Raw genomic sequence first — 144,179 nt, forward strand, 5'->3', positions numbered from 1 at the left:
CCCAATTAAGAGGAAACAAAATTCGATGTTATCTTAAAAATGAAGAATCAGAAATGGGCTTTCTGCAAGAAACTCACCATACCCCAACAGAATATGCCAAACTCTCACAGGACTGGATGAGCCAAACCTAGACTGCTTCACTCCTGGAACTAACAACAAATTAGCTAAATCAAAAGCAAAATACTGCAGATGCTGGAAATCTGAAATAAAAACAGAAAATGCTGTAGAAGCTCAGCAAGTCAGGCAGCATCTGTGGAGAAAGAAACAGAGTTAATATTTCAGGTCGAAGACCTTTCGTCAGAACTGGAAGATGCTAAAAGAGTTAAAGTTTTTAAGCAAGTACAGAGCCAGGGAAAGCGGGGGAGGGAGGAGAGGAAAGAACATAGGGTAGAGGGCACGAGTGATTAAATGACAAAAGGGATGATGGTCCAAGGCAAGGAAGGTGGTAATGGGATGGGTTAAGAAACAAAAGATGGATTAGGAGTAGCTGTAAATGGCAGCAGCAGAACCATTACCAGCACTAGCTGACTGAAAAAATGGGAGCAGTGGTTACGATCTGAAGTTTTTGAAATCAGTGTTGAGTCCAGAAGGTTGTAAAGTGTCTGAACGAAAGATGAGGTGCTGTTCCTCAAGCTTACGTTGAGCTTCATTGGAACAGTGTAAGAGGCCGAGGACAGAGAGGTCAGAGTAGGAGTGGGACGGGGAATTAAAATGGCAAGCGCCCGGCAGGGCAGGGTCACGCTTGCGGACAGAGCGGAGGTGTTCAGCAAAACGATCACCCAGTCTGCGTTTGCTCTCCCCGATGTAGAGGAGACCGCATTGTGTGCAGCGGACACAGTATACTAAATTTAAAGATGTACAAGAAAACCGCTGTTTCACCTAGAAGGAGTGTTTGGGGCCCTGGACGGTAGGAAGGGAGGAGCTGAAGGAGCAGGTGTTGCATCTCCTGCACTCGCATGGGAAGGTGCCTTGGGGAGGAGAACGGGTGTTGGGGGTGATGGAAGAGTGGACCAGGGTGTCGCGGAGGGAGCAGTCCCTTTGGAATACTGAAAGGGGAGGGGAAGATGTGTTTGGTGGTGGGATTGCGCTGGATATGGCGGAGGATGATACATTGAATGTGGAGGCTGGTGGGGTGGAAGGTGAGGACAAGAGGGACCCCTGGATTGAAAACGAAAAGCAAGAAATAATGATAAATGGAAAAGCTATATTGGAGGACAGGGGTAGTTATGAGTGGACTTTCAGAGGCTATTATGGATGTCCTGCAATTCACACTATTCATAAATTAAGTGGATGGGCTAAGGAATGGTAGCTGGACTTTAATAAAGATATGAATGCTATTTGTCATGTAGTGGAAACACGAAACATCCATGATGGTGGGTTGTCCTTAACAATAATGGAAAAGCAAAACATTTTTGATGTGCATACCATTTACTAGAAGTATCCAGTCAACATGAAACTCTTATCAAAAGGCTATTACATACTGGGATACATCTCAAAGACATTTGATTAAGGCAAAACAAAGTATGTAGCTTTGATCACTGATGAGGCTATATTTGCCATACTGTATTCACAAACTAGCTTCATGAGTTGGAACACCTCAAAGTTGTGAATGTTGGGAGACAAACACTGATGTTTACCTAGTATAGGAACCTGTCATAAGAAAGGGCCTGGGTGTGTCTCATCAAGTTTGGGAAAACTCCAAACCTCAGTAATATATCAAATAGAAGCAATCAGAGAAATTATATAAGAATTTTTATTTACAGAATTTACAAGCAGCCCACAGATGAATCCATCTATGCAATAATACTGTAATGTTCCTTCCAAACAAGGAAGATGCTGAAATGATACTGGAGTTAGTCATTCAGTAAATAACTACATACATATTTGCAACCAAGTGAACACAATACCACAACATTAATTTACATATATGCAGAGTGCTGGCTTGTGCGATTGACCCAACTGCTTACTGAGGGACAAGCTAAATTTAAAAACATTTTTTTGTGCGTTGCCACATGTATTAGCATTATTTGTGAAGTTTTACATCATTAACTTGTTATTTACCTCCGGTTTTTGAGTTTCTCTCAACACTTTGGCACAGCTCCCAATGCTACATGTCCAATTAACAGTCAGAATTTGCCACAGATCTTTCATGGAGTTTCTGACACTCAAGTTGTTCCAGAGATTAATTACCAAGATGCAAGACAAGATGGTCATGGCTGAAAGACCATTTCTCGTCTCCATCCTAGCTTAGCCAAAAAGCTAGAACATTTATTACACACAAATATGAGTTTTATTTACAACCAAAACTGGAACCTTGACCCACAACATGAAATGTTGGATTTACAATGGGCTTCTGTCCTCCCTTTGGATTATATCAAATGTGAGATAGTACTTTGAAGATAGTCTGTCCCAAACATCAACATTCTACAGCATGGATTACATACAGCTGGGTCAGTTACAGTATAACAGACTCACATTTTAATTAGTTCAAAAGAATTTCTGCATCCCTCATTTTTCCCCCCATTTTTAAGTCAAAAATATTAAAGCCACCTGAGTAGGACTATCTTAAATAACAATTCATATACAAAAAGTGAGATAAATTATCTGCAAATGTGATTAATGAATCCTGCATTAAAAGACAGTTCGATTAACAGCACATGTCCATAATGTTAACTAAAGGTACATATTTAACAGAATATTTCAAAAAATGCAAGTTTCTAAAAGGAGTTTGAAAAAAATCCATTTAACCAAAACTACTTTCTCATTTAACACATGGATGAAGATCTAAAAGTAATCTTTTGTGTATTTTATATGCAAATGCAGGTAATTTCACAAAAAGAAAACTTTTGTGTATCTCATTGTTGACATGTATGACATGCAAATAAATCCCAGTCCACTGCAACTTTACACTTAAATCAATGATTGAAAATATTAAAATTCGGCTGTCAGTGAAGATATGTTTCACGTCCAAACTTGCAAGTGTTTCTTTCTGATCTGTCACTCAAATGTTCAGCAATCATACTGAAATTTTAAAAGGAATAGCAACTTCAAGCAACAAATTTTACACCCTTGAATCTGAGTTATGAATGTGCTTGCTGGACAAGGCACATTCTTAGAAGGACAAAAGAGGTAATGAAGGGAAAGATCCTTACTTTCAGAGATGCTCACCAAACCATGTGTAATCCTCATTATTACACCAATGTTGTAAGTGAGGAAAGTCCAAGGATATTGTAAATTCAACACTGAGGGCAATTTTCTGAGTAAGGTCCTAAGTAATTTGTTTAAAACACACCTTAGGAATCAGGTATTATAATACTCAGCCACTTGTATAATAATTTGTGCACAAACATACCCAGCCGCTACCCACCATATAAAATTTTCATCCAAGAACTGACAAAACTCACACTTCTGACAGCTTAGATGCCAATGAATTACTTCATCAATACAGTTTACCCTTTTCAATTAGACCATGTACATTTGTATTTTTTTCTGTATCATGTTTTTTTTGGTTTGGTTTCCACTATTTATTGCTTCAATATGATGTATTTCAAATTGTCTTAACCAAAAATATCCATTCAAATAATTTTTCTTTAGGAAAAAAAAGTAGTCTGCTGAAAGTAATTGTCAAAATATATCATAATCTATTAGTATTTTGGATTCTAGATTCCATATTTAAGAAGTGATCCTAATTAATTACTTGGATGTTAAAGTGCAATAGTTTGAGCTTGTAATTTATACATGTGTACTCTTCATTGAAAGCCAATACCAAATTGTGGTTGTTCATGAAATAAACAGAAACATGGGTAAGCACACATTTGATATGCCCCTTTCTGTAAGAAAAAAATTACATCAGCATGAAAATCAAGTTGCCCACTTTCAACTGTGCCCTCCAATTGGACAAATTCATCCTTTATAACAAAGGAGTTATTTAGATTCAAGGAGATTTGTATTGAAGATTCTTCAATATTGTACACAACTGCTGGGTTGCATGGATGAAACATCAATTTATCGTAGAGTTAATGAACTTATATTAAGAGAATGGTAAAACAGCAGTTATTTTTAATGACTGTAAAGTTGAAAAGAAAAACCTCGTTACAATAAATTGTCCTGTAAAATCTTGATATTTGCTACCAAGAAAGGCTAATATTATAAAGTGGCTGCCCAACATTTTCTGTATCCACATTAATATCACTAAAGAGAAGTATTTTTATAGGAGTTCTCAGTGCAAAAAAAAACCCAGTAAAAGGAAACAAGGCCTATACGTGTCCATATATCACTTTTCCTCTGTGATTAAGCCATGAACTAATCACACTATTCTGTGATGTACCAGCACCAATAAAATATGCAACTTGACAACTATTTTTCTTCTTCACTCTTGCTCATCCACTTCTGTGAAGATGTCACTGAAGAAATATTCAGCAACTCTTGTTGGCAGTGTCTGTTCTGTGTCCTGTTCCACTGCACAGCAGGCCTCCTCTGTGTAAGACTCCGACTGCCAACTCTGCAATGATGAGTTACATATCACCTGCAGAGAGACATGGATATAACTAATAACATGTGAAGCATTCAAAATTGGCCTCTTTACTAGAAATGCTGACAAATTTGAGAAAGCGCTTGTTTATGGGACAGTGCAAAACATTTTGATGTACAAACACGTTCCCTCACAGAAAAATGGGACACAGTTACCTCACAGGCAAAGCTCCTGATCTGAATCAGACGAACAGGAAAACGCCAAGTGAAGGCTTGCTATTTCCCAAGCTGAGAGGCTGCATTTAAAATAAAGGATCAGTCATCCCAGACTTCTTTGGCTCAACTCTTAGCAATTGGCAGAGGCAGATGCAAAGTCACTTGCTCACCCACACAGCTGGGGATTGACACGGGAGGTTGAAATACACCTTTCAAATCGTGAGAATTGAGGCACGAGATTCTTAATATTTCAGTTATCTTGATCTGGAGAGGACTTCTTGTTTAGTAGCTACCCTGCTTTTATAGGGGACTGAGTTCACAACTGGAAAGATAATGGAGGAACGTGCTGGCGGAAAGATAATGGAGGAACGTGCTGGCGGAAAAAAATGGCACCGCTAGTCCAGTTACATCTTGGCATTTTAACCAAACTTTAAATCAAGCTCCTATACTAATGAACTGCCAGCCTTCAGCACACTAGTACAGTTTTTAAAATAACATTTTATAATGTTAAAACAAAAAGCTCATTTCAAGTTAAGCATCACTAAAACCACTAAGCAGTAGGGTTGGGAGACTTGTGGCAGCCATGCATTCTCACCACTAAAAATGTGGTCATTTGGTTCTGTCAAGAGCATGTATCACTCTATTCAGAATAAATGTAATTAACTTAATCAACCGTCACCCACTGATTAGTTTGCTCCCTATTGTCATTATAAACAAGGTGCTGCACTTGAACGAACACTGTAGGAACTTAAGGATAATGTAAACTTAAAATTTCATGCATATTTAAAGAATAAAGTTGGTTTGAAAAAAGCCTGCAACATCCACTGTATGTATGTTTACTGTGTGATAGAGTGAAGCTTGAGAAAAATTTCCTAGCAAGGAAACAAATCAAAGGTCTCAGACCTAGAAAGAAAACCCTCACACTCGGACATTTCAAACAAATAAAAATTTTACTTACATAAATGGCCAGAAGCCAATGATTTTTTTGTTGATTACAGGGGTAGAGGGGGGTTTAAAGGGAGTAATTGAACACACAACACTCATGCACCTTAAACAATATTATGTTTCAGCCCCCCAAACTGGCTTGCACTATAGGAAACAGAAGGTAACCAAATGAAGAATAATTATTTTGTTGATATCAACAAACCCACTTAAATAGCCCAGAGGGGATAAAAGTTAAAAATAGAATGGTAACTCACTTTAGTTGGGGCAGTTCTGGTGTCGGGTTGGCTCCCACTTGGCTTTTCACATGATTTCCTTTTTGCAGGAGGAGAGCTGCTTGCTTTAGTTTCTTCAGCATCTTCCCCAGATGGGATTGGCCTTTTGCCAGCAAACCGTGGGAGACTCATGCGGGGCTTCTGACATTTCGTCCGTTGGGTTTTTGTTTCACTTTCACACTCAGAGGACTTTTTAGATATAAAGGATAAAAATCCTCGAGGTTTACGCCCTGGCCTGTTAAAAACAGAAAGTTAATTATTATTGATGAACGGTTAGATTTCTTTAATTGTATTGTGGGAGGACCGGAGTAGATAAAAGTTGAAAAAAGTTGTTCACTGGAGCTATGTCGTTTTAAAGCCACGTGGCCAAATTGTTATAAACATCCACATCCCTGTGGTCAATTACAGACAAATTCCTTTTAGATAAATCCTTAGATCATTAGAAGACAATTGTTTCTCTTTATTGGCAGCTGGTTGTAAATCCGTGGCTTTTCATCAAAAGGTACAGCAGGAAACAATTGTTTTTTTAAAAAAACACTGCTTTGTATCTGTAACAAGAATGCGACAGTCTGAAGACTGACCGTCAACCCAGTGCTTGGTTGCTGTAAGAAGAAAAGCAAATAAGGTGTGACATTTCTTTAGCAGAGGGATTGACTACAAACTGAAAGAAGTACTGTTACTGTACAGTCACTGGTTAGCACTTAATCATAGGAAAGATATCACTGCCCTGGAAAAGATACATACACGAGCAACCAAGGTGATTCCAGATAACAAGCATTTAAATTATGAGGAAAGGATGAAGAAGTTGGCATGTCTTCTTTAGAAAGAGAAGATTTTGAAGTGACCTAAAAGAAGGTTGACTCAGGCAATTTGTTCACTATTTGCACACAAATTAAAAATTAGGAAGTCAGGCAGAACTTTTTTTTTTAAAAATCAAAACTTCTATACCAATAAACCGCAAAAATAAACTCCCAATGGTTAATAAAACTTGTGGAATAAGCTACAGATAATCAAGAGGTAGCTATACAATTCTTCACCAATGACTTCACCAGAATTTAAGAGGAGTCTTAGCCCTTTTCAAAAATCAAAATCTAGAAAGAATTTATCAATAAACTTTTGGATTTTTTTTATATTAAACAATAAGAGCTGATGATACTACTGGAGAAACTATCCAGGAGAAAATACTGAGCCCAAAAGCGTGAGGAGCCGAATTAAAACAAACGATTATGGAAAAACATGATTAAAAGTTCTGTCTTTATTGATGTAAATTTAGCTTCTTCATGCTATGGGTTTCACTAACCTCAAAGCCAATGATATTAGCACTAACTGTTTATTTGTGGCAGGGACGGAAACAATTTTGGGGTTTTATTGTGCTCAAGGCAAGTGTTGTCAATACTGGGAATGGAGCATGCTGTTCTACTTTGCCATGTAGTGTTCACATCAAGTACTCACAGAGCAAATACAGAACTCTTCTTTTAAATACAATTAGTGGGGGGTGGGGTGGTAGAGGATCAAAAAGTTCATCATTGTTCTTTAAAATCAGTTTTAGTTTTTTTTCCTGAATAGTTTTTTTTCCTAAATAGAATTACAAAGAATGTACAGCAAAGAAACAGGCCATTGAGCCCAACAGGTCCATGCCAGTGTTTATGCTCCACATGAGCCTCCTCCCACCCTTCTTCACCTAACCCCATCAACATATCCATCTATTCCTTTCTCCCACGTGTGTTTATCTAGCTTCCCCGTAAATGCATCAATGCTAGTCGCCTCAACTACTCCTTGTGATAGTGCATTCCACATTCTAACCACTCTCTGGGTAAAGAAGTTTCTTCTGAATTACCTATTGGATTTATTAGTAACTATCTTATATTTATGGCCCCTAGTTCTGATCTCCCTCGCAAGTGGAAACATCCTCTCTACATCAAATCCTTTCACAATCTTAAAGACCTCTAACAGGTCACCCCTCAGCCTTCTCTTTTCCAGAGAAAAGAACCCCAGCCTGTTCAATCTTTCCCGATAGGTATAACCTCTCAGTTCTGGTATCATCCCAGTAAATCTTTTTTGCACCTTCTCCACTGCCTCTATATACTTCTTATAATATGGAGACCAGAACTGTTCACATTACTCGAAGTGTGGTCTAACCAAGGTTCTTTACAAATTTAACATAACTTCCCTACTTTTCAATTCTATCCCCCTAGAAATGAAACCCGGTGCTTTGTTTGCTTTTTTAAAGGCTTTATTGATCTGCATCGCTACTTTTAGTGATTTGTGTATCTGTACCCCCAGATCCCTCAACCCCATTCAGACTCTTATTTTCCAAGGATTATGTGGCCTCCTTATTCTTCCTACCAAAATGTACCACTTCACATTGAAATTAATTTGCCAATTACACAACCATTCTGCAAGTTTATTAATGTCTTCCTGTATTTTGTTGCAGTCCTCCTCAGTATTAACTATACCCCCCAATTTGGCGTCGTCTGCAAATTTTAAAATTGTATTTCCGATTCCCAAGTCCAAATCTTTTATGTAAATGGTAAACAACAGTGGTCCCAGCACCAATCCTTATGGAACACCATTTCTCACCTTTGCCAGTCTGAGTAACTACCTTTAACCCCTACTCTCTGTTTTCTGTTTTGTAGCCAGCTTGCTATCCATTCTGCTACTTGTCCCAACTCCACATGCTCTGACCTTAGTCATGAGTCTACTCTGCGGAACCTTATCAAAGACTTTTTGAAAATCCAAATATATTAGTTAATACAAAGGAAGAATGCGTCAAAATGCAAAAGGACATTAATTAAACTTGCAGAATGGGTGTGTAATTGGCAAATTAATTTCAATATAGATAAGTGTGAGGTGGTGCATTTTGCTACGAAGAATAAGGAGGCCACATACTGCTTGGATAATAAGAGTCTGAACAGGATAGAGGAGCAAAGGGGTCTAGGGATACAGTTACACAAATCACTAAAAGTAGCGCCGCAGATTAATAATGCCATAAAAAAGGCAAATCAAGCACTAGGGTTCAGAGGGATAAAATTGAAAAGCAAAGAAGTTATGTTAAACATATATAGAACCTTTGTTAGACCACACTTAAAGGTATTGTGCACAGTTCTAAGAACATAAGAAATAGGAGCTGGAGTAGGCCATACGGCCCCTCGAGCCTGCTCCACCATTCGATCAGATCAAGGCTGATCTTCAACCTCAACTCCGATCCCCAGATCCCTTGATTCCCCTAGAGTCCAAAAATATATCTATTTCAGCCTTGAATATACTCAACGACTCAGCATCCACAGCCCTCTGGTCTCCATATTATAGAAAGGATACAGAGGCATTGGAAAGGATGCAAAAAAGATTAACAAGGATGATACCAGAACTGAGAGGATATCCTCATCAGGAAAGACTGAACACACTGCCTCTTTTCTCTAGAAAGACCTGATAGAGGTCTTTAAGATAATGTTAGGGTTTGATAAGATAGACGTAGAGAAAATTTTTCCACTTGTGGGGGAGTCCAAAACTAGAGGTCATAAATATAAAATAGTCACTAATAAATCCTATAGGGAATTCAGGAGAAACTTATTTACCCAGAGTGGTAAAAATGTGGAACACGCTACCACAAGGAGTAGTTGAGGTGACTAGCATAGATGATCGCATAGGGGCAAGAACTCTACTTGCCAAAAAAAATCAGCCATGGACAACTAAAGAGGTAAGGGACAGTATAAGACATAAGGAAAGGGCATACAAAAAGGCAAAAAATGACACAGATCTTGGCGAATGGGGAAGATTCAAAGATCAACAAAGGGTCACGAAACAGATAGTAAGAGCTACAAAAAGAGAGTATGAAAAGAAACTTGCAAGGGATATCAAAACCAATATGAAGAACTTTTATAGTTATATTAGGAAAAAGAGGGTGGTCAGGAGCAGCGTTGGCCCCTTAAAAACTGAAAGTGGGGATATTATCATTGACAATGGGGAAATGGCGGACATGTTGAACGATTACTTTACATCAGTATTTACAGTAGAAAAAGAGGATAGCATGCCGGAAATCCCAAGAAAACTAATATTGAATCGGGGACAGGGACTCAATAAAATTAACATAAGTAAAGCAACAGTAATGAAGAAAATAAGAGCACTAAAGAGTGACAAATCCCCAGGACCAGATGGTTTCCATCCCAGGGTTTTAAAGGAAGTAGGTGAGCACATTGCAGATGCCCTAACTATAATCTTCCAAAGTTCTCTAGATTCAGGAACTGTCCCTCTAGATTGGAAAATTGCACGTCACTCCACTTTTTAAGAAAGGAGAGAGAGGGAAACCAGGGAATTATAGACCAGTTAGCCTAACATCTGTTGTGGGGAAAATGCTGGAGTCTATAATTAAGGATAGGGTGACTGAACACCTCGAGAATTTTCAGTTAATCAGAGAGAGCCAGCATGGATTTGTGAAAGGTAGGTCGTGCCTGACAAACCTGATTGAGTTTTTTGAAGAGGTGACTAAAGTAGTGGACAGGGGAATGTCAATGGATATTATTTATATGGACTTCCAGAAGGCATTTGATAAAGTCCCACATTAGAGACTGTTAGCTAAGATAGAAGCTCATGGAATCGAGGGAAAAGTACGGGCTTGGTTAGGAAGTTGGCTGAGCGAAAGGCGACAGAGAGTAGGGATAATGGGTAGGTACTCACATTGGCAGGATGTGACTAGTGGAGTCCCGCAGGGATCTGTCTTGGGGCCTCAATTATTCACAATATTTATTAATGACTTAGATGAAGGCATAGAAAGTATCATATCTAAGTTTGCTGATGACACAAAAATTGGTGGCATTGTAAGCAGTGTAGATGAAAACATAAAATTACAAAGCGATATTGTAGCTGTGGAAGCTACATCATTAAATAAATTTAAAACAGAAATAGACAGTTTCCTAGAAGTAAAGGGAATTAGGGGTTACGGGGAGCGGGCAGGAAATTGGACATGAATTTCGATTTGAGGTTAGGATCAGATCAGCCATGATCTTATTGAATGGCGGAGCAGGCTCGAGGGGCCGATTGGCCTACTCCTGCTCCTATTTCTTATGTTCTTATATTGATAGATTAGGTGAATGGGCAAAACTGTGGCAAATGAAATTCAATGTAGACAAATGTGAGGTCATCCATTTTGGATCAAAAAAGGATAGAACAGGGTACTTTCTAAATGGTAAAAAGTTAAAAACAGTGGATGTCCAAAGGGACTTAGGGGTTCAGGTACATAGATCATTGAAGTGTCATGAAAAGGTGCAGAAAATAATCAAGAAGGCTAATGGAATGCTGGCTTTTATATCTAGAGGACTAGATTACAAGGGGGCAGAAGTTATGCTGCAGCTATACAAAACCCTGCTTAGACCACACCTGGAGTACTGTGAGCAGTTCTGGGCACCGCACCTTCGGAAGGACATATTGGCCTTGGAGGGAGTGCAGCGTAGGTCCACTAGAATGATACCCGGACTTCAAGGGTTAAGTTACGAGGAGAGATTACACAAATTGGGGTTGAATTCTCTGGAGTTTAGAAGGTTAAGGGGTGATCTGATCGAAGTTTATAAGATATTAAGGGAAACGGATAGGGTGGAAAGAAAGAAACTATTTCCACTGGTTGGGGATTTTAGGAGTAGGGGGCACAGTCTAAAAATTAGAGCCAGACCTTTCAGCAGCGAGATTAGAAAACATTTCTACACACAAAGGGTGGTAGAAGTTTGGAACTCTCTTCCACAAACGGCAATTGATACTAGCTCAATTGCTAAATTTAAATCTGAGATAGATAGCTTTTTGGCAATCAAAAGTATTAAGGGATATGGGCCAAAGGCAGGTATATGGAGCTAGATCACAGATCAGCCATGATCTTATCAAATGGCGGAACAGGCACGAGGGGCTGAATGGCCTACTCCTGTTCCTATGTTCCTATGAATTTAAGGGGAAGCTAGATAAGGATGGAGAAAGGAATAGAAGGGTGTCCTGATGGGGTTGGATGAAGTAGGATCGTGTGGAACATAAACACCAGCATGGACCAGTTGGTCCGAATTGCCTGTTTCTGTGCTGTAGTTTCAATGTAACGCGATCTATTGCATTTCTCCCCTTTCTATCTTAAATGTCTTTATATCTTTTTTGATCTCTTCTTCAAATGTCTTGCCCACCATGTTAGTCCCCCTGGTAAATACTAAGGCAAATGTAATTTATTTAATATTTCTGCCATTTCGCTGTCAGTACCTGTGAGTTTATCATGTGTATCCCTTAGTGGCTCTATCCCTATCCTGATTTATCTTTTGTTATTTATGGGTCTGTAAAATGCTTTACTATTTTAATGTTCCTTGATATTTTGTGTCATGAACATATAGAACACATAAGTGTCATGAACAGGTGCAGAAAATAATCAATAAGGCTAATGGAATGCTGGCCTTTATATCTAGTGGACTAGAGTACAAGGGGGCAGAAGTTATGCTGCAGCTATACAAAACCCTGTTTAGACCATACCTGGAGTACTGTGGGCAGTTCTGGGCATCTACTCCTGTTCCTATGTTCCTATTTTAATTTCATAGTTTCTCTTTGCCTTCCTAATTTTTTTTTTTACTTCTTTCCTAACCTTTTCATATTCCCTTTTGTCATCCACTCCTTTGTTGTCCACGTACTTAGTGTATGTCTTTCTCTATAGTTTCAATTTTGCCCTTATTTCTGTATTCATTCATGGTTTCATAGAATCATAGAATGGTTTCAGCACAGAAGGAGGCCATTCAGCCCGTTGAGTCCTTGCCGGCTTTCTGCAAGAGCAATCCAGCTAGTCCCGCTCCCCTGCCCTATCCCTGTAGCTCTGCAATTTTATTTCCTTCAAGTACTTATCCAATTCCCTTTTGAAAGCTATAAATGAATCAGTCTCCACCACCCTTTCAGGCAAAGCATCCCAGATCATAACCACTTGCTATGTAAAAAAAAGCTTTTCCTCATGTCGCTTTTGGTTCTAAACATAGAAAATAGGAGCAAGAGTAGGCCATTCGGCCCTTTGGGCCTGCTGTGCCATTCAAAATGATCATGGCTGATCGTCTCACTCAGTACCCTGTTCCCGCTTTTTCCCCATATCCCGTGATCCCTTTAGCATGAAGGATTCTCTTGCCAATCACCTTAAATCTATGTCCTCTGGTTCTCGACCCTTATGCCAATGGGAATAGTTTCTCTCTATCTACTCTGTCTAGGCCCTTCATGATTTTGAATACCTCTATCAAATCTCCTCTCAACCTTCTCTGCTCCAAGAAGAACAACCCCAACTTCTCCAGTCTATCCACGTAACTGAAGTCCCTCATCCCTGGAATCATTCTAGTAAATCTCTTCTGCACCCTCTCTAAGGTTCCTTCCAAAAGTGCGGTGCTCAGAACTGGACACAATACTCCAGTTGTGGCCGAACCAGAGTTTTATACAAGTTCATCATAACCTTTTATAAAGGTTCATCATAACCTCATTGCTTTTGTACCCTATGCCTCTAATTATAAAGCCCAAGATTCCGTATGCTTTTTTAAACCGCTTTCTCAACCTGCCCTGCCACCTTGAATGATTTATGCACTCCCAGATCTCTCAGTTCCTGCATCCCATTTAGAATTGTACCCTTTAGTTTATATTGCCTCTCCTTGTTCTTCCTACCAAAATGCATCACTTCACACTTTTCTGCGTTAAATTTCATCTGCCACGTGTCCGCCCATTCCGCCGGCCTGTCTATGTCCTCTTGAAGTCTATGACTATCCTCCTCACTGTTCACGATACTTTCAAGTTTTGTGTTATCTGCAAGTTTTGAAATTGTGCCCTGTACACCATTTATATCAAGAAAAGTGGTGGTCCTAGTACCGACCCCTGGGGAACATCACTGTATTCCTCCCTCCAGTCCGAAAAACAACTGTTCACCACTACTCTCTGTTTCCTGTCACTTAGCCAATTTCGTATCCATGCTGCTGTTGTCCCTTTTATTCCATGGGCTTCAACTTTGATGACAAGCCTATTATGCAGCACTTTATCAAATGCCTTTTGGAAGTCCATATGGTGTGTCATTAGTGGCTAGTTTGTTCTTGCTTTTTAGTGGGATATATTTTTCTTCTTCTCTATTGATCACTGTTTTAAATGGTTCTCATTGCTGTTCTACATCTTTGTTTGTCAGTAAATTTTTCCAGTTTATTATCCCTAATTTCATTTTCATCCCCTTAAAATCAGCTTTCTTCTAATTTATTACTTTGGTCTTTGTCTTACTTATGTTCTTCTCAATCTTTATCTTAAAACTGATTATGCTGTGATCGCTATTGCCTAGATGTTCCCCTACGCTTACTTCTCTTATCTGTTCTGGTTCATTTCCCATTACTAGATCCAGCAGTGCTTCCTCTCTTGTTGGGCTTTTAACATACTGGGTAAGAAAGGTGTCCTGTACACATAGTAAAAACTCAATTTTTTTAAAACAAAAGTCCACTTTTAAGGACTAAAGAGCTGAAATTTCTCTCTCTGCTAACTTCAATGAAAAACTAGAGTAAAAAGTGCTGAAATAGAACTTTTAAACTCACTTCTACTTTTTGCTGAAATTAGTAAACATGGGAAATTTGAACTCCAAATGAGTCAAAGATATATAAAATGGAAACTTGTCCAAGTGATCTTGCGAATAGGAGTCTGAAGCTGTTCTTTGAATGTGTAAGAAGGGGTAGCTACTGATCTCCATATTTCCTTACTGAGGTGCTTTTTAAACCAGTTCTCATGCAAATCATATTTTTTCCAATTTTACCTTGTTAGACTTGTACTAGAAGTGGGAACTGTATTTTGTACACTCATTTCAGATTGTTCTGCTACAGTGCTAGCAACTGTATCTGCTGCTGTGCCCGTGTTTGTATCTGCTGCTGTGCTAGCGTCTGTATCTGTAGTGTCTGTAGAGGAATGTACTGATTCAGTGGCAGCTGCTGTCTCTGGTGCATCAGTTTGACCGTGGTTGTGGTACACAGATTCTGGCTCCTGTTGTGCAGAGTTCATAACAACTGATGAATTACAGGCTGGTTCAGCTTGTAAACTTTTCTCAGAGACCCGAGGAGAAGGTGTATTTCTTGGAGTTCTTGAAAGTTTCAGAGTGTTTTTGTTTCCAGCTGAGAGACTGGTCTCAGAATTGGATGTAGCTCTCTTTGTTGAAAAATTGGGTTTCACAGTGAGTTTACCTAGAAAGCATAAAGATCCAAGTTAGAATAAACTAAGAAAGAATCTCATTTTTAAACTGAGGATTGAAAACACAAGGACTGTACACCCTAATCTGTACAAAACATCACGTAACTACTTCACAATAGTAAATATGATCAAAATGATCCTAAAATTAGTTGTTGATGCACTCTGAAGGGTAATAGAAATCAGTAAACTATGAGTGAAACAGGCAGCTATGCCAGAGCTAATTATCAAATGAATAGAGACTGCAATAAAACAAAGATTACAGACCATTCTCAGTCTCTGAACAGACTGATCCAATTGACACTGGTGGTTATCAGGAGCTTGACACTCACAGAAAGTTTCCTTATTTCCAATTTTTTTTTTGTTGAGGAGGGGGAACTAAGTTGAGCAGATATAATGAGAGAATATATGGATCTCAAGTGTGATTCTCCAACTATTCAATATAACCCAGAGGAAAAGGCCAGGATGAAGACTGCTGTTAACTATATATTTTGCTTCATTTACTGCTGAAGTACAAGAAGTGAGTTATGTAAACCCATTTCTCTAAGTGTGCTCACCACGCAGAAATACCATGAAAGTAATTCAATGTGAAATTAGCCACGTACCTCTCCTTATCACCGATGCAGACTTTTTCATTTCGTCAGCAGATATGGAATGTGTCGCAACTGCTTCTTCAACAGGAATAGAGGCTACTACATTATCCAAGGCAGTCGATGTGAAGCTTTCAGAAGATTCTGATGGAAGACTCATTTGAGCAACATCTTTGAGGAACAAATCAGAATACTTTCAAAATTGGTCATATTTGGTTAAGCTTAAATATGGGCTCAGGCAAACTTGAGAAGAGAGTGTCTGCACAGTTTGGAAGTTAACATTTTAAAACTTTGGTGATAAACATTATATCTTGGATTTTGACGGCATTTTAATTAGAAGCTACTATAAACTCCAAACTCAGGACATTTGCTGCAAACATTTTATTTTTCAAAAGCAAGATCTATCCATCTAAATCAGAGCATCAATCTCAAAATTCGATTCTCTCCACCCACAAAAGCCCTGTTATGGAATGCCATGGAAATACATACAAGTGTCACTGTACCCAAAAAAGACCAATCTTAAGAAATGCAGCCCTAGCATGAAAATCTTTGGGCACTTTTATGGTTTGGGGTTCAAAGTACATTTATATTAATTCAGTGTTTGCAATCTATTGTTAAATACATAATTTATACTGTTGTTAAAACTTTGGGTATTTGAGGATTTAGTTAATAACTAAATATGCACAAATGAAGTGCAGTAATTAAAACAACTTGATTTTGTTACTTGAGCCAATGCAACTTCCAAGTGTCTAAAATTTAATAAAATCCAAGTTATTGAGGTCACGAATTGACATTTATGTGCACATCATTATACTTAGTTACAGTCTCCAATTTTCCTCATATCAAATGAAAGCAAGCCTTTGATCACACATGGAAAAATATCTGTTAAGCCCGATGCATTCAAGTATAAAATGCTTACACATTCTAGTGTACCCTTTTTCCCCCAAATAAAACCTAGAGCACGATGAGAGGAAACCGTTGACAAGTTTGGCGAAAATTAGAAAAATAAATGATATTACTCAGGTGAAACGGGGGGAGATTTTCAACTTGAGATCCTGCTTTTAAAGCATCAGCTGGGCGCAGAGCAGAGGAAAACTGGATGGCGAGCATCCCACATTCTTAATAGAGCCCGCCTGATTTCCGTTCCATTAATCTTAATGTGCACAAATTATAAGACGATTCAAACATTTTCCAAATTATTCAAGAGTCTTTTAAATGGAAATGGAATTTATTCAAAATCTTGAGAAAGTTTTCGAAGATATTGAGAAGAAAGGTTAGAGTTCACAGACAGACTGAATCAGCCATAATATAATCCCTCCTCCTTCTGGTTTTCTAGCAAAAGGAGGGAGAAATGAAAATAAGGGAATTTATACAATTACTGACAAGCATGCACAAATACTGCCACTATAGTACTGCATATGAAAAAATGCACTTACCATAATTACTTAATATACCAGTTGTTGAAGTTGCTGGACAGTCCTGTGCAAAAGACAACATCGAAGAATTATAGTGCTCAATGAGAGGAACTGTTTGGGACACATTCGTATTAAGAAACTGACATGTGTTGTAGCATTTGGCAGACTGTTAAAATTAACTTGTTATTTTGTGCTCATTAAGTCATCACACAATAGTACTGAAGAATCATATTTTTTCTTCTTTATACCTAGTATCAGATCCAGAGGTAAATGATCCAAAACTTTCCACTAGAGTAATCTTTGTCCTTTACCAGTGCTCAAGTGGATAACCCCTTCTTGGAACAGTATTACCGTAGAAGAAGGAACTCAGCAGCTAGTTACTTGGACTCTTATTACTGAAGTTAAAATTGCTGGGACGTTACAGCGTAGTGATGCTGAGCACTAAGTGCCATAGAATGACGCAAATTTAATTCCCCACATTGCTCAATCCCTGATCCGAGGTACACCAAGCTGGGAGCAGACACTGTGACATCTCCCAAACAGTGGAGGAGTGGGGGACAGGGGGGGGGGGACGGGGGGGTAGCGGAGCACAATTGGACAGGGTAATTCAACTTGGGTGGTGATGCAGAGAAGTAGCAGATATATGGGATGAGGCCAATCACCCACTCTCTCAGCAGCAGAGGCACAAGTCTACACAGACTGAAGGAGGAAAATAACTAATTAAAAATATGCTGGAGTAAATTTGGCCAGGCACTTCACAGTAGTGCCTGCAGCCCTATTTTGCACACTGCATCAATGAACTACAGTGCAGATCAAGTCTACCCTGCAAGTCTGCAGAGTCAAAATATAAAACAATAGAAATAAAGACCTACCTCAGGTGAAATACAGGTAGCTAAATTTGACGAAGTAGTTTCTTCAGTTTGTAGAGCATATTCTCTGGATCGCTCATCAGTTGATGGAATCGTCAGACTCTTCTTAGCAACAGAAGCATCTTGATCATCAATCAAACTGTGAGCTTTCCTTTTTCTATCCATTTGTCCTATATTCGACGTTGGCTTATTTAAGCTCCATTGTTGTTGTAAACTTTTTATAAGTGGCACTGATTCGGACACAGTGGGTACAGCAGGTGCCTCCATTAACGGTTCAGAGCTGCATGCAGGAACATAATAATTGAAATAAGATCTAGTACTTTAAATATGTATTTTTGGTGAAATATTTGCGCTTCTCAAGGTAGAGAATATTAATGCTAAAGGATGGAACATTTCTTACTCTTACAATCAGGGGTCAGCATGAAGCACACGCAACTCAGGCATATCACCAGCAGGTGCAGAGTAAAGCTCCACTGCTGACACAAAATGCACCTTAGCCCCTGCTTCTGAGAGTGGCACATACTTCACTAGTGTGAAGTTTTCCACTTCCCATAGCAATCCAAAACTAATCCCACTGCCCTGCTTTCTCCTCCTAACACTATATGGAACATATATATGGGTAGTTTTCTTCAATGGCCCAATGCTCAATTGGAACCAGGTTGAGATTGCCCAAACTCAATTCGTATAGGATACTGTCAGCCAAGAGGGAGAGGATGCTTTCATCCCATCAATCTCAACTAGACGTAAACTCTAACACTAGAAATGAGAGGGCAGTGTTCCAACTTAGGCGTGCCCAAGCTTTCTTCTGCCTTTGAGGGCCACAAGGGTGCATATGGGGCACCATGGGCCACTAATAATAATAATAATAATAATAATAATAAATGTTCCCATTAATTTACATTGATCACTTGCTACTGATACAGTCAGATCTTGGTATTCAAATTTGGGATTTAGCCACCAAGAAGGAAACAGTGCCAAAAACAACCTTTTCCAAGCCTAGGAAATTCAACCATGACAAACCAACGAACAGGAAAGTAAAGTGGAAATAAAACTAAGTCGCCTGGTCTTTGTGAGTGAGATGGCCAGGGAGTATAGCCACATATGTACACTTGTTCTAACCGCTACAGCAGCCATTCCCTAGCCACCTTCTTCAATTAATAAAGATAATATATTGACTCTAAAGAATTTCTCTAGCCAGAGTCATCTTCAGTGTTGGTAAAGGCACACTATCCCTTTAATCTACCTAGAAGCAAAGATATATATTTTATTTATTTTAAATCAAACAATGTAACAAAACCTGCAACCAGTCCCTTGGATATTAATTGTTACACAAGTTCTTTGATGAAACTATTTTGTTTAAACTGTGAAACAAAGATAGCTATTTTTCTGGTTACAACACCCCATATAGTGAGTCTTATATATTTCACCTGAGCGATTAGAGAAGGAACTGAACGGAAGATGGATGCTTCTCTACAGGGAGGGTTAACATTAATCAGAGGATGATCAATCCAGCTCATTCTCACATACCACTGTTTCATAAGTATCTACTGACCATATTTTACAGAAATACTCCATATTTTATGATTTTTTGTGTGTGTAGTATTTAAATAATTTGTTCTTAGTGTAACTTTTCTTTGAACTCAATTCTACTGTAAGTTCAAATTCAGTCTTAAATTGAACATCCTGAAAATAGAGGCCTTACCTCACAGACTCAGTAACTTCAACATTTTCCATTGATGAGGGTACAACTGGCTCAGCAACTGTTAAGGTGTCTTCTGAAACAGGGATGAAGGAAGCGGAAGATGCATCGTACTCTGTTAAGGAGGAGGCTGGGATCGCAACTAAAGTTAATATGAATGTCTCTTCTTTCGGGCTTCCGATCGCCATCAAGTTCTCTAAAACATAACCACAGAGGATTTAAATTCGAAGTGCAACACAACCGAAGCCATGCAGTCATTTGGAATTGGCCTTATAATTTTTGAACAGAGGCCACAAGACTGATGTATTACTGGGTTTCTGAAAAGGGGCCACAAGACAAATGTTACTGGCACAATGAGGTAGTCACATAGCTACACAGCTGTCAATCCATCCAGTCTTGGCCCACAGAGAAAATAATAAAAGCTCTCATTATTCACCATCCTGAATCACTTAAGGACCACCATGACCATTTGTCTGAAAACACAGGCTGCCTTAAAAAGACTTAATACAAGACAATCCTCTACCAATTTGCATGAATGAGTTCATCCATCAAGGACCCTTACTATTTTTTCTGTTTCTACTGTTGGTGTTGAACATTTTTAATAAACACTGAGGACATCATCTAGGAACAAGCTTGGAACGATTAGTGGGCCCAAACAGGAGAGAATTAACGACATTTCTAAAAATTCAGTGATTAAGGGTTTTATTTATTTATATATTAATTCACCTTCTTCACAAAGTCTGGTTCAGTAATTGCTTCAAACCTATGATGTCTTCAGCATATACTACTTAAAACACATTAAGATACAATATCTTGTATACTTCTGTACTATCACCTCTCAAACACCTCAAAGCTAAAAAGACCAAGTTTACCCATCTTTCCACATAACTCAGACCCCTAACATTAGGGATCAGCCTCGTGGCCAGGACACAAGGAGAACTCCCCTGTTCTTCCACCAATAGGGTCATGAGATCTTTTACATCCACCCGAGAGGGCAGACAAGATTTTGGTTTAATGCCTCATCTGAAAAACAGAACCTCCAACAGTGCACTCCCTCACTACTGCACTGAAGTGTCAGCCTAGATTATGTGTTCAATCCTTGAGTGGGGCTTGATTCTGATGCAAGAGTGCTATCACTGAGCCAAGGCTAACACCTATACTGGCTCAACCTCCACCAAAAGCGTTCAACAATAATAATTATTATATATTGTATTATAATATCTAATGTATAATACATACCCAGTTATAGGGTGTAATGCAATCTTGGAGTTCAGATGTCATTCACAAACTAGGAAGGAGTTTATGACATGCGACATAAACTCCTTCCTGATGGTGGGTACGGTAGCATAGTGGTTACATTACTGGATTAGTAATCCAGAGGCCTGGACTAATAATCCAGACAATGTGAGTTCAAATCCCACAATGGCAGTTTGAGAACTTGAATTCAGTTTTAAAAAACCTGGAAATAAAAAGCTGGCATCAGTAAAAGTGACCGTGAAGCTGTGGGATTGTCGTAAAAACACAACTGCTTCAATAATGTCCTTTAGGGAAAAGGAACCTACCGTCCTTACCTGGTCTGGCCTATGGGTGACCCCAGTCCCACACAAATGTGGTTTACTCTTAACTTCCCTCTGAAGTGGCCTAGCAAGCCAGTTGTAACAAACCACCACAAACATCGACTGCAACGGTTCAAGAAGACACTCCACCACCACCTTCTCAGGGCAACTTGGGACGGGCAATAAATGCCAGCCTTGCCAGCAACACCCACAACCCAAGAATAATTTTTTTTTAAAGTACCAAAATTGTTCAGTTAACTATTAGTCCCATATTTAAGTACAAACCAGTAACTTACTTGCATTGAACTTACCCAAGTTTTCTTCAGACGTGGCAAATGTCTCCTGGTGGTCTATGTTTTGAGCTTCTATGACATCAATCTGTAAAGGTCAGAATTTAATGAAAGTTTACGACAAAATAAAACAATTTACTTTTGTACCTTTTTATGGTATGTGCTAATGGTAGACAACAAAATATACTTTTTTTGGCAACTTAACCAAGTGGCGCCTCGAAAGCTGGATAATCTAAGCATTATCCTGTCATTGCTGCTCAGCACGTAAGCAAAGATCCACGGGGAGGGTTTCATTTTTCATCAGGTCAACACAAAGCTTTTCAATTTGGATTGAAGTGTCACACTGCATATTCCTCTCCACTGGGAACTAGGTCCAGTTTCCGAACCTTTTTTCATTTCCAACTTCACCAAGCAGTTGCAGACTTTTGAGCTTAAACTCTATTTTCCAGAGGGCTGAGGTGAGCACCAGTTTCTCAAAGGCTCCTCTCTCCTCACAATTGTTTCTTTTATTTACAAAAGTTGGCTTTTTACAACATAGTGTGAATTATGTGGCAAGTATAGTAATGGTTACTGTTTTTAACCCTCTATTGTAGTGATTAGCAAAAATAATTTTTAAATGGATCAGTCAAAAGTTTATTTTGCAAAACATAATATTGCTTACCTTTTGGGAGTAACCAAAATATGAAACTTCTGCAGTTGCTTCTGGAGCTTCTACGGAAAGCCTTGTATCAGCAGTCTGACACAGGGTCAATGTGGATTGCGTGAAGTATGTATCTGACGAAAATCTCGCTTGTGCTTCCTGACTTTGATTTGTTGTCTGCAGTTGATCATGTGCTGGAGGCACCCTGAAGAAAAGTTTGACATCAGTACGAACTGAGACTGTCAATATGTACTGTTTCTAACTACAATGCATTCTACTTCACTTTCAGTGAGGTGGTCACACCGCAGGTAAAGATTACGCAGGCAGAAAGGAAATGGGTGACCGCCAGGCAGAGTAAAAGGACGAGGCAGGTAGAGCAGGAGTCCCCTGGGGCCATCTCCCTCTCAAACAGATATTCTGCTTCAGATACTGTTGGGGGAGATGGCTTATCAGGGGAAAGCAGCAAGAGCCAGGTTCGGGGCACCACGGGTGGCTCTGCTGCACAGGAGGGGAGGAGTAAGAGCGGCAGGGCTATAGTGATAGGGGATTCAATTGTAAGGGGAACAGATAGGCGTTTCTGCGGCCGCAAACGTGACTCCAGGATGGTATGTTGCCTCCCTGGTGCTAGGGTTAAGGATGTCACGGAGCGGCTGCAGGGCATTCTGGAGGGGGAGGGTGAACAGCCAGTAGTCGTGGTCCATATTGGTACCAACGACATAGGTAAAAAAAGGGATGAGGTCCTGCAAGGTGACTTTAAGGAGTTAGGAGATAAATTAAAAAGCAGGACTTCAAAGGTAGTGATCTCAGGATTACTACCGGTGCCATGTGCTAGTGAGTATAGGAACAGGAGAATAGACAGGATGAATGCGTGGCTACAGGGATGGTGTAGGAGGGAGGGATTTAGATTCCTGGGACATTGGGACCGGTTCTGGGGAAGGTGGGACCTGTACAAGCGTGACGGGTTACACCCGAGCAGGACCGGGACCAATGTCCTCGGGGGGTTGTTTGCTAGTGCTGTTGGGGAAGGTTTAAACTAGAGTGGCAGGGGGATGGGAACCTGAGCGGGGAGTCAGAAGGGAATAAAGTTGAGAGCAGCATGAGAGGGGAAGACCCAGGGGAAATCTACAATACAAATAGGACAAACAGTTGTTCAAGAACAAGCGAAAGGGAAAAGCGTAGAGCAGCGGAAAGAAAGTGTACTTTAGGCACGACAGATAAAATAAAAACTAGAAGGCATAAGGCGATTAACCCAGCATCAAAGCTGTGGCAGGGGGTTGGGAACCTGAGCAGGGAGACAGAGGAAAGTGTGTCAGGAAGGGACAGAAGGTATGGAGTAAAAGGTAAAGTGTTAAAAAAGGACGAGTCAACGGCACAAATAACTACGTATGGGTATAATCTTGTGGCCATTACAGAAACATGGCTGCAGAGTGACAACGACTGGGAATTAAATATGCCAGGGTGTTTAACAATCAGGAAGGACAGGCAGGAAGGAAGGGGAGGTGGGGTGACTGGGTATGGTAGCATAGTGGTTATGTTACTGGGCTAGTAATCCAGAGGCCTGGACTAAAATCCAGAGTCATGAGTTCAAATCCCGCCACGGCAGCTGGCGAATTTAAATTCAATTAATTAATTAAATTCAATTAATTAAATTTTTAAAAATCTGGAATTAAAATACGAGTATCAGTAATGATGGCCATGAAACTACCGGATTGTCGTAAAAACCCATCTGGTTCACTAATGTCCTTTAGGGAAGGAAACCTGCCATCCTTACCCGGTCTGGCCTATATGTGACTCCAGACCCACAGCAATGTGGTTGATTCTTAATTGCCCTCTGAAATGGCCTAACAAGCCACTCAGTTGTAAAATCTCGCAACGAAAAGTCATAATAAGAATAAAACCGGACGGACCATTAGGCACCGGACACGACAATGGCAAAACACCAAGCCAAGTCGACCCTGCAAGGTCCTCCTTACTAACATCTGGGGATGTGTGCCAAAATTGGGAGAGCTGTCCCACAGACTAGTCAAGCAACAGCCTGACATAGCCATACTTACAGAATCATATCTTTCAGCCAACGTCCCAGACTCTTCCATCACCATCCCTGGGTATGTCCTGTCCCACCGGCAGGACAGACCCACCAGAGGTGGCGGTACAGTGATATACAGTCAGGAGGGAGTGGCCCTGGGAGTCCCCAACATTGACTCTGGACCCCATGAAATCTCATGGCATCAGGTCAAACATGGGCACGGAAACCTCCTGCTGATTACCACCTACCGTCCTCCCTCAGCTGATGAATCAGTCCTCCTCCATGTTGAGCACCACTTGGAGGAAGCACTGAGGGTAGCAAGGGCACAAAATGTACTCTGGGTGGGGGACTTCAATGTCCATCACCAAGAGTGGCTCGGTAGCACCACGACTGACCGAGCTGGCCGAGTCCTGAAGGACATAGCTGCTAGACTGGGCCTGCGGCAGGTGGTGAGCGAACCAAAACGAGGGAAAAACTTACTTGACCTCGTCCTCACCAATCTACCTGTCGCAAATGCATCTGTCCATGACAGTATTGGTAGGAGTGACCACCGCACAGTCCTCGTGGAGATGAAGTCCCGTCTTCGCACTGAGGACACCATCCAACGTGTTGTGTGGCACTACCACCGTGCTAAATGGGATAGATTCAGAACAGATCCAGCAGCTCAAAACTGGGCATCCATGAGGCGCTGTGGGCCATCAGCAGCAGCAGAATTGTATTCCAGCACAATCTGTAACCTCATGGCCCGGCATATTCCTCACTCTACCATTACCAACAAGCCAGGGGATCAACCCTGGTTCAATGAGGAGTGTAGAAGAGCATGCCGGGAGCAGCACCAGGCGTACCTAAAAATGAGGTGCCAACCTGGTGAAGCTACAACTCAGGACTACATGCATGCTAAACAGCGGAAGCAACATGCTATAGACAGAGCTAAGCGATTCCACAACCAACGGATCAGATCAAAGCTCTGCAGTCCTGCCACATCCAGTCGTGAATGGTGGTGGACAATTAAACAACTAACGGGAGGAGGAGGCTCTGCAAACATCCCCATTCTGAATGATGGCGGAGTCCAGCACGTGAGTGCAAAAAACAAGGCTGAAGCGTTTGCAACCATCTTCAGCCAGAAGTGCCGAGTGGATGATCCATCTCAGCCTCCTCCCGATATCCCCACCATCACGGAAGCCAGTCTTCGGCCAATTCGATTCACTCCACGTGATATCAAGAAACGGCTGAGTGCACTGGATACAGCAAAGGCTATGGGCCCTGACAACATCCCAGCTGTAGTGCTGAAGACTTGTGCTCCAGAACTAGCTGCACCTCGAGCCAAGCTGTTCCAGTACAGCTACAACACTGGCATCTACCCGATAATGTGGAAAATTGCCCAGGTATGTCCTGTCCACAAAAAGCAGGACAAATCCAATCCGGCCAACTACCGCCCCATCAGTCTACTCTCAATCATCAGCAAAGTGATGGAAGGTGTCGTCGACAGTGCTATCAAGCGGCACTTACTCACCAATAACCTGCTCACCGATGCTCAGTTTGGGTTCCGCCAGGACCACTCGGCTCCAGACCTCATTACAGCCTTGGTCCAAACATGGTCAAAAGAGCTGAATTCCAGAGGTGAGGTGAGAGTGACTGCCCTTGACATCAAGGCAGAATTTGACCGAGTGTGGTACCAAGGAGCCCTAGTAAAATTTAAGTCAATGGGAATCAGGGGGAAAACTCTCCAGTGGCTGGAGTCATACCTGGCACAAAGGAAGATGGTAGTGGTTGTTGGAGGCCAATCATCTCAGCCCCAGGGCATTGCTGCAGGAGTTCCTCAGGGCAGTGTCCTAGGCCCAACCATCTTCAGCTGCTTCATCAATGACCTTCCCTCCATCATAAAGTCAGAAATGGGGATGTTCACTGATGACTGCACAGTGTTCAGTTCCATTCGCAACCCCTCAGATAATGAAGCAGTCCGAGCCCGCATGCAGGAAGACCTGGACAACATCCAGGCATGGGCTCATAAGTGGCAAGTAACATTCGCGCCAGATAAGTGCCAGGCAATGACCATCTCCAACAAGAGAGAGTCTAACCACCTCCCCTTGACATTCAACGGCATGACCATCGCCGAATCCCCCACCATCAACATCCTGGGGGTCACCATTGACCAGAAACTTAACTGGACCAGCCATATAAATACTGTGGCTACAAGAGCAGGTCAGAGGCTGGGTATTCTGCGGCGAGTGACTCACCTCCTGACTCCCCAAAGCCTTTCCACCATCTACAAGGCACAAGTCAGGAGTGTGATGGAATACTCTGCACTTGCCTGGATGAGTGCAGCTCCAACAACACTCAAGAAGCTCGACACCATCCAAGATAAAGCAGCCCGCTTGATTGGCACCCCATCCACCACCCGAAACATTCACTCCCTTCACCACCGGCGCACTGTGGCTGCAGTGTGCACCATCCACAGGATGCACTGCAGCAACTCACCAAGGCTTCTTCGACAGCACCTCCCAAACCCGCGACCTCTACCACCTGGAAGGACAAGAGCAGCAGGCGCATGGGAATAACACCACCTGCACGTTCCCCTCCAAGTCACACACCATCCCGACTTGGAAATATATCGCCGTTCCTTCAATGTCGCTGGGTCAAAATCCTGGAACTCCCTTCCTAACAGCACTGTGGGAGAACCGTCACCACACGGACTGCAGCGGTTCAAGAAGGCGGCTCACCACCACCTTCTCGAGGGCAATTAGGGATGGGCAATAAATGCTGGCCTCATCAGTGACGCCCACATCCCGTGAACGAATAAAAAAAAACTATGTTAATAAAGGAAGGAATCACTAATACAGAGAAATGATATTGGGACAAAGGATCAGGACAATGAAACAGTTTGGGTAGAGATAAGGAATAATAAGGGGAAAAAAACACTCGTGGGCGTAGTATATAGGCCTCCGAATAGTTGCAACTCTGCTGGAAGAAGTATTAATCAGGACATAGTCGGGGCATGTAATAAGGGAACAGCTATAATTATGGGGGATTTTAACTATCATATTAACTGGACAAATCAAATTGGACAGGGCAGGGCAGGGCAGCCTTGAGGAAGAGTTTATTGAGTGTATTAGGGATCGATTTCTTGAGCAGTATGTAACTAATCCTACAAGGGGGCAGGCAACCTTGGACCTGGTCCTGTGTAATAAGCCAGGATTAATTAATAATGTCCTAGTTAAGGATCCCCTTGGAATGAGTGACCATAACATGGTTACATTCCATATCCAATTAGAGGGTGAGAAGGTTGGTTCTCAAACAAGCGTACTGAGCTTGAATAAAGGAGACTATGATGGTATGAGGGCGGAATTGATTAAAGTGGACTGGGAAAATAGATTAAAGGGTAAGACGGTACATGAACAGTGGTGTTCATTTAAGGAGTTATTTTACAACTTTCAAAAAAAATATATTCCACTGAGGAAAAAAGGGTGTAAAAGAAATGACAGCCATCCGTGGCTAAGTAAAGAAATCAAGGATAGTATCCGACTAAAAACAAGGACATATAAGGTAGCCAAACTTAGTGGGAGGATAGAAGATTGGGAAGTCTTCAAAAGACAGCAAAAAGTAACTAAAGGATTGATTAAGAAAGGGATGATAGATTATGAAAATAAATTCGCAAAAAATATAAAAACAGATAGCAAGAGTTTCTATAGTTATATAAAAAGAAAAAGGGTGGCTAAGGCAAACGTAGGTCCCTTAGAGGATGAGACCGGGAAATTAATGGTGGGAAACATGGAGATGGCAAAAATGCTGAACAAATATTTTGTTTCAGTCTAAACGGTAGAAGACACTAAGAATATCTCAACACTGGACAAACAGGGGGCTCTAGGGGGGGGGGGGGGGGGGGAGGAGCTAAATACGATAAAAATCACTAAGGAATTGGTACTCAGTAAATTAACGGGACTCAAGGCGGATAAATCCCCTGGATCTGATGGCTTACATCCTAGGGTCTTGAGGGAAGTGGCAGGAGGGATTGTGGATGCTTTGGTAATAATTTTCCAAAATTCTCTGGACTCGGCAAAGGTCCCGGCAGATTGGAAAACTGCTAATGTAACACCCTTATTTAAAAAGGGTAGTAGGCAGAAGGCTGGAAATTATAGACCAGTTAGCCTAACGTCTGTGGTGGGTAAAATTTTGGAGTCTATTATTAAGGAGACAGTAGCGGAACATTTGGATAAACATAATTTAATAGGACAAAGTCAGCATGGCTTTATGAAGGGGAAGTCATGTCTGACAAATTTGCTGGAGTTCTTTGAGGACATAACGTACAGGGTGGATAAAGGGGAACCAGTGGACATAGTGTATTTGGACTTCCAGAAGGCATTCGACAAGGTGCCACATAAAAGATTATTGCTCAAGATAAAGAATCACTGGATTGGGGGTAATATTCTGGCATGGGTGGAGGATTGGTTATCTAACAGGAAGCAGAGAGTTGGGATAAATGGTTCATTCTCGGACTGGCAACCAGTAGCCAGTGGTGTTCCGCAGGGGTCGGTGCTGGGTCCCCAACTCTTTACAATCGATATTAACGATTTGGAGGAGGGGACCGAGTGTAACATATCAAAGTTTGCAGATGATACAAAGATGGGAGGGAAAGTAGAGAGTGAGGAGGACATAAAAAACCTACAAGGGGATATAGACAGGCTGGGTGAGTGGGCGGAGATTTGGCAGATGCAATACAATATTGGAAAATGTGATGTTATGCACTTTGGCAGGAAAAATCAGAGAGCAAGTTATTATCTTAATGGCGAGAAACTGGAAAGTACTGCAGTACAAAGGGATCTGGGGGTCCTAGTGCAAGAAAATCAAAAGGTTAGTATGCAGATGCAGCAGGTGATCAAGAAGGCCAACGGAATGTTAGCTTTTATTGCTAGGGGGATAGAATATAAAAACAGGGAGGTATTGCTGCAGCTATTTAAGGTTTTGGTGAGACCGCATCTGGAATACTGCATACAGTTTTGGTGTCCATACTTAAGAAAAGACATACTTGCTCTCGAGGCAGTACAAAGAAGGTTCACTCGGTTAATCCCGGGGATGAGGGGGCGGACCTATGAGGAGAGGTTGAGTAAATTGGGACTCTACTCATTGGAGTTCAGAAGAATGAGAGGCGATCTTATTGAAACATATAAGATTGTGAAGGGGCTTGATCGGGTGGATGCGGTAAGGATGTTCCCAAGGATGGGTGAAACTAGAACTAGGGGGCATAATCTTAGAATAAGGGGCTGCTCTTTCAAAACTGAGATGAGGAGAAACTTCTTCACTCAGAGGGTAGTAGGTCTGTGGAATTTGCTGCCCCAGGAAGCTGTGGAAGCTACATCATTAAATAAATTTAAAACAGAAATAGACAGTTTCCTAGAAGTAAAGGGAATTAGGGGTTACGGGGAGCGGGCAGGAAATTGGACATGAATTTAGATTTGAGGTTAGGATCAGATCAGCCATGATCTTATTGAATGGCGGAGCAGGCTCGAAGGGCCGATTGGCCTACTCCTGCTCCTATTTCTTATATTCTTACTTCACATACATATTCCTTAGATTTGTGCTATTATGTCCTGAAACATGTGCCAAAGCAACACAATTAATACACTAAATTTTATATGTTTATCCTCCTTTACCTTTCACCCAGATGCTCGGTCACATCATCCAGATGCTCAGTCCTACGCATTTGCTCTTCATCTCCCACATCTTTGTCTTGTTCCTCAGATATTGATACCTTATCATTTGGTTGCTCAGCTGGAACCTGCTCCATTGTTATGTTTTGTTTATCACCTTCGGCTGTCACCAGGCGAAGCTGCAAGCATTCATCAAGATTCATCTCTGTTTTATTACCTACAAATAAAATCATCAATGGTTATATTTTTCCTGTACCAACATTTTCTGTACTAAAAATAGGGCCAGCAATATTATGAAGTGTTATTTACCTACAGTAAAAATCTTGAACTTAAAGCACTGAATTTATAATTTCTCCAAGGACTTGGAAAATGCAGTGTATCAGTTACTTCCAAATTTAAAAGCAATAATTTCAAGTCCTTAATTTCCTTATTTGCTTAAATCACAAATAAAATGTACAGTTATAATCAAATAATGCTCACTTTTTAAAACTTGCTAATGTAACATTATTAGGAGTACACCTTGCACTTAAAAGATAATTTATCAATGCAGTCACTCACTTCGACTACACTACATGCTTTTAAATCACTGCTAATATACATGTAACTATATTCACACATTACAGATGCAATCGCATACCACATCGGTTGCAAAGGGCCAGTGCTGTCCCAGACCACCAAGTTCTAGTTAACTTTAATATAAAACAACTTTTTTTTGTTTTAAAGAAAAGGTTTCTTTAATCAATGTAGGCTCTGTCCATTTTGCTTACCATGTTTTGCCTTCTGCAATGTTGTTCCCGATGGTTCTACAGAGCTCTGCACTTCTCTACTCTCTGTAACAGAGCAAGACAACTTTTTCGCACGGCTTCTAGAAGTGGTTTTACTGAGGTTGGGTTTTGGTTTTAGAAACCTGCATCTTCCCATGGCTCTGTTTGTCTGTGAGCCATCAGACTCTTCAATGAGTGAAGAACTACTAATGAAAGAAATCAATTCCTTTTAGTATCATCTCAGATGAAATTAAGTTTTAAATTATCAACTAAAAATATTTTTGCACAATTTCTGTGGACTGAGAAACCTAGGTGAAGGGATAAGGCCAAAACTCCAGAACATCACCAAGGTTGAAAAATAGGAGAAAGGGTAAGGTAAATCAAGCAGCTGTCATTATGTGATGCCAAGCTTGGGTTCTAAAAACTTATAGATTGGAGAAGAAAGGAAAGACTGATGGAGATAGGAGTTCAATAATTTTGAGGTCCTGAAAAAGAAAAGGTTACAACAGAAGTAGGTGCAACACAGCGAGGATAAAGACAGATGAAAGTATGTGGGGAAGTACATTTCAGAGTCACTACTAAATCCTAAATCAAGTATGAAGTATTGTCATGGCAGCATATTAATCCTTTTATATCACTCATTTATAGATTGAAGTATGTGAAAAGTATTGTGAAGCACTGGACAATTTATGGAAAAAGTAATTTATCCTTCCCAAGCACAGTATTAGAGACCTTACCTACAGCTAGCATTAGTAGAATCTTCTTTTGGAAGAGGAGGTTCTTGCAAGTCCAGCCCATCCTTCAGATCTTTCTCTGTAGGAACATTCTGCTCATCAAGTCTGCTAGATTCAGTGTGCACATCACTCACATTGGGAACAGTATCACACACTACAATATGTAAGGAAGGAGGATCACTACCGAGGACAGATTCCTGCTCCAAGTTCTTCTGATCTACACAGCTTACATCTGTGTCTGGAGCATTCTGTAAACCATCACTAGGCTCTGCATTGCAGTGGTCCTCTTCTGAAGGGGCAACAACATGGAGGTTTAAAATTTACATAACTACAGGGGAAAAACTGCTTTGCTTGTTATGAGTAGAGATATCATAAACACATTTTTTAATGCATTTACAATGTTGCTACACACAGCAACCAGAGCACTTTTTCCCCCATGTCTAGCAATTGTTTATATACACAAAGAAAGTTGTTTTTTTGTTAGAATATTTATTAAGATCCGTGCTGAGTCTAAAACTCAAATTTAAAGCAATTTGTACAGGAGAACCCACAATGCTCCTGAACACACAAATACTCCACAAGCGCTCAATCATTCCAGCTTGAAAATAAACAAGGCTACAAAATATCCAGTTCTCAAACTAGGGTCTAGCTACTGTTGCCATCATTGTGCAGTCACAAAGACCTTTATTGGCCCCTATGCAAATATTCTTAATAAAAGTTTTTCAAACAATCTGTTTTATAAACTGTTTAACAGAATACCTGATAACAAATTTAACCAAGTTTCGCTGTGCAGGTTTAGAGGGAAAGAACAGAATACACATGATGACACTACAATAGGGTTGCAACAGTATCAGCTGATGGGAAGAAAGTGCTCTACTAAAAAATACTAGCATGAGTATCAAAACTACATTACTTTAGTTGGTTGTAATAATTTTCAATGCATATAAAAAGGAATGGTTAGTTTTAAGGAGTATGTTCATTTCTTAAATCTAATCTCAGTTTAGATGACAGTTAAACTGCAGAAGTGTTACTTTTGCACTATATTATTTCAATGGATAAATTAGTGTTGTGAATCTCCTATACCCCACTATTTCCATTATTTATTCAATTATTTTGTTTATTGAAAAGTACATAATTATTCTGAAAGAGCATGTGGACATGTTTTATTGCTGTAGAACTGTTATGGGATGTGTCTCAAAATAAACAATGAAACATTAAAACTGGGCATGGTCTAAAATCCATTTGTCATTTTTCTCTGGCATAAACTGAGCATTTTAGAACTTAACTGTTAATATTCAGTGTTCAAACCTACTCAGAAACTTAGAAATTCAATCTCACCTTGAACCTCCTCTTGAATATCAGCACTATGTGAATTAAATGAAGGATCATCAATTGCAACTAGTCACTGTAGCTTCTGCACTTCCTGTACTGTCACCTACAGTGCAACTTTATTGCATAAATTACACCATTAGCAGTGGTGTGAACACCATATTAACCAAAGAAGCATTATTTTTGCAACAAGTCAACATGAGTAACCAGGACAGAGTAAATGAGGAAGTTTATTTTTGATTTATCTCAAAAAGGAAAATATAAACTGTCTGATTAAAGAGCAACAGGCCAATTCCTGGGCTCAGAACCAAGTGCATTAAAGATTATTCTTCTCAGAACAGATATGGGTGTTTGGGGAGGTTACAATAAGAGGAGGTTATGATTGTAAGGGATGGTTATGATATGGACAACCTCAGACTTGTCATTAACTATTCTGTGGTCAACATTTGGGCCAAGGTATGAGATCAGTTGTTGAATAAGGTAGTTTGCTGAGGTCAGCAGTCATCTTATACCGAAGCACCAGAACTGAAAATGGATAGTTAATAGTGTACAATAATCTTATACTGTAAATGAATGCACTGACATTCTTAACATAGATCCATGAACATCACATCTACAAGAGCAGCATCCTGGTAGCTAGCAAAACTCAGTCCTGGTGGTGGTTTAGGAGCAGGCCCACAATGGCAGATGGTGTAGGAGACTTCCAAGCAGAGAAAGTAGGTGAGTGGGTAAAGCATGGTTTCTGTTAGAGGGCAAAAAATATCAAGCGCAGACAGAGTTGAAATGGGTTCTGAATTCCAATAGTAAATAGACAAAATGCAAAGAATAGAAATGGATGTATATACATCCAGAGATCTGGTTATAATGACATGAGTTAGATGAACCAGAGGGTATTTTCATTCCTATTTTTAAGCCGGTCAATTGGGAGTTCAATATCCGTGTTACTGATGTGAATTCATGTGAATTCAACTGCTCTTACGCACTTTATTTATTCTAAGCAATGACTCAGAAATACCTGGATACCTACATGGCAAATTGAAGTGATTGATGGTGACTGTTCAATAATAAATTATGACATTATGTAATACATGTTGGAAAAAGTAGTGTTCAAAATTAGTCATTTCTTTTCTTACCTGGCACTGTTTCTTCACTTGCAATTTCAATAACTTCCTGTAAAAAGATGAATTTCAAAGTTCATTGCTCTAGTAAATAAACATTAATTTTGAAAGATCAATTCAACATAAAGTAATTGTTCAGGTAACTATATGTGGAGCTCTAAAGTACTTGATATTTGTAGTCCCAAACCTTTAAGATAGACTACATTTGTGCATAATGTAGACTGTAACTACTGCCATTAGGGCCAGTATGGACAAATATAATTTAAAATGGTCAATACACCAATATTCAGCAATTAACATTTTTATACATATTATTTTGCAGATTTCTAAAACATCAAATTTTATCCACAAATGTGAATTTGTGCCTTCAATTTTAACAAAAATATGGAACACACTAAATATCAAAATACTGATTATCTTGACATTATTACATTTTCTAAATCAATTTTTATTTTGCTTTCTCTGTGAATTATTTAGTCAAGGCCACAGTTGGTAAAGATTTATCTTATATTATTTCAATCTCAACTCTTCATTCTATTTTATCATTATAATAAAAGGTCCTGATGCAAACAGTTGTGGAAACAACAGACTTAACAACTTACAACAAAAAGTTCGATCTGATCGGCAGTTGTTGAGTGGTAATCTTCTTCTGAAACTAAGGTGCATGACTGACAGGGGCCACTTTTATCAGGTAACTCAGGGAGTGACTGTTCAGTTTCACTATCATAGTTCTTGTCTGAGACATTAACTGCTATTTCAAGCTGTGTGTGATAAATGGGAGTGATAAAAAGGTTCAAAAAAAAACTTTCCAAACAAAACATATTTTTAAAGCTGTATTATTTGTTCAGTCAGGTTTTAGTCCAGTGTATAACACGTTCCATTTTAGTCTCCGTTTTCTTTGAACATCGACTCAACTGCCATCAAGAAATGCAGGTTTGAGGTAAAAACAGAAGGAAAACGTATATGGTGAGTAATTAAAAATAAAATAAAGAAACATACAAAAAAAATCAAATTACAAAAACAAAGTGTTTATTCCGTACATTATTTTAGTTAATAGAATAAAATGAACTTCCTACATAATCACAGAAGAGGTCAAGCAATTCTTATGGAACCCATGCACCAAAGCGATGTTGCTCAGAGTGAGAAGATGTGGACTCATGGCCATATATCCCAGTATGGCAAGTTCCCACTTTCAGCTGCACTATCAGAGGGTAGATCCAAATGAAGGCAAAGTGCTATACCAAGCCAAGGTTAGGAAGGGAAAGAAAGGAAAATAAAGAAGTGGGACAGAACAGGAAGAGAAAGTTTAATAAATGTAACTACAGACTTACAAACTAAAACCTATACACACAAACAAACATCTAAAAATACTTTGTTTTTATTCATTCATGCAATGTGGGCATCACTGGCAAGGCCAGCATTTATTGCCCATCCCTAATTGCCCTCGAGAAGGTGGTGGTGAGCCGCCTTCTTGAACCGCTGCAATCCATGTGGTGAAGGTACTCCTGCAGTGCTGTTAGGTAGGGAGTTCCAGCATTTTGACCCAGCGACGATGATGGAACAGCGATATATTTCCAAGTTAAGATGGTGTGTGACTTGGAGGGGAACATGCAGGTGGTGGTGTTCCCATGCGCCTGCTGCCCTCTCCTCCTAGGTGGTAGAGGTTGCGGGTTTGGCAGCTGCTGTCGAAGAAGCCTTGGCAAGTTTCTGCAGTGCATCTTGTGGAGGGTACACAGTCACGGTGCTCCAGTGATGGAGGGAGTGAATGTTTAAGGTAGTGGATGGGTGCCAATCAAGCGGACTGCTTTGTCCTGGATGGTGTCGAGCTTCTTGAGTGTTGTTGGAGCTGCACTCATCCAGGCAAGTGCAGAGTATTCCATTACACTCCTGACTTGTGCCTTGTAGATGGTGAAAAGGCTTTGGGGAGTCAGGAGGTGAGTTACTCGCCGCAGAATACCCAGCCTCTGACCTGCTCTTGTAGTCACAACATTTACGTGGCTGGTCCAGTTAAGTTTCTGGTCAATGGTGACCCCCAGGATGTTGATGGTGGGGGATTTGGCAATGGTAATGCCATTGAATGTCAAGGGGAGGTGGTCAGACTCTCTCTTGTTGGAGATGGTCATTGCCTGGCACTGTTACTTGCCACTTGTCAGCCCAAGCCTGGATGTTGTCCAGGTCTTGCTATATGCAGGCACGGACTGCTTCATTATCTGAGGGGTTGCAAATGGAACTGAACACTCTGCAATCATCAGCAAACATCCCCACTTCTTCCCTCTTAGATTCAAGTTACAATACAACTAACTCATAGGCACACAGGTATTGCATTCAGCAAAATCTTGTCTAGTGTGCGTACTGGGCAGTAATAATTTAGAATGTGAATGTTATTGCATCAGATCCATGAATTTATTCACCTAACCATGTGGTGATAAATTTTCCTGTAAGATGGAAAGAAGAGGTAATGATGAATTTTTACAGAACACTGGTTAGACCAGTTAAGATTACTGTGTGCAGTTTTGGGTACCCCATCATAGGGAGGACATTAAAACCATAGACAGCGTACAGAATAGATTCACCAAGATGGTTAGGAATGGGAAACTTGAGTTAAGAGAGATGAGAACTCGGGCTATTTCCACTGCAGCATAGAAGGCTAAGAGGTGATTTAATAGGGAAAGAATATTTCCTCTAATGACGAGTGGTCCTCAATTTTAAATGGTCACCAAGAGTGAGGAAAGGGATTAGAATGAGGAAAGAAGTTAGGAGAAATTTCTTTACAAAATGGAATGTTTTGCTACAGGGAGTGGTTGAGGCAGTGGCCATTGAATCTTTTAAGGGAAAATTGGATAGCCATAGTGGGCGATGTAGTGGCCTTGGAAAAGGTCCAGAGGAGAAATCGAGAATGATTCCCACTTAAAGAACCTCAGCTACTTAGATAGGCTCAAGCACCTTGGTATTAACTTTAGAGCAACATGAGATGTGGGGCAGGCTTCTTGTACCAGCTGGTCTTTTCCTGCCCAACAATGTTATATGTTCATATGTTTGAAGCAGAAAAAGATACAGGGCTATGGGGAGCAAGGAGGGCAGTGGGATTGGTTCTGGATTTCTCTAGCGAAGAGCTGGCATAGACATAACAGGCAAATAGCCTCCTTCTGCGTTGTAAACCTCGATAGTTCTATGGAAACTAATATTCATCAGAACCCAGCTTCCACAACAAACAACTTTGGCCACTACACAATGGCAGCAGATAAAAATGACGAGATGCTCTAATTATTAGCTTGGATTTGGATAAACAAAGCAACAGCCATTGCAATATAAAACCTTTCTAAAACCAGTGAACGAGAAAGACACAACACAAGGAGTAAAGGGACCATCTGAAACAAAATGTTCGCATGACATACATTATCTAATTTGTCTTACAGCTAAACACAATTTTTCAATTTTTTCCACGAGGTATGCTGTGTATTTGATCACCAATGTGCTTTGATTAAAACTATGCAGATTGACGTCCTTCAACCCTGCTGAGCCCCAATCTCAGGTATGCAGTTGTGTGAAGGCACCCATGATGAATTTAGGCATCCCTTCAAGTTCGAAGGGGGTGGAAAAGCAATTAGACTGCTAGTGTGCCTCATGGCTGAAAAGTGGTATTGGTGGAACTGCGGAAACAGCTCAACCATATACCAGCCCAGCCACAAGAGCTGGATGGATTGGTAAGACCTGTAACGGGGTCGGGCCGTGAGAGGAGGGGGATGGGAGGAGACAGATTTCATAGTCACTTCGTTTTTTTGTTAAAAACACTCATTTAGTAGCTGATATTAGCGAATGAGCACAGAACATAGGCTGTCATTTCAATTCACAAGTGCCTATAAAATTAAGTTACCTATACATTTTGGAACCAGTTCTCAGCTATCATAATTTTCTTGTGAAATGAACTTGGCCACTCAACAGAGCTTGCTTGTGTAGGGAAAAAAAGCCATATTAATCTGCAACAAGCATGAATAAAAAGTTTGAACTAGAATTTAAGAAAGCACAGTCAAAAGCACTACTACTGAAACAACAGAAACAGGTGGTGGGTTATTAAGAGCTGCTAAATGCACCGAAAACAGACACATTCACTATTCAGCTATTTTTAACTGCACGATAGCCATAACATTTTATCTAAAAAAACAGAAACATAAGAATCTCAAAACCTAGATTAAGAAGGCCTAGCTATGCAGACATGTAAAACAGCACATTTTCAAGCATTTAATGCTGTACCTCTTCCATGGTTTCCTCCACTTGGGTTTGAACAGGTTCAGGAGATCGTAGGCTGATTGGCACAAAAGCCGGTGCTTTGTTGACCTCCTCAGGATTGATGGAATAGATGTCATCCTCTTCTTCGACTTCAGGTTCTTCATCATCATCATCATCTTCCTGGGATGCTCTCAAGGTCACAAGTGTCATCTTTGTTGTTCCCTGACCTTTCCCAGCATTCTTAGTTTGCACCTCCTTCTTACCTAAGCCTTTGCTGACTTTGGGTTTTGCTTTTTGAGACCGTGCAGATCTACACTTGCCCTTGCCCTCGTTTTCTCCCTCCGATAATAGTGTAGAAGTAGTTGATGGTTTCTGTTCTGCTGGAGATTTATAAAATGCTGTAGGTTTGGGCTGTCTTCCAGACCTATAAAATAAACAGTTTTACTTTTTTGTTTCGAGTAACAGTATCCAAGAAAGATTTTAATGCCATTAATTAACTGGTAAGATCAATCAAAACTAGTTTTCAGGCCATGGACAGTATGGTATTTTCATTTACTCTTTCACTAACTCATTTTGCTTAATACATTATAATTACATTTATGCTGCGCTTTGAACAATATGACTGAAAATGGTACTCGTTACTTCATTTTTTTTTTACTTGTACTGATGATATTCTCTTCTTTCTTTGATGAAGGACCGCATCACAAGTGACAGCAACACTCTTATACTTCACCAAGTAGCCATTCTTCATGTAACGAGTGTCAATGTGTATTTTCTACCTAGAGGCACCACCACCAATCCAGATTCTGTGCTCAAGTAGACTCCCCGCACATGAGTTTACGCATCCAGAATTGGTCACTGGACAATGATCAGGTGAGGAAACCTTCACCAATTTTTTCTTCCCTCAGTTTAGGGCCACTAAGGCCAACGGTAGCATTCCTACTGCTATTCTAATTGAGATCAGCTAAATAAGATCAAACTAGGAATTGAATCAGAGATCATCCTTATCTCTACGGCTCAATGACAAATTACACGATGTTCTTACTCATTGAGCAATGAGGCATTCACTGGACAAATAGGTGACCTAGGCCACTCTGACACCTTAACGAATTCCAAATCTTCCATTGCATATTCAACTGATATATGACTGACAAAAACAGTACACCCTCCTAAGCTCCTTTTTTACAATACCTAGTTGGTTTGCTCATAATATTTTCCTGAATGGCACCCAGCTTTAACTCTTCTTGTTCATCCTGGCTGTCACACTCCGACGTTCTTTCTGATCGCTGCACTTTGTCAGAATCCCAGCTGCCTCTTCTTGATATCTCAGTATCTGAATCTGTAACACCTTGTCTCTCTGATTCCACAGAATCTGAGGAAACCGGGACTGCCACTGGAGATTGCGCTTTTGACTGAAAACCAAAACACAAGTCAAGGTTTTTACAGTTAGACAAATCATTATTAATGTATAAGTTTGGAGCCACATCAATAAATAGAAGAATGTTACTAGGAAAATAATATATTATCTAGTTCTACACACATTTAACATAACATAAGAAATAGGAGCAGGAGTAGGCCAATCGGCCCCTCGAGCCTGCTCCGCCATTCAATAAGATCATGGCTGATCTGATCCTAACCTCAAATCTAAATTCATGTCCAATTTCCTGCCTGCTCCCCGTAACCCCTAATTCCCTTTACTTCCAGGAAACTGTCTATTTCTGTTTTAAATTTATTTAATGATGTAGCTTCCACAGCTTCCTGGGGCAGCAAATTCCACAGACCTACTACCCTCTGAGTGAAGAAGTTTCTCCTCATCTCAGTTTTGAAAGAGCAGCCCCTTATTCTAAGATTATGCCCCTCGTTCTAGTTTCACCCATCCTTGGGAACATCCTTACCGCATCCACCCGATCAAGCCCCTTTCACAATCTTTTATGTTTCAATAAGATCGCCTCTCATTCTTCTGAACTCCAATGAGTAGAGTCCCAATCAACTCAACCTCTCCTCATATGTCCGCCCCCTCATCCCCGGGATTAACCGAGTGAACCTTCTTTGTACTGCCTCGAGAGCAAGTATGTCTTTTCTTAAGTATGGACACCAAAACTGTATGCAGTTTAAGAGATTCTCTATAAAACAGTGGGAGTAATTGAGGAAAAAGTACTGTAATATTTATTTATTTTATTGCATTTTGAGTTTAATGTTTTTAATTTTAGTTTTTCAATACTAGGAACTGTATTGACAACTGGTTTGAGATGATAATAGCTTAATTAATTGATTTACATAAGTGCTATGTCTTTTCCTGTGGGAGTTAGGGTGTCTAAATTAAGACAGCTTAAATTTGAGTTTACTGTCGAGAGATTATTCGGAGCAACAAAAATGAGAAAGATCAGGAGAATGTAGAGTTCACCTCAGAGGAAGTTTAGCCTTGAGGTGTAGTTGGCCTATTATAAGAGCGGTTAAATCTCAAAGAAAATCAAACACTATAACTTAAAGGGAAAACAATATAGTTTAGTATGGGAGGAGAAAAACTGAAGCCTGTAATGTGTGATAGTTGCACATTGTAGGAGACCTAAATGCTTCCAGTGCCTTGCAGCACCACACATGCAGGAGACACAACCAATAACTTTTGACCTCAAAGCTTTCTGAGCAAGAGAAGCAGCTGAGGACACTCTCGCTCAGACAGGAATCTGAAGTGTACCTGGACCACACATTCCAAATGATCGGCCAACTGAGAAAGCGAGTTAGTAAGGAAAGGAAGTGGGCAATCAGCCTCAGGAAGATGATCTGCAGGGATTCTGAAAGTTTGATTAATTGATAGTTTGTACTGAATACCTGTGACAACTCAGTTAAACTCTCAACACCTTGGAGCAAGTGATGATAAATAGATAGGGGTACAGTAACATAGTGGTTACGTTACTGGACTAATAATCCAGAGGCCCGGAGTCAAATCCCGTCACAGCAGCTGGGGAATTTATATTCAATTAATTAAATAAAATCTGGAATTAAATATAACTAGTATCAGTAATGGTGGCCATGAAACTACCGGATTGTCGTAAAAACCCACCTGGTTCACTAATCCCCTTCAGGGAAGGAAACCTGCCGTCCTTACCTGGTCTGGCCTCAATGTGACTCCAGATCCACAGCAATGTGGTTGATTCTTAATTGCCCTCTGAAATGGCCTAGCAAGCCACTCATTTGTACAATCTCGCTAAGAATAAAACTGGACGGACCACTGGACACGACAAAGGCAAACCAAGCCCAGTCGACCCTGCAAAGTCCTCCTCACCAACATCTGGGGACTTGTGCCAAAATTGGGAGAGCTGTTTCACAGAGTAGTCAAGCAACAGCCTGATATAGCCATACTCACAGAATCATACCTTTCAGCCAACATCCCAGGCTCTTCCATTACCATCCCTGGGTATGTCCTGTCCCACCGGCAGCACAGACCAACCAGAGGTGACGGTATAGTGATATACAGTCAGGAGGGAGTGGCCCTGGGAGTCCTCAACATTGACTCCGGACCCCATGAAATCTCATGGCATCAGGTCAAACATGGGCGAGGAAACCTGCTGCCGCCCTCCCTCAGCTGATGAATCAGTCCTCCTCCATGTTGAGCACCACTTGGAGGAAGCATTGAGGGTAGCAAGGGCACAGAATATACTCTGGGTGGGGGACTTCAATGTCCATCACCAAGAGTGGCTCGGTAGCACCACTACTGACCGAGCTGGCCGAGTCCTGAAGGACATAGCTGCTAGACTGGGCCTGCGGCAGGTGGTGAGCGAACCAACACGAGGGAAAAACCTACTTGACCTCGTCCTCACCAATCTACCTGTTGCAGATGCATCTGTCCATGACAGTATTGGTAGGAGTGACCACCGCACAGTCCTCGTGGAGACGACGTCCCATCTTCGCATTGAGGACATCATCCAACATGTTGTGTGGCACTATCATCGTGCTAAATGGGATAGATTCAGAACACATGTAGCAGCTCAAAACTGGGCATCCATGAGGCGCAGTGGGCCATCAGCAGCAGCAGAATTGTATTCCAGCACAATCTGTAACCTCATGGCCCGGCATATTCCTCACTCTACCATTACCAACAAGCCAGGGGATCAACCCTGGTTCAATGAGGAGTGTAGAAGAACATGCCAGGAGCAGCACCAGGCATACCTAAAAATGAGGTGTCAACCTGGTGAAGCTACAACTCAGGACTACATGAATGCTAAACAGTGGAAGCAACATGCTATAGAGAAAGCTAAGTGATTCCACAACCAACGGATCAGATCAAAGCTCTGCAGTCCTGCCACATCCAGTTGTGAATGGTGGAGGACAATTAAACAACTAACGGGAGAAGGAGGCTCTGTAAACATCCCCATCCTCAATGATGGCGGAGTCCAGCACGTGAGTGCAAAAGACAAGGCTGAAGCGTTTGCAACCATCTTCAGCCAGAAGTGCCGAGTGGATTTTCCATCTCGGCTTCCTCCCGATATCCAACCCATCACAGAAGCCAGTCTTCAGCCAATTCGATTCACTCCATGTGATATCAAGAAACGGCTGAGTGCAAAGGCTATGGGCCTCGACAATATCCCGGCTGTAGTGCTGAAGTATTGTGCTCCAGAACTAGCCACACTTCTAGCCAGACTGTTCCAGTACAGCTACAACACTGGCATCTACCCGACAATGTGGAAAATTGCCCAGGTATGTCCTGTCTACAGAAAGCAGGACAAATCCAATCCGACCAATTACCACCCCATCAGTCTACTCTCAATCGTCAGCAAAGTGATGGAAGGTGTCGTCGACAGTGCTATCAAGCAGCACTTACTCACCAATAACCTGCTCACCGATGCTCAGTTTGGGTTCCGCCAGGACCACTCGGCTCCAGACCTCATTACAGCCTTGGTCCAAACATGGTCAAAAGAGCTGAATTCCAGAGGTGAGGTGAGAGTGACTGCCCTTGACATCAAGGCAGCATTTGACCAAGTGTGGCACCAAGGAGCCCTAGTAAAATTGAAGTCAATGGGAATCAGGGGGAAAACTCTCCAGTGGCTGGAGTCATACCTAACACAAAGGAAGATGGTAGTGGTTGTTGGAGGCCAATCATCTCAGCCCCAGGACATTGCTGCAGGAGTTCCTCAGGGCAGTGTCCTAGGCCCAACCATCTTCAGCTGCTTCATCAATGATCTTCCCTCCATCATAAGGTCAGAAATGGGGATGTTCGCTGATGATTGCACAGTGTTCAGTTCCATTCACAACCCCTCAAATAATGAAGCAGTCCGAGCCCGCATGCAGCAAGACCTGGACAACATCCAGGCATGGACTCATAAGTGGCAAGTAACATTCGCACCAGACTAGTGCCAGGCAATGACCATCTCCAACGAGAGAGAGTCTCACCACCTCCCCTTGACATTCAACGGCATTACCATCACCGAATCCCCCACCATCAACATCCTGGGGGTCACCATCGACCAGAAACTTAACTGGACCAGCCATATAAATACTGTGGCTACAAGAGCAGGTCAGAGGCTAGGTATTCTGCGGTGAGTAACTCACCTCCTGACTCCCCAAAGCCTTTCCACCATCTACAGGGTACAAGTCAGGAGTGTAATGGAATACTCTCCACTTACCTGGATGAGTGTAGCTCCCACAACACTTAAGAAGCTCGACACCATCCTGGACAAAGCAGCCGGCTTGATTGGCACCCCATCCACCACCCTAAACATTCACTCCCATCACCACCGGCGCACAGTGGCTGCACTGTGTACCATCCACAGGATGCACTGCAGCAACTCGCCAAGGCTTCTTCAACTCCACCTCCCAAACCCGCGACCTCTACCAATAAGAAGGACAAGGGCATCAGGCACATGGGAACACCACCACCTACACGTTCCCCTCCAAGTCACACACCATCCCGACTTGGAAATATATCGCCATTCCTTCATCGTCGCTGGGTCAAAATCCTGGAACTCCCTTCCTAACAGCACTGTGGGAGAACCTTCACCACACGGACTGCAGCAGTTCAAGGCGGCGGCTCACCACCACCTTCTCAAGGGCAATTAGGGATGGGCAATAAATGCTGGCCTCGCCAGCGACGCCCACATCCCATGAACGAATAAAAAAAAATCATTTAGATATGGGCACAGTGAGCACAATATTAACATTTTCTCTCAGCACAAAAATAGAAACTTAGCAAACAGGAAGGGAAACTTCAGGAGGACATAGGCAGGTTTGCAAAATGTGCAGACAGATGGCACATGAAATTTAATGCAGAGAAATATGAGGTATTGCACTTTGGGAGGAAGACAAGAAATGCGAGTACAAATTTAATGGAAAGATACTGAAGTGAATGCAGGGATATAATTTCTTGAAAATGCGAGTGGTAGATAAAGCTATAAAAAGGCCAAAAGCACTTTAGGTTTATGAATACGGGCATATGAAAATAGGGGCACAGATTACAAGCGCAAAGAAGACATGATAAATTTGAGATGGCATTAAGTTAGACCACAATTAGATTACTGCATTCAGTTTCAGAAAGAACAATAAAGCCAGAGAGCATAGTGTAGATTCACCAAGGTGATACCAGGGATGTGACACTATGGGGGGAATTTTAAGCCCCCCATTATGGCCGGGAGAGGGGGGGTTCAATTGGTGAAAATGTGAAACTCGACCACAACCCACCGCAAACGCGCCTTCTTCCGGTTTAACAGTGATGGGTTTGGGGCCGGCCGAGTAACCCACTCTGGAGAGGCAGGTCAGTGATCAGAATATTTAAATGAGGCTCTCTTCCTCAGATATTGGGAGCTATTTGAATTTAACGGCTGAAGGTCAGGTTTCCCAGGACTTGGGAAACCCGGCAGCTAAAGAGAGGCAGGAGCTGCCAGATCCAGCAGATAAGCGCTTGTATCGCAGGCTTTCCTGCCTGGCAGCTGGCCAGCCTCTTAATCTGGCTGGCTGTTGGGCGGGAAACGGAGTAAAAAAATTCTCATGAGGTCCTGCCATTGAAGTCGGCAGGACCTCCGCCTTTCCGGGTTTTCTGGCCGCAGACACCGCCCCTGCTCCCTCCTCACCTCCGCGTAAATATCAGGGCCTATAGCTTTGCGATATACCTACGAAACTGGGACTATTGATTCACTGGCTCCCCTTGGTGGACTCTGCATTGCATCCTGCTGGGTCAGCATGTTAACTGGACCAGCCATATAAATACTGTGGCTACGAGAGCAGGTCAGAGGCTGGGTATTCTGCGGCGAGTGACTCACCTCCTGACTCCCCAAAGCCTTTCCACCATCTACAAGGCACAAGTCAGGAGTGTGATGGAATACTCTCCACTTGCCTGGATGAGTGCAGCTCCAACAACACTCAAGAAGCTCGACACCATCCAAGATAAAGCAGCCCACTTGATTGGCACCCCATCCACCACCCTAAACATTCACTCCCTTCACCACCGGCGCACTGTGGCTGCAGTGTGTACCATCCACAGGATGCACTGCAGCAACTCGCCAAGGCTTCTTCGACAGCACCTCCCAAACCCGCGACCTCTACCACCTAGAAGGACAAGAGCAGCAGGCACATGGGAACAACACCACCTGCACGTTCCCCTCCAAGTTACACACCATCCCGACTTGGAAATATATCGCCGTTCCTTCATTGTCGCTGGGTCAAAATCCTGGAACTCCCTTCCTAACAGCACTGTGGGAGAACCGTCACCACACGGACTGCAGCGGTTCAAGAAGGCGGCTCACCACCACCTTCTCGAGGGCAATTAGGGATGGGCAATAAATGCTGGCCTCGCCAGCGACGCCCACATCCCGTGAACGAATAAAAAAAAAGAAAAAAAAAGTATCTAACATTCTTGCCTCTAGAGCAAAGTAAGCATCAGATCCAGTCTTCTCACTAGCTTCACTTGCTTTAGTAATGGGGATAATTGGACTGAGCTCTGTGGCCTCTTTCTCTTGTATTGCCACAGTCTTTCTTTCATGTGATGGCAAATCTTTCTTTACAATTGCTCTTCCTAGGTTTGGCTTGGGCTTCTGGAAACGGCTCCTTACTGCTTGGCCTGATTTGGTTCTGGGTTCCTCTTGAGAGCTTGGTTTCTCCACAGACCTGAAGCACAAACAAATATCAATATATAAAATCCAAACTTGGCATCTTTAAACATGACTGGTTTATTTAACTCTTCTCTCATACCCTTTCCAGCCTTGGCGATCCTGCACAACGGACCATGGCCCTTCACTAAGAATTCTTAAAAAAAAAAGTCTCACTATGTTAATTAACCTTTGTAATTGTTCACTTTTAAATTAAATTAATCATAGCAGCCAAGAATAGTTCAGCAGTTGGCGTAAAACTATTTTACAGAAGATGCCAGGGTGAGGAATTTAAAAATGAGAAGGTGAGTCATCTCAAACTACTCTCAAATCTACTTAGCAACCAATCATGCAGCAACACTGAAAACAACCTGGGAGCAGATCATCTGTCTATCTGCCCAGTGAATGGTGCACATTGCTGAGGCAAACTGAGAGAGGCAAGAAAATATCAAACAAACTTGGTTTTAATGCAATACATTACCGTGATTCAGTGTCAGAATCTTGTGCTTTACTTGGAGATATCTCCTCAGCTATGGCTTTATCAACTTCTATAGTTTCAGGCATTGGTGCACTGCTGACATCCTATACAAAAGTAAAACCGGTTCAAGGTTATACTGACTTTGGAAAACAACAGTCACTGAGTGAAAGTCATCTAAAGACAGTAATTTTACTGATAATATTGGAGAATACAGACCACTAAAAGCTCACAAACCCTTTCTCCTAATGTTGGCCACATGTAATTAATGAATCAAAGTACACTAATAAAGGACAGTATATACACACCTTTTCTGACACTTCTTTATTCATGATCTCAGTAGGTTCTTCATGGAGAGGATCATGATCCTGCACAGATACTTCTTTTACTTTGTCACTCTTGTCGTTATTCTGGTCATCATAAGGTGCATTAGCTTCTGAAGCAGTTTGCTCACTCCCTTTTCCACCTGCTCTTCTCAGTAGGTTCTGCTGTCAAAATAATTGTACAAGAGCTTGTTCATTACTGTAGGTGCCACTATTGGCTTCAGTTCCAGATGACAGTAGTATAAACACACTGGACTATAGTCCTTTTAGGGATCACATACAAAACTAATCTAATCTTGAAAGGAAAGTTCAAAATTGATATTAGACAGTATGATGAAATCCTACAAGGCTGCCATATAACCACGGTCCACTAAATCAGGAAAGAGCGTTAAGCAATCCACCGACACCAAGAACATAAATGATCCATTGGACCCAACACTGCTATTTAATGCAGCATGCAGGGACAGCAAGCATATTTAGCTTTTATGCGTATAGACCATTTACTTCTACCAACTACTGGTGCTGCTGCCTTAATTTTGAGCCCTGCACCACTCAATTCTCAAGGTGGTTTTAACGTCTCACTGGTACAGTTTGCTGGCAAGAGGATTTCTCCTAATGTTGGCCACTTGTAATTAATGAATCAAAGTACACTAATAAAGGACAGTGTATACACACCTTTTCTGACACTTCTTTATTCATGATCTCAGTAGGTTCTTCATGGAGAGGATCATGATCCTGCAAAGATGCTTCTTTTACTTTGTCACTCTTGTCGTTATTCTGGTCATCATAAGGTGCAATAGCTTCTGAAGCAGTTTGCTCACTCCCTTTTCCACCTGCTCTTCTCTTTGCAATCCCTTTTAAGTTGGGTTTAGATTTCTGGAGACGAACATGCTGTGATTTGTTAGAATTTTCTGTTGTAACTGGTGGGGTTGTTTCTGATGACGCTACACTTTCTTGGTCACTGAAACAAACATTTAGACACCAGAGTCATTTCTAAAGTAGAGAGACATTCAAAAGTTTAGAAATTTAAAATGCATCCTAATTTTCAAGATTCATAACACATCACCAGCATACACCAATTAAGTTATTCAGTGAGAAAAATGGAGTGTAGTTCTAAGAAATAATTCTAATTGACATGCAGTTCCCTGCTACAAACCTCTACTTAATTTTCCTCTTTGTTTTTTTTTGTGCTCGCTAAGATGAGGATTTTAGTGCTGGGAAACAAAACATGTTTCTATTTTGAACACCAAGCGTCAGAATGAAGCACTCCCAGTGCAAATATAAAGTTCTGTCCAAACAATGTGACTTAACCCCAACCACAGACGAGCACTCCTTGTCACACCATTATGATTCTTTTCCATTTTCCACAGCTCCCAACTTTGTAACCCTTCTGAACGAGATTGTCATTCTTTGTCAAACTGCAAGTTGTTTTGTGCAATGATCCCAGAGCAACTTGAAAATATCTAATGTAATTTCACATGGAACCTTACAAGAGGGCATCAGAGTGGTGGATTGAGATTTCATCCATCAGTCTGAGCTAGACTCAAATCAAACTACACCATCCAGTTACAGTTTGCAAGGTGGTTTTAACTTTGTATAAAGTATAGTTTACTGAAAATTAGGTTACTTAGCAGAAAAACTGCAATAGAATTCCAAAGATTCTCCTATAATTCCTTGAAACAAAATAATGTCAAAGTCTCGGAGTACATGACGTGTGTTTGATGTCAGCTGGCACAATGTTAGGGTCCTCTCTGGTAAAACCAGCAAAGTAGTTGTCATTTAGTATGTCAACTATCTCTTGCTCATCCTCATGTTAAGCTCCATGAGGCCCTTTACATTTTTACTTCCTCCCTGACTAGCTCTTGGCGCAAAATTATTGGGAAAATATTTTGACTCTACATTTTGCAGCTGCTGCTGTGTACCTATCCAGTTCCCCATTTACATCCCTAGTCTCTTTTTAATCTTCTTCTACATAATCTTACATTCAATACAATGTTCTCCCTACAAGTACGGTAATTTTTTTCTAACTTCCCTTTTTTTTTAACGCCACACCTTCTCTAGCTGAGATAGCGCAAGCAGGTGAACCTGTTCCCATGCCTCTAGCAATACTACTCTATCACCAGCCATTGGAAAGTGCAAAATAACACTCAGATTTGAATGGCCCTGCAATTTTTATTTTCCCTCTCAAGTAGTATCCGAAAATCTGCTTAGCAGCTATCCTTATTCCCCAGTAACTTGCCGTATGGAAAATCATGAAGCTGAACCTGCATCCTGCCATGCTGACACAGTACCATAACGCTTGCAAACATAGATCCTGTTCCAATCTGTTCATACCGTAAAGATTTATTTTTGTCAATGGATTTCTTCTTTCTCTTGGTTTGTGAAGGTTGCTTGTCTTCAGAGGTCCCTTGATTAGATGATATTTCACCACTGACCATATGGCAATCATCTTCACCTTCTGCAATTTTCTCCCCAACATTGCCTTCTTCATCAGAAACCGAAGCTGAAGCTTTCTGGATTCCTAGTCAAAGTGTTTACCAAAACATTTATATACCTTTTACATCTTTGTGATAAATAGCAGTCAACAATTGGAGCCAGAAACAAAGCATTTTGTGCAGTTACTCAGCCTCAAGTTAGTGTGATCAGTTTCACTTCAGGAGATCTGTATGGCTCTAAAAATCGGTTTGCGGTAATGGCACAATGCAATGGAGCTCAAATATATTGCTTCATAGAGTGAAAAGATTTTTTTTTCTCTTCTCCCTTCCTCCTCTAAAGGTGTTGTTTGCTTAATGGGATGTTATCACAGGAGTCAGTCACCTTCCGGTGCCTCATCCAAAGTGGTCTATATTGACCTGAGTGTGTTAGCAAGCTAGTCGTTTGCAGGCACAACTGCTGAGCCACATTCTGTCCTCACCTTATGTTTATACATACACACTTACAGAAAGTATCGCTGGATTGCAACAGAAACAGGAAATCTGACGATTTTTCCCTTCTTAATCCAAGCGTATTGAGGTCAATTGCAACATGTCTACTATTGCCCAGGCTGATATCAACTAACATGGCACAGACCAGGAATCTAACTTGTAGACTTCCAGTGTTGTATGGTTCAGCGACTCACTTAATATTTACATCAGATATTCTCCTTGGTTTAGTACCAAAGTTCAGACCCACAACAAGCCCTAATTTCCTGCAGTGTACCCAAAATCTAGGGCACTGCAGCAATCCCAAGAGTCAAACAGAAACCCATGACACTATTTCAATTTACTGAATAATTCCAATTGTCATCTATTAGTAACTGCGCTTCAAACACAATGAACAAAGCAAGCAGGTAAATAAAGTTGTAATCTAGTGCATTTACACATGTTTATCTCTCTAATAACTGTAAAACTCAAATTGTCTGCTCTCTAGTTATGTATTTCAACAGCCTGGGTTATTTTCTTTAAATGAATTAGGTATTTTAACTCCATAGGTGCCATAACAAGAAGCCAATGCATCACAAGTAAAAATGCTTAATTTTTGTCACAATAGTTTAGGCCTGCAATTCTCTCCACATTTGACTCTTGATCCACGTTGTGCCATTTTGGAGAGACATCAAATAGTAACCAGTCACTTGCTCACAAGGAGGGAGGGAAAAACTAGAGGGCCGTATCACCACCGGCATCTCTCGTACTCCTAGCAGTTGACTACAGAGCACCATTGGTGGAGGCCTGGCAGTACCATGGCTTCTCAACGAAAGTATATGGAACTGGCTTGGGGGTGGGGGAAAGAGAGGAAGAGAACTTCAGAAGAGATGAATAATAACTCAATGAAAAAACCTAATCACAGAGTCACCATTACCGCCCTGTTCCAGCTTCAACAGCAATTGTTGTTAATCTCAAAACATGGACAAGATTATTCAGAGTGAAGGACTGAATCTCTTTCAATAAGTAGGTGGCCCCAACTATCCTGGAAAGTAGGATTAGCCTGGGGGGCTCATTTTCAGCCAGTGCAGACACGATGGGCCGAATGGCCTCCTTCTGTGCTGTAAATTTTCTATGATTCTATGATCCTGCTGCCAAGATGATAAAAGTTTTTGAATCATTCTGCTTTCCCCTTCCCTGATTTATTCTGTTCAGCACCTCCACTTTTAGATCCCTGTCTAGCCAAGAGCAGGCTAGTGGACAACTCCAAAGTCTCCAATGGTGCTTTTCTTGGGTTAACTCCCTCTTGATTTTGTTCTTTCTCAATCATCTTGGCCACAGTTGGTGCATGGCCTAGGGAGACTTGAGGTATTGGGGGCGGGGGGGGGAGGGAATAGGACTGCTAGCCTTAAATAAAATAAATACAGACACAGAACTAAAAAAATTCTTACTTTTCTTGCGATGCCGTACTTTCCGCTTTGGTTTTTGAGAATCACTATCCTCCTGAGGTGGTTCTTCAGCGGTTTCTTTCTCTGCTGGTTCTGCAGCATTTTTCTTCTTTTGTTTTCGTTTGGTTAGGAAGGGCTTTGATATGGTTTCTTTTTTCTGTGCAACCTCCTGACCTTCCACACTGCAAGATGCCTCAGTTCCTTCCACTACAGCATTAGAGTCAGCTTCAGTTAATTCAGTGTCAGCACCTTCAACTGGATCAGGGTCATCAGGGTCACTTTCTACCTGTCTCAATTTCTTGCCTAAATGCACAAGATGTGTAAAATACAGATATGGTAACATTTATTGTTACAGAACCCTTCTTGTGTACAAGCAAAATATAAGAACACGGAAATACACGGCACTGGGGGAAAAAAAGTCAGTTCAAAAACTGCCATTCTTCATCGATCCATCAATTGTTTCCTTTTCCAAAAAACTATCCAGCTCAGTAGTTCAAACTCATATTATGCAATAATTACAGAAGTTTAATTTTATATGCATTTATTAATGTACATTACAGTATAATCTCTCACTGCGGTGAAATGAGGTTCAATTTTTAATGCAGTTTCCTTTTCTACATTCAGTATCTTACCCTCTATGTAAAAGTGTTTATAATAAAAAACCTCAGTTCATAGCTACCACAGTTGGAAAGAAAGGTCGCTAGTGCAGCCTGAAATCCAACCTGCATTTGCTATTGCAAATGCAATGTGTGTGAATTGTGTGCTCATCAAGGTGAGAAACGAATACTAGGGAATGGTGCACTTTTCATCCATCAACTGTCAGTATCAAACACAGGTAAGGTAAAGTACAATCAGATGCAGCATAAAGCTCCTTCTACACTGTCCCATGAAAGTGCTTCAGCCCTGTCTATTTATCTCAAACTTAACTGATAATTTTCGTTGATTGCCGTGTCAATTCTTCTCAGTCAGTGCTATACAGTTACTGAAAACAGAATGGTTTCACTTTAAGAACGGCTCTGAAACTAAGCATCAGAAGAGTGTGTGTGAGTGTGAGAGAGAGAGAGAGAGAGAGTGAGTGTGAGTGTGTGTGTGAGAGAGTGAGTACACTTTTGACATTAGTACACAGAGATCCTCCATGCACCACTGTCACCAAATGTTCAGTTTAAAGGTAGCATAAGTTTACAACTGTGGATCTTCCTGCCTGAAGTGCTAATGTAAATGTCAAGTCACATATCATCATGCTGATGCAGAATGGAGGATTGGGTGTGGACATTGCACACCTGCACAACAAAACAGTTAACAAACACCATTAAGCACTGCATTTAAATATGCTTGTGAAGACTCCCCCAACAACTCAGCTGGTTAAGGAGCAGCTGAACTATGTAGATAAGGTAGGTTCCAGGTTTGATTGCTAGTCTGTCCCGATCATCAGCTGAGGTATCACAATTAGCCTTAAAGTTCTTGGGCTAGGGAGGAGAAAATCAATTAGGTTACCATTCCCAATGACTATCCAGCAACTCCTGCTGGAAGTGTATAGTGGGGCATCTACTAAGACAGGTTCAGGCTTGGCTGTGATGTCCACCTGGCCAAATATCCTGCTGGCATTCACCCCTTTGGTTCACATTAAGAATGGCCATTTGGAACAAGTATTGGATGGCAAACAGTGCCCATGGAGTAAGGTATTAATGACTTCAGGGAAAGTAGAGAGATGGGGGTAAGAGGGAGCAAATTGGCAGAAAAAAAGAATAAATAAGCAAACAGGAAACACAGGGGTCGATAGTAACCCTCCACGACGGGCGGGAGAGGGTGGGGGTGAGGGTTAAAAATCACGAGATGTAACCTCAATCCGACGCGTATGCCCCAGCTGCCATTTTCATGGCAGCAGGTAGCGAGCTGTGCCTGTGTCCCGTCTTGAAGAGGCAGGACACTTCATTGTAATATTTAAATCAAGCTCCCACAGTGCAGTTGGGAGCCTGATTTAAATTTGATGGTTGATGGCCGGGTTTCCCAGGGCTCAGGAAACCCGGCAAATAAATGGAGATGGAAGCAGCTGGCAGCAGAAGGTAAATGCTTTTCACAGCACTCCTCGAGCCAGGAGGAACAGGAATGTTCCCCCTGGCTCCTCATGCAAGCCTTCTGCTGATCGCGGCCTCTCCTCACTGCCGCGATCTGCCAACCTCCCCCACCAACCCCAGATCTTTCTCTCCCTCCCTCCCAATTGTCGGGCTCCAACCTCCTCCCACCAACCCCCAGTCTTCCTGATTGCCAGGGACCCTTGAGCTGCTGGCTTTCCCAGCCGGCAGCCGTCCAGCCTGTCGAACTGGCCGGCTGCCAGGCGGGAAACAAAATAAAAAATGATAGAGGTCCTGGCGTTAAATTAGTCAGGACCTCCGCGTCCCCAGGATTTCCAGGTTTCCCCGCCACTACTGCGTTCCCCTGCTCCCTCACTGCCTCCCCATAAATATCGGGGCCAAAGCATTCAGAAAATGAATTTTAAATTATATTAAAAGTCATGATTCCTTCCTCACAGTTTTATTAGACAATTAATTGACCTTTGTTATAACATGACACAGGTTTTCAATAACTCCCATTATAACAAGGGTGAGATCATTCTATCTGCATCAATCATCTAAAATGGTCAATTTTCTAAAAGCAAGACAAAAAAAAAGGATGATATTGTAAAATACCATCTAAGCAACACGTTAGTGCAGTGCCTCATCGAATGCAATCGCAACTTCAACTGACGTTTGTAGTCAGACCTCCCCCAGTCAATGATCTCAACCTCAGCCTTGTCTAGCCATTAGCAGTAACCAAGATGAGCAGTTACCCAGAGAAGGAAAAATGATCAGGGACTCTACCTCAGATTACCCTAACAGCCCTTCTTGCCTGGCTGCTGAGGCACACTGGTACATGATGTTTAAGTGGGCCTCGTTGTTTCACTCTTAATTTTCAACCTTAGTCGAAGACAAATGGCCCAAAAGATTACGAAGATGGAAATATTATGTTCTTTAAAGTGTATATCTTTATTTTGTATTTCAAAATCTATGCTACACAGCAGTATGAAGAATTTGCAATCTTTGTTAGTTCACTGCAAAATAGCCTTCGCAGATTGAAGATAATAAAACATTTTCAAACTATTTTACCTTTCCTGTTCCGTTTGGTAGTTGATGATTTTCTCGGTGCTTGGCTTTTATTTCTTCCATTCTTTTCCCTCTTCCTCTTTGCCTCTGCTTCTAGAACCCTGGTTAACAGCTCTCCAAAAAATTCCAGATCAAGTGGCTTCTTCTCCTCTATGTGACAATGGGCAGATTAAAAAGTACCAGAGATTCATAAAAGACACCAAGCAAAACACCCATAAACACACATCAGCCACGGTTTCCTTGAGCAAGATATTTTCTCTTTCAAATAGTGCACTTATAGTTTTTCAATTCACGTTTTAAAATTGATCAAAAAGGCCCAAATCTGAAGTATGATGATGTACAAGGTGAGAAGCCAAAACTTCTTCAACTGCCAAGCAAAGTAGAAACTATGGAGCAACTGTATGTTACCATAAGAGAAACAAACACTGGTCACACAGCCATTGGATCACAATGGAAGCCATACAGAGACCACAAAACATACAAGTTGGGCAAACCAGTCGAGCAGTGAACCTTCTTTAAAATTAGTCTGTGTGACATTTGATAGGCTGATTGCTTACTTTCCATTTTCCCACCCCCTTGGCACTCCAAATATCATGATGTTCACTTCACTCCAGTTATGCTGTTACTGTTCATATTACTTATATGATTTTTACACCTTAGAGAAGTCTACAATAGTACATAAATCACTTTATACTAGAGAACCTCTTGTGCTCATTTAAAAACCAGCATACTTACTGAATGCTTTGTCTATCCTCCACGAATTCAATTTTTCTTCACGCTTAAATTTGTTCTGCAGAAAAAAAAATTCTTAATAAAAAATGTTTCACCTTATATAGTGATCATTTAAGCTGTTTAACCTATATCTACTGTTTCTTTCATACTGTGTTGATAAAAATAGGTGCACTTAAATGTTCCAAGTTGCAATAAAGCAACATGGATTTTTTTTTGATTTTTTTTTAAACACAGACGAACACCCAAAAATGAATATGTAACTATTAGACAAAAGATTTTTTACATAAATTAAATTTTTTATATAGATTAAATTTACTTTTATTTCTACTCTTGTCCTCTTGGGGAACAGCTGACCAATCATGGAGAAATCTGTCCCAACCATACTGATTGCTAGAAAGAACAGGTCTGTTTCTGGAAAAAAGTAAAACGTACAAATTTACTGAAGGAACCAGCATGTTACAAATGGAATTGACACATTAAAAGGCAAGAAAGTTAGTTGCTTTCTCTTTTTTAAAAAAGGAACAAAAACTATGCAATATGAAACAAAATAAAAAGGACATGCAAACTTAGAAAGATTTACTGGTAACTTTTTAAATACATATGTTACAACACATAATGGATTTATTATTCTATATTCTGTGCAAAAGTCTTAATACAATACTGTCAGCTACATTACAACTTATATTGGATAAGGAGTTTCCCAATCAGAAACAATGTAAAGACTATGGGACCAATTTTCATCTTCTTAGTGCTCTTATGATGCAGTGGAGGTCGAGAAATTTAGCAGACATCAACCCCACTAGATTGCCGCTGGTATTGGGCCCCACTATATATTCCAGCTGGGCATCAAAAGCAGGCGAGAACTTCGTTAGCATATGTAAAAGGTGGGGGGGGGGAGGGGGGGGGGAAGAGAAGCATTTTCTGGTGCACAGACAGGCTGACGGGAAATATGCCTCAGGCAGACCTGCAGGTGCCAGGGCCTTTAAAAAAAGGCACACAGATTTCAATGGTAATTTATTGGGCCTTTTATAAGTCTTTGTTGTATGTTCTTGGTTTTTTTTTCAGCAGGCACTTAGGCTTTCTTGAATCTTTGTGCTGTTTATATTTTTTTGTCCCAAGCTTCCTTTATTGACACCAGAGAGTTTGTCGCTAGGGATCCTACAAAGTGATGTATTTGGAGGCAGAGGGGGAGCTGTGGAGGGATGTCAAGCAGGTCCGGTTGCCTGAGAGGTGCTGTGGGCCCTCCTGTTGGACAGAGAGTTAGCATATCTCACTTTGGCAGACGTTGTTGGCGGAACCTCCTCTTCCTAAAGATGGTTTCCATAATGAATAGGTTTACAGTTTAATTATGTTATTTTGTTTTGTCCATAACAATAACTTGCATTTATATAGCGCCTTTAACATAGTAAAAACATCCCAAGGCATTTCACAAGAGCATTATCATGTAAATTAGCAGATCTGAACAGCTGAAAGAAAATTTGAAGAAGTAACACATTCAAAGGGTACTGATTAAGACCTTTTATCAACGCTGCATATGGCTAAAATGGACTGTAGGTAGCATTCAATTTGATATGCAAATTGCATAGCAGAGCTTTTAAACTTGGCCATGATGCATTATCCTGCCTTGTCCTTCTCAACCTCTCTACAGCCTTTGACACGGTCAACCACACCATCCTCCTCCAACACCTCTCCCTCATGTTGCCAGCTTGATGGGAAAACGTTCAGTTGGTTCCACCCTTACCCATCCATTCATAACCAGAGTATCTCCAGCAATTGTTTCCCTTCAGCCCCTGCACTGTTACCTCTGGAGTCCCCCAAGGATGTATCCACAGCCGCTCCTCTTCCTCGTCTACATGCTGTCTCTTGGCAACATCAGCTGCAGACTTGGGCTCAGCTTCCACATGTTCGCTAATGATACCCAGCTCTAACTCTCCACCACCTCTATCCACCCCTCCACTCTGTGTAGTCAAAATGCTTGTCTGTCAACCAGTCTGCCTCCAGCAAAGCATCAACTTCCACCCCCACCTCAAACTCCATACCCGTGCAACCAGTTCCGTCTCCTTCTCTGGCCACTGTCCCAGGTTGAACCAGACTGTTCACAACCTCAGCATCCTATTTCAACCCAAGCTAAACCTACTGACCCCATATTCTCTCCATCACTGACACTGCAGCAATTAAAATCAGGGATACACAAGAGGCAAGAATTGGAGAAGCATAGAGATCTTGGAGGGTTGTAGGACTGGAGGAGGTTACAGAGATAGGGAGGGGCGAGGCCATGGAGGGATTTCAAAACAAGGATGAGAATGTTAAAATCGAGGCGTTCCCAGACCAGGAGCCAATGCAGGTCAGCGAGCACAGGGGAGATGGGCGAACAGCACTTGCTGCGAGTTAGGATACGAGCCGCAGAGTTTTGGATGAGCTCAAGTTTATGTGGAAGATGGAAGGCCAGCCAGGACAGTATTGGAATAGTCGAGCCTAGAGGTAGCAAAGGCATGGATGTGGGTTTCAGCAGATGAGCTGAGGCACGGGTGGAGATGGGCAACGTTACGGAGGTAGAAGTAGGCGGTCTTGGTGATGGAGCGTATATGTGGTTGGAAGCTCACCTCAGGGTCAAATAGGACACCTAGATTGCGAACGGTCTGGTTCAGCCTCAGACAGTGGCCAGGGAGGGGGGTGGAGTCGGTAGCTAGGGAATGGAGTTTGTGGCGGGGACCAAAGACAATGGCTTCAGTCATTCCAATATTTAGCGGTCTTCCGATATTAAACCCTCTTTCAAAATAATATACAGGCAACACAGGTCCTATGGAGAACCTTGGTGACGCACGTGTATTCATTTGAAAGACTAGTTTTAAAAGAAATAAATTTCTTTCATAGATTATGCAAACTAGGGCACTACCATGACACTTTTATTCACGTTGATAGAACTGTTCCACAATATCACCTACATGAATGTACTTTCCAAGGCAGGGATAGTTGGGGCTAAATGTGAACTGCCATTCTGCAGCAAACACACACGATGGTGCTGCAACAATCACTTTTTATACCATAGAACTAAAAAAAAGGATAGCTAAAATAGCAAAACTGCTATTCACAAATAGAAATGGAAGCACTTCTTCAATTGGTAACAGTTTAAATGTGAACATCGATAAATCCTTGAAAAATATGAAATGTTTGACTCTTTACAGTTTAATGAAATTGGAATTTGGATTACTTACCGGCAAAATAATTTTAAATTCTTTATTAGTAGAAAAAGTAAATGGTGCAGGAACACATTTTGAAGAATGAAATTCTGTGGTTTTGTTGTCTTTTAAATTACAGCTCAAGTGAGCAAAGAATAACAAAACCATTCTTTTAAAGCCATTAAACTTGCTTTCATACGCACCTTTATTGGACCATGGTTTTGTGTGGGTGCTCTTCCTAAAACTGGAATAGGTCGTTTGAGAGCCACGTTCAAAAATGGGATCATTATCTTCAACAACATTAGGTCCCTTCATCCTCAAAACCTCAACTGTTAAGCTGTTTTTCAAGAAATATAAAACAAAAAAATTGCATTTCATGGCAAATTATTGTAAGCTTAAGACAATGCTGTATGATCTCCCTCCATTACAGACCACAGCCAACTTTGTGAAGATCTGTCACAATGAGTGACAGCTCCTGGTAGCTTGATAAATAAATTAATAAATTATTTAATTAATCAGAGACTTGATGGGATGCAATGTTTATAGTAGTGAAACCAATTTACAGCTGCTTTAAATCTACAGAGCTGTGGAATAAATCAGTAACATCTATTTTAAAGCAACAAACTTTCACTAGTTTTGGCACAAGGATCTAGACCCTAGTCCAAAACACTGAACATAGTTACAATAAACAATGGTTTTCAATAATAACTCAAGCTTCTAAGTTAATTGGAATTTTGATCAGCTGAAAACTAGTAAGTACATCAATCAGAAATGCTTTAATATTTTGGGCCTACCTTTCTTCATCAATAATAATAGAGCCATCTTCAGCAACTTTGACTCGTGGACCCAAAACTGCATCATCAGATTCTTCATCTTCATCCTCATTAGCCGGGGCATTAGTGGTTTCCACTTCTGGCCTACAATACAAATAGGAAGACACACTGTGAACGTCAGAGTCTAAACTCTCTTGTACTATATTTAACAGGCCAACTAGAAATTCATTCAAGCTTTGCACCAAAAATCTGACAAAAATATTTTCTTCTACAACAGGAATGTTTTTGACTAGATGTGCTACGAATTGTAAATGATAAATGTAGTGGTGATGGATGGGGGATTGCTCCAATTTTCTATACTTCAATCACATGTTTATTTTTCATTTTCATCATCAATCCAACAGATTGAGAAGGCAGTTTTTTTTATTCATTCATGGGATGTGGGCATCGCTGGCGAGGCCAGCATTTATTGCCCATCCCTAATTGCCCTCGAGAAGGTGGTGGTGAGCTGCCTTCTTGAACCACTGCAGTCCGTGTGGTGAAGGTTCTCCCACAGTGCTGTTAGGAAGGGAGTTCCAGGATTTTGACCCAGCGACGATGAAGGAACGGCGATATATTTCCAAGTCGGGATGGTGTGTGACTTGGAGGGGAACGTGCAGGTGGTGGTGTTCCCATGTGCCTGCTGCTCTTCTTCTAGGTATGATGTGGAGATGCCGGTGATGGACTGGGGTGGACAAATGTAAGGAATCTTACATCACCAGGTTATAGTCCAACAATTTTATTTTAAAATCAGAGTATTTCACCTGACGAAGGGGATAATCTCCAAAAGCTTGTGATTTTAAAATAAAATTGTTGGACTATAACCTGGTGTTGTAAGATTCCTTACTTCTTCTGGGTGGTAGAGGTCACAGGTTTGGGAGGTGCTGTTGAAGAAGCCTTGGCGAGTTGCTGCAGTGCATCCTGTGGATGGTACACACTGCAGCCACTGTGCGCCGGTGGTGAAGGGAGTGAATGTTTAGGGTGGTGGATGGGGTGCCAATCAAGCGGGCTGCTTTGTCCTGGATGGTGTCGAGCTTCTTGAGTGTTGTTGGAGCTGCACTCATCCAGGCAAGTGGAGAGTATTCCATCACACACCTGACTTGTGCCTCGTAGATGGTGGAAAGGCTTTGGGGAGTCAAGAGGTGAGTCACTTGCCACAGAATACCCAGCCTCTGACCTGCTCTTGTAGCCACAGTATTTATATGGCTGATCCAGTTAAATTTCTGGTCAATGGTGACCCCCAGGATGTTGATGGTGGGGGATTCGGTGATGGTAATGCTGTTGAATGTCAAGGGGGAGTGGTTAGACTCTTGTTGGAGAGGGCCATTGCCTGGCACTTGTCTGGCGCAAATGTTACTTGCCACTTATGAGCCCAAGCCTGGATGTTGTCCAGGTCTTGCTGCATGCGGGCTCCGACAGCTTCATTATCTGAGGGGTTGCAAATGGAACTGAACACTGTGCAGTCATCAGCGAACATCCCCATTTCTGACCTTATGATGGTGGGAAGGACATTGATGAAGCAGCTGAAGATGGTTGGGCCCAGGGCACTGCCCTGAGGAACTCCTGCAGCAATGTTCTGGGGCTGAGATGATTGGCCTCCAACAACCACTACCATCTTCCTTTGTGCTAGGTAAGACTCCAGCCACTGGAGAGTTTTCCCCCTGATTCCCATTGACTTCAATTTTACTAGGGCTCCTTGGTGCCACACTCGGTCAAATGCTGCCTTGATGTCAAGGGCAGTCACTCTCACCTCACCTCTGGAATTCAGCTCTTTTGTCCATGTTTGGACCAAGGCTGTAATGAGGTCTGGAGCCGAGTGGTCCTGGCGGAACCCAAACCGAGCATCGGTGAGCAGGTTATTGGTGAGTAAGTGCCGCTTGATAGCACTGTCGACGACACCTTCCATCACTTTGCTGATGATTGAGAGTAGACTGATGGGGCGGTAATTGGCCAACATGTGTGACCCTGGCCTTTATAAATAGAGGCACAGAGTATAAAAGCAAGGAAGTTATGCTAAACCATTATAAAACACTGGTTCGGCCTCAGCTGAAGTATTATGTTCAATTCTGGGCACCACACTTTAGGAAGAATGTCAACGCCTTAGAGAGGATGCAGAAGAGATTTACTAGAATAGTACCAGGGATGAGGGGCTTCAGTTATGTGGAGATTGAAGAAGCTGGGATTGTTCTCCTTAGAACAGAGAAGGTTAAGGGGAGATTTGATAGGGGTGTTCAAAATCATGAATGGTTTTGATGGAGTAAATAATAGGTAACCAGAGGACACAGATTTAAAATGATCGGCAAAAGAGCCAGAGGCAACATGAGGGAACATTTTTTACGCAGCGAGTTGTAATGATCTGGAATGCACTGCCTGAAAGCGTAGTAGAAGCAGATTCAATAGTAAATTTCAAAAGGGAATTGGATAAATACTTGAAGGGAAAAAATTTTACAGGGCTCTCGGGAAAGAGCGGGGGAATGGGACTAATTGGACAGCTATTTCAAAGGGCCAGCACAGGCACGATGGGCCAATTGGCCGCCTCCTGTGCTGTACACACTATATAAAAAAAAATCCCAGAAAACCAAATGCACGCGAATACCAAAAAGTGTTTTATTATTAATTTCAAAAGTCTTTGTTAAAATTTGGTAAAATTCATGTGAAAATCATTAAGACACCTGCTACATTCTGGAAGCAATAATTCAAAAATAAAAGTTTACTTTTTGTAAACAGGTGAAGATGTACTCACTCTTTGGTTAGAACTGGGAAAGATGGTCTTTTTTCTTCTAATGAAGATCTGCAAGGAATTTCATTCAAATAATATCAAAAATTCATATTACTTACATTTAAAAAATAAATAATAGTATGAAAAAACTAATTTCATGCCTTTAAACTGCATTCTATCAGAATATAACCAGGTCACTTACAGCATTGGATTTGTATCAGGCAAGTAGTAAATGAAGTCTCTCATTGTCATTTTAGTACGTTCTGGTGGGTTACTAGTTTCCCAAATTGGAATAGTTTCTCTGTGAGCTTTCTACAAAGGAAAAAAAATTGTGTAACAATGCATACCAGAAAATAGTTAAAAAGAACATTAGTGTGCAATACATCAATAGGGATGCAGAGAGAAGAGGATAAACAGAAGATACAAAATGTGCCCTGCTGGTTTTTTTTGTTCGTTCATGGGATGTGGGCATCGCTGGCAAGGCCAGCATTTATTGCCCATCCCTAATTGCCCTTGAGAAGGTGGTGGTGAGCCGCCTTCTTGAACCGCTGCAGTCCGTGTGATACCACATTTAAATATAAACTACACCTGGTCACCTAACACATGATTAATTGGGTCTTTCAAGTTAAATACTCGATCACACCTGTGGTGTGGTATTTTACATAGAATGATGTAGAATGTGTAGCACAGAAACAGGACACTCGGCCCAACAGGTCCATGCCTGTGTTATGCTCCACACGAACCTCCTCCCTCTCTACTTCATCTAACCCCATCAACATATCCTTCTACTCCTTTCTCGCTCGTGTGTTTATCGAGCGTCCCCTTAAATGCATCTATGCTAGTCGCCTCAACTACTCCTTATGGTAGCAAGGTAAAAAAAAATATACACCCAGAAACACTGCAGAATTCTGCAAAACCTCTCTTCTCTGAGATGAAATCCGCTCTGGTCTATCAGTTTAAAAAATAGCAGTTCCCTGGAGTTCCAAGTCCAAACTCAGATCCTAGCTAATAATCAGCTTTTGAGCTGCAGTCCTGCACCAACAACTAGGACAAGTAAGCATGTTGATTCTACTCAGCTTAACTGCAGTTATCAGAGACAAGACGATCGAATATTAGCCTGGAAATTCCTGTCAGTGAAGGTGCTCATGTCAGTAGGGATTGCATAAAGAGGACAGAAAATTGTGACTTCCTAAACTCACTGGCTTTCTGCTTTTTTGAGCACAGTGCTTGAAATTGGTAAAAGGCAGTGCGATTTCTCACACAGAATTGCACTGAGAATTTTATGAGCAAATATGGCCATTAAGAATACTTTACAAGGTAGCCTGTGACATTCCTGAAGTAAAGCAATGCTCCCCCATTGCGCTAACCTCATCCATTTGATGAATGAAAGATATTATTGCATTATAAAGGGTTAGAGACACACAGCTTACGTGTTGCATTCTAGGTTCAGACAGCGGGAGTGCAATAATTTTTTTTCTTGGCAAGCCATAAACAAATTTCACTTTTTAAGTCATCATATCATCAGAACCAGTTGTTTCATAGAATTATAGAAAGTTACAGCACAGGAGGCCTTTCGGCCCATCGTGTCCCTGCTGGCCGAAAAAGAGCTTAATCCCACTTTCCAGCACTTGGTCCGTAGCCCTGCAGGTTACAGCACTTCAAGTGCATATCCAAGTACTTTTTAAATGAGTTGAGGGTTTCTGCCTCTACCAACCTTTCAGGCAGTGAGTTCCAGATCCCCACCACCCTCTGGGTGAAAAAATTTCTCCTCAGCTCCCCTCGAATCCTTCTGCCAATTACTTTAAATCTATGCCCTCTGGTCACTGACACCTCTGCTAAGGGAAATAGGTCCTCCCTATCCACTCTATCTAGTTCCAACATAATTTTATATACATCAAATAAATCTCCCCTCAGCCTCCTTTGTTCCAGAGAAAACAACCCCAGTCGATCCAATCTTTTCTAATAGCTAAAATTCTCCAGCCCTGGCAACATCCTCGTAAATCTCCTCTGTACCTCTCTAGTGCAATCACATCTTTCCTGTAATGTGGTGACCAGAACTCAAGCTGTGGCCTAAACAATGTTTAATACAGTTTGCATGCAGCAAGACCTGGACAACACCCAGGCTTGAGCTCATAAGTGGCAAGTAACATTCACGCCAGACAAGTGCCAGGCAATGACCATCTCCAACAAGAGAGAGTCTAACCACCTCCCCTTGACATTCAACGGCATTACCATCGTCGAATCCCCCACCATCAACATCCTGGGGGTCACCATTGTCCAGAAACTTAACTGGACCAGCCATATAAATACTGTGGTTACAAGAGCAGGTCAAAGGCTGGGTATTCTGCAGCAAGTGACTCACCTCCTGACTCCCCAAAGCCTTTCCACCATCTACGAGGTACAAGTCAGGTGTGTGATGGAATACTCTCCACTTGCCTGGATGAGTGCAGCTCCAACAACACTCAAGAAGCTCGACACCATCCAGGACAAAGCAGCCCGCTTGATTGGCACCCCATCCACCACCCTAAACATTCACTCCCTTCACCACCGGCGCACAGTGGCTGCAGTGTGTACCATCCACAGGATGCACTGCAGCAACTCGCCAAGGCTTCTTCCACAGCACCTCCCAAACCCACGACCTCTACCAATCTAGAAGGACAAGAGCAGCAGGTACATGGGAACAACACCACCTGCACGTTCCCCTCCAAGTCACACACCATCCCGACTTGGAAATATATCGCCGTTCCTTCATCGTCGCTGGGTCAAAATCCTGGAACTCCCTTCCTAACAGCACTGTGGGAGAACCTTCACCACACGGACTGCAGTGGTTCAAGAAGGCAGCTCACCACCACCTTCTCAAGGGCAATTAGGGATGGGCAATAAATGCCGGCCTCGCCAGCGGCGCCCACATCCCATGAACGAATAAAAAAATACAGTTCTAGCATCACCTCCCTGCTCTTATATTCTACACCTCGGCAGATAAAGGAAAGTATCCCGTATGCCTTTTTAGCCACCTTATCTACCTGTCTTGCTACCTACAGGGATCTGTGGACATGCACTACAAGATCCCTTTGTTCCTCTACACCTCTCAGTATCCTCCCATTTATTGTGTACTCCCTTGCCTTGTTTGCCCTCCCCAAATGCGTTACCTCACACTTCTCTGGATTGAATTCCATTTGCCACTTTTCTGCCCACCTGACCAGTCTTTTGCTATCTTCGTGCAGTCTACAGCTTTCTTCCTCACGATCAATCACACGGCCAATTTTTGTAACATCTGCAAACTTCTTGATCAAGCCCCCCACATTCAAGTCCAAATCATTAATATATATCACAAAAAGCAAGGGACCTAGTACTGAGCCTTGCAGAACCCCACTAGAAACAGCCTTCCAGTTGCAAAAACATCTGTCAACCATTACCCTCTGCTTCCTGCCTCTGAGCCAATTTTGGATCCAACTAGCCACTTTCCCTTAGATCCCATGGGTTTTCACTTTTTTGATCAGTCTGCCATGTGGGACCTTGTCAAAAGCCTTACTAAAATCCATGTACACTACATCAAACTCATTACCCTCATCGACCCTCCTTGTTACCTCCTCAAAAAATTCAATCAAGTTAGTCAGACACGAACTTCCCTTAACAAATCCACGTTGACTGTCCTTGATTAACCCATGCTTTTCTAAATGACGATTTATGCTGTCCCTCAGAATTGATTCCAATAATTTGCCCACCACCGAGGTTAGACTGACTGGCCTATAATTACTCGGTCTATCTCTTTCTCCCTTCTTAAACAAAGGTACATCGTTAGCAGTCCTCCAATCCTCCAGCACTACGCCTGTAGCCAGGGAGGATCGGAAAATGATGGTCAGAGCCTCCGCTATTTCCTCCCTTGCTTCCTTCAACAGCCTGGGATACATTTCATCCGGGCCTGGCAATTTATCTACTTGCAAAGATACTAAACCCCTCAATACTTCCTCTCTCACTATATTTATCCCATCCAATATTTCACTCCTCCTCCTCCTCCTCCTCCTCCACTACAATCTCTGCATCGTCCCTCTCTTTTGTGAAGACAGACGCAAAGTATTAATTAAGGACCATACCCATATCTTCCGCCTCCGCACGTAGGTTACTTTTTTGGTCTCTAATAGGCCCTTCTCTTTCCTTAGTTATCCTCTTGCTCTTTATGTATTTATAAAACATTTTTGAGTTCTCCTTAATTTTACTTGCCTGTATTTTTTCATGCCCTCTCTTTGCTTTCCTAATCTCCTTTTTAATTTCACCCCTGCACTTTCTATACTCCTCTCGGCTTTCTGCAGTATTACTAGGGTCATGAATCTAAATAAAGGAAATTACGAAAGTATGAGGTGCGAGTTGGCTATGATAGATTGGGGAACTTTACTAAAAGAGATGACGGTGGATAGGCAATGGCTAATATTTAAAGAATGTGTGCAGGAATTACAACAATTATTCATTCCTGTCTGGCGCAAAAATAAAACTGGAAAGGTGGCTCAACCATGGCTTACAAACGAAATTAGGGATAATATTAGATCCAAAGAGGAGACATATAAAATTGCCAGAAAAAGCAGCAAGCCTGAGGATTGGGAGCAATTCAGAATTCAGCAAAGGAGGACAAAGAGATTGATTAAGAGGAGAAAAATAGAGTACGAGAGTAAACTAGCAAGGAACATAAAAACTGACTGTTAAAACGTCTATAAATATGTCAAGAGAAAAAGATTAGTGAAGACAAATGTCGGTCCCTTACAGTCAGAAATGGGGGAAATTATAATGGGGAACAAAGAAATGGCAGAACAATTAAACACATACTTTGGTTCTGTCTTCACAAAGGAGGACACAAATAACCTGCCAGAAATGTTAGGGAACCAAGGGTCTAGTGAGAGGGAGGAACTGAAGAAAACAAGTATTAGTAAAAAAAAAGTGCTAGGGAAATTAATGGGGCTAAAGGCTGACAAATCCCCAGGGAATGATCATTTACATCCCAGAGTATTAAAGGAAGTGGCCCTGGAAATAGCGGATGCATTGGTGATCATCTTCCAAAATTCTATAGACTCTGGAACAGTTCCTACAGATTGGAGGGTGACAAATGTAACCCCTCTATTTAAAAAAGGAGGAAAAAAACAGCAAATTACAGATCAGTTAGCCTAACATCAGTAGTAGGGAAAATGCTAGAGTCTATTATAAAAGATGTGATAACAGAACACTTGGAAGGCATTAACGGGATTGGACAAAGTCAGCATGGGTTTATGAAAGGGAAATCATGCTTAACAAATCTACTGGAGTTTTTTGAGGATGCAACTAGTAGAATAGATTGGGGAGAACCAATGGATGTGGTGTACTTGGATTTTCAGAAGGCTTTTGATAAGGTCCACACAAGAGGTTAGTGTGCAAAATTAAAGCACATGGGACTGGGGGGAATATACTGGCATGGATTGAGAATTGGTTGACAGACAGGAAGCAGAGAGTAGGAATAAACGGGTCTTTTTCCGGGTGGCAGGCAGTGACTAGTGTGGTACCGCAGGGATCAGTGCTTGGGCCCCAGCTATTCACAATATATATCAATGATTTGGATAAGAGAACTAAATGTAACATTTCCAAGTTTGCAGACGACACAAAGCTGGGGTGGAATGTGAGCTGCGAGGAGGATGCAAAGAGGCTCCATTGTGATTTAGTCAAGTTGGGTGAGTGGGCAAGAACATGGCAGATGCAGTATAACGTGGATAAATGTGAGGTTATCCACTTTGGTTGTAAAAACAGAAAGGCAGATTATTATCTGAATGGTGATAGATTGGGAAAAGGGGAGATGCAACGAGACCTGGGTGTCCTTGTACACCAGTCGCTGAAAGCGAGCATTCAGGTGCAGCAAGCAGTTAGGAAGGCGAATGGTATGTTGGCCTTCATTGCAAGAGGATTTAAGTACAGCAGCAGGGATGTCTTACTGCAGTTATACAGGGCATTGGTGAGACTACATCTGGAATAGTGTGTGCAGTTTTGGTCTCCTTATCTGAGGATGGATGTCCTTGCAATGGAGGGAGTGCAACGAAGATTTACCAGACTGATTCCTGGGATGGCAGGACTGACATATGAGGAGAGATTGGGTCGACTAGGCCTATATTCACTAGAGTTTAGAAGAATGAGAGGTGATCTCATGGAAACATATAAAATTCTAACAGGACTAGACAGACTAGATGCAGGGAGGATTTTCCCGATGGCTGGGGAGTCCATAACCAGGGGTCACAGTCTCAGGATACGGAGTATGCCATTTAGAACCGAGATGAGGAGAAATTTCTTCACTCAGAGGGTGGTGAACCTGTGGAATTCTCTACCACAGAAGGCAGTGGAGGCCAAGTCATTAGATGTATTCAAGAAGGAGATAGATATATTTCTTAATGCTAAAGGGATCAAGGGATATGGGGAAAAAGCAGGAACAGGGTTCTGAGTTAGATGATCAGCCATGATCATTTTGAATGGCGAAGCAGACCCGAAGGGCCGAATGGCCTACTCTTCCTCCTACTTTCTATGTTTCTATGAGATCTTGGTGTCTGACATAAAGCTTCCCTTTTTTGCCTTATCTTACCTTGTATGTTCCTTGTCATCCGGGGGGGGCGGGGGGGGGGGGGCTCTAGACTTGGCAGTCCCACCCTTTTTCTTTGTGGGAACATGTTTACTCTGAACCCCTTGAATCTCTCCCTTGAATGCCTCCCATTGCTCTGACACTGATTTACCTTCAAGTAGCGGTTTCCGGTCCACTTTTGCTAAATCACTTCTCAGCTTAGTAAAATTGGCCTTTCCCCAATTTAGAACTTTTACTCCTGTTCTATCCTCGTCCTTTTCCATAACTATGCTAAATCTAACTGAATTATGATCACTACCACCAAATTAGAATCTTATTACTCCAACAAAATCCACAAATTCATATCTAATCTGTGACTGTTCCAGTTAACTGGGGCCAAAGCTGCAGTATTATAAGAGGGAAACATTTAAGGTTTAATGTCAAAAAATATATAAATGTTCAAGGGTTTAATTATGTTCAGTGACAGAACAAATTTCATTTTGGTTGCAGCACTGGAATATTCAGACTGCTTTCCAGTTTTTTCTCATGTGATTAATACATTAAATCAAGAAAGAGAATAACCAACTCAGTTTGGCAAAGTTATTATAATATCTTATGAAAAATCAGCCTTGAGACTAGACACTAAATACTTTCATAATCAGTTCTTCAACTGTTGCTATCTTCTGCTATATTGTAACCAATATTATAACACAATTTTCAAGTTAAGTGAAGGGATTTATTTTCCATATTCTATCGACTGTGAATCTAGGCAGCTTGAGTTGGCCTAGTACTGCCCTTTGGTGTTAGTGCTTTGTTTCAGCTATGTAGCACCTAACCAACCACTCCAAAGTAATTCCTCTGTGGAAATAGTAAGTGTGTTAGAAAACTGAGAACCTACTGAGATTCTGGTGATCCTAGGCCTCTATTCCTTAGGAACTGCAACCTGACTTGGTGGGAAGGCTTGCGTGCACCTATGACCGCGAGAGCTATGTTGGCAGGAGTATAACTCCTTGTAAGGCCACCCAAGCCAGACAGGTCAAATGGCAGGAGCCAGATTAAAGGCAGTCCAATTGGCAGGTTGTTCTGATGAAGGGTCATCGACCTGAAATGTTAACTCTGTTTCTTTCTCCACAGAGCTGCCTAACTTGCTGAGTATTTCCAGCATTTTCTGTTTTTATTTACGGCAGGTTGTGAGTCAGGCTAAGACTTGTCCACATAAAAATGTCTTTCATTATAGAAACAACCTAGAGATGAGTCTGTAACAGACTTGCAAATGTAAACATCGACTGCATAAAATCATGTGCTGCTAGGCTCGAGGCAAGATGATACTCTGATGGAGTCCAATATCTTGCTCTGGACAGACAACAGTGGAAGAAATGGATGCCTCACACACCACTAGGCACAGAAGACTCTATCTATCTATCTAACTAACTAACTGGACTATGCATTGGCAAGGTTCTGAATGTGTTCAACCACATCTTTGAAAGTGATGACTGACTGGTGTTGCCAGCTGTAAGCTATCTCCTCCTGAGCCTGTTGCAGCAGCCACTACTGAGGGAGTGGGCACAAGTCCCTTGACAGTGTCCCTTCACTACCTGAGTCCTTCCAGAGGGGTCTCTAGCTCCTGACCAATCAAAAGTGCATTTCTCAAACAGCAATGCCCATGTCTGCAACAATTTAGTGAGTTTTGCCTTCTCGTTGCTGGTTCCTAATTGCAGATCACAGCTGCTCCAGAAGATTTAGTGCTGCTACTTTCTTACTGGCTGATCCGCTGTGTGAGAATAACTTCCCACTTTTAGCCCACAGACTGAAAACAGGAAATTCGGCAAAGGTGATTGCTTCCAGAAACTTATTAACTCAGTTTGCTTGTCTCAGCCGTGGCTCAGTGGTAGCATTCTGAGTCAGAAGGATGCGGGTTCAAGTCCTGTTCCAGGGACTTGAGCACAAAAATCTAGGCTGACCCTCCAGTGCAGTGCTGAGGGAGTGCTGCACTATCAGAGGTGTCGTCTATCGGATGAAACATTAAACCGAGCCCTCCAGTCTGCCCTCTCAGGTGGTTGTAAAAGATCCCATGGCACTATTTCGAAGAAGAGCAGGGGAGTTCTCCCCGGTGTCCTGGCCAATATTTATCCCATAACCAACATCTAAAAGGAGATAATCTGATCATTATCACACTGCTGTTTATGGGACCTTGCTCTGCAGAAATTGGCTGCCGTGTTTCCTACATTTACTACACTTCAAAAGTTTACACCCCAGGGTTTTAAAGGAAGTAGTTGAGCAAATTGCAGATGTAATTTAGCCATAATCTTCCAAAGCTCTCTCGATTCAGGAATTGTCCCTTTAGATTTGAGAATTGCAAATGTAACTCCACTATTTAAGAAAGGTGAGAGAGAAAAGCCAGGAAATTATAATGTGGAGATGCCGGTGATGGACTGGGGTTGACAATTGTAAACAATTTTACAACACCAAGTTATAGTCCAGCAATTTTATTTTAAATTCACAAGCTTTCGGAGGCTACCTCCTTCGTCAGGTGAACGATGTGAAAATGAAATCGATCTCGAGGATTTCATTTTCACATCGTTCACCTGACGAAGGAGGTAGCCTCCGAAAGCTTGTGAATTTAAAATAAAATTGCTGGACTATAACTTGGTGTTGTAAAATTGTAGGAAATTATAAAACTGTTGGTCTAACATCTGTTGTGGGGACGTTACTGGGATCTATAATTAAGGAAAGAGTGACTGAGCACTTAAAGAAATTTGAGCTGATTAAAGAGAGCCAACATGGATTTGTAAAGGGTGGGTCATGTCTAATGAACCTAATTGAATTTTTTGAGAAAATAACTGAAGAGACAGGGGAATGTCTATGGATGTAGTTTATATGGACTTCCAGAAGGCATTCGATAAGGTGCCACAAAAGAGACTGTTAGGTAAAATTTAAACTCATGGAATCGAAGTCAAACTATTAACCTGGTTAGGAGATTGATTAGGCGGTCGAAGACAGAGAGTTGGGATAATGGGTATGTACTCGAATTGGAAGGAAGTGACTAGTGGTGTCCCACAAGGGTCTGGGGCCTCAACTATGCACTTTATTTATTAATGACTTAGGTAACACAATAGAAAGCCATATATCCAAGTTTGCCGATGACACAGAGATTGGTGGCAAAGTAAGTAGTGTAGACGGGAGCATAAAATTACAAAGAGACACTGATATATAAGCGGCCGAAACTGTGGCAGATTGATTTCAACGCAGGGAAGTGTGAGGTCATCCATTTTGGACCAAAAAAAGGATAGATCCGAGTTATTTTTTAAACGGTGAAAAGCTAGGAACAGTGCAAGCCCAAAGAGATTTAAGGGTTCATGTACACAGATCACTAAATGTAGTAGTCAGGTACAAAAATTAATCAAAAGGCTAGTGGAATGTTAGCCTTTATAACTGGAGGGCTAAAATATAGTTTTGCTACATCTATACAAAGCCCTGGTTAGACCACATCTGGAGTACTGTGTACAGTTCTGGGTACGGCACCTTAGAAAGGATATATTGGCCTTGGAAGGAGTGCAGCGCAGATTCACCAGAATGTTATCAGAGCTCCAAGGGTTAGATTATGAGGAGAGATTACATCAACTAGGCTTGTATTCTCTGGAATATAGAAGGATAAAGGGTGATTTGATTGAAGTATTTAGGATTTTGAAAAGAACAGATAGGCTAGATAGAGAGAAACTTTTTCTGCTGGTGGGGGAGTCTAGGACAAAAGGACATAACCTTACAGTCAGAGCCAGGCCATTCAAGAGAGAAGTTAGGAAACACTTCTTCACACAAAGGGTGGTAGAAGTGCAGAACTCTCTCCCACAAAAAGCAGTAGATGCTAGCTCAATTATAATTTTAAATCTGAGATCGATAGATTTTTGCTAGCCAAGGATATTAAGGGAGATGGTACGAAGGCAGGTGGATGGAGTTAGGATACAGATCAGCCATTATCTCATTGACAGTACAGCTGAATTAGGGAACTATTGGTTTCAGTCATTACAGACACAAACCTGTATTTTACCCCTCTGTAGCATAGCATATTGGTGATCCAACCTACAATCATACAGTAGTGATCCATTTTCTCAGGTGGAATGGGAATAAATTTAAGATCACATTTGTTAAGTATCTTAGAAATTTAGTCATCAGCCCTGATTCGTATCAATTTCACATACTCAATGTGCAAAGAATGATTTGATATTTTATTGACTGCACAATAGGATGGAAGGAGTCCAAATAGCTGTGTGATAATGTTTAATCATCAATGGGACATGATAAGTACCTTGTTCCCACTCTGTATTTCCCCAATGATTAAGAAGCTCAAGCACAAACCAGTCCTGCCACTCCACTGAATTGCAGGTTAGCAGACGGCATATCAACAACTTACTCTATCCCTCCTGAACGATTAACCAGATAAGGTAAAGGTTACTATTGAAAGTAATTGCTAACTACAGAAGTAACCTCAAATCAAATTTACCTTCTCTTTCCTCAACTCCTCTTTCAGCATTTCCCGCAGTTTCCGAGCTTTCCTCAATCGTTCGAGGTCAGATGGAATTTTTGCTGCTTTAGGACGTGCAGGCGATACATTTGGAGATGGTACAGTTCCTTTTGTAGGTGTACTGCTAGGTGTAACCCTCTCCTTGAGTGGTGAGGACAATATCTTCCTTGTCATAGGAGCTCGGGTAGAATTGGTTGCTACAGCTGGATCTTTGTGCACAGGTTTTTTAACTGGCGAGAACTGTGGTACTTGAGGAATTGGGGTTTTCTTTTCTGGCAATTTGGTATGTTGTCCTGAAGAGGGTTTTCGTTTCTCCGGTGATTTGGTAAGCTGTTTCTCAGTAGTAGCGGTTTGTGACAGAGGGGTATTATCCTGAATGGATGCAGCATTGGTCTCAGAGGTTAACGGACTTTGTTGTTGAGGGAGAGATTTTGGTGTTACACTGCTCGACTGTTGTGCAGACGCAGACGTGGATCTGGGTTTGGCCAAATTTGGCGTGGTGGAGAAGCGCTTCCTTCTTTGCAAAGGTGCTACAGAGGATTTACTGTTGGCACCAGCCTCTCCAGTCTTATCATTTTTTTCATTCCTTAAAAAAAAAGAAACATGCTTGCAACTTTTAATTTTATGGAAAATCACTTAGGAAAAATGCAAATAAAGAAAAATCATGTAATGTTATAAAAATTTCTTGTCAAATTAAATGCCATTTGCTAACTAACATCCCATTTTATTATTATTTTGGCACTTAATGGAAATAGATGGCACAAGTCAGTTAAATCATGAGGGCAGAATTATTTCCCAGCATGTTTAGTAGTTTAATAAGCCGAGAATCAATTGGCCTACTTTCAGCGAAGTGCAAGAAAGGAAGAGATACAAAAGAAGGTTTTCTGAAACAGCAGTTTTGTGTGTGGGCCAAGGAGAAGTTGATCTGACCAAGTATCAATGATATCACCAATAAAATCAAAGGCTAATTACCCTCAAATTGTCCGCATCCAGCAGAGAACAGGGAATCACGCTAAGAAGAATGATTTTCAATTGAAGATATGATGCTACCCCCGCCCCACCCCAAGGCTAAGGAAGTTTATCTAGTGAGTAGCTGAGCAATACAACCCAGGGAGATCCAAAGTTTATTTTCCCATGAGTGTCGATTTTGCTGATCTCCATCAGGGCAGCAGTAGGGCACAACTATCCCCAGTAACCCTGGGTTAGGGAAAGGAAAAGTCAGTAAGGCACTCCCAATTCAGTAGAAATGCTTGCAGGTCAGGTGAAGAAATAATCAGGCCTGGATGAGACCATCAGCAGTCAAATAGTCTGCCAGCACTCTTTGTAGTGGCTCACACATCAGTAATGGCCATCAACAATTGAAGCCCGTGGATTTGTAACTCAGTCATTCATCCTTCAGGCAAGATGCTAAACTGAGCAGTTTATATGTAAAGGATGTTGCATTCAACATAGTGGTACAAGCCAGAAACACATCCAAGATTTGACTGACATAATGGATACAAGATCAAATCTCAATGCAGCATCATCTCATTCCTAGGATGTGTTGCTGCCTCTTGGTTGTATTCTTTTGTTTTGCCAGTAAGAGTATTATGGTGGACAGCAACAAATAAAAGATGTCCAGAATCAAATCACATGATTTGACTTAATTAACTTAACTTATTTAACTTAATGATATAGGAGACAATCATAGCTTCTATGTATTAAGCCGATTACAGTAGCCAAAACAGAAACTTCAGTTGTACAACATGCATATCTTGAGAGTATTTTTGGATGGAAAGGTGGTAATTAAAATTATGATGTCTTAGATTTGCATTTGACTGAATTCAGAACTAACTTGCTAAGTGGAACATTCTCCTGCTGTTCATCTGGATCATCTCTCTCTTCCTGTCCTATGCTTGGATTAGGCAGTGGTGTTGGTGGAACTGACAACACATCTGGAGACTCAGAAGCATCTTTTTCACTGGAAGCCTTTCTTTCTGGACTTAGTTGCTGGTCTGAGGTATGGGTCTTGTCATCCTCTTTGGAGGTTTGTGATGAACCTCTTCCACCAGGTTTCACATTGGGTCTTACATTGAGTCTCGAGCGGCGAAACATCCTGCAAGGTACAGGAAGGAAGGTGATAGATTGCAGAATTACACAGCACCAATTGCCTTCAAATGAATCACTTGTATTCATCTCAGAACATACTGCAAAATTCCCCATTTCTGAATTGGAAATTCATTGTTCATTCACAAATTGTAGGAATGTTAAATATAGTCAGACTCATTCTAATTCAATCCGTAAAGACACTTTACAAATAACGCAATCCAAACTAAAGTTGGTACAAATTATAATATCAGTTTAAAAAATTCAAACAGGATCTAAAGACTCTGCTCTGCCCAATGGCTTAATGGTTAATTTTCCAGATTTTTTCCCTAATTGGGCTTGAGTTTTTAATCTAACTTTTCACCTCTCATTAGATTACATGACACCTAGTGGGTAGAGAGTCTTATAGTCGTGATGCATAAGGCATCACAACTGTGTGGGATAGGCTAGGTGGATCAGCTGTTCTTTTCCTATCCAACATTTTCACATGTTCATATGTTAAATGCACTTTCCAATGGTTCAATGGTTAAATGCACCCAATAGTGACATACTGAGCTAACGATGGATCAGGAAGGTCCCACATTCAATCCTATGTCTGTGCTGTGTCATCGAATCTCAGCTAAGGCAGTAATGGGGTTACAACTCATCACTACTCTGGGCCAGAGGGGAGAATAAATACTGACCAAGATTCTGACTTCTGCTTCTTATCCAGCTCTTTCTGGAGAAGCAAGCATGTGGACACTGGCAGAGGACAGGATTGGGCATGCAACTACTGTTAAGTAGTTGCCAACACTCGCTACTTGGTCTTGCCAATTGAGGTGTGGGAGTAGAGGGCTACTGCTATCCACTGAAATCTACCCAGTCATGCCTCACTATCTTCAGGAGAAACAACAAAAAGGGAGATAATCTGAAGAAAAAGAGGGTAAAAGGTACTTTTCACCAATCAAGGCATGAGCTACTCCTGCATTTTGTACAGCAACAACTGCTCACTCAGCAAAATTTTAAAATAATTTGAGCTTGTTTCTGTAGTTCCCAAAGCTGAATTGCCATTTAGTAAGAATATATAATTCTTCTTTTATGTCCTCCTGACAGGGCAGATGGGGCCTCGTTTAATATCTCATCTGAAAGATAGCACCTCAGACAGTGCAGTGCTCCCTCAGTACTGCACAAATGCAAGGAAAAACGGAAATCCAGCCCTCTTGGGAGAGCTACAAAAAGCAAAAAAGATACAAAAGAAGTACAAAAAGGGAATATGAAGAAAAAAAACTTTAGGGATATTGAAGCCAACAGTGAAAGTTTTTATAAAGATATTAAGAGAAAGAGAGTGGTAAAGGAGAATGTAGGCCCTTTAGACAGATGCAGATGAGACTATAAATGGACAATAAGGAAATGGCAGACTTGTTAAATGAATACTTTGCATTTGTTTTCACAGTGGAGGAAGAGGACAAAATAAGAGCAGTACAAAAGAAACAAAATTAAGTCAAAGGTGAACTTATTGGATTTAATTTAGGTAAAAAAAAAATGGTAACAGAGAAAATAATGGGACTTAAGACAGACAAAGCTCCAGGATCAGATAGTTTCAACCCCAGACTACAAAAAGCAATCCAGATGTACGCCAACACACACGTGAAATGAAAAGATTCTATGAGGCACTATGAACTATCTATTATCCCTTGATGGAAGGCTCTACTTCCGAGTGTTGATGCATCCACCTTGTTGACTGACAAGACCCAAATCTTGGACAGATGGGCTAAACGTTTTAAGAATCTACTAAGCCGGAAGTTCAGCATAAAAAATTAGGTCTTGTATCAACTACCTCAAAGTCCGATCATAGTGTCCCTTGCTGAAAAACCTTTATTGCCCAAGAACATTAAGTCTCTCTTCAGTGGCAAAGCACCAGGTTCCGATACCTGCTATGATATATCAAGCTGGAGGACATCAACTAGCTCAATTTCTGACTGTGGCGAAAAGAAATCATCCCGCAAGAGTATAGAGGTGCATCCATTATCCATCTATCCAAATACGAGGGCAGTAGATATGTGTGTGACAATCATAGAGGAATTTTCCTACAGGGTAAATCCGTGATAGGATTATCCTAAATCATTACATCGAGTGATTAGCTGAGAAATTCTTGCCTAATAGTCACTGTGGATTGAGAAAAGGCAGAGGTACTACTGATATGCTGTTTACTGCCTGACATCTTCAGGAAAAGTGTTGAGAACAAAACTTGGACCTTTTCTTTCTTTGTTGATCTCACAAAAGGCTTCAATATAGTTAGCAGCAAGGGCTTCTGGGAACTATTGGCCAATTTGGTTGTCCCGTAAAGTTATCCAGATGATGTGCGAGTTCCATGATAGCCAGAGTCATGGGAACTGGCGAACTCAGTCTCCAGACTTGTGTGTATATAGAGAATCATAGATTGGCTACAGCACAGAAGGGGGCCATTCGGCCCATTGAGCGCAATCCAGTTAGTCCCATTTCCCACCCGCTCATTCCCGTAGCCCTGCAAATTTTTTCCCTTCAAGTATTTATCCAATTCCTTTTTGAAAGCCATAACTGAATCTGCTTCCACCACCCTTTCAGGCAATGCATTCCAGATCATAACTACTCGCTGCGTAAAAAAAGGGATCCCCCATGTCGCCTTTGGTTCTTTTGCCAATCACCGTAAATCTGTGTCCTCTGATTCTCGACCCTTCTGCCAATGGGAACAGTTTCTCTTTATTTATTTTATCTAAACCCTTCATGATTTTGAACACTTCTAATTTTGTCCCAGATTATCGTTTCTAAAAGCTTCCACACCACCGAAGTTAAACTGACTGGCCTGTAGTTGCTGGATTTATCCTTACACCCCTTTTTTGAACAAGGGTGTAACAATTGCAATTCTCCAGTCCTCTGGCACCACCCCCATATCTAAGGAGGATTGGAAGATTATGGTCAGTACCTCTACAATTTCCACCCTTACTTCCCTCGACAACCTAGGATGCATCCCATCCGAGCCAGGTGACTTATCTACTTTAAGTACAACCAGCCTTTCTAGTACCTCCTCTTTATCAATTTTTAGCCCATCCAGTATCTCAACCACCTCCTCTTTTACTGTGACTTTGGCAGTATTTTCTTCCTTGGTAAAGACAGGTGCAAAGTACTCATTTAGTACCTCAGCCCTGCCCTAGATCTCCATGCATAGATTTCCTTTTTGGTCCCTAATCGGCCCCACTGCTCCTCTTACTACCCGATTACGATTTATATGCCGACAGAAGATTTTTGGATTCCCTTTTATGTTTGCTGCCAGTCTATTCTCATACTCTCACTTTGCCCCTCTTATTTCCTTTTTCACTTCTCCTTTGTACTTTCTATATTCAGCTTGGTTTTCACTTGTATTATCAACCTGACATTTGTCATACACCCGCTTTTTCTGCTTCACCTCACTCTCTATATCTTTCATCATCCAGGGAGCTCTGGCTTTGGTTGCCCTACTTTTCCCCCTTGTGGGAATGTACCTAGACTGTAACCGAACCATCTCCTCTTTAAAGGCCGCTCATTGTTCAATTACAGTTTTGCCTGCCAATCTTTGATTCCAATTTACCTGGGCCAGATCCATTCTCAACCCACTGAAATTGGCCCTCCTCCAATTAAGTATTTTTACTCTAGATTGCTCCTTGTCCTTTTCCATAACTAATCTAAACTTTATGATACATTCTTATGGAACAGTGATCATAGTAAGAAATAGGAGCAGGCATGGGCCATACGGCTCCTCAAGCCTGCTCCACCATTCAATCAGGTCATGGCTGATCTTCGACCTCATCCACTTTCCTGCCCGATCCCCATATCCCTTGATTCCCTTAGAGTCCAAAAATCTATCCATCTCAGCCTTGAATATATTCAATTACTCAGCATCCACAACCCTAAATGTTCCCCCACTGACACTTGCTCCACTTGACCCAAATGCATTAAACTGGGAACAAAACTTAAGATCGACAAGGCATCAGGTATATGCAAATGTCACTCGATTATTCAAGAAGGGAGGGAGAAACCAGAAAACCATTGACCTGCCAGTTTAAAATCAGTTGTGTAGAAGTTACTGGAATCTATCATCAGGCACACAGTGACTGAGTACTTGGACAAGAATAAGCTGATCAAAGAGAGTCAGAGAGATTTTTGAAGGGTTGGTCATGTCTAACTAATCTAGTTGAATTTTTTGAGAAAGTCACCAACATATTGGATAGGGAAGTGTTTATGGATGTTGTCTATATGTACATCCAGAAAGCATCTGATAACATTCCACACAAACGGTTATTAGCAAAAATGAAAGCACACAGAGTTGGAGGTAACCTTGTGACATAGGTTGATAATTGGTTGGGAGGGAGAAGACAGAGAGTAGGGATAAAGGGAATGTACTCTGATTGGCAGGATGTGACAAGTGGTGATGCCCAGGGATCTGTACTGGGGCCTCAGCCTTTCACCATATTCATCAATGACTTGGATGAAGAATAGAGAGTTGTATATCCAAGTCTGCAGATGACACCAGCTTAGGAGGCACAGTAAGTTGTGTAGATTGGAATAGGAAGTAACAAATGGCCATGGACAGATTTAGTGAGTGGGCAAAACTGTGGTAGATGGAGTCCAATGTGGGGGGAGTGTGAGGTCATCCACTTTGGATCAGAGAAAGACAAATCAGAATATTTTCTTAATGGTGAGAGACTAGCAGCAGCAAAGGGATTTGGGTGTCTATGTACACAGATCATTAAAAGCTAGTGCACAGTTACAAAAGATAATCAAAATGCTAATGGAATGTTGGTCTTTATCTCAAGGGGGCTGGAACACAAAGGAAGGAATTGATGCTTTAGTTGCACAAAATGTTGGTCAGATGCCATCTGGATTACTACATTCAGTTTTGGGCTCCTAACCTCAGGAAGGGATATTGCTCTTGGAGGGGGTACTGCACAAATTCAACAGAACAATATTTGGGCTTAAAGGATTAAATTACAAGGATAAATTGCATAAACTTGGGTTGTATTCCCTTGAGTTCAGAAGGTTGAGGGTGTTCTAATCAAGATCTTTAAAATGATTTAAGGGATTCGATAGGTGGATACAGAGAACCTATTTCTTCTGGTGGGGTAACCCAGAACAAGAGGGCATAATCTTAAAATTAGAGCTAGGCCATTTAGGAGTGAAATCCAAATGCACTTTTTCCACACAAAGGGCAGTGGAAATCTTGAACTCACTTCCCCAAAAGGTTGTGGATGCTAGGTCAATTGAAATTTTCAAGCCTGAAATTGATTAAGATTTTTGTTAGGTAATGGTATCAAGGGATATGGAGTAACAGCAGGTAAATGGAATTGCGGTGCAGACCATCCATGTTCTGATTGAATGGCAGAAAGGGCACAAGGGGCTGAATGGCCTACTCCTGTTCCTATGTTCCACTAAAGTATCAGCCCAGATTATGTGCTTAAGTCTCTGGAGTGGAGCTTGAACCGAAGACCTTCTGACTCAGGCAAAAATGCTACCATTGAGCCAAAGATTACACCTTTCCAGGTTAAGTGGTAAACATATAACCATGCTCCCAGGCTGGAGACCACCTGTGAGCAATACCACTGGAGATCTGCTAATAATAATAGTTACATGAGGGCAATTGATCATCAATCTGAATGCAGGGTCCAAATGGCAGTTGCAATTATTTGAAATATCTCAATGGTGTTATTGCCTAGGAATCACTCCTAGGTATCCTTTTATTCTCTCTAAAATATGATCTCCTCCCATAACTCAAATGCCATCTAAAGCATTTGTGTTGCAGTTTTTTTTTAAACATGCACACAGTAATACTAAGCAATGATCACTGAGAATGTAAACATACTTGGCTTTTAAAAAAACACACTACCCTCAGCAAATTCATGTGGAAACATAAACAGGCTCAATAAAGGTAATCATATAAAGAGGACAACTCTTTTGAAAGGGGTCATACTAATTTCATTTAGGTACAAAGATAAATATTATTTAAAAAGGCAGCAGTGGCAACGCATGCTGGAGGACCATCACGTTCACTTCCCTTACGCCATTGAATTTTCCATCTTAGCTGCAATGCTTTTGAGAAGGCATCAGCAGCACCCCCATTCAAAAAACAGTATCATCACCAGGTCACTGTGAGCTGGTAGCCAGGTCAACATCATCACAAGCACCAGCATGTTGCCAATGCTCATCTGCACTTTAGAAAGAAAGAACTCGCATTTACGTAACGCCTTTTATGACCTCGGCACATCCCCAAGCACTTTACAGTCAATTAAGTACTTTTTCAGTGTAGTCACTGTCGTAATGTAGGGAAACGCGGCAGCCAATGTGGCACAGCAAGGTCCCACAAACAGCAATGAGTTAATTACCTAATCTGTTTTAGTGATGTTAGTTGAAAGATAAACATTGTCCAGGACACCAGAAGAACTTCCCTGTTCTTCTTCGAATAGTATCATGGGATCTTTTATTTCTACCTGAGGGCAGATGGGGCCTCAGTTTAACATCTCATCTGAAAGACGGCATCTCTGACAGTGCAGCATTCCCTCAGTAACTGCACTGAAGTGTCACCCTAGATTATGTACTTAAATCTCTGGGGTAAGACTTGAATCCACGACCTTCTGACTCAGAGGCGAGAGTGCTACCACTGAGCCACGACTTTCAATCAAAAGAAAGAGAAAACCAGGGAGGGATGAAATTAACAGAAAACTATTTTTAAAAAAATATTCTATGACACATAATTTAATTAGACTTGACTATATCATTGCATAAAACTGTAATTCTCTACAGAACATCGTTGAACCTTAGGCAGTCAACACAGTTCAAGCCCTGAGCACAGCTCGAAGGTGTCAGGTCCCAGTGTGGACACCTGTTTGTGTGTGTTTAAAGCACCGTGCACACTGGACATTAGTGCACAAATCATCAAACACACTTGGACCTGTCCCAGATTAAAGTTTTACACCGAGGTAGGTTATCACGCTCGGGGCCTTTATCACCAGGAACACCAGCCGAGCCGAGCCGAGCCCTGCTGCCCCCTCTCCCGGTTACTCGGAGCCCTCGCCTCTCGGGGTAGGATCGGGGCCGGGGCCGTCAGCCCCGCTGCTGCTGTTAGCGATGAGTGCAGGTACCTGTAACTCTACCAGACACGTGTTGTCAGGCGGGATAGGAGCGTCTGCCCGAGCGCTCTCTCACACCCCTGACCGCGGTCCCTCCTTCAGCCTCACATCCTCCTCTTTCCTCGGCTTCTCCTCCAGCCGCCTCGCAGACTTTTTTTTTGCCCCAATCCCATCAACCAACGAGCGCCGCGGAGCGTCACGGGAGTTGTAGTTCGCCCGGGTCCCGCCGCGCACCGTCCAACTACAACTCCCGGCGAGCACTGCGGCCCATGCCCATGCACGTGAAGTGTTGCAGGGCATTGCATCGGCCAAGTCGGTGTTTGTTTTGATTGACATGTGTTCTCACTGCCATTAACAGAGATGTGTCAACGTTTGATGCGAGTGAGATTTGTGATCATTGAGACTGAAATAGACTGCAAAATTATTTAAATGCAGGGAGCAACGCTTATTTTTAACAGTGGCTTCCATTAAAATGTAATTTTTAAAACAAAATGAGTGAGTCGTGTTCCTTTCCCACGCGTCACTCTTGGTAGGTCTGTAATTACTTTGGGGGAGTAATATTAATTTGTTTTACTCTATTTAAATGCAAAACTTTTCTTTCTTCACACAAAAGGTGAACAATGTGTGGATTGGACTTCTGTAGTAATGGAGGCGAAAGTCCTGGGGTCTTTTAATATACAAATGCTGCACTGGAGGGACTGTCGAGGCTTTCTGGGTGGAAGAATTATGACAAGCTGGTAGCTACAGTGTAAATGATCTGTAAACGATCTGTAGTCCAAATGACATAGAAACTTTATGTGTGGGGAATTTGCGTGGGTCTTACACCAAACTTATTTTCTGCCTGACATGTTTGATACTATACTCAAGCTTCGTTATATGTGTTGGATCTCCACAGTACCAGCAGTACGCATTTTTTAATTTAAAAAGTGTAAGAGTTTTCCCACAGTCACAAATGACATCCTCTGTAACTGTGACCATGGTATGTTAACCCTCCTTGACCTTTCCATCCTGTTTGACAGTGGACCATGCCATCCTCCTCTACACATTATCCAGCCTCTCCTCCATTATCCAGCTCTAAGGGACTGTCTGTTGCATGGTTCCACTTCTGTTCCCTTCCCCACACCATTACCGTTGAGTTCCATTAGGATCTTTCCTTGGCCTGTTCCCTTCCCATGAGTTGATATTCATTGCTCTTATTTCTCTACAAAGCATCTTGGGACATTTTGTACGGTAAAGGTGCTATATAAATGTAAGTTGTTGTAAATTGAGGTAAAGTTTATATTGTGTGTTTTCTAAAACTGGCTGTCTATGTGTGAGAGAAAGAAACATGTAGGCAGGGACTTAAAATATGATAGACCGTAGTGATTTACACATCTGTTGTATTTTTGCTTTTGTTCAGATTCCAAACATTCTAAGACACTGTCTCTGTGCTTTAGAGGAATTCAATTTGTGTGTTTTTGGAAATGATTTGAGAACAAATTAGATGATGATGTGATTTTCAACCAAACTTTTAAATAAAAGTTATTAACTTAATTTTTATTTCATTAAGAATGTGAAGTTGAGACTATCCCATTATTCACATTTAACCACTGTTTACCTAAGAATACAGCTAATGTGGGTTAATGAAATTCTAATTATTTGCTATTAAGTAGAAAATACTAGAAGCTATGTAGGCTGGGTTTTTTGCATATTGATCTAATACACAAACAATTTTGTTTTTCTTAATTTTTTCCCCCAAAAAATACTCTGTACCTCTTATCTCCAGTAGTTAACATGTATCTGAGATAATTTCTGGAATCATAGAATTATTCAAGTGAACCTTCTTTGTACTGCCTCGAGAGCAAATATGTCTTTTCTTAAGTATGGACACCAAAACTGTATGCAGTATTCCAGGTGCGGTCTCACCAATACCTTATATAACTGCAGCAATACCTCCCTGTTTTTATATTCTATCCCCCTAGCAATAAATGCCAACATTCCGTTGGCCTTCTTGATCACCTGCTGCACCTGCGTACTAACTTTTTGATTTTCTTGCACTAGGACCCCCAGATCCCTTTGTACTGCAGTAGTTTCCAGTTTCTCGCCATTAAGATAATAACTTGCTCTCTGATTTTTCCTGCCAAAGTGCAAAACCTCACATTTTCCAATATTGTATTGCATCTGCCAAATCTCCGCCCACTCACCCAGCCTGTCTATATCCCCTTGTAGGTTTTTTATGTCCTCCTCACTCTCTACTTTCCCTCCCATTTTTGTATCATCTGCAAACTTTGATATGTTACACTCGGTCCCCTCCTCCAAATCGTTTATATAGATTGTAAAGAGTTGGGGACCCAGCACCGACCCCTGCGGAACACCACTGGCTACTGGTTGCCAGTCCGAGAATGAACCATTTATCCCAACTCTCTGCTTCCTGTTAGATAACCAATATTCCACCCATGCCAGAATGTTTCAATAAGATCGCCTCTTCAATAAGAATCACTGGATTACCCCCAATCCAGTGATTCTTTATCTTGAGCAATAATCTTTTATGTGGCACCTTGTCGAATGCCTTCTAGAAGTCTAAATACACTACGTCCACTGGTTCCCCTTTATCCACCCTGTACGTTATGTCCTCAAAGAACTCAAGCAAATTTGTCAGACCTGACTTCCCCTTCATAAAGCCATGCTGACTTTGTCCTATTAAATTATGTTTATCCAAATGTTCCGCTACTGTCTCCTTAATAATAGACTCCAAAATTTTACCCACCACAGATGTTAGGCTAACTGGTCTATAATTTCCAGCCTTCTGCCTACTACCCTTTTTAAATAAGGGTGTTACATTAGCAATGACTAGACTCTAGCCAGGGGAAATAACCTCTCAGCATCTACCCTGTCAAGCCCCCTCAGAATCTTATATGTTTCAATGAGATCATCTCTCATTCTTCTAAACTCCAGAGAGTGTAGGCTCAACCTCTCCTCATAGGACAACCCTCTCATCCCAGGAATCAATCTAGTGAACCTTCGTTGCACTGTTTCTAAGGCAAGTATATCCTTCCTTAGATAAGGAGACCAAAACTGTACACAGCACTCCAGGTGAGGTCTCACCAAAGCCCTGTACAATTGTAGTAAGACTTCCTTACTCTTGCACTCCAACCCCCTTGCAATAAAGGCCAACATGCCATTTGCTTTCCTAATTGCTTGCTGTACCTGCATGCTAACTTTTTGTGTTTCTTGTATGAGAACACCCAAGTTTCTCTGAACACCAACATTTACTAGTTTCTCACCATTTAAAAAATATTCCGTTTTTCTACTTTTCCTACCAAAGTGAATAACCTCACATTTCCCCACATTATACTCCATCTGCCACCTTCTTGCCCAATCACATAACCTGTCTTTATCCCTTTGCAGACTCTTTGTGTCCTCCTCACAGCCTACTTTCCCACCTAGCTTTGTATCGTCAGCAAACTTGGATACATTACACTCAGTCCCTTCATCAAAGTCATTAATATAGATTGTAAATAGCTGAGGCCCAAGCACTGATCCTTCCGGTACCCCACTAGTTACAGCCTGCCAACCTGAAAATGACCCGTTTATCCCTATTCTTTGTTTTCCGTCCGTTAACCAATCCTCTATCTATGCTAATATGTTACCTCAACCCCTTATCTTGTGTAACAGCCTTTTATGTAGCACCTTATCGAATGCCTTTTGAAAATCCAAATATACTACATCCACTGGTTCCTTTATCTACCCTGCTAGTTACATCCTCAAAAAACTCTAATAAATTTGTCAGATATGATTTCCCTTTCATAAAACCATGTTGACTCTGCCTAATCATATTATGATGTTCTAAGTGCCCTGTTACCACTTCCTTAATAATGGCTAACTGGCCTGTGGTTCCCTGTTTTCTCTCTCCCTCCTTTCTTGAATAGCGGGGTTACATTTGCTACCTTCCAATCCTCTGGGACCGTTCTAGAATCTAGGGAATTTTGGAATTAGCACAGCCGCCAATGGTGGAGTGATTAAAATCGGAGATGCGCAAGAGGCAAGAACACAGAGATCTCGGAGGGTTGTAGGGCTGGAGGAGGTTACAGAGATAGGGAGGAGCAAGACCACGGAGGGATTTGAAAACAAGGATGAGAATTTTGAAATCGAGGCATTCCCGGACTGGGAGCCAATGTAGGTCAGCAGGCATAGGGGTGATGGGTGAATAGCACTTGGTGCGAGTTAGGTTACGGGCAGCAGAGTTTTGGATGAGCTCATGTTTATGACGAGTGCAAGGTAAGAGGCCAGCAAGAGAGTATTGGAATAGTAAAGTTTAGAGGTAACAAAGGCATGGATGAGGGTTTCAGCAGCAGATGAGCTGAGGCAGGGGTGGAGATGGGCGATGTTACGGAGGTGGAAGTAGGCGGGCATGGTGATGGAGCGGATATGTGGTCGGAAGCGAATCTCAGGGTCAAATAGGACGCCAAGGTTGAGATCATAACAACTCACTGCATAAATATTTTTTCCTCATGTCGCCTCTGGTTCTTTTGCCAATTACCTTAAATCTGTGTCCTTTGGTTACCAACCCTTCTGCCACTGGAAACAGTTTCTCCTTATTTATTCTATCAAAACCATTCATGATTTTGAACACCTCTATCAAATCTCCCCTTAACCTACTCTGTTCTAAGGAGAACAACCCAGCTTCTCCAATCTCTCCACATAACTGAAGTCCCTCATCCCGAGTACCATTCCAGTAAATCTCTTCTGCACCATCTCTAAGACTTTGACATCCTTCCTAAAATGTGGTGCCCAGAATAGGCCACAATACTCCAGCTAGGGCCTAACCAGTATTTTATAAAGGTTTAGCATAACTTCCTTGCTTTTGTACACTATGCCTCTATTTATAAAGCCCCGGATTCCGTATGCTTTTTTAACAAGCTTCTCAACTTGTCCTGCCACTGACCTTCAAAGACTTTTGTACGTACACCCCATTCAAAATTGTACCATTAAAGTTTATATTGCCTCTCCTCATTCTTCCTACTAAAATTAATCATTTCACACTTCCCTCTGTTAAATTTCATCTGCCACATGTCTGCCCATTTCACTAGTTTGTCTATATCCTCTTGAAGTCTGTTACTGTCCTCCTCACTGTTTAATACATTTCTGAGTTTCGTTTCATCTGCAAACTTTGACATTATGCCCTCTATACCCAAGTCCAGGTCATTAATATATATGAAAAAAGTTCCCAACACGAACCCCTGAGAGACACCACTGTTTACTTCCCTACTTCCCTCCAGTCTGAAAAACAACCGTTTACCACTACTCTCTGCTTTCTGTCTCTTAGCCATTTGCGCACCCAGGAAGACCAACCAATTACAAAAGGATGTTGGTTTCAAGCCCATACCCCTTCTAACCACTTTTCAAGAGAAGCAAAAATTCCTGACTGAAATTTGCTAATTGAAAATAAAAATAAAATTTATTAAGTCAGCCACATACTTAGTTACTGTTCCAGAGAGATAGCAGTCACATTTATCCATGGAAAACCGTAATTTTCCACGAACCAATTGTAAAAGAATTAATTCAATCTCTGCAAATTAGAAACTTACAAGCTGATACTGCCAGACGTGAGATACCCTCCCCCCAGTGCTGTCAGTACATGTAAGGAATGGTGATATATGTCGAGGTCAGAGTGGTGTGTGACTTGGAAGGAAATTTGGAGGTAATGGTATTTCTAAGTTCTTGTTGCTCATGTCCTTCTTGGTGTAAGTGGTAACAGGGCTGGGAGGCATTGTTGGAGTAAGCTTGCGGAGTTGTTGTAGTGCATCCTGTGGATAATACATACTACAGCTACAGTGCGTCAGTAGTGGAAAGGATGGATATGGAGTCCAGCGGCAGGAATGGTGATCAACTGGACTGCTGTGACCTGGATTGTGTCAGGTTTGAGCATTGTTGCAATTGTACCCATTCAGGCAAATAGTGAGTATGCCATCACACTCCTAACTTGTACCTTGTAGTTGATGGAGAGGCTTTGAGGGGGGTCAGAAGATGAGCCACTCATCACAGAGTTCCCTCTGTCCTCCTCTTATGACCAATTTGCTGCTATGCTTGTCTGGTTAAGCTTTTGACCAATGGTGACCCCCTCCCAGGATGTTAATGGGTGGGGGGGAGGAAACTTGGCCATGGTCGTGCCTTTGGGATCTGTTCATTGATATATGGATTTGCATGTTTAACTCAGTTGCCATAGTAGCTGATTGGAAAAATTGCTAGGTTGATGGATGTAGATAGCAGTTGACATTATATACCTTTTGACAAGGTTTAGCACAATAGGCTAATAAGATGGAGTGCTATAGTATTAGTAGGCATAATTTGGGTTGGATAAGGAATTGTTAGCATTCTCATAAGCAGAAGGTTATTAATAGCAGTGGTTCTGCATAGGAACAGTTAACCAGTGGTGTTAGGACCAATACTCTTCACCATCTTTATCAATGATTTGAATGAAATGGGTCATACAAAAATTTGTGTAGTTGTTAGCACCTTAGATAAAATAGGAGAACGGGCCTATGTCTGATGGATGTCATTTAATATAGATTTGCATGTGGTAGGGCGAATGCCAAGCACACATACACCATGCAGAGTTGCAAACTGAAGGCTGTTGAGCAGAAGACCTAGGTGTTAGTACATGAAATTGAAGAGCCACAGTCTCATAAGGCTATTTCGAAAGCAAACAGGGCTAGGGTGTATTGACAGGACGAGCAAATACAAAACAAATATAATATCCTGTGTAAAGTCTTGGATAGGTCTCAGCTAGAATACGGTGTCCAGGTTTGATCCCCTTCCATGGTGGGTGATATAAAGGCCCTGGAAAAAATTGCAAGGTGGGGGGTGCTACAAAATTGATACCTAGTTTAAAAGCCCTTAGTTTCCACAACAGGCTTAGAGAGCTGGGGCTTTTTACTCCAGAGAAGTGCAGACTTTGCAGCAATTAGATTGAGGTCTTGAAAAATAATTAAAGGCTAAGCTATTTGAGTTAGATAGGTTAGGGAAGACCAGAGCATAGGTATAAATTTTGTAAGCACAAAATTAGGCTACGTGTCAGGAAGTATTTTCAGGTTGTCAACCTAGGAAACAAGAGGCAATTTTATGCAGATTTGATATAAATGTTTGAAGGGAGCTGGATGAGTTCCTAACTGTGGCTGATATCACTATGTATAAAAATGTATATGTTTCTACCTCTCTATCTCTGTTTTTTTTTGTTTGTTGTTTTTTTTTGGTGATTTGTATATTCTGTGAGACCTGGCAGGTAACACCTGTCTGTCTGCACACTGATTGCCTTGGCAACGGGCAGTTGAAAAAACTGTCTGTACTCACCAAGCATTGTTCTGTGAATTATAAATGCGATTTCATTTCGAGGATTTCATTTCACATCGTTCACCTGACGAAGGGGGAAGCCTCCGAAAGCTTGTGAATTTAAAATAAAATTGCTGGACTATAACTTGGTGTTGTAAAATTGTTTATAAAAATGTAGGTGAGATATTGGGGTGGGCGGGGGGAGAAGAGAGATAATGTGTTTCTCAGACACTGTTGTCATCTACTTGAACTTGTTTGATCATCTTCAAGAGAGTGAGAGCGAGGAATTTCCCAGTCTTTTCCCCCCCTCACGCAGGAGTTTGCACAACTTGGTACAGACTCGTTCCTAAAAACTTGACAAATGATGTTCTGAAACAAGTATAGACAAAAGTGGGTCAGAACTTGCTGATTAAAGGGTGCAAAGCCAGAATTTCATAACCTGTCATTTCTTTTTACAGATGCTAACAAACCTGCTATGTATTTCCAATATTTTCTGTTTTTTTTTATTATGCTGATTTTACCTTCCCTATCTGCAGCACCACTGATAGCAGGAGACTGAGATTTAGATACTAGCCATGGTCCATCATTCCATAACATTGCATGTTGACACTAATAACTTGGTTAATAACTGAGTGACATTTGCAAGGAAACCTCAAACTTCAAGGTTTCCCCTCTTCCTCATGCATCATTCTAAAACAGATCAGCAAAGGAGGTTCCCATATAAGAAACACAAGAAGCCATCGAAATAAAAGACGTTTTTATTCACTATTCAATACAAAGTATTTACTCAACCCAAAAGATCCCCAAACATGTACTAATGGCTTATTCATTAGATGACTTTTTAAAAAAAAACATAATCCACTGCGCAAATGTTGTACTCCTCTCCTTGGGAGAGAAACAGTCACCTGTAAAAGAAAAAAATGGGATGTCAGTTTTTCCAATTCAAACATAGAAGTACAGTATGCAGGATGGGTAAAATCCTAGCAGAATTTGTAGCTTTCTGACCCATTTCAAAGCCACATGGCAAAACTTATCAGCATAATATTGTTTATGGAAAGATAAACCAGATGCAAGATATAAGGGTACTGCCAGCCATTTTGGCCCTGCCATGACTCCAAACTGGATTGTGTTACACACACATATATATATATATCCTAAACCCAGAACTCAGTATGAACTAGTTGCTGAACCTCAGACCTTCTTGGTCTGTGCAGCTCAGTACCATACCATATAGTGTATTTACCAACTTACCTATTGGGGTAGGTTTTCCACACAGATACAAAAAAGATGCTATACTGAGATAATTCCATGTTTGTTACAGCAATTGCAAAATGGATCAGTAGGAGAGTATCCCTACTTTGTCATGATTCATTTCCTTATTCAAGAAAATATAAATTGAAACTACCTAATATCCTGGTCTGTCTAGCTTATTGCTACAACCTGCACTGCCTTTACCCACAAGGCCTCAGCTTTAAAATTTAGTCTGGACACCACAATTGGGGCTCTACAATTGGCTTCAGTGCCCCTGGATTAGGCAGAAGAAAAAAAGTCAGCCAAGGTTCCTCATCACTATCCAGTGGCCCCTGCTGGAAAGTGCATATGTGGATGTTGGACGAGAAAAGAATCAGATTTGGTTCCAATTCCCTCCACGGTTGAATAGCTTGGAGATGCTCACCATCTAGGCTTATACATAATGAAGTATCAGAGGGTTGATACCTGTGAAACTGCATCCTAGTAAGACTCTATCTTTAGGAAATGATTAAAATATATAAGCTCACCATTCTAACAAATTCTAAGAGCGAGGACTCTTCCCCATGGCTGCTTCCATTCGCCCCTGCTTGAGACCCTACAAGGAAAAAACAGAATGAGTACCAGTATCAGTCTTGCCTTTATTTTAATGGAACGCTATTACCTAATCACATTTACTTCAGTAAATTAACTACGTTAAACCCATTTACATGAATTATAAAGAAGTCATTTCTTCATCAATACCATGTGGATTAAACGAGATTTGCCAAAGTTGTGTTCATTATTGCACAATTATGTAGGTGTAAAATATTGCACTCCCTTAAAAAAGGCAAATTTGACAGCATAATGTCCCTTGACGTCATCCAAAGATGTGGGGTCAACTTCCACATGGACACTGACCACACCCAACTCTACTTCACCACCACCTCTCCTAATCGCTCTACCGTTTCTGTTGTCAGAAGGCTTGTCCAACATCCAGTCTTGGATGAGCCACAACATCCTCCAGTTAAACATTGCGAAGACCAAAGCCTTTGGCTCTCAGCATAAACTCCATAACTTCGCCATCAATTCCAGATTCCTTCCTGGCCACTAGATTATGCACTCCAAGAGGTAATTTTAACTCCCCCAGGACGGACGGCCTGGGTGGAGGGGGGTTGTTAAAATTTCAAAAATTGAAAACCCGACCACAACACCCACTTTAATGGAGACAGTTTGGGGGGCAAGCAACAAACCAGCTGTCCAGTGGCAGGTCCCTAATTTAAATATTTTAATGCCGATGATTGCTTCAGATTTAACGCCTGTAGATGGGGTTTCCCCAGGGCTCAGGAAACCCAACAGCTGAAGGGAGGCGAGAATGGCCGGATCCAACAGGTAAGTGTCTTTCCAGCACTGCTTGTGGGCCAGTAAGAGCAGGAGTAAGCCCACCAAGCAAACCTATTAACCTCCCCGTGATCACTCCAGGCCAGCCGATCTAGTCACCCCCCCCCCACAATCTCTCCCTCCCACCTCTCCCCAGTTGCAGCCTAGTGCCGCAAACCTTCCAGCCCAACAGCCAGCTTCCCAATCTGGCTAGCTGCAGCCAGGAAACGGAGTTCAAAAATTTGAATCAGGTCATGCCGTTAAATTCGGTAGGACCTTCAGGAAACTTGTATTTCCAGGTTTCCTGGCTGCTTCACCCCCCCCCCCCCCCACTCTCTGTAAATATCAGGGTCCAAGTATCTGGAATGATGTTTGAACCCATGAACTTCTGACTCAGATGCAAGAGTACTACTGAGCCAAGGTTGACGCATAGGCTGAAGGAAGATACTTGGCAACAAGGTGAAACGACAAAAAAAAATAAAATCATACAGCGCAGGAGGCCATTTGGCCCATCGTGCATGTGCCAGCTCTCTGAAAGAGCTATCCAATGAATCACACTCCCTTGCTCTTTCCCCATTGCCCTGCAAATTTCTCCTTTTCAAGTATATATCCAATTCCCTTTTGAAAGTTACTATTGAATCTGCTTCCACCACTCTCAAGCAGTGCATGAATATGGCCATGATTTTTTTTTAAATTAAAACAAACAAAAATATGACATTTGAAAACAAACACTAATGAGGATTTGATGTTTGGTATCTCATCCCTGTCCAAACACTCCTAGCCTACAAGTCACATTGAGGATAGAAGGATGAGTATGGTGCAACGGATGTTGCAATAAAATGTTACAAATTTACTGAAACCAAATTAGAGCAGACAAAAGTCGACCTGATTTTTTTTTTTTAAAAGTTGTAAAATCTAATACTGTACACTTCTAGCACCATTGCTGCGTGAAAGCTGTTTGTTCTAGCCCTGGAACCTTATTGCACTTTTTGCATAAAGATGGATATCTTAAGTGACAATGTTTGAATTATCTTGATTCACTCAACATATACTTATTAAACTGTTCAGAGATCAATTATACACACCATTCCTGTAACTTATTTTAGAAAAATTGTCCAGATAAAAACTTAGGAACAAAGTTACTATAGAGTAGCAGAGTCAAAAATGCTCCCAATTATTAATTGTGCCCAGGATTCAGTGTGACTAGTCCCTGAGGCACTTCACCCACATGACCATTATTCACTTGTGAACCTAGACAGTGGGTATTATTTGACCAAGGCGGGAAGGGGGGGGGGGGGGGGAGGAAAATTACAACCAAGCCCAATCCTGTCCGCACCCAACATCTGCACATTGGTGATAACAGGAAAACTGGATAGAGATAGGAAGCAACAACCTTGGACAATTCCCCCCCCCCTCCCTTAAACAAAGATGTGGTGACACTCTTACTGTTGTCTCACTGGAATTCACCCAAAACAATACACAGGAGGGAGTCTAATGATCTGTATAACTCTGCTACTCACTGTACAAACTTGGTGAATCATTGGGACAACAACATTTTCTAAAATTCTTGGCTAACTGATGCATGGACACTAAAAACACTGGAGAAGATTACAGAAAAGACAAGCAAGGAGGGCAGAAAGTGAAGTATATTAAATTTACAAATACTTTTAAGTTGTTGAGTATTTCATTGAATGGATCACTGGCCTTATATACAGCTAACATAATTTAAAACAAAGTTTTTTTTTTAAAAAAGATTTTCTTTTAGATTGGAAATACTTACCAAATAATAACCAGTGTGATAGCCACTCATGTACCATGCGATTAACATGCTTCCTAAAGCTTCATCATCCTCATCAGTTGAATCTGGACCCATTGGAGGTGGAGGAGGAATTAACTAAAATTTGGGAAGAAGTAAAGTTCAGTTCACTAAAGTTGAACTTAAAATTTCCAAAAAAGAAAGTTCTCGTTCCTGCAATTCAGGATTCAAAAACAACACAAATCAAACTGACAATATCTTTCAAACATATAGATCTATCAGTTTAAAAATAAATACATATTAGGTTGTGTTCTATAGTATTGGTCAGATTTCAATATTTTTTTTAAAAAGGTAAGAAATCACCAGTCCCTCTGTCTACGTTCCTCAATAAAAAAAAGACAGGTACCTGCTCCCAGCCCACAAGTATAGCTCAAGAAAACTCTCCCCAAGGAAGATACCCAACATTAGGAGATAAGAGATGGGGATGGGGCAGAAAAGAAAAAGTGGCACCAATACATCCCATAACTTGTTAAAGAAAGCCCATCAAGAATTTAAATTGTGGGAACGGTTAAACCACAGAAGTTAGAATCCATTGAAGATTACACTATTTAGACAGCTTCCAGTACAATCATTGCGAAAGTCGAAGGCATTTTAGAAATGCTTTACTTGTAAAATTTTATAAGTTGAGATAATTTTATGTTCGTAGACTGAATAGATCCACAGTACAAGTCTCCTTGTGATGCAAGGAGACTCAGATGAGCAAGAATTGTAATCAAGTTTCATGCTTGTTAAACTCAAAGCAGCAACATACCATTGCTCTACAACTCAGCAGCACACTCTACACTGAGGAAAATGGCATTCATTTAGGCATAGACGCTACGTATACAAACTCGAATCAACAATATTTTTCACCTCCTCCATAGGACTTCAATTAGTTATACACAGCAGCCAGCCTAAGAGGTCTAACTCCACTGTCTGTTTAGTATTTTGGCACTGCATAACAAGCAAGAAACTCACTCACCGGTGGTCCTGCTGGAACTGCTGGTAACCATCCAGGTGGGAACGGTGGTGGACCATGAAACTTTGCACCAGGCTTTAGAGAACAAAAAAAGCGCTTACATTATGGAAATACATAGAAGGTAAAACAGAGTAACAAGCCATTCAGCCCAATCAGTCCGTATCAGCCTTTACCCTCCACGTGAGCAAATACTCCTAATCACATTTACTCAACTTGTTCCCCTATCAGTGTCTCCTTTTGCTTCATCCACTTGCTTGAGGAAGAAGTACCGTACACATTTTAAGAATTCCATCCCTTTTCTCCATTTAATCCTTCTCTGTCCCAATCGATTAATTAAAATCTCCCTGAGCAATAATCTTGTTCTTCCTACTCATCTCTCTAATCGGATTGCAGATTTCCTCTTCCACCTCCTTCCCACAATTTGAAGGTCTGTAATACAGCCCTACTAATGTAACAAGCTCTTTTTAAAAACCCTTTGAGCTCCACTTGCGTACCATTTCCTTGTCTACATTAGCCCTCTCTACAGCATCTATTCCTTCTTTAACCAATATTGCCAATCCAACTCCTTTATCTTTTCTATACTTCCAAAATATATTATATCTTGATGTGTGTATTTTCCCTTTCTTGTCCAGTTTGTAGCCAGGTTTCTGTTAATGCTATGAAGACTAGGCCTTGCTGTAAAATAATTGGTTCCAGTTCCCCCAGTTTATTTCCCACACTCAAATGTATAAACTATTTATTTATGCAGTAATAACATTTTTATAAAACTTAAGTACAGCTTATCCTACTGAATAGTTACTTGAATATCAGCCAAGAATTTCCACACATTAAGAACATCTGAACATAAGGATTGTTCATCTCATCACATCGCTCTCTCATCTAGGTCTACTACAAGATGCAATCTGATCTCCAAATTTCTGCTGAATCAAGAATTCAATGGAATATTTACTGCACCAAGTGACAGCCTACACCCAAGTCACTGACATTTTAATTTAATTTCAATTCATTCTTGCAATATAGGCATCGCTGGCAAGGCCAGCATTTATTGCCCATCCCTAGTTGTCCTTGAGAGGGTGGTGGTGAGCCGCCTTCTTGAATCGCTGCAGTCCATGTGGTGAAAGTACTTCCACAATACTGTTAGGTATAGAGTTCCAGGATTTTGACCCAGCGACGACGAAGGAACGACATGTCCAAGTCGGGATGGTGTGTCACTTGGAGGGCAATTTGAAGGTGATGGTGTTCCCATGCACCTACTGCCATTGTCCTTGTCCTTCTAGGTGGTGGAGGTGGAGAGTTTGGTAGGTGCTGCGGAAGCAGCCTTGGTGACTTGCTGCAGTGCATCCTGTAGGCAGTACACTGTATGCTGATGGTGGAGGGAGTGAATGTTTAGGGTGGTGGATGGGCTGCCGATCAAACAGACTGCTTTGTCCTGGATGGTGTTGAGCTTCTTGAGTGTTGTTGCAGCTGCACTCATCCAGGCAAGTGGAGAGTATTCCACCACACTCCTGACTTGTACATTGCAGGCGGTGGAGAGGCTTTGGGAGTTAGGAGGCGAGATACCTGCTGCAGAATACTCAGCCTCCAACCTGCTCTAGTAGTCATGGCACTTATGTGGCTGGTCCAGTTGAGTTTCTGGGCAATGGTAACCTCCCAGGATGTTGATGGTGGGGGATTAATCAATGGTAATGCCAGTGAATGTCATGGAGAGATGGTTAGGCTCTCTTGTTGGAGGTGGTTATTGCCTAGCACTTATGTGGAATAACAAAATTAATATCTCCCAGCTTGTTTTGCACAAAATGTGAACATATTCCCTATTTTTTTTTGTTTTAAAAACTTAGTTCCCTTTCCCTCAATCTTTTGCCAACTGAAGAACCACTAGCTTTAGCTTTCTTAACCATTCCATGTAGCTCAATGATTTAAAAACTGAGAGTCACCCTTACTGCCCTTTTCTGAATCCTCTACAACACCTCTACAGTTTGAGTAAATACAGTGATCAGAACTAGGCAGAATATTTTGCATGTAGTTCAATAATGCTTTAGAAAGTGTTAGCAAACGTACCAGGTGGTCTCAAGTTCCATTCCCACTGTGTGGAGTTGGAAAATCTCACCTGGGGCACTACAATTGACCTCATTGCACAAAAGCTACAGATAAAAAAAAAGCATGAGGGGATAGGAGCAAAAGAGAGCAAGGGATAGGAGAGGGCAAAAAAAGGGAAAGAGCAAAAGAGAGTGAGAAAAAGGGGAAAAGAACAAAAGATTGAGGAAGAGAAGAGCAAAACAGAACAAAAAAAAAAATCACAGGATGAGCAGCAAAATAATTAGCAGAAAAAGCAGCAATGAGGATCAAAAGTTTGACTGAAATCCTCCAGTTCCAAGACAAAGTAGAAGCACACATGCAAAACATGAATTGCTGAATCTTTCCCCAACATAGCTAAATTTCCAGAGCAAATTAAATAAAGGAACATGATTTTAAAAAAATTAGGGAACGAGGCAAGAGAGGAAAAATAAAATACATACACAACTACAATAAAATCTACACTAGACATTTCTATTCATGCACTTACAAAGCCAAATCCTGGCATTTGTGGTGGTTGAGGGGGAAGACAGTGGTTCCAGGTAGCCTGATCCATTGGTGATTTTGATTTGGCTTCATTTGACTGGCGGGATTTATATACAGGTGAAACAGCTTCACTCTCATCTGTCGATTGCTGGCCAACACCATTTTTCTAGGTACAAATAGATAGAAGAAAGCGAATCTTAACTAGTACGGCCAGATCTTGATTATATTCGATAGATAATTGCAACTCAAACACAAGTTATTATTGCTCACCTGTTTTGGAGACTCACTCTCTGCTTCAGAGCTATCAGCTGGAACCAGCTCCAACAGATTCTGCTCCTCTTCATTTCCATAACCAGTGTACATCACAACACATGTCCCTTTCTTTTCATTAACAGACTGAATGGTCGCTGAGTACATGTTGCCATCTTCAGACCACACTGCATTACAAGCATCACCAACCCGCCACTAATGGGACGAGAGAAATCATGTACTTTAAATAGCAATTTCTCTAGTGTCTTTATTTACCCCTTTGAGTACAATATAATACTACACTGATGATAGCAGTACTTCTATCAGTTGGGGGAAACTGGTTTTTGAATTTGAAGGCAAGTTGAAATCCAAATGCCTAACAAAAACTCATTCACAACCTGTTGACGCCTGGATTAAGTGGCCAATTGTTAACACAAACAAGCAATAGTTTGAAGAGACCTTAAATGGAATTGGTAACTCGAAAAAAAAAAGTTTTTAACCCTCAAAATTCAGGCCTGATACCAACACCACTCCCATCCTGCAATTGCTGGTACCTTTTGCACAATAGTGCATATTGTTAATGTGGATACTGTTTATGCACAATTGTGCATACACAAGTTATAGACTTTAGCTCTATTTACTTGTAAAACTCTAGAGCAACAGCATCAGGATTTTTTTTCAAGCTAAACTAAAAAGAATAACCTTATATTCTGTATAAATATTTTAAACTTAAAAATCAAGTGCTGATGTCTTCGGAGGGGCTGCTGGCTTGGAAGAGTTGGAACGGAGATAATCTATATAGTTGGTATGAAGTTATTCCTGGGTATTTGACTATCTTTATTAATGTTAATTCAACTCCAGCAGTAGGATTCAACAAATTCTTAAGGCTAGTACTCCCAATGATATTATCATACATATGCACAACACTTAAATGAGATTCTTTAAAACTAAGTCTTCGACTATTATTTAATTAGTTTTAAAGCAATCACCACTCTCTCCTATTTCTCCAAAAAAATAAACCTGACAGATCCTTTAACCCTCTAAATTAAATCTAAGTGACCCTACAACAAAACTATTCTACCTTTCTATCTGGATGCACATTACTCTTCTTCCTGTTTTTGTTTCTCTTGTTTTTTCGTTTTGTTCCAGTTCCACTGCACTCCTTGGCATAAGGTTGAATATATTCACCATTCTTCAGGGCATTCTGAACAGAGAAACAGATGAACATAAAATCAAAAATATTCCAGAAAAAAAATCACTGGGACAAATATTTGCAAGAACATTTTATTAAAATATTTTATTAAAAATATTCTTCAACTCCTAAAAAAAACTCTCAAACACAAATTAATAAGAGTAGAGATTCAACTGTGTCACATATTGGAAATTTTAGCAGGCTGAGCTCAGAGTAGTTGAATGCAGTTTCACATCCACCATTGGAGTTTTCAGCCTCCAGAGAGTGCAGAGACCAGGCACTTCCCAGAGAGGAAAAATACAAATCTTCTGCCTGTGAAGTCATGCAACAGTAGGCAAGAACAACATCTCATCTGATTTATTGTTCTAAAATGCAGAGCTCAAGCCATTTTGTTGAATAGTATTAGATCATCTCCACATAAATGCTATTTTGCATCCAGTTGATTTAATTTAGGTTCACATTATGTTTTGGGATTTTTGGCCACTTTTTTTTCCATGGAAAAGATTTGGGAATGAGCTATACTTAAGTCTTGTGTTCTAAAACAGTGAATTTGCACAGGTTTAGAGGAAAAAAAGACTTCAGACTGAAGTTATGCATTAAAGCTAGACGAGCCAGATTATGGAATGTCTATTCAAACGGAGACAGAGACAGAGACAATCAGGATCAGGGGTTTGGTCCCAGGCCAATTAACCAGAATAGTCCCTCTTCATCTTGAGAAAAGCAGATGTTTTCTTTAAACCCACACCCAAAGCAGATGGGAGAGATAACCAGTTTCACCAAAAGGCCTACTGGCAAAACAATTAACAGGAAAGAAGTCAGGGAGACTGCCCTCCGACTGACTGGGAACACAGAAAGGACAATGGGCGACATGGGCAGTCAGCCAGCTAGATCTGGAGAGGAAGCCTGGCCTGACTAGGGGAAACACACTCAATCTCAAACACACAGCCAATTTCAGAAGGTTGACCAGAAAAAAGTTGTGAGCCAGCCAATAAAGACAGTGTGGCATATCTATTACTTCTCCTGTTCTCGAGGAGGATTTTGCAAGATTTGTTCACTGTTATTCTGCACCAGATGTCTGGTCTTGCCTCATTACAGTATTTCAGTCCACCTTCAGAAAGATTGGAAAAGTGAACAGTAGGGTATGTGCAAAAGAAACTATATGCAGTTCAGATCATCCTATTGTTACACCTCTGGGTTACACTATCATACATTTAGATATTAGGCCCTATGAGCACATTCCTGAACCCAAGTCCCTCGGACCACCTATTTGAGTGACTAGCACCATTGTTACAGAATATCTAATGCAGGCCTGAAACTTAGAACACAAATTTAAAACACAGAAGGTGGTTATTTAGCCCACTGCTGTACCAGCTCTGATACAGCAATCTCATTGCCCCATTCTCTCCCCATAGCCTTGCATCTGCCTCAGTTTCAAATATTTATCCATCCAAGAACCAATCACAAACAGAATTTAAAAATCAAGTGCGCACACTACTCGAGTACTACAGTTCAGACTTCAATAGATCACGTCAAATTACTGGTGACCATTCTTCCCTGTAGATTTCAACAATTTTATGATTTCTAGATTTACCTTAGCTAAAAAATTTTAAGTGATCGATTTAAAATTTAACAGCGATATTGAAGCTGGTAGCTACCAACATTATTGTGGTTACTAACCGAGTGCTCAGCCAGCAAGAATAATCTAATCAATTTTAGGGCCAACACATTTTCAAAGTATAATACTTCAAAAGCATTTTTGAACAGCAAGGCTTGAATTTGGATTCATAAATATCAATACAATTTGGGAACATTTTGGCAAGTTTAAAAAGGTTTTATCCTGTACTGTGCTGAGTTAGCTCTGAACCAATGTACGGAGGCCAATTATAACTTCCTTACTGCAGCTCTTTATAAAATCAGCTAACTTTCCGAACACCAGTGATCAAATATACGACTTTCACGAACTGTATTATTTGGTTATCCATGAGCCATCAGGGAAAGAGAATTTTCAAGCTGATATAAGTACCCATTGAGACATAAATAACGGTGGATATGATGGAGTGACAAAAGGAAGATACAAATATTCTCCATCGCTTCGAAGAAAGTATATTTGAGTGAATTCTAGAGCTCAAGATGATGTATTTCAGTATTGGGAAATTAGCACTGTTCCATTTCTTAGTACCCAATGTCAACATCAAACATTCCCAGGCCTGATATAAAACAGTCAGAAGCAGAGTGAAGTCCCCTCTATTCTGTCTTAATGTACCTTAACATCAAGAGAACAACCATGATTACTACATCATGAACTTTTTCAATTATTTTACCCTGATGAGATTACCAATTACAACAGCTTTTGCCTAGTGTATGACTCCACTGGGAACTCACTATCCAAATTCATTTTACACAGAACCTTTCCTTGAAAGAATCAATTAAGAAAAAACTTTGTCACATTAGGCTGTATCCAAATTGAGGCCCAGAGATGAATGGGCAATTCTAGCTTAATGCAATCCCCCTCCATAGCCAAGACACTATTTATGTTCAGTAACTATACACTAGCAGACTGGAAATATTAAAGAATTAAGATACAACTTCTTACACATTGGAATTTTACTCTCACATTCCAACCATGCAACATGAAGGAAATTGATGAGAAAGTATTGCTAAAAAAAACTACCAAAGAGACATAGAAAACATAGAAAATAGGAGCAAGAGTAGGCCATTCGGGCCTGCTCCACCATTCAAAATGATCATGGCTGATGGTCTAACTCAGTACCCTGCTCCTGCTTTTTCCCCCCATATCCCTTTAGCATTAAGAAATATATATATCTCCTTCTTGACTACATCTAAATGACTTGGCCTCCACTGCCTTCTGTGGTAGAGAATTCCACAGGTGCACCACCCTCTGAGTGAAGAAATTTCTCCTCATCTCGGTTCTAAATGGCATACCCCGTATCCTGAGACTGTGACCTCTGGTTCTGGACTCCCCAGCCATCTGGAACATCATCCCTGCATCTAGTCTGTCTAGTCCTGTTAGAATTTTATGTTTCCATGAGATCACCTCTCATTCTTCTAAACTCTAGTGAATATAGGCCTAGTCGACCCAATCTCTCCTCGTACGTCAGTCCTGCCATCCCAGGAATCAGTCTGGTAAATCTTCGTTGCACTCCCTCCATGGCAAGGACATCCTTCCTCAGATAAGGAGACCAAAACTGCACACAATACTCCAGATGTGGTCTCACCAAGGCCCTGTACAACTGCAGCAAGACATCCCTGCTCCTGTACTCAAATCCTCTTGCAATGAAGGCCAACATACCATTCGCCTTCCTAACTGCTTGCTGCACCTGAATGCTTGCTTTCAGCAACTGGAATTGTGGAATTCTCTACTCAAGACAATAGGTAACTGGTGAAAAAAGTACAATAAGTGAAAGTATAAAAGGCCATTCCAATGAACACTGATGAACAGTGTCACCTTGGTTCAGTTATTTGTACTCTCACCTCAATCAGAAGGTTGTGAGTTCAAGCTCCACTTCCAAGACTTGAGCACACAAACTGACACTCCAGTATAGTACTGGGGGGAGTACCGCATTGTCAGAGATGCCATCCTGTGGATGAGATGTTTGACATCTATCTGAACAGACAGACTTCTGTTTGAGACCGCATTGCACTATTCAAAAAGTTCTTCTGGTGTCTTACCCAACATTCTTCCCTCAATTAACACCACCAAAAACAGTGACTGCTTATTCATCACATTTACTGTTTTTTGGTCCTGGCAATGTACATGTTGACCACTATGTTTTCCTACATAACAACAGTAACTACATTCCAAGAGTAATTCATTGGATGTGAAGCACTATGGGATGTCCTGAGGATATAATAAAGGTGCATAGAATTTGTGATTTTCCAACAGTTACTCAACATTGAAGTAGTGACCGCACATTTCATGGAATCTGGCTTGTCCTCTTTTCCAATCTGGTATTCCTTTCCAAAAGCACAATGTACCTATAAAGGCAGATAGGAGTGCTGAGTTAAATTTATCAAACCCAAGGTGGCACAACAATTGGTCTCAATGTGGCTGTGCTAGGAAGAGGAAATCATCTAGGGTTTCCGCTCTTGATCATTATCCAATAATTTTTGATAGAAAAGTGTACATATGTGGATGTGAGGTGAAGATAAGTTCTGTCTCAGCTGTGATGGCCCCTTATGCCCACAGAACAGTGCATGACTCAATACCTTTAGGAAGAAAATGGGAGAAAACTGGCAAAGACAAAAAATAAAGGACATTTAATCCAGGAAATATTAGTGGTAGCACTCTCATCTCCATCAGAAGATCACAGGTTGGAGCCATCTCCAGGACCTAGGCATGGAATTTATGTTCAGTGCAGAATTGAGCATTGTCAGAAGGGCCATCTTTTGGATAAGATAAGATATTAAACTAAAGCCTGTCCAAGTGAGGATTCATAGCACCATCTTTTGAAGAGGAGCACTTGGTGTCCTGGCTCACCATTCATCACTCAATCAAAAGCAGATTAACTAATCATTCATCTCCCTAATGTGTGTGGGACCTTACTGTGTACAAGTTGGCTGCCACATATGCTTACAAAACTAGTGACTACACTTGAGAGTACTTCATTGGCTGTGAACTTTCCTTTTTTTTTGGGGGGGGGGGGGGTGGGGGTGGTCCTGAGAATCTAAAAGGCGCAATTTACACGCAAGTTCTTTCTTTAGTGTAACCCACTGTCTCTTCCTCAAAAATACCTTCCAATCCTCAACTCGAACAAGACGGTTACAGACATTATTTGTTGCCCTTTTCCTACACTGTAATTTTGATTAAATCGTATGGAAGTAAAACTTTAGAAGTGAATGAGAGGTAACTGGTCATCCAAAAAGCGAACACCGAGCATGTAGAAAGAGAGAGAAAGAGCAGCCGGAGGTTTGAGCCGCTCCCGATGAGTTGATGAACGAGGACTTACTTTGAAGGAGGTCACCGCCTTGTCGTAGGCTTTGATCAGCGCCGTGTCATCCCAGATATCTGAGTCGTCGCTCTGAAAGAAGAAAAATGACAGAATGAGCCGCCGGCTGAACGGATCGTCCGGAACTGTTGGGGCCGGGGGCCGGGGGCCAGAGCTCGGGCCGGGCCCTGGGATCGGTCTGCAGCTCGGGCCCCGCATGTATGTATGTGTGTGTGTATGTGTATGTGTGTGTATGTGTTGTTTGTTTGTTTATATCGGTCACCCAGTGACCGCCCGGACCCGGTTTACACGGAGGGAGGCCGCCATTACCTGCCCGAAGCCCCGTCTGAACACGGTCTCTCCCACCTTGTTCTCCTCCCCCATTCTCAGGACCGCGCCGCACAACTGCGCTTTTAAGGGAACGGCGCGGCTCCTGACGTCATCAGACAGCGACCGACACTGTTGAGCTTCGCTTTAATAGGCGGAGGGGGTTTCTGGCGTCCCAATAAAGCGGCCAAGGGGGCTGCTGATTGAGATATTGGGACGTCCCACCATTACCACCACTCAGGGTTCTGGGCCCTGATTCTCCCTCTTATTATTGTTATGTGAAACCCGCCTGCTTGTGCGGTGTTTGTCCAACACTGAAGACGGTATTAATTCTCTTCCAAGTCCCTCACAACTGCACACTCTAACTCCCAGCTGCCTGGCCTTTGTCCCTCCAATCCCCTCATACCTTTGCAGCTATCGATTCGCTCAACCTCTCCCTCACGTCTATCTTTAATGCCTTTGTTCCCAACAAAACCTTAGCTGTCATTCTCCCACTCTTTGCTCCATTAACTGAAAGGGGCACAAATGTGAACATACCTGGCACACAACTGGCTTAGCCATCCATCACGAGCTTTGGCTTGATCACATCACGCTTTACCAGGCCTTGCTCTCCTACCAAAACCACCCACTGCTCTATTGTCACCTCTCTGCAACTCTGAATTCCTCCCACAACACTGGAATGACCCTAACCAAAGTCAGAAAAAACAGTCTGTGACAGTAACTGGTGCATTATTGTCCCACGACCTATTGAGCCTTCCAATCGATTGCATCATCCTCTTCCAATGCCTCTCTATTTTCCAGCACAAAGAGGCTGCTCGCACTTGGTTCCATTCTTACCTATCTGATTGGAGCCGCAACATCTCTACCAATAGCTTCCCTTTCCACTCCCACACCATCATCTCCTGAGTTTCCCCAAGGATAGCTTGGCCCTTTCCTCCTCTTCACCTACATTTCCCATTAGCAAAAAATCCACAAACATGGGATCAGCTTACACATGATGATCACCTCCATAATATCACCACCTCCGTCATTACCTCAGCCCATCCGCCGCAGAAACCGTCATACGTTTCTTTGTCATCTCCAGACTTGACGAGTCCAGCGCTCTGGTGGCCAGCCTCCTATTCTCCACTCTTTATGAATTCCAGCTCATCTAAAATTGTGCTGCTTATATTTCTATCCCACACTAAGTTCTACTTGCTTGTCACCTGTCAGCCTTGGCTTAATGGTAGCACTCTTGCTTCTGAATCAGAAGGTTGTGGGTTCAAGCCCCACTCCAGAGACTTGAGCATATAATCTAAGCTGCTGCTTCAGTGCAGTGGTGATCGGCCTCCAACAGTACAACACTCTCAATGAGACTTTAAATTGAGGTCCTGTCTGCCCTCTTAGGTGTACGTAAAAGATTCCATGGCCTTTGTCATATCCTAATATGATATGTAGGTTGCAGGTGAGTGGCCAGGCTGGTTTTAGTCTTATTCTTTGAAGCATATGCTAGGCCACTTCAGAGGACAGTTAAGAGTCAACCACATTGGTGTGGGACTGGAGTCATGTATAGGCCATACCATAGCACATTTCCTTCCCTAAAAAGGACATTAGTGAACTGGTTGGGTTTTTACGATAGTCCGACAGATTCATACTCATTTTAACTGATACCACCTATTTATTCCAGATTTATTTATTTTAAACTGAATTCAAATTCTTAAACTGCCATGGTTTGAGCTCCCTGGATTATTAATCCAGGCCTCTGGATTACTAGTCCAGTAACATAACCACTGCACTTCCATACTCTGAATTATTATACAGTTGTCTACTTTTAGATGACAAAGCTCCCTCAATAGTTCAGTTGGCATGTGTACTACCCAGTGTGGAATTGAGTAATACAAACAGGAAAGCCCCAGGTTCTACCTCTGGTCTGTGCTGAGTTAGTAGGTCTCAGCCAGAAGGGGTGCTAGAATTGCCCTTAGCATCCATAGATTTAGGAAGAAAAAAAACATTTCAACTAGTGTTCCCATTCTAGATTGCCATCCAGTAACTCCTGCTGTAAAGGGTGCACATATAGACATTGGATGAAGACAGGACTGCTGTGAGGCATCCATGAATGAACAGCCTACCAACCTTCACTGTCTGAACCCACACATGAAAAATGGCCACTTAGGCAAGGTAACGGAAAGCTTGACTCTACGTCTTCAGGAGAAGCAGCAAGAAAATTAGACGGTGGAAATGTTTTTTTTTAAAAACTCAGGAAAAAGTAAAACTTTCATAAAAATTTGCCTTATGGGGTTGATTACTTAAAATATAAATGAAATTTATTTAGCGACATTATTTTCATTAATATCAATTTTTACAATATCTAGCTATTTATAGTAAAGAACTTATAGTTAAACATCTTAGAATTCTGCAGTGGACTATCAAAGTCTAAGAAAAACAGCACAATTGATATTATAAATAGTCATTTATTTTAGAAAGATAAGCAAAATGAACAAGTGTTTTTTTTAAATAATGGTCACATAATAAAAACACATTGTCTGAATACATTAGTTTTACAAAACTTGGGATGGTTTAGCGAAACACCATTAATTTTGGTCACAATTTAGTGAGCACCAGACTTGCCTAATAACTAATAGCTTGTAACATTTCTGCACTCTTTAAAATAAACTAAAGAGTACTCACTGGCATTAGGAAACACATTGACTCCTTTCTAATGAATATTAAATGCTTCAAAAACAAAGATGAGATCAACTTCCAACAAATCAACTTGCACGGAGAATGACAAATCAAACTTGTGTGGAGGTACACTTCAGATTCAGCACAATCAAACCTATAATTACAAATTTGGCACTCGACAGCCATACCAATCTTGGTCAAGGTTCATTGTTTATACAGATCAGATTTCAATGGTCCACCCACAAAAAATAGAAGTGCACTGAATCTGTTAGATTGCAAAATATTAATTTCAAAAATTTCTCTGTCTAATAAACACCCACCTTGTGTTTCTGCATGAACCGAAACTGGATTTGCATCAGTGGATAACAGATATTTCAAAACATCATCATAAATTACATTTTCCCCTCCCTGTCTGTTTCAATAACATGTTGCCTATTCAAACTTAAATGCACTTCCCCAAGACAAAAGGAACAGTGTAAGCAAATGGAGTTCGCTACACCAACCTAGTAGGTAGCATCAGTCATTAACATTTTGAAAATGTCAATGCAGTAAGGCTGCTTGAAAAACAATGTGTGACTAAACAAGAAGCATTATAAATACACTATTCTTCATAATCTCTGGAATGATGAGTGGCTTTGAAAGAATAGATTGAGTGTAAACTCATAAGTGCTAGAAGAAAAAAGGCTAACCAGTGCCAAAACCATATTTAAACCATGGGTTTTATATTTATTAGTAAAACAGGAATCAATTGTATAAAAGTGGTAATTGAAACCTACTTTCCTCAAATAAACATGTGTAATTATACAATATTAATTTTCTATAGGTAGATTCTTTGTTTTCAGCTTTAATTTTGTTTAAATTTCCCAGAATTGTTTTATTTTAGGTTTCAAAAAACAAAGCCCCGATTCTCTTGTGGATAAAGGCATTGCTTAGTATAGCACTAAATCACAGAGACTGGAATTCCCCAGATTCAATTACCAATCTGTGCAGAGTTAGCTAATCTCAGCTAGAGGTGCTACAATTGGTATTAGAGCATCAGGGTTGGGACGGGAGGAAATTAGGATTTCCATTCCGATTGTTATTCAGTGATTCCTACTGTATGTACTTGTTTGTCAGTCATAGAGAACAGGATTGGGTTTGGCTATAATGCCCTCCATGGTTGCTGCAAGAAAGAAAGAAAATTAAAATAAATCCAAGTGAAAATAAGGGGAGAAACATTAATGTTCCATTTTCTAGGTGAAACTTGAGGATAATTCAACAAAAACTTTAGCACATCTATTTCACTGGATATCTTTCTCATGTTTTAAAAATAAATTAGAAAATAGTAACACTGCAAGTACATATTGTTTTTTCTTTGATGATGCAGTAGAGAATAATGCATCTGAAAGGGACATACAAAAATGGAGGTTTCACTAAATTCAGCAAACTGGCAAGTTTGTCAATTTCTTTCTCCCCTTCGCACTCTCATGAAGGTGCTGACTCAGGCTGGGCTTCATGGATGTTAGCAGACCGCAGATCTTGCCCAAATGGCCATTCTTCAGTACTAGCTGTCTAGGCTTGTACATGATCAGCTATTTGATTATGGGGCATGTAAGCCAATTTCAGTCCGCATACAGAACAAGCAATTTCCAACAAAGCTAATTGAATAGGAAAACTAGCTGATTTTCTCATTCCCTGGGAACACAGGGGCCACTTGTAGCACCTTTACTGCTACCCCAGCTAAAGTTAGCTAATTCACCACAGTAGAGAGATTCTTGGTCATATGGTTCAGAAGAACACTGTGCAAAACATTTACCAACTGAGCCAGAGGTAAATCCTAGATCTGTCAATTTTCAGGTGAAAATCAGTAAAATCTAATCAGAAACTATCCTAAAATTTGTAAAATTATGAATGGAGAATCAGTAAAAACTGAAAATAAAGAAGTTTAACAAATAGGTAGTTTATGTCAACATCAGCATGACCAAGACTTACTCACTCACTGTTCAAGTATGCTTGAACTTGGCTTAAAATGAAATTTATATAATTGACACTATTGTAAAACTACTTATTTTAATAAAAGCTATAGTTGTAAAGTTTCAGGCCAGAATCACATTTACCAGGTTAGGTGTTGTATGAGCAAAGTATATTTCAGTGAATGAGGCTCCTAGATATGGATACAGATATTTCTTCAATGAAAGTTAAAATATAGTTGGTTATTCATTAATCTAATATTTTCTTTGACAGTCACTGAGGATTGGATTGGTTGTGAATACATCCAGGACAGCAGTGTAAGTTATCGTGAATAAAAATATCACACTCCACACAGAAGACGTTCTGGCATACATTGCAGATGTAAATCTGTAGGAAAACAATGAAAGAATCAGACAGTAATCTTAAAGCCATGAAAGCACATTGGCTAATTTATTTTCCTCAATACCACATACCATCCCTCATCTGGAAGGTGAAGGCGCAGACCGAAAATTCTGGTACTATCGTCAGTACCACTATTTAGCCATCCACAAGTATGTGGGGGTAGTTTGTTCTCCCATTTCCCACAGGGATGCACTCTGATTAACTGTGTATCATTTGACTTAATGTATCATGGGAGAACCACGTATATAGTGTCCATTTCTTTATGTATGAGCCCTGACAGCGAATGTCAGCAGCCTACAGAACTATCGAAGGCATCACACCTGAGCTCTCTCCTGCCCTAACCCAATAGCCACATACACACTTCCAGCAGGGATTACTGGATAGTGGTGCTAACAGTAATTGTAGCAGCCAGCGGCTGCCCTGGTTGAGATTAGCTAATTCAGCACTGACCAGGGAACAAAGCAGTGGTCTACATGGCTTGATACAACACCAAGTAGTGTTTGTAACCACTGAGCTGTCAGGAAATCTTTATGTTTCACCCTTTTTTTAAAATACGGTCACATCAATGCTTTTTTTAAAATGGTGTGGTATGCAGCAGCGGAGGAGATCAGCAATGTTACAAGGGCATCCCTAGAGTCAGAGCAACTGCAGAGTTAGTTCAATATGAAGTACTTCCCTATAAACACTGTAAATATATTTCATGATTTTTTTTCTTGCACAGGAGAAATTTCAATATTCCGTAGTAAGAAAGAAGCCTACTGGAGAGCTACCATGTTAGGTCAGCCAGCTGGAAAAGGCCTAGCCAAGTAATTTATTTGGTAGGTCTATCTTCAGCAGACTGTCACAGTGTCAAGTGGGGACTGGCATCCCGATATTTAAAATTAAATAAAAAGTTCAGTACCGGACTGGACTCAAGTATTTACAGCAATTATTACTCTCCTTAAGTGCACCACTCCTTAATTTTGATTGGATTTCTGTTCATCTGAATTTTAAGTAGGTCCACTGATGGAGAAGCTGAATTTGTTTTAAATAAACTACCAATTCACCCAGGTAGTCCAATATATTGATTATATTTCATAATAAAACTCAAGTCAAGATCATTACTGTAATAATATAAATGTGTAACTGAATCATTCACTACCATGGAGAGGGCAATTTCTTCAGCTCTAATATTCTATGTGGCTGCAACTTTGACACCAGTCAGCACCTGCCAGGATGTGATACTACAACAAGAATGCTGAAGGATCTGTTTTTGCAGAAGTTTTCCACATATAATACTTACATTCTGATCTTTCAACTCCCCCTGGCAACCTTGACAATACCTAAATAGAGAACAAAAATATTACCTCCTCTTTTTTTCTAGCATTTTTTTTCTTCTTCTCCTGAAGGCATGGACCCCTTGCTGGGGTATGGATCCATGGGCACCAAGTACCTTCAGATTCCTCTCCCAAATGTAATTTTTCACGTGCAAGCCTCAACAGCGAGTGTTGGCAAGCGATTAAAGCAAGTAGGATATCACAGCCGAGGCTATTCCTGCCTGCCCCCAATGCCTAAACTCACATTTCCAGCAGAGGTCACTAAATAGCACTCAGATGCAGAAGCTCTGGTTCGTTTCCTCCTCCCTAAGCCAAGGGCAATGAGGCTAATTATGGTGCTAACTCTGCACAAACAGAGATCGTAGCTGGGACCTTCTTTGTCTGTATGGCTCAGTCACTCATAGGAACATAGGAACAGGAGTAGGCCATTCAGCCCCTCATGCCTGCTCCACCATTTGATAAGATCATGGCTGATCTGTGATCTAACTCCATGTACCCGCTTTTGGCCCATATCCCTTAATACCTTTGGTTGCCAAAAAGCTATCCATCTCAGATTTAAATTTAGCAATTGAGCTAGTATCAATTGCCATTTGCGGAAGAGAGTTCCAAACTTCTGCCACCTTTTGTGTGTAGAAATGTTTTCTAATCTCGCTCCTGAAAGGTCTGGCTCTAATTTTTAGACTGTGCCCCCTACTCCTAGAATCCCCAACCAGCGGAAATAGTTTCTCTCTATCCACCCTATCTGTTTCCCTTAATATCTTATAAACTTCGATCAGATCACCCCTTAACCTTCGAAACTCCAGACAATACAACCCCAATTTGTGTAATCTCTCCTCGTAACTTAACCCTTGAAGTCTGGGTATTTCATTCTAGTAAACCTACGCTGCACTCCCTCCAAAGCCAATATGTCCTTCCGAAGGTGCAGTGCCCAGAACTGCTCACAGTACTCCAGGTGCGGTCTAACCAGGGTTTTGTATAGCTGCAGCATAACTTCTGCCCCCTTGTACTCTGGTCCTCTAGATATAGAGGCCAGCATTCCATTAGCCTTATTGATTATTTTCTGCACCTGTTCATGACACTTCAATGACCTATGTACCTGAACCCCTAGGTCCCTTTAGACATCCACTGTTTTTAATTGGATAAACTCTCTAAGCCATTAGTGGAGCAAAATTCCATTCTTCAAATACACATCATGTATTGCTAACCTAGAGGATGTAAAAACAATCACAAATTTGCACACTACAGAATGCATAACTTTTAAAGCTGTGCAGGTAATAGAAAATGTAAATGTGTGGTAGTTCTGTATAGTCTGCAGAGGGTACAGAAAGAGAAAGAAACACAAAACTCATTTGATTCCACCAGTGTCAGCCGTGGTTCAATGGGTATTGGTCTCGCCTTTGAGTCAGAAGGTTGTGAGTTCAAGTCCCACTCTAGATACTTGAGCACATAAACCAGGCTGACACTCCCAGTGCAGTACCGAGGGAGTGCTGTGCTGTTTTTCGGATGAGACGTTAAACCGAAGCCCCTTCTGCCCTCTCAGGTGGATGTAAAATATCCCATTTTCAAAGAAGAGTAGGGAGTTATCCCTTGTGTCCTAGCCAATATTTATCCCTCAACCAACATCACTAAAAAAAATTATCTGGTCATTTATCTCTTTGCTGCTTGTGGGACCTTGCTGTGTGCAAATTGGCTGCCGCATTTCCTACATTACAATAGTGATTGCACTTCAAAAGTACTTCATTGCTTGTAAAGTGCTTTGGGAGGTCCTCTGGTTGTGAAAGGCACGATAGAAATGCAAGTTCTTCTTTAATAGCTGAAAATGTGACATCTTATGTATGATTTCAGTTATGTTGTTAAGACCTCACTGTGTTGTTGTATGCAAAGTGAAGCCTGCTGCACTCCGTAAAGAAAAAACTTTCATTTATATAGTGCTTTATCAAGTCCCCATGTCATCCCAAAATGCTTTACAAGCAATGGATTACTTTTGAAGTGCAGTCACTGTTGCTATGTAGCAGTTGTTTTGCACACAGTTTGTCCACAAACAACAAATGAATGAATGATCAAATAATGTGGTTTTGGTATGTTGTTTGAGGGAGGAATTTTGGCTCAGGCACCAGAGAATTTCTTGCTCTTCTTCAATTAGTGCCATGGGATCTTCCACATTTACCTTAACAGGAAGGCAGGGCATCAGTTTAACATCTCATTAAAGACAGCACTTCTGACAATGCAGCAGTCCCTCAGTAATGCGTTGAAGTATTCAAAACTCCAATGGGGCTTAACCCCACAACCTTCTGATTCAGAGGTAAGAGCACTGTTGAGGCAAGCTATCAACCGAGCCATACTATCACTATTAGCCTATTGCTATGGTTAAATAAACAATCTTTGTCTTTTAAAAAAAATCCTTTCAAGAACATTTTCTCTGGTAAATTAGAACTGATCTTAAGAGGGAAACAATATTATAAGGACCACTTTTCAGTGTTTATTGAACCAAAACATTGATGTTTTTTCAACTGTGCTGTGTCCTTTACATACCTTTCTCCTTGAATCTCCTCTAAAGGAGTTTCTCTGAATGCATCCAATGGGAACAGGTGGTGGTAAGACCTTGCCAAGTGAGGTGCAGATACTAATGTAAGACCTAATGTAAATGGAAAACAACATCCAGTTAAGTTAAGGATAGGATGCTGCCATCGGGCTTTTAACATGTGTCAATTGTACAGGCCAACACCAGCTTCTGAAAGTGTCGCAAATATAGAAAGATTAATAATAGTAAACATTTGTTCAAAAATAATCTTTTCCCCATCATTTATGTGCAAACTTCAAATTTTTTTTCAAAATATCATACAAAAAAGACAAGGAAACAGATACGCACACACATCTCCCAAAAAAAAGGCGAAACATAATATAGTATTCTTATTATACACCAGGATACATTTACAGGTGCACTGGGTAGTCACCTACACTGTAATTTTTTGTGTATACCTCCTAGAATACAATAGGGTACAGATTAATATAATACTGACTTTTCTGTAATCTATTTAGGATTTTATCATTTATTGCAAAAGTGTCCAAACTACAGCCCATGAACAATGGCTAACAAGCCTACAAAATATCAGTAATGCCAAACTCAAACAGTTTGCAATTTATCTTAGGGCTACTTTTATGCATACTCCTTGAATTTGGTGTTTTGTATTATAATTCTTTATTCATTACTCCCTGTTCAAATCCCTCCAATCTACTGTCCAATTACCCTCCTCACCAAGACCAACCTTATCAAAGTCACAATACCACTTTACGATGACTCACTCCCCCTCCTCAACTTCTCTGCCACCGATGTCAACACTGACCAATCATTCTCCTCTGCTAGCACTCCTCCAGTGTCCATCTCCATGGCACCACTTTCCTCAGGGTTTCATTCCCATCTTCCTCAGTACAGTCAATGCATAATCTCAGACAAACAGTTCCTCTTCCCATCCAAACATGGTCACCTCCAGGGTGCCCTCAGAGTTCCATGTTTGGTCCTCTGCTATTCGTCATTTACTTATTGCCACCTCAATAACATCATCCACAAGCACAGATTTAGCTTCTGCATGTATACTCACAACAACAAGCTCCATCTCTCCCTCTGAGTGATCTACTTCAGCCTTAGTTTCTACTCCCACCTTCTACACCTTTGACTCTAGATTACTGGCTGTTCCCCATTTCCTCCACTCCATAATCTAAAGCTAAGCCACTGGTGTCCAGAATTCTCTCTCAAAACCACTTTACTTTGCTATTTGCCTCTCTGCCTTCAACAATCTCTGAAAAAAATGATCTTTTTAACCATGCCTTCAGATGGCATCCCAAACCCCAACCCAATAAATTTCTTCTTTGGTACCCATCTCTCCCCTTGTAAAGTGATCTGAGACATTTTTTTATGTGAGAAGTGCTCTATGAATGAAAGTTATTTGTGGTCCATGGAACTCAATGGTACACAACTAAATGACTCACAAAGGCAAAAAAGTTTAGACACTCTGGTATATTGTTCTAAGAGCAAATTTCAACACAAGGATAGGATGCAGTCAGCAGTGTCCACAATCACTCAGAAGAACAACAATGACTACAGATGGTGTTGGCAATATCAGTCTCTATTTTATTGTCAGTTTACCAGCCTTGATTGTTTAGGAACAAATACTGGACACTGCTACCTTGTTTGTTTCTTTTGAAAATACTGTATGTACATTTGTGTACAATGCATTTCAAGAGTAAACATTTAACTTTACTGGCCTATTGTTTTGACAATTTTGTCTTTTTACAATTCTACCAAATCACATGTAATTTGTAACTCTGACACATGATGGAAATGTTTACTTGAGTACTCAGAAGTAGGCTGAAGGGTTCTCAAAATTCCCACATTTTTCATATCATCAACAAGGATATGACTTTTGGACTTTTATGGCCGAGGACCCAACTGCTGGATTAAATGTGGAACTCTGCAGACAGGAGGTTAGGCCCATGAGGGCCAGGGACTTGACATGCCTGGGCTTGTTGGGTGCAGTGTGGATTGTTGCCTGAAACCAGACAACGAGAGGAGACAGAATACACATTCTTCCCTTTAAAACAATCAACCCAGAGAAAGACTTCATCTTACACAAAACTAAAGCCCATCAAAACCCTGCATAAATAATCACTACTAAGGCAGGAAGGCAGCAATCAATGCAATTATGCGAGCCCATCAAGACTTCACATATACAATGGCTTTCAGTTCAAGACGAGTTACGGGGGCAGGAAGGCAACAATAAACATTATGCAAGCCCATTAAAAACGAGACAACAATCACCTGAAGAAGCCCACCAAAATCAGACAAGGAACCCTGGTTGGTGAGCATGATCCCTGACCTCTCCTAGTTCAATTTAGTTAGGTTTTGGGGGTGGGACAAGGGTAAGGGGATTGGTAGCATGATTTTCCCTCGTTATGCCGTGTGTTCCCCATTCTTAACTAAGTGTACTTTTGTATGTCTGTATAATCTCAGTGTAATCCTAATGTTATAAGAAATTCGAAAAACAGTATAACTGGGCCACCAGTTACGAAGGGGGCAAGTTGTAAGCGGGTTTTAAACAGTGAAAGCAGTTTAAGCAGAGTGGAAGCAGAGTTTAAGCAGGGAGAGAGAGCTGAGCTAAGCGGAGGAAGGAGATCCGGAGGTTCGCAGGCCCGCAGGCAACATCACGGCGAGGGGCACGGTGTGGCAGGCTCAACCGAAGACAACAAGGCAGCAACCGCAGCCCTCCACGAAGATCAACCACCCACAACCACACTTTACCGCATCAGCGGACTCCACCCAACTGAAGAACCTTCGCAGATTCCACAGACCAGGATCACGTGGGGACGGCAGGCCCCAAAGGACACAAAGAGCGTACCCCAAAACTGCAACCGGCTTACCTGGCTGGATTTCGAACTGTCAAGGAACCCTGGTTGGTGAGCATGATCCCTGACCTCTCCTAGTTCAATTTAGTTAGGTTTTGGGAGTGGGACAAGGGTAAGGGGATTAGTAGCATGATTTTCCCTCGTTATGCCATGTGTTCCCCATTCTTAACTAAGTGTACTTTTGTAGGTCTGTATAATCTCAGTATAATCCTAATGTTATAAGTTCAATTGTGACTTCAATAAACCCAGTTTTTCTTGCACCAAAACCAGTTGTCTGCTGCATTTTGTCACAACCCCCAAATAAGTCCAAGGTCTAGAACCCAGGGAGTGGGAGCGATTCGGACCGCTCAGAAGTCAGAGGTGAAGCTGACACACACCACCACCCCCCTACAGAAGTAAAGCAGTAATGTACTCTGAAAAATATGTTGTTCAAACCTATGACCTGCACTCATGAAAGGATCAAGTTTCCTTTGTGCCGAAATAATACCACCACAACAGTTTAGTCTTTCTAAGTTTGTAAGTGCAAGTACTCACCACAGACTTTGCATTCCACAGGCAGTTCAGCATATTTAGCTCTGCACTGGGGACAATAATATCCACCAAGTGTTAAGACTGGCCCAGTACTGCTATCTAAGTGCCTGAAAACACAAGAAGTTAATTCAGATCATTTAAATTAACTTAGTAGTATAATTTGTAATATAACTGTACTCAGTTTGCAGCATAAAATTTTAAGACCCGAGAAGAAACATGCCAATACCATCACAGAGCAAGGATGGATACAGATTCAAGTTCCACTCTGCTCAGTTCCCAATCTAAACCATTGTGGGGAAGAGGCACCAAATGGAGGCAGCAGCATCTCCCTGAAAGGGGGAGGCATGAGAAAAGTTGAGCTGGTGATCCCTAGCACCTGGTTACAGTGGGCATCAGCAGCAGCTTAAGAGTAGTTTGCCCAGTGCCTCAGTTGCAGAGTTGCTAGGCCCAATAGGCAAAGTAGGAAATACAATTACTGAAAAAGGGAGGAAACTTACCCAAAATATATGCCCATTAAAAAAAAACTAATATAGACATTAATTATACAAAATTAATCTGAGCCAATTGGTTGACAAAATCTTCAGAATACATTGTACAGTTAATTCTGTAGCATCAATTTCTTTTACTGTTGTAAAAAAAAGTACTAACTTTCTGCGGAACTGGAATGACTTTGGTAAGCTAACTACCAAACTAAAAGTATGTATTAAATATAAATTCATATATTCTTTCGTACTGCTGCCCATCATTTATCATACTTACGCCATGCTAAAACATGGTTTTGCATCCTGATCTGATAAGGATACCATTGTATGCTGGGGGAAACCTTACAAGAAAAGAAAATAATTAGTATTTCTAATTCATACCAAAAATATTTCATTTCTTAACACAATAAACAATGGTTCAAAACTAAACACCTTTTTTCAAGAAACCTGCTTATACTAATCCCAGTATAAATGTGATATACCTTGATGGAATATCTGCAAAATTAAATGAAAAAGCAAATAGGGAGTGTGTTAAAAATCTAGATTCTCTCTCCCCATCTCAAAATCTGGTGACAGTACAAGGCATGCTTAGGCACACACTGGATGTGTGGAGCAGCATTCCATAGCACCATTCAGATATTATAATCCCATCCACTTTCCCAAGACATTTACTTTTTCCACACCCTCAATTCAGGACATTGTGTTGTTTAGCAACTTGCACAGGATAACAGGCCGGCTGAAGTTCATAAGTAGATTTTACTTAGGAATGATAGGTTTCAGCTAGACAAATATTTAGACCTACTACTGGGCTACATTTTAACTAATTTGATTAACTGGGAACTCCCCCTATAGCTCAGATTATTTATCCAGTGAATAGCTGAGGCATATAGGCTATGATGGTCTCAGGTTTGACACCTGGGGCCCGATGTTACCAGGGCTGCGAGTTCTCGGCAAGGGGTGGGGTGCTATCGGGCGCGTGGGTAATGCGCCCAGCGAAATCAGTCAGCCACCCGCGCGATCATAGCCCAATTGGATCCACTTACCTGGTCCTCCGGGTTCCCCACTGCTGATCTGCGCGTCGGGCGGGCTGCGCATACGCAGTAAGATCTGTCAGCTGGAGGAGCTCTATTTAAAGGGGCAGTCCTCCACTGACAGATGCTGCAACAAATAGAAAAAATTACAGCATGGAGCAGCCCAGGGGGAAGGCTGCTCCCAGTTTAATGATGCCTCACTCCAGGTATCAATACATGGGGTGAGGAGGAGGGGAAGGAGAGATCTTCCCCCTGGCGGGCGGGAGGAAGCGGCCTGCCTCTGCCACCAGGAAGGCCTGGCTCGAGGTGGCAGAGGAGGTCACCTGCACCACCAACATATCACCCACCTGCATACAACGCAGGAGGCACTCCAATGACCTCAGTAGGTCAGCCGAAGTGAGTACACTTACTCTTTCCCCTACACTCCGTCTGCCACATCACCGCCCCCACCCCACATCTCCTTCTGCACTGCCAACACTACTCTGTCACATCACCCCTCATACCCACTCAAACCTCATCCTCATCTTACCTGCACTTACTCACCTCGCCAGTACTCATCCCGCCACTACCACTCAACCCAATCCTCAGACAATCTCATGGCTCTATCTCATACTCACCCTCTCGTGCATCTCTTTCACGGTCAGCCTCACTCAACCTGCCACTACCCGTGCTGCAGCCACAGGGCATGCATCACATATGTGCAGTAGGAAGCGTAAGGCAAACGTGTCGTGAGCATGAAGGGGATGCACAAGGGTGTTTGAGGGTTTGTCATGGTTGTTACTTACATTTAATTTCTGAGCAAATCACATCACATATTATATTGGCACCACTACTGCCATGTCTTCACGAATCTTGTCTGGTTTGTGCAATAATGCCCTTTCCTGAAGATCACAATGAAGACCCACAACTGATGACACCCATTGTGTCACTGCAGAGTGGGTGTAGGTGTATTTGCAGGGCTCTTTTGTGCAGACGGCTGAGAGACGTCAGCGATGTCCCCGATTGCATCCTGGAAGGATGCGGAGGAGAAGTTGTTGAGGGCAGTGGTGACTTTGACAGCGACAGGTAAGAAGATGGTGCTCGGGCCAGCCGGGAGCAACTTGGCATGAAGGAGGCTGCAGATGTCCACGACTACATGTCGAGTGACTCTGAGCCTCCGTGTGCACTGCTGCTCAGAGAGATCCAGGAAGCTGAGCCTCGGTCTGTGGACCCTGTGGCGAGGGTAGTGCCCTCTGCGACGCATCTCTCTCTGCGGTAGCCCTCCCTCCTGCTGTACAGGTGGATGTGTCACAGCGCTCTGTTGTGGAGTTCTACGTGTCAGAGGTGGACGACGTGGATGGCGAGGCTGGCGATGCTGTTCGCCCTCCGAGGAGGTCATGACTGCAGCTACGGCGGCACCCATCCGGAAGATGTACATCTGAGGGGGTCCGCAAGTAGGTACATGTCTCTGGACCCCGGGGTAAGTATGCAAGTTGGTGACTTTGATTGTCAGGAAGAGGGTGGTGGAGGCCAAACTTTGTCCCAAGTGACAGAGTGGCCTCCTGCAATGAGTGAGGGTCTCCCCCCCACTCCACCTGTCAAATGGACCTTTGCAGCTGCCACAGGTCCATTTGAACTGGGAGTGTTTCCCCCAGTGTGGGAAACAGTCCCAGTTTGCTTTAAAATCCCACCCCTCCTCACATAATCCCTTAATCAGGTCAGTTAATGACCTGAACAAGCAAAGTAAATAGCGTCAAGTGGCATCCCACTGGCTTTAATTGCCTGCGGGATTCCCACCAGCGGGGGCTGCGCGCGCACACCGGCGCGTCAGTGGGGAACCCGGAAGTGCGCGGGTTCAAGGCGGGCTCCGGTCCCGCTCCGGGATTTCCCGATTTTCTGGGCCCCCCCGACAGGAACGCACCCGATAGCGGGTGCTAAAATGATGCCCCTGGTCTGAGTTAATTTAGCTTGGGTGATAGAGGGGACACTATAATTGGTTTCATTATCCCTCAGCTAGGGAGTAAATATGACATGGGCTTCCACTTCTGATCGTTATTCAATGACCCCTGCTGGAAGTGTGCGTGTGTGGAAATCAGGTGAGGACCGAATCATACTTGGCTATGGTGCCTCACATAGTTGAATACCCTGCCAATATTTACTTTCTAGACTCATGTGAATATCTGCCACTTGAGGTATCAAAAGGCAATCAATGCCTGCTGCAAAGTACACTAGGAAGGAGTCAATATTTTCATGAGGTGACAGAAAAAGTTGGCAAAAAAAAAGGAAAGAAAACCGTTCAACAGATTAAATAAGGAAGTAAAATTATTCAAGATCCCGGAGAAACATTCATCTGAAGTAACTTAGCTACCCACCAAACATTGAAAGCCACAAAGTACCATTAATCTCCCATCCTTTGGGGAAGCTACTTGCTGCCCCTCTATATTTTTCTGTCACCACTCACTATTCCTAGAACAATCGGGCTTGAAAACAATTTGTCCTCAAGCCTCTACAGTAGATAACAACTATCCTCAGAATTTTATTCCTCCCACAGAATGAAACTGCAGCAGTGTGCCAAGATGCTGTCTGCTACTGCCTCCCATGACCTCACAATAAACTTCACATTAGTGTGAAAGTGTTAATGATGAAAAACATTTGCTCACTCCTTGGTCTAACACTGCTCTAAAATAGTCAGAATCAAATTGGGAAAATAGCTTTTACAGTTATTGCATACAAAAACAACATACATGTGTTCCAAGATGCAAAGAATATTAAGTACTAAAGGATTAAATGATTAAAAATGTACTTACCCATACGAATGAGAGAACACTCTGAATTGGAGCTGGCAGGTGGAGGACTAACATGATAAATAAGCAGATCTCTAAAATGGCTCTCATCTAAAATAACATGGTATGTACCTGGGAAGGACCACAGAAATAATAAGCATATATCTAAGATGTTAATATTTCTTAAACTAGAATGTTTCATTTTTAATTTGAGAAAGAGACGCCCTCCATTCATTTTTGCTTTCCTGGTCTCTTCAGACTCCACACTAAGTGCGACCAAAAGAACAGATAACCTATTCCCATGATTTTGTCAATGCCAGTAAGAATTAGCTAGCAAAAGATTTACAAGATTGACTTCAGTCCCTCACCCAACCTCTGCCTCGCACATCCCCATACTGACATGGCTAGAATTGAGAACAGCAGAGGAGGGTTGCAGGCATGAAATTATGACCCAACATTCACACAGTACATGTGCAACCCCACCATGCTGCTGTATCTCGGGTTTGATAAATTAATTTAACAATGGCAGCATTGACTCCAGCCAATGAAGAATTCCACAATGAAAAGTATCGCAATGATATCAGTCTGCTGATCTGGTTGGGTATAGGGAAGATACATAATTATATGACTAAACAGATGAAAAATGCATGCTCACTGATGGGCTTTGCTTAAATATTTAAAGTTAAGCAGTCACAAAAGTAAACCAGAATATTAGAAAAACTAACAATTTCCTTCCTTTCCATCCTCTTGCAAGGAAGTAAGAACCATTGCACAATCCAATTTTCAACAAGATTCCACTCCAAGAAGTTACTTTTGACTTGCAGTAAAAATGAGTTAAAAGCATTCAGTTACGCAGGTGAAAAGCAATCATTCATAGGCAGCGGACAGATTAAATGCACCTTAATTAACTTCTCCCCCAATTATGCAGACAATTAATAAAACAGGCACGTTTTATTTTTCCATCAATTTTTCCCTTCCCATCTTCTGAAAGCATTGACTTCTTGCTGGAATACATACCACACGTATCAGTCACCTTCCGGTGCCCTGCCCAAGTGGCGTTATTCACGTGACCCCACAGTGAGTTTAGGCAGGCTATTTGAGTATGTGGGGCATCGTAGCTGAGCCCAATTCTCCTCTTACCCAACATTCATGCACACACTTTCAACAGAGGGTTCTGAATCACAACCAGAAGCAGGAACCGTTGCCAAATTTCCTCCCCCTAATCAAGGGCACGGAGATCAATTGTAGAGCCCTTACTAATGCCCTGGCTGCGATCAGGTAACTCAGCATAGACCAAAGATCAAACCTGGGAATCTTTTCATCCATATGGCCCAGCCACTCACTGTCTTAACCACCGAGACCTTGGTGGGTTTTAAAGCAAGCACTTTTAAAATATTTTTAATTTTCTTTTCTAACTCTGGCAAGATGAGTTGGTTACTTCAGATTACCTACCACCAGTCTCACGGGTGAGGACAGTGCAAACCCGAACTTCTGCCGACAGACCAATCACGGACACTCTGATTTTAGCAGCCTTCAAGCACTTCATGAAGTAAAAAAAAATGGTGGATTAGCATTACTGCATCAAAAATCTTAAAGACTGCAATGAAGATTTAACAAATGACAGTACAATTATGTCTCGCATTACAATTTTTTTAATTCTCCATTTTTCTGACAATTTTTTTTTTCTTCTCCTGAAGGCCTTGACTTATTGCTGAGGTACCGATCACCCTCAGTATCTCACCACAGTGGCCCTTCTTCACGTGTGTGAATACAGCAGGTGTCAGCAGATTATTCAACCGCAGCGAACATCACAATTGAGCCAATATTGTTCTCCCCTGCCATCCACATATGCAACTTCCAGCAGAGGTATGCCAGATAGCAATCAGGAGCAGAAACCCTGCTCAATTTTCTCCTCCCTAATCCATTGCATTGAAGCCAAATGTAGCACTTCTTCCATCACCCCAGCGGAGATCACTAACTCAGCACAAAGCAGACAACCTGTTTCCAGGCATCTTGGAAATTCCACTTGTTGACGAAACCATAGAATCAGAAAACTTTCACATTTGCACCAGCGCCAGCTCTCTGAAAGGCCTACCCACTTAGTCTCATTCCTCTGCATTTCAAAATTACATCAATTCACCTTAAGCTGAGAACAGAGCAATGGAACATAGGAACAGGAGTTGGCCATTCAGCCCCTCGAGCCTATTCCGCCTCTGCTAATCACATCCCCCAAATAGTTCTTGTCAGTGGGGAATTTGTGACATGTTGAATCTAAAGCAGGAACCCACATTCTGGAATTCCAAGGCATAAAAACTAGTTACCCCTCACACAAACACACACAAACCAGTGCACCACCAGGCCAGCTGCACATAGGTTACTTTTACTTCTTATGAACAAAATATATGAAACATTTACCTTAATAAGGTCATAAATGTTAGATGGGTCACAAGTTGTAAGACTGCTAAAAATGACAAGTACTTCACGACTGGTGTGTCCTGGCATGTGTCTTTTGGGAAGAAAAAAAAAACTGGAGGTGAAGTCATCTGTACTAATCTAGTGCAAAATCTAAACAAATCGCAGTTTGAGTAAAAATAAGCTCAAATAATCTCAGGTGGAAGAGCAGCATGCAAACAGAAGCAAAACAGAAAAACAAAGGGGGAAGTGGAAAGGTAAAAAAAATTGTTAATAAAGTTCGAAAACACTTACTTCAGAGTCTCCATGGCCAAGGTGAGTGAATTATAAAGTGACGGCTCTCCACTGCATGACACACCTACAGTTTTCTTTAATGCAGCAATATGCTTCTTTGGATTTCCTATTGCAGAAACAATGACAAAAACAGTCTTAATTTGGAAATTATGATTGGCCTCAGTGTGAGGGAGGGAGGGAGAAAGAAACAAAATCAGCCAGGGTTCCTGTTCCAAGAGTACATAGATCTCGCAGGTTTGTAGGGCTGGAGGAGATTACAGAGATAGGGAGGGGCAAGGCCATGGAGGGATTTGAAAACAAGGATGAGAATTTCAAAATTGAGGCGTTGCTGGACCGGGAGCCAATGTAGGTCAGCGAGCACAGGGGTGATGGGTGAACCGGATTTAATGCGAGTCAGGATATGTATAGCAGTACTTCGGACGAGCTCGTTTACTGAGGGTGCAAGATGGGGGGCCGGCCAGATGGGCATTGGAATAGTCGAGTGTAGAGGTAACAAAGGCATGGATAAGGGTTTCAGCAGCAGATGAGCTGAGGCAGGGGCAGACAGACCATGTTACAAAGGTGGAAGTAGGCGGTCTTGGTAATGAAGAGGATATGGGATCAGAAGCTCAGCTCAGGGTCAAATAGGATGCAAAGGTCTCTCGCACCTGGGATAGGTACCAGAGGATTGGTGGTTTACATGAAACCAAACCTAGAATGAGTCAAGTTCTTTCAAGAAGTGAGGGGAGAAAATTAGGTGGGGGAAAAAATGGGGAAAAAGGGAGTCTACTTCACGGGTTAGGTCTCAATTGGAAAACCTGTAAGTTTCAAAGAAATTAAGTACTGGAATTTGTATCCTGCATTTGATACTAGTTGTTATGAGAAGCTATGTCATATTAGTGGATCCACTTGGTCTAAAAGGTACACTGGACTTAAAGCAAATTTCTTCCAGGTAAAAACAGGAACAATGGTTGACATGATGGAAACAGCACCTGGAAGATATCCTGCTTAATTTTTTTTAAAAATAGGTGTCTATGGTGTAAGGAGTAACAAAGATTTAGATACCACTTTATGTAATTTGCCCTAACAACTTTATGACAGTACACAAATGTGCTACACTTTATCAACCACATTTGAAGATTAAATTGGATAGAATCATAGAATGGTTACAGCACAGAAGGAGGCCATTCGGCCCATAGAGCCCGTGCTGGCTCTTTGTAAGAGCAATCCAGTTAGTCCCATTCCCCCGTAGCCCTGCAAATTTTTTCCCTTCAAGTATTTATCCAATTCCTTTTTGAAAGTCACGACTGAATCTACTTTCACCATCCTTTCAGGCAACACATTCCAGATCTTAACTACTCGTTGTGCAAAAAAGTTTTTCCTCATGTCACCTTTGGTTCTTTTCCCAATCACCTTAAAGTGGTTTTCGACTCTTCCACCAATGGGAACAGTTTCTCTTTATTTTACTTCATCTAAACCCTTCATGATTTTGAACACTTCTATCAAATCTCCTCTTAACTTTCCCTGCTCTAAGGAGAACAACTCCAGCTTCTCCAGTCTATCCATGTAACTTCCCTGGAACCATTCTAGTAAATCTTTTCTGCACCCTCTCTAAGGCCTTCACATCCTTCCTAAAGTCCGGAGCCCAGATTGGACCTAATACTCCAGTTGTGGCCAAACCAATGTTTTATAAAGATTCAACATAACTTGCTTGCTTTTGTACTCTATGCCTCTATTTATAAAGCCCAGGATCCCATATACTTTTTTAACCGCTTTCTCAACCTGTCCTGCCACCTTCAAAGATTTGTGCACATATACCCCCAGGTCTCTCTGTTCCTGCACCCCCTTTAGAATTGTGCCATTTAGTTTATATTGCTTCTCCTCATTCTTCCTGCCAAAATATATCACTTTGTACTTCTCTGCATTAAATTTAATCTGCCATATGTCTGCCCATTCCACCAGCCTGTCTATGTCCTCTTGAAGTCTATTACTATCCTCCTCACTGTTTACCACACTTCCAAGTTTTGTGTCATCTGCAAATTTTGAAATTGTGCCCTGTACACCCTGTACAAGTCATTAATATGTATCAAAAAAAGCAGTGGCCCAAGAACCGACCCCTGGAGAACACCACTGTATACCTTCCTCCAGTCCGAAATACAACCAATCACTACTCTCTGTTTCCGGTCACTTAGCAAATTTCATATCCATGTTGCCACTGCCCCTTTTTTCCATCGGCTTCAATTTTGCTGACAAGCCTATTATGTGGCACTTTAACAAACGCCTTTTGAAAGTCCATATCCACAACATCAACAGCATTGCCCTCATCAACCCTCTCTGTTACCTCATCAAAAAGCATAAAATTACAGAGAGATATTAATAGATTGAGCGAATGGGCAAAACTGTGGCAAATGTGAGGTCATCCACTTTGGGCCTAAAAAGGATAGATCAGAGTACTTTCTAAATAGTGAAAAGCTCGAAACAGTGGAGGTCCAAATAGACTTAGGGGTCCATGTGCATAGATCATTAAAATGTCATGGACAGGTACTGAAAATAATCAAAAAGGCTAATAGAATGCTAGCCTTTATATCTTGAGGATCAGAATACAAGGGATTAGAAGTTATGCTACAGCTATACAAAGCCCTGGTAAGACCACACTTGGAGTACTGTGTTCAGTTCTGGGCACTGCACCCTAGGAAGGATATAATGGCCTTGGAAGCATTGCAATGTAGATATACTAGAATGATACCTGGACTCCAAGGGTTAAATTACGAGGAGAGATTACACAAACTAGGGTTGTATTCCCTGGAATTTAGAAGATTACAGGGTGATTTGATCGAAGTTTTCAAGATATTAAGGGGAACTGATAGGGTAGAGAGAAACTATTTCCGCTGGTTGGGGAGTCTAGGACTAGGGGACATGGCCTAAAAATTAGATACAGGACTTTCAGGAGTGAAGTTAGGAAACACTTCTACATGCAAAGGGTGGTAGAAGTTTGGAACTCTCTTCCACAAACGGCAGTTGATGCTAGCTTAATTGTTAATTTTAAATTTAAGATTGATCGATTTTTGTTAACCAAAGGTATTAAGAGATATGGGGCTAAGGCGGGTATATGGTGTTAGGTCACAAATCAGCCATGATCTCATTGAATGGCGGAACAGGCTCGAGGGGCTAAATGGCCTACTCCTGTTCCTATGGAAGCAACAAGATTCTGGGAACGTCAACAGGGATGACCGAATTGCATATTTATAGATCTTTCTGAAACCCAATGTACAGTTACGAATTCATTTGAATGCTACGCAGTCCACTAATAATATCAAGAGATATGTTTCAAGTTGTATGCAGGCATATAGAAATAGACTTTGCACAGTCCAAAAACCGAAGTATACAAATTAATCCCAGACAAGAGTAGAAGAGGTGAGATCTAGGTTCTAGCTCTTTACACTCGTAAGTTTTTTAATCTTATTTTACAACCTTTTGCTACTGAATGCTATGCTATATAGCCAATGTTACACTTCATATAATTACTTCAATGCTGCCTTAAAATATGAAACATGTACTGAGTAAACTATTACCTGCAAGTTCAGTAAGTTTTTCTGCTCTTTTGTTTTTTGTAGTAATGATACCAATCTAAAAATAATAACAAAATATTGCAATTAGTAATGGGCAATATTTTGCTGCCATTAAAAATGAACTAATGGAGTACTTAATCCATGCAAGGTCTTTTATCGAGGCTTGGAATTTGCCACACATTTAAATGAAACATCAAATGCCTTGTCCAAAGGCTTATGGAGGAATAAACTACTGCTGGACCCATAATGTATGGCACAGGGAGAAAATATTTAATGATTTCCTGTAATACAATTAATTCTACCAATGAGACTGATTTAACTTACTCAGTCTAATTCACAGCTTGAAATGAAACAAAATTCAGAATGATACTTTTGTCACACAAATTGTGTTCCTGCCAGAACCCACAATAGAAAATTACAGTAAAGGTCCAATGTACATTCATTGGGATGATACCAGGGATAAGAGAATATAATTATGATGAGAGCCATGAAAAACTAGGACTGCATCCACTAGAGTTGAGAGGATTAAGGGAGATCTGATAGAAATAAAAAACTTTACATAGTGCCTTTCATGGCCTTAGAACATCCCAAGGCGTTTCACAGCCGATGAAGTTTTTTTGAAGTGTAAACACTGTTGTAATGTAGGGAAATGCAGCAGCCAATTCATGCAAAGCAAGGTCCCACAAACAGCAATGAGATAAATGACCAGATAATATATTTTTAGTGATGTGGGTTGAGAGATAAATATTGACCAAGACACCAAGAGAAATCCCCTGCTCCTCTTGGAGCAATCTACCAATAGTACCATGCGATCTTTAACGTACACCTGAGAGAGCAGACAGGACCTCGGTTTAAAGTCCCATCAAAAGACGCTCCCTCAGTACTGCACTGAAATGTCAATCTAGATTTTATGCTTAACACTCAGAAGTGGGGCTTGAAACCACAACCTTTTGAAAGGGTTTGAGACAGTAAATAATGAAAGATTATTTCCATTCGTTACCGCATCGGTAATAAGGGGCATAAAATTAAATTAGTACTATAAACATAAATAAAAATAATTTTTTTCACACAAAAAGTTATTAAATTATGGAATGCATTACCACAAGTGCCTATCATCACACTTAAGAGGGAATTAGATAACCACCTAAAGAAAAATAATAATAAGGACAGGGCAAGAGCAGAAAAATGGGATACAATTGATATCCAAAATTTAGAGTCAGCACCAACATCAGCCAATTAATTGGAACACAACTAACATTTATACATGTCTTTGAAAGATGAGCCCAAAGTGCTTCACTGAAGCTTAATCAGACAAAAACAGGCACCAAGCCAAAAAAGGGGATATTAGGAGGGGTAACTAAAATCTTGGTCAAATTAGTTTTAAGGAGGTTCCTAAAGGAGGATGGGGAGGTGGAGAGACAGAGATTTAGGGAGGGAATTCCAGAGCATAGGGCCTAGACAGCTGAAGACACGGCTGCCAATGGTGGAGCGAAGGGAGTGGGGAATGCACAAGAGGCCAGGCTCCGAGGAACGCAGATTGCTCGGAGGGTTGTAGGGCTGAAGGAGGTTACAGAGATATATATGGGCTAGCCCGTGAAGGGATTTAAACACGAGGATGAAAATTTAAATTTTAAGTTGTTCAGGGTCTGGGAGCCAATGTAAGTCAGCAAACATGGATGAGGGGTGAGGGGTGAGGGTAACTTGGTGCAGACTAGGATACAGGCAGCACAGTTTTGGGTAAGCTGAAGCTTATGGAGGATGGAAGATGGGAAGCTGGCCAGAACATTGGAATTGATGGAGAGGACACCGAAATTGCAAATAGACTGAGTCAACCTGAGACAGTGGCTTGGGAGGGGGATGGAATCGGTGGCAAGGGTACAGAATTTGTCACAGGGACCAAAGACATTGGCTTTGCTCTTCCCAATATTTAACTGGAGAAAACTTCAGCTCATCCAGGACTGGATGTCAGACAAGCAAGCTGACAATACAGAGGCAGTGGAGGGGTTGAATGATGTGATGCAGAGGTAGAGCTGGGTGTTGTCAGCCTGACCCCATGTCTTCCGACGAAATCACCAAGTGGCAGCATGTGGATAAGGAAGAGAAAAGGACCAAGGATAGATCCTCGGAGGACTCAAGAGGTAACTGCAGGGTGGGAAGAGAAACCATTGCTGGATATTCTCTGGCTACAGTTGGATAAGTAAGCGTGAAACCAAATGACAGCAGTCCCACTGAGCTGGACATCAGAGGAGAAGAGGTAGAAGAGGACATTGCAGTCGACCATATCAAAGGCTGCAGGAAGGACGAGGAGGGATAGTGCATCACGGTCACTGTGGATATCATTTGAGTCAAGCCACTGTCTCAGGTTGACCCAGTCTATTTGCAATTTCAGTGTCCTCTCCATCAATTCCAATGTTCTCCTGGCCAGCTTCCCATCTTCCATCCTCCATAAGCTTCAGCTTACCCAAAACTGTGCTGCCTGTATCCTAGTCCGCACCAAGTTACCCTCACCCCTCACCCATGTTTGCTGACTTATTTCAATGCAGTGGCAGGGGAAGAAACCTGTTCGGAGAGATTCAAACATAATGTGCAAATTCATCAGAATGATACTAAGGCTAAAAGGGTTAAATTACAAGGGCAGGTTGCAAAAACTTTGGTTATATTCTTTGAATTCAGACGGTTGAGGAGTGATTTAATCAAAATCTTTAAAATGACACAGGAATTCAGTAGGGTAGATACAGCAAAACTATTTCCTCTGCTGCGGGAATCCAGAACAAGGGGATACAAACTTAAAATTAGAGCCAGGCCTTTTAGGAGTGAAATTAGGAAGCACTTATTCACACAAAAGGTAGTGGAAATCTTGAACTCTCTCCCCCAAAAGACTGTGGATGCTGCTGTTAGGTAAGAGTATCAAGGGATATGGAGCAAAGGCAGGTAAATGGAGTTGAGCTACAGATCAGCCATGATCTAAAAGCATGGCAGAACAGGCTCAAGTGGCTAAATAGCCCATTCCTGTTCCTATGTTGCGGTACTATGTTCAAGGCCTTTAAAGAGGAAAAGGAGGTTGGAATTGGGCAGTAGTTTGCAAGGACAGAGGGGGTCGAGTGTGGATTTTTTGAGGAGGAATTGATGACGGCAGTTTTGAAAGGGAGAGAGACAGTACGCGAGGCGAAGGAACCATTTACAATGTTAACTAGCATGGGGATCAAGAAGAGAAGTTGAGTGGTCAGCAGTATAGCGGGAATGGGGTCAAGGAAGCAGGAGTTGGGTCTCATGAACAAGATGAACTTGGTGAGGGAATGAGAGATAGGAGTGAAACTAGAGAGAGAAAGATGCAGGAATAAGTAGACTCATCCTGACCCACAAATTCTTGTGTTCATACCTGACTAATAGGATTTTGATCAAAATATTCTTCTAGAAAGTATTCCAGCAACTGCAAAAGAAAGGAAAAAAATTCTGATTTAAGAAGTTGTTTGCTTGCTAAACTGTAATTTAAAGCAAATTGTACGCAGGCTGGAAAAAAGTAACATCCGTCAACAGCAGTGTTGCGCAGCCTTGCTGCAAGCTTCTAGTAGAGCTATTCACACTGGTATGTTGACAGAGAAGGACATCTGGACTTTGGCTCTAGATTGAAATGGGCTGATTCTACAACAAACGGCACATTTTGAACTAGGGCAAGCTCCCCTAACGGCATGTAACAGAGCCGTACAGACTAGAAATCTCTACTTCATTTCCTGGTCTGTGCTATCCTGCGCGTTTATGTAGATGTCAGGTGAAGCCAGGACAGGCTCAGCTGTGTCGCTCTCTTATTGTGAAATAGCTTGACAACACTCACCATCAAAGCTCACCAAGACAAAAGGCAATTTGAGCAAAGAACCAGGGGACACCTGGTCCCTGTAGAACTATATCCTTACCCAAGAAAGGATATACTTGCCATAGAGAGAGTGCAATGAAGGTTCACCAGACTGATTCCTGGGATGGCGGGATTGTCTTATGAGGAGAGATTGAGTAGACTAGGCCGGCATTCCCTAGCATTTAGAAGAATGAGAAGTGATCTCATTAAAACATACAAAATTCTTACTGAGCTCGACAGGGTAGATGCAGGGAGGATGTTTCCCCTGGCTGGGGAGTCTAGAACCAGGGGTCACAGTCTCAGAATAAGGGATAGGCCATTTAGGATTGAGATGAGGAGAAATTTCTTCACTCAGAGGGTGGTGAATCTTTGGGATTCTCTACCCCAGAGGGCTGTGGAGGCTCAGTCACTGAGTACATACAAAACTGAGATCGATAGATTTATAGATATTAAAGGCATCAAGGGATATGGGGATAGTGCAGGAAAATAGCGTTGAGGTAGAAGATCAGCCATGATCTTGCTGAATGGCGCAGCAGGCTTGAGGAGCCGGATGGCCTACTCCTGCTCCTATTTCTTATGTATACCTGAGCAGGAGTTAATACCTGCAGAAAAGCAGGGAAGGAACTAGGAAATAGTGAGGCTAGCACTTGAAGATGCACTCTGAATTCAGCATTCCCACAATTCTGGCCTCTTAGCTTCAGAAGGCTGAGACATCTGTATTTCACCCCCTGTCTCTCACATCTGACCAAATAATTTATGAAAGAAGAAACTGCAGTTCCCCAAGAAGTAAATTCTCCCTGTGATGTGATACTCTGCCATACAGAGCAGGTGATCCCAGGTTTGGTACCAATGCTGAGCCATTTAATCTCAGGCAAGACAGTGGTAGAGGTGCTATAACTGATCCTGCATAATGGGCTTCGTGGGAGGATGGAGGGTATTAATTAGCCAGGGTTTGTGTTCCTCATCGCTAAACAATTGGCCCTGCTAGAAAATGCACAGAGTGGACGTCAGCAGAAACAGAGAATTGAGTTCAGCTACAATGCTCTCCTTACACCCCAACAATCCTGCTTACTCTTATGGTCTGACGTCAAACATGGGTTACCAACACCATGGAATTATACCCCAACATTAGTGAGAAAATTAAGAATGTTTTTGAAAAGCAGAAATTGAAATGCTTACGCCTTTCATGATTCCATCCACCGCCCCCTCCAAAAACACACACACACACACACACACACACACACAATGTCTGTCAAACATTGTTAAGTTTTTAGTAACCCAAGTAACTCGGTTCCAACTACTACTCAAAGTCCGCTTCTGCACTGGCCAGCCTGCAATTTTCCTCTCGTTCAGTACAATGGACGCAAAATATGTGAGCTGGCTAGTGCTGAAGCAGAAAATCACAGCCATTAATTTTATCTCTTCCCCCCTATTCTTAGCCTAACAAATTCTTTCCCATTGCTCTGGTGTAAAACAAATCAATAATCCAATTAATTCATCAGGATAGTTAATACAAAAACGGGGGTGGTGGTGAGCACAGAAAGAGTCAGGCAAATACAAAGGTCAAAAGAAGTATTCTTTGTAACAATGTATTTTCAATTACCAATCAGAGAACCTTTTGTACTTAAAAGTTACTATTTTGGGAGATCCTCCAGTGTGTAAATAAGTGACTAATAGGAGATACAAATTTTAAAAATCAGAAGTCTAGCAAACATACATCCTTTACTTTACCTTTAATGTTGAGGTAAGTCTGTTCGGTTTCAAATCTTGATCTTCCATTGATCTTGACATATCTACTATCACATACAAGTGCCGCATCTACAAATTGGAAAATAACTATAATAAGGGAAATCACCCTGCAAAATACCTTAACATTTGTACAGTATGCAAACTGCATCTAGTTTAATAAAATTCTGTTTTTGAGAAAAAGATGACAATCACTGTTTTTTGTTGTATGCAACAGTTAAAGATCACATGTTAAACACTTACCATTCCAAGTCTAACTTGTCCATGCTGCTCAAAGACTCTACAGGGAAGAAAGCAGCAGCAGAATTACTTAAGGGGAAACTACACCGAAGTGAAGTCAGGCTCCTCCAGTGCACACTGATTAAATACACCCATTTTAAAATCATGAAGGGTTTTATTAGGTAGAGTGAACAGAGAAAGATCACTTCCTCTGGTTGGAGGATTAGTGATGAGGGGGGTCTTGGGAGATTAGAATTGTGCGCCCCAACTCTCTGAAAGCGCTATTCACATAGGACACGGGAATAGGACTTTTTCCATATCCTGTTAAATTTTTCTTTTTCAAATATTTACCTACTTCCTTCTTAAAAGCGATTATGAATTCTGCTTCCACCACTGTTTCTGGTAGGACATTCCATGTCCTAACAACCCCCTGAATAAAAATCCTCCTAACTTCTCCCTTCGTTTTTTTTTTGATTATCTTAAATTTATATCCTCTAGTTTAGTACTCGCCAATCAAAGGAAATAGTTTTTTCTCTAATCACTTTATTAAAACCCTTCATAATTTTGAACAATTCTATCAGATCTCCTATTAACCTTCTTTGTTCAAATGAAAAGAGCCTCAGATTCTTCTCATAATTAAAGCATCCCAACCCAATTTAAAGTTGTCACCAACAGAGTAAGGAGTTTGGAAGAAATTTCTTTACACAGAAGGTCATTGGCGCATGAATGCTTTGCCACAGAGAATTGAAGCAGAGATCATTACATCTTTTGAGGGAAAAGTGTAAATCTGAAGCAAAGATACAGGGCTATAGGGAGAGAGCAAGGCGATGGGATTAGTTTTGAATTACTCTAGCAAAGAGCCAGCAATATGATGAACTGAATGGCCTACTTCTGTGGTGTAAATTTCTATGGTTCCACACAGACCAGGAAGGTCCCAGGTTTGATAACTGGTCTGTACTGAGTTAGCAGGTCTCAGCCAGGCTGGTGGTCAGGCACTACAATTAGCTTCAATGTCCCTGAGCTAGAGGATTGCAATACAGTGTAATGGTGTATGTGCGTGTGATACCACTCAAACAAAGTACCAAAAGGCTTTTGGTATCCATGGATGACACCCCATCACAAGTCACTGCCTACACAAGAGATGTGGAGAACCGGAGAGAAATTTGAATTAAAAAAGTGATCGCATCAAATTTTTCAAAAATGCTTTATTTCCCACTTAGCCAATTGGGCAAGAAGGCAATTTTCACAAGCCTCTGACTGTAGTTCTTGGATTGGCCACTAAGAAGTGCAACAAAGCAACCCAGGATTTGTTTCCTTCGTTTATCCATATCTTGGCTTCCCAGTAGCATAGCAGCAAGCTTTTGCTTAGTTCTCCCCATTTCCTCCACTTGTCTAAACAGCATAGCCAAGATAGAAGATACACTATGTGGGGAACAGTGTGTATAGCCCATGTTTTAATACAGCACACCAGCCCCAGTCCAAAGATTTCTACGTAAATCTTCAAAATATTCTTACTGTCCGCTTCAAGAAAAATCACAGTATTTCTCATTTTTGTTCAACTTCACTACAACTGTCATGAAAACCATTCTTTGATCATCAACTACATAACAGCAAGGAAGGAGATTCTCTCAAAGGTTTAGGAAATGCACAATACCTCGTAGAACTGCAACACATAAGACTCAGAAGGTCTTAGATTTGATTAATTGATTGATCTCAGCCACAGTAAAAGAGAGGATTCTACAATTGACCTCAGCAACCCAGGAGAAAAATAAGTGAACCAGAGTTTTTCAGGATTGCTATCCGGTGACCTATACTCGAAAGTGCGCTGGACATCGATTGAGGGCAGCATCGGGCTCAGCTGTAATGCCATCCCAGTCAAAGAGCCTGTTAAATTTCATTGTCTGGGCTCACACATGAAGAATGGCCACTTGTACTGAAAGTTGGCCATCATCTGTGGAACTGTAAAGTTGGTATAAGTCAGCACCTTGAGAGCAAAGAACTTTCAGAAGGCCTTTGATAACGTCCCACATAAGAGGTTAGTGTGCAAAATTAAAGCACATGGGATTGGGGGTAATATACTGGCATGGATTGAAAATTGGTTAACAGACAGTAGGAATAAACGGGTCTTTTTCGGGGTGGCAGGCAGTGAACAGTGGGGTACCGCATGGATCAGTGCTTGGGCCCCAGCTATTCACAATATATATCAACGATTTGGATGAGGGAACCAAATGTAATATTTCCCAGTTTGCTGACGACACAAAACTAGGTGGGAACGTGAGTTGTAAGGATGATGCAAAGAGGCTTCAAGGTGATTTAGACAAGTTGAGTGAATGGGCAAATACATGGCAGATGCAGTATAATGTGGATAAATGTGAAGTTATCCACTTCGGAAGGAAAAACAGAAAGGCAGAGTGTTATTTAAATAGTGATAGATTGGGAAATGTTGATATACAAAGGGACCTGGGTGTCCTTGTATACCAGTCACTGAAAGCAAACATGCAGGTGCAGCATGCAGTTAGGAAGGCAAATGGTATGATGGCCTTCATTGCAAGAGGATTTGAGTATAGGAGCAAGGATGTCTCACTGCAGTTACACAGGGCCTTGGTGAGACCACACCTGGAGTATTGCGTGCAGTTTTGGTCTCCTTACCTAAGAAAGGATATACTTGCCATAAAGTGAGTGCAGCGAAGCTTCACCAGACTGATCCCTGGAATGGCAGGACTGTTGTATGAGGAGAGATTGGGTCGACTAGGCCTGTATTCACTCGAGTTTAGAAGAATGAGAGGGGATCTCATTGAAACATATAAAATTCTGACAGGGCTAGACAGACTGGATGCAGGGAGGATGTCTCCCCTGGCTGGGGGGTCCAGGACGAGAGGTCACAGTCTCAGGATATGGGGTAGGACATTTAGGACTGAGATGGGGAGAAATTTCTTCACTCAGAGGGTGGTGAGCCTGTGGAATTATCTACCACAGAAGGCTGTGGAGGCCAAGTTACTGAATATATTTAAGAAGGAGCTAGATAGATTTCTAGGCACAAAAGGCATCAAGGGGTATGGGGAGAGAGCAGGAATATGGTATTGAGATAGAGGATCAGCCATAATCACATGGAATGGCGGAGCAGGCTCGAAGGGCCGAATGGCCTACTCCTGCTCCTATTTTCTATGTTTTTACGTTTCCAACTGGGAGAAAAAGTATACATTTATTTTAAAAGGGTAAAGAAATCAGATAACTGAAAAAAAAAGTTGCTAGCTCTCACTCTAATGCAAATTAATTCTAACTAGATTGACCTAGCAAAATGCTAAAATAACTCATCTAAATGATTTTATCGATTCCTCTCTTCTCCTGCCCACCCTCCTCTCATTTTTTTCATGATATACAATATCCTTAAGTTTAATATATAGGTGTGTATGTGGACATATTAACTAGTCTGGTATTACAGGTAGTTCTATCAAATCCTTTCTATAAATGGCCACTGGACTATTTTTTGAAAAAGACACAATAGAATCCTGTAGCAATACACAATGCCACAAAATATTTTTGACAAAGTGTAAACCCAATGTTAAACTAGATTATAAAGTGACCCCTTCATTTATATAACCCCAGCTAGTAGGTGTTCTCCCAACAGCAATAAATGTAAACTAATCTTAAACCTGAAAAATAATTATTATATCGATCATTTGCATAAAAGAATATATATAAATCAAATCAGATTATGGGAAATAAAGCATTTGTATCATGGCCAACATAACACAGCTGGTAACCTTCGGTGATTTAATTTCTATAAACCACTTATCCCTGGCTTGTATTCTCTATGCCATTGAGAATATTTATACTTGTGAAAAATTGAATTTTTCAATACTTACTGATCCTTATCATAGAATCATAGAAGTTACAACATGGAAACAGGCCCTTCGGCCCAACATGTCCATGTCGCCCAGTTTATACCACTAAGCTAGTCCCAATTGCCTGCACTTGGCCCATATCCCTCGATACCCATCTTACCCATGTAACTGTCCAAATGCTTTTTAAAAGACAAAATTGTACCCGCCTCTACTACTGCCTCTGGCAGCTCGTTCCAGACACTCACCACCCTTTGAGTGAAAAAATTGCCCCTCTGGACCCTTTTGTATCTCTCCCCTCTCACCTTAAATCTGTGCCCCCTCGTTATAGACTCCCCTACCTTTGGGAAAAGATTTTGACTATCGACCTTATCTATGCCCCTCATTATTTTATAGACTTCTATAAGATCTCCCCTTAACCTCCTACTCTCCAGGGAAAAAAGTCCCAGTCTGTCTAACCTCTCCCTGTAAGTCAAACCATCAAGTCCCGGTAGCATCCTCGTAAATCTTTTCTGCACTCTTTCTAGTTTAATAATATCCTTTCTATAATAGGGTGACCAGAACTGTACACAGTACTCCAAGTGTGGCCTCACCAATGCCCTGTACAACTTCAACAAGACATCCCAACTCCTGCATTCAATGTTCTGACCAATGAAACCAAGCATGCTGAATGCCTTCTTCACCACCCTATCCACCTGTGACTCCACTTTCAAGGAGCATTGAATCTGTACTCCCAGATCTCTTTGTTCAATAACTCTCCCCAACGCCCTACCATTAACGGAGTAGGTCCTGGCCCGATTCGATCTACCAAAATGCAGCACCTCACATTTATCTAAATTAAACTCCATCTGCCATTCATCCATCCTTATACACTTGCTCGTTGAAGGCAACTTGTCTTTTCAATAAGAAGTCTCCTATCTCTCAAATTCAGGATAGTGAGCATCTCATAGAATTTTTCAGCCAAAAGTACCTTTGTCATCCCTCTGAAAGAGCTATCCATTTAGTCCCATTCCCCTGACCTTTCCCCATAACCTTATATATTTTATTTTTCAAATATTTATCCATTTTCCTTTTGAAAGCTATTCTGGCGGAGCATTTCATGTCCTAACTACCCTCTGAATAGAGACATTTTAACCAACAAAGGGAGAAGTTAAAATTTCTTTACTCAGAGGGTAGTTAGCACATGGAATGTACCACCAGAAAAAATGGTGGAAGAATAAAGAAAAATTATTTCCACTTGTCGGTTAGTCAGTAACTAGTGGACATGACCACAAACTTAAATTTATGTCCACAAGTTACTGAATCACCGACAAGTGGAAATATTTTTTCCTTATTTACCTCATCAAAATCCCTCATAATTTTGAGCACCTCTATCAGCTCTCTTCAACCTTTTGTTCTAATGGAAAGGACCTCGGTCTCTCTAATCTTTCCTCATAACATCCTAGTGGAACCCTTCTGCACCCTCTCCATGACCATGACTTCTTTCCTAAAGTAAAGTATTTAAAAAAGGACAACATATTCTAACTGCAACCTAACCAATGATTTCTACAGCTTTAGCATTACCTGTTTGCTTTTGTACTCTCTACCCCGATTTATAAAAATGTAGGATTCTATATGTTTTTTTTCCCCACAACTTTACATAAGAACATAAGAAATAGGAGCAGGAATAGGCCAATCGGCCCCTCGAGCCTGCTCCACCATTCAATAAGATCATGGCTGATCTGATCCTAACCTCAAATCTAAATTCATGTCCAATTTCCTGCCCACTCCCCGTAACCCCTAATTCCCTTGAAAGAGCAGCCCCTTATTCTAAGATTATGCCCCCTAGTTCTAGTTTCACCCATCCTTGGGAACATCCTTACCGCATCCACCCGATCAAGCCCCTTCACAATCTTATATGTTTCAATAAGATCGCCTCTCATTCTTCTGAACTCCAACGAGTAGAGTCCCAATCTACTCAACCTCTCCTCACATGTCCGCCCCCTCATCCCCGGGATTAACCGAGTGAACCTTCTTTGTACTGCCTCGAGAGCAAGTATGTCTTTTCTTAAGTATGGACACCAAAACTTTATGCAGTATTCCAGGTGCAGTCTCACCAATACCTTATATAACTGCAGCAATACCTCCCTGTTTTTATATTCTATCCCCCTAGCAATAAATGCCAACATTCCGTTGGCCTTCTTGATCACCTGCTGCACCTGCGTACTAACTTTTTGATTTTCTTGCACTAGGACCCCCAGATCCCTTTGTACTGCAGTACTTTCCAGTTTCTCGCCATTGAGATAATAACTTGCTCTCTGATTTTTCCTGCCAAAGTGCATAACCTCACATTTTCCAATATTGTATTGCATCTGCCAAATCTCCGCCCACTCACCCAGCCTGTCTATATCCCCCTGTAGGTTTTTTATGTCCTCCTCATTCTCCACTTTCCCTCCCATCTTTGTATCATCTGCAAACTTTGATATGTTACACTCGGTCCCCTCCTCCAAATCGTTAATACAGATTGTAAAGAGTTGGGGACCCAGCACCGACCCCTGCGGAACACCACTGGCTACTGGTTGCCAGTCCGAGAATGAACCATTTATCCCAACTCTCTGCTTCCTGTTAGATAACCAATCCTCCACCCATGCCAGAATATTACCCCCAATCCAGTGATTCTTTATCTTGAGCAATATTCTTTTATGTGGCGCCTTGTCGAATGCCTTCTGGAAGTCTAAATACACTACGTCCACTGGTTCCCCTTTATCCACCCTGTACGTTATGTCCTCAAAGAACTCAAGCAAATTTGTCAGACATGACTTCCCCTTCGTAAAGCCATGCTGACTTTGTCCTATTAAATTATGTTTATCCAAATGTTCTGCAAAATTTTACCCACCACAGATGTTAGGCTAACTGGTCTATAATCTCCAGCCTTCTGCCTACTACCCTTTTTAAATAAGGGTGTTACATTAGCAGTTTTCCAATCTGCCAGGGCCTTTGTCAGGTCCAGAGAATTTTGGAAAATTATTACCAAAGCATCCACAATCCCTACTGCCACTTCCCTCAAGACCCTAGGATGTAAGCCATCAGGTCCAGGGGATTTATCCGCCTTGAGTCCCATTAATTTACTGAGTACCAATTCCTTAGTGATTTTAATCGCAACTTTATTGAAATGTCCTGCCACATTTAAAGATGTGTTATCTGAATCCCAAGTCTCTTTGTTCCTCTAGTTCTTTTAAAGTTTTACCATTTAATGCATACACCCTCTCCCTATTCACCTCACTTTTTCTGCACCAAATTTCATTTAACATCTATTTCCCGAATCTACTAACTTTTTTACATGTTCCTGAAGTCACTGACAATTCTTTTCAGTTAATAAAATTCCTTATTTTGATACTGGCTCCCCTATACCCAAGTCCAGATCATTTATATACATTGGGAAGAGCAATGGTCCTAATACTGACCCTATTTAACCTCTCCAGTCTGAGAAATATCCATTAACTACCAATCTGTGTGTTTTGTCCTTTAACTAATTTCCTATCCATGCTGCCACACTCTCTTTAATACTATTTGCCTTAATTTTCTCAATAAGCCTCCTATGCAGTACCTTATCAAATGCCTTTTGAAAATCCATATAAACAATATTCACTGCATTACCCTTATTAATACGCTCCATTATTTCTTCAAAAACCTCTTAAATTTTCCAGATATGACTTAACTTTTACAAATCCATGTTGGCTGTCCTTAATTAATCCACATCTTCCTGGGTGAGTATTAATTTTATCCCATATTACAGCCTCTGGAAGCATACCCACTCGGCTGACTGGTCGATTGAGACTTGCTTTACCCCTTTTAGCAGAACTTCCATAACGAACGATATTTGAAAGATTGTGGTCAAAGCCGCTGCTATTTCCTCTCTGACTTCCCTGATGCATGCCATCAAAGCCCGTGCCTTTCCACTTTTGAGTTCCACCAACTTTTTTCAGCACTATTTGTTGTTAGAACTAAAATTCATTCACTGGTCTATTGGGTTGGGCACATTAACATCATCATTAACTGTAGTGATGTTAATTTAAAGTCTTGTTGGGGTCAAGCAGATGGGCTACCCTCAATTCATAGAATTACATAGAACGTACAGCACAGGAACAGGCCATTGAGCCCAACAGGTCCATTTTTTTTTTATTTGTTCACGGGATGTGCCGGTGTTTATGCCCCACACGAGCCTCCTCCCACCCTATCAACATATCCTTCTATTACTTTCTCCTGCATGTGTTTATCTAGCTACCCCTTAAATGCATCTATGCTCGTCGCCTCAACCACTCTTTGTGGTAGTGAGTTCCACATTCTAACCACTCTCTAGGTAAAGACGTTACTCCTGAATTCCCTATTGGATTTATTAGTGACTATCTTATATTTATGGCACCTAGTTCTGGTTTCCCCTGCAAGTGGAAACATCTTCGCTACGTCTACCCTATCAAATCCTTTCATAATCTTAAAGACCTCTATCAGGTCACCCCTCAGTCTTCTCTTTTCTACAGAAAAGAGCCCCAGCCTGCTCAATCTTTCCTGATAGGTATAACCTTTCAGTTCTGGTATTATCCCAGTAAATCTTTTTTGCACCTTTTCCACTGCCTCTGTATCCTTTTTATAATATGGAGACCAGAACTGTTCACAGTACTCCAAGTGTGGTCTAACCAAGGTTCTATACAAGTTTAAAATAACTTCCCTGCTTTTCAATTCTATCTCTCTAGAAATGAACCCCAGTGCTTTATTTGCTTTTTTAAAAAAGTGGCCTTATTGACCTGTGTCGCTACTTTTAGTGATTTGTGTATCTGTACCCCCAGATCCCTCTGCTCCTCTACCCCATTTTAACTCTTATTTTCCAAGGAGTATGTGGCCTCCTTATTCTTCCTACCAAAACGTACCAACTCACACTTCTCTATATTGAAATTCATTTGCCAATTACACGCCCATTCTGCAAGTTTATTAATATCTTCCTGTATTTTGTCACAGTCCTCCTCAGTTTTTAACTATGCCCCTCAATTTGGGGTCGTCCGCAAGTTTTGAAATTGTTTTTCCGATTCCCGAGTCCAAATCGTTTGTGTAAATGGTGAACAACAGTGGTCCCAGCATCGACCCTTGTGGAACACCACTTCCTACTTTTTGCCAGTCTGAGTAACTACCTTTAATCCACGCTCTCTGTTTTCTGTTTTGCAGTCAGCTTGCTATCCATTCAGCTACTAGTCCCCTGACTCCACTCTGACCTTAGTTGAGTCTACCATGCAGTACCATAATCGAAGGCCTTTTGAAAATCCAAATATATTACATCTACTGCATTTCCCTTGTCTACCCTTTCTGTTACTTCGTCAAAGAGTTCAATAAAGTTGGTCAAGCATGACCTTCCCTTTTGAAATCCGTGCTGACTATTCTTTATTATATTTTCGGTTTCTAGATGTTTCTCTATTACATCTTTGTGTAAGGATCCCATTATCTTTCCTACCACTGATGTTAAACTAACTGGTCTATAGTTCCCTGGTCTTGTTCCATCTCTCTTTTTAAATATAGGAATCACATTAGCTCTCCGCCAGTCCTCTGGCACTATTCCCTTTTCTGATTAATTTTTATATATCTGTAATAGTGGCTCTGCTATTTCTTCCCTAACTTCTTTTAATATGCGTGGATGCAATCCATCCAGACCAGTGGTTTTATCCTCCTTTAGTTTGATTAGTTTATCAATTATCTCTCCACTTTCTATCTTAAATGTCTTGATATCTTTTTTGATCTCTTCTTCTAATATCATGCCCACCATGTTAGTCTCCCTCGTAAATAATGAGGCAAAGTAATTATTTAATATTTCTGCCATTACCTGCAGAATTTCAGGTAGAACAGCCCAAAATGGCTTGATGACTTCTAAAAATTTAATGCCCATGGCTGGAATAGTGCGGTGAACGTTGCCAACTCTGCACTAATTCAATGCACCTTTGGTTTGTATCCCTTAGTGGCCCTATCTCTATCCTGATTTTTCTTTTGTTACTCATGTGCCTGTAGAATACATTACTATTTCCTTTTATATTCCTTGATAATTTAATTTCGTAGTTTCTCTTTGCCTTCCTAATTGATTTTTTGACTTCTTTCCTAACCTTTTCGTATTCCCTTTTGTCATCCTCTCCTTTGTTGTCTACATACTTAGTGTATGCCTTTTTCTTTAGTTTCAATTTTGCCCTTATTTCTTTATTCATCCATTGTGTGTCATTACTGGCTAGCTTGTTCTTGCTTTTTATTGGGATATATGTCTCCTGGATTCTATTGATCACTGTTTTAAATGCTTCCCACTGCTGTTCTATTTCTTTATTTGTCAGTAAATTTTTCCAGTTTATTTTCCCTAGTTCCATTCTCATCCCCTGAAAATCAGCTTTTTTCCAATTTATTACTTTGGTCTTTGTCTTCCTTATGTCTTTCCCAATCTTTATCTTAAACCTTATTATGTTATAATCGCTATTGCCTAGATGTTCCCCTACACTTACTTCTCTTATCTGTTCTGGTTCATTTACTATTACTAAATCCAGTAGTGCTTCCTCTCTTGTTGGGCTTTTGGCATACTGGGTAAGAAAGGAGTCCTGCACACATTGTGAAAACTCCATTCCCTGTACTCCTTTACTTACCTCTTCTTGCCAGTTTATTTGGGGGTAGTTAAAATCTCCCGTAATTATTATTCTATGTCCTTTACTCATTTCACATATTTGCTTACACATTTCTTCCTCCACCTCCTTTCCACTATTAGGTGGTCTGTAGTATACCCCTATTAGCATGATCAATGCCTTATCTTTTATTTCAATCCATATGGATTCCGTTTCTATCCTTCTGTTAGTTATGTCCCTTTTTTCTACTGCCATTATGTTATCCCTAATTAGTACAGCTCCTCCACCCACCCCTCTATTATCCTTCCCTATCCTTTCTGGTTACGTTATAACCTGCAATATTTAGTTGCCTGTCCTGTTCTTCATGTAGCCATGTTTCACCTATTCCTACTACATCTGGTTCCTCGCTATGGATTATTGCCTCCACGTCTCCCGTTTTATTTTGGATGCTGTGTACATTGCTGTACAGGCAGATTAATTCATCTTTAATAATTATGCCTTTTACTCTATTTTTAACAGTCCTCTTATACTTCTGTTTTATAGCTGTATTTATTCCTTGACCACTTATGTTATCTTCATTCCTTACCCTAGTCTGACCTTTACACGCATCTCCTGTTTCTTTTATCTTTAGGCTTTTGTTATTGCTACCAGATCCCTCCCCCCACCTTGCTAGTTTAAATTCCACAGTACACAAAATCCATTCTCATGCCATTGTGCCTCAATTAATTAAAATATATTAACTTGGACTCTATGTTACCTTTTTCTTTTTTCTTTGAAGAGGAGATCATCAACAGTAGCTTTAAGAGAACCTGATTCATCTTCTTTAAGGACTTCCCTGTAAATAAAAGTGACAGGCGGTTGGAAGGAATTTCTGATATTGAAGCAAAACATTCTAAGCAAAGATAAAGCTTTACTTTGTTACATAGAGCATTCAAATGCTGTACTTATAATCATCTCAGCTGGCTGTAATGATTCAAAACGAGGTGTTAAAAGAATACCTAACGAATAAAGCAAACACTTTAAATGTCAGAAGTTGAAGGTTTATTCATCTTTTCAGAATTACAGCTCAGTTGGTAGCA

At 41.3% G+C, this 144,179-nt stretch overlaps 3 protein-coding genes across 10 annotated transcripts in view; all 3 read right to left on the minus strand.

Annotated features, from left to right (window-relative positions):
• Positions 1 to 1,735: 1,735 nt before the first annotated feature.
• On the minus strand, positions 1,736 to 82,252 carry LOC137320851 (transcription factor TFIIIB component B'' homolog). Of its 4 annotated transcripts, none has more exons than XM_067982753.1 (32): positions 82,088 to 82,252; positions 74,710 to 74,970; positions 72,855 to 73,461; positions 61,997 to 62,106; positions 61,819 to 61,866; positions 59,058 to 59,180; positions 58,467 to 58,600; positions 55,401 to 55,495; positions 55,088 to 55,142; positions 54,356 to 54,502; positions 51,216 to 51,515; positions 49,199 to 49,385; positions 47,540 to 47,825; positions 46,850 to 47,026; positions 46,548 to 46,648; positions 45,839 to 46,085; positions 39,183 to 39,403; positions 38,016 to 38,415; positions 34,367 to 34,525; positions 33,780 to 33,816; positions 31,321 to 31,606; positions 30,587 to 30,789; positions 29,823 to 30,036; positions 22,170 to 22,353; positions 21,530 to 21,596; positions 19,666 to 19,858; positions 17,967 to 18,243; positions 17,116 to 17,158; positions 15,695 to 15,850; positions 14,665 to 15,085; positions 5,886 to 6,138; positions 1,736 to 4,525 (listed from the first exon to the last, which is right to left on the minus strand). In XM_067982753.1, exons 2-32 carry the CDS (start codon positions 74,967 to 74,969, stop codon positions 4,370 to 4,372), a joined length of 6,147 nt encoding a protein of 2,048 aa, XP_067838854.1. In that variant the 5' UTR covers position 74,970; positions 82,088 to 82,252; the 3' UTR covers positions 1,736 to 4,369. The 4 variants fall into 4 exon arrangements, with proteins under 4 accessions (XP_067838854.1, XP_067838853.1, XP_067838852.1 ...); XM_067982752.1 differs by having other exon boundaries at positions 30,587 to 30,786; positions 46,850 to 47,029; XM_067982751.1 differs by having other exon boundaries at positions 46,850 to 47,029.
• Positions 82,253 to 90,123: 7,871 nt separating this feature from the next.
• Positions 90,124 to 104,151, minus strand: smn1 (survival of motor neuron 1, telomeric). Its single transcript, XM_067982757.1, has 9 exons — positions 104,041 to 104,151; positions 103,732 to 103,803; positions 98,654 to 98,776; positions 97,594 to 97,788; positions 97,328 to 97,489; positions 94,768 to 94,839; positions 93,771 to 93,884; positions 91,162 to 91,229; positions 90,124 to 90,288 (listed from the first exon to the last, which is right to left on the minus strand). Exons 1-8 carry the CDS (start codon positions 104,092 to 104,094, stop codon positions 91,176 to 91,178), a joined length of 846 nt encoding a protein of 281 aa, XP_067838858.1. The 5' UTR covers positions 104,095 to 104,151; the 3' UTR covers positions 90,124 to 90,288; positions 91,162 to 91,175.
• A 2,322-nt stretch (positions 104,152 to 106,473) lies between these two features.
• Positions 106,474 to 144,179, minus strand: part of gtf2h2 (general transcription factor IIH, polypeptide 2) — a 52,081-nt gene continuing 14,375 nt past the window's right edge. For 2 of the 5 annotated variants that reach the window (XM_067982760.1, XM_067982758.1), the window contains exons 3-16: positions 143,858 to 143,935; positions 132,666 to 132,702; positions 132,408 to 132,494; positions 130,206 to 130,256; positions 126,830 to 126,884; positions 123,279 to 123,384; positions 122,988 to 123,078; positions 122,025 to 122,112; positions 120,597 to 120,704; positions 117,057 to 117,120; positions 116,301 to 116,404; positions 112,899 to 113,001; positions 110,333 to 110,372; positions 106,474 to 109,035 (exon numbers count right to left, since the gene is read on the minus strand). In XM_067982760.1, the coding sequence (XP_067838861.1) occupies positions 108,922 to 109,035; positions 110,333 to 110,372; positions 112,899 to 113,001; positions 116,301 to 116,404; positions 117,057 to 117,120; positions 120,597 to 120,704; positions 122,025 to 122,112; positions 122,988 to 123,078; positions 123,279 to 123,384; positions 126,830 to 126,884; positions 130,206 to 130,256; positions 132,408 to 132,494; positions 132,666 to 132,702; positions 143,858 to 143,935 (1,126 nt within the window). In that variant the 3' untranslated portion in view covers positions 106,474 to 108,921. Of the gene's footprint in view, positions 109,036 to 110,332; positions 110,373 to 112,898; positions 113,002 to 116,300; positions 116,405 to 117,056; positions 117,121 to 120,596; positions 120,705 to 122,024; positions 122,113 to 122,987; positions 123,079 to 123,278; positions 123,385 to 126,829; positions 126,885 to 130,205; positions 130,257 to 132,407; positions 132,495 to 132,665; positions 132,703 to 143,857; positions 143,936 to 144,179 lie in introns of those variants that run through there. The other 3 variants (XR_010962656.1, XM_067982761.1, XM_067982762.1) reach the window with 3 other exon arrangements.

The sequence above is a fragment of the Heptranchias perlo genome, chromosome 4 (assembly GCF_035084215.1).
Source record: "Heptranchias perlo isolate sHepPer1 chromosome 4, sHepPer1.hap1, whole genome shotgun sequence".
Classification (NCBI taxonomy): domain Eukaryota; kingdom Metazoa; phylum Chordata; class Chondrichthyes; order Hexanchiformes; family Hexanchidae; genus Heptranchias; species Heptranchias perlo.

Bases quoted from the DNA above. Each gene is read 5' to 3' on its own strand.
- LOC137320851 (XM_067982751.1), bottom strand. From the start codon at position 74,969: ATGTTTCGCCGCTCGAGACTCAATGTAAGACCCAATGTGAAACCTGGT. The intron at 62,107-72,854 runs GTAAATTTGATT...TTTCCTTTGTAG, and splicing joins AGGAGTTGAGGAAAGAGAAG to AAAGCTCACAGAGAAACTAT. The intron at 54,503-55,087 runs GTAAGTATGCTG...ATTGTCACATAG, and splicing joins GAGGATAGACAAAGCATTCA to AGGAGAAGAAGCCACTTGAT.
- smn1 (XM_067982757.1), bottom strand. From the start codon at position 104,094: ATGGGGGAGGAGAACAAGGTGGGAGAGACCGTGTTCAGACGGGGCTTC. The intron at 103,804-104,040 runs GTAATGGCGGCC...TTCTTCTTTCAG, and splicing joins TCAGACGGGGCTTCGGGCAG to AGCGACGACTCAGATATCTG. The intron at 97,490-97,593 runs GTGAGCAATAAT...ATTTGTACCTAG, and splicing joins AGAGTGAGTCTCCAAAACAG to AAAAATGGTGTTGGCCAGCA.